The sequence below is a fragment of the Coptis chinensis genome, chromosome 2, assembly GCF_015680905.1.
Source record: "Coptis chinensis isolate HL-2020 chromosome 2, ASM1568090v1, whole genome shotgun sequence".
NCBI lineage: Eukaryota > Viridiplantae > Streptophyta > Magnoliopsida > Ranunculales > Ranunculaceae > Coptis > Coptis chinensis.
Genome location: NC_141457.1, coordinates 108,924,451 through 109,046,346, shown reverse-complemented (window position 1 = coordinate 109,046,346; position 121,896 = coordinate 108,924,451). Strand labels below are relative to the sequence as shown.

The window sequence follows — 121,896 nt, the reverse complement described above, 5'->3', positions numbered from 1 at the left end:
CTGGGAGATCGCTGCTGGGAGAGGTCGTTCGTGTGTAGCGGGTCACTATGAAGCGAGCTCGTGTGACGAAGACTTAAGGTCGGTTGGCGATTGTTTAGCTGGACCGATTGCTATAGTTGAGTCGCTATGAAAGCGAGATATGAGGACAAGGATCGTAGGTCGGTTGGTATTTGAGTTTATGCTGTACACATGGCTAATATTACTCCCTCACAATGCATACATTGCTTTCTTGACGTAAAGCAGCAAGAAATTCATAACATAATCTAATTTGTTTTTTCCCCCTCAATAACATTTTGGAGAGATGTCATTTTCATTAGATTTTAAATAGGAAGAAAAATTAAATAGGTTTGGTCATGTGGAGATTTGGTCATGTGGAGATTTTTGAAGTATAAGATGGCTGTCGCCGGACACAGCAGGGAAGGAACAGATGGAGCCTTCGTCAGTAGCTAAGAAGCCTCATGCTGTTTGCATACCTTATCCTTTCCAGGGTCATATTACGGCAATGCTTAAATTGGCAAAACTTCTCCATTCCAAAGGATTTCACATCACATTTGTTAACACTGAGTTCAACCATTTAAGGTTACTTGAATCAAGAGGACGGGATTCGCTCAAGGGCTTGCCTAATTTTCGATTTGAAACCATCCCAGATGGTCTACCTCCAACTGATGTCAATGCAACCCAAGACGTCCAAGCGCTCTGTGACTCTATTGATAAGAATTTATTAGTCCCCTTTCTTAGTCTTATTGCGAAGCTTAATGAAGCGTCAACATTTTCTGAGGATCCACTAGTTTCTTGCATTGTTGCGGACACTTTTATGACCTTCACACTAGAAGCAGCAGAAAAACTGAGCATTCCAGGAGTTATATTGTGGCCAATGAGTGCCTCTGTCTTGTGGTGCTGTCTTCGTTCTGATCTTCTTGTCGAAAAGATTCTAATCCCACCAGAAGGTATATGTATTGTATATATTCGTCTTCTTTGCTTGGTAATTTTTTTCAACTTGCCTAAATTTATTCAAATCAAAGCTAATATCTTCTTGTTTTCCTTACGCACGACTCATATAGAAGGTGAAAGAACAAACGGGTATCTCGACATGCCTATTGATATCATCCCAGGAATCAAGAATATCCGACTCAAAGATCTTCCAAGTTTTTTTTGGGATGGCAATGAATTCCTGAACAATATTAGTATCCGAGTGCAAAGAGCCTCCAAGGCTACTGCGATTATAATCAACACGTGCGATGCCTTTGAAACCGAGGTTGTAGATTCAATGAAGTCTCTACTACTCCCTATTTACTCAATAGGTCCTCTACAGTTGTTTGAACAACAACTGCCAAACAACCAGCTAAGATCTTTCCAATCAAATCTATTGAAGGAAGACAGAGATTGCCTCAAATGGCTCGACTCAAAACAACCAAAATCAGTTGTTTATGTAAATTTCGGTAGTATCACAATATTGACTCCACAGCAACTCACTGAATTTGCTTGGGGGTTAGCTAACTGCAAGCACCCTTTCTTATGGGTCATTAGACCTGGTCTAGTGGTAGGTGAGGGTGCGGTTTTCCCACCAGAATTTACAGCAGAGACTCTGGAGAGGAGCATGATATCAGGTTGGTGTCCACAAGAAGAAGTCCTTAGCCACGGCTCCATTGGCGGGTTTTTAACACATTCTGGATGGAACTCTACTATGGATACTTTGTGTTGTGGTGTTCCAGTTATCTGTTGGCCTGGCTTTGGTGACCAGACGACTAACTCTCGCTATGCTTGTGTTCATTGGGAAATTGGCATGGAGATTGATAAGAATGTAAATAGAGATAATGTAGAGAGAATTCTGAGAGAATTTCTGGAAGGTGAGAAGGGTAAAGGGATGAAGAAAAAGGCAATTGAGTGGAAGAAGAGTGCGGAAGACTCAACAAAACCAGGTGGAACTTCCTACCTGAATTTGGAAAAAATTGTCAAGGAAGTTCTAGTCCAGAAGAACCAGTAACAAAGCAGATTTTTAGAGACTTTTTGCTTCAGATTTTAACTTCACTTTCCCCTTGTAAGAAGCTTTATGTTCACTGTTCAGTTTCTAGAGCTAAGAAGTTTATAAACTTTTACATAATTCGCCATTACCGATATGATGCAACTTCTTTACTGGACGACAAAGACAACCCCATAGAAATATTGCTCAATTGCAATTTCTGATTTTAGTTTAATACAGTTGCATCCAGTTTTTGGTTTTCCGTTAATTATTTTTTTAGGTTAGTTCAATACAGTTAAATCCAATATCTGAATTTATGTTAATTGTTCTTTAAGGTTAGTTTAATGCATTTGCATCAAGTTTCCGATTTCATGTTAATTATTATTTGAGATTAGTTCAATCCAGTTACATCAAATTTATAATTTTCCATTAATTATCCAATTTCTGAATTTATGTTAATTGTTCTTTAAGGTTAGTTTAATGCATTTGCATTAAGTTTCCGATTTCATGTTAATTATTATTTTAGGTTAGTTCAATCCAGTTACATCAAATTTATAATTTCCCATTAATTATTCATTTAGGTTAGTTCAGTGCAGTTTCATCCATTTTTCAATGTTTCGTTAATTAGTCTTTGAGATTAGTTCATTGCATTTGGATCCAGTTTTCGATTTTCCGTTAATAACTCTTTAAGGTTAGTTTAATACATATGCATCTAGTTTCTAATTATTTATGCTTTGAGGTTAGTTCGATGCAATTATATCCGATTTCTGATTTCCCGTTAATTATTCTTTGAGATTATTTCAATGCATTTGTATTTAGTTTCCGATTTCCCACCAATTATTCTATAAGGTTAGTTTAATGCAGTTGCATTCGATTTTTGATTTTATGTTAATTATTTTTTGAGTTTAGTTCAATGCATTTGCATCCAGTTTCCGGTTTCCCATTAATTATTTTCTAAGGTTTGTTTGATGTATTTGCATACCGTTTCCGATTTCCCGTTAGATATTTTTCAAGGATTTGCATCCAATTTTTAATTTTCTGTTAGTTATTATCTGGCGTTAGTTTAATGCAATTGCATCCAGTTTCCAATTTCTAGTTAATTACTTTTTGAGTTTAGTTTATTGCATTTACATAAAGTTTCCGATTTTCCGTTAATTACTCTTTGAGCTCAGTTATGTATTTGAATCCAGTTTCCGATTTTCTTTTAATTATCCAATATGGTGTGTAATACTAACTTCTACTGATCCATATGTAGTTTCCTTGCAAATATGACATAAAAAGTAAATTATGCTTGATTTACTATGTGGGATCATCGAAGATTATCCAGTTCCTGATTTCTCATTAATTATTCTTTAAATTATGCATGACTCACTATGTGAAATTTTCAAAATTATATATGAGCGGGTGTTGTTATATTAATTATTATTCTTAAAAATATTTTGCAAATATGCATAACTATTATATATTAATATTATATTGATCACTCAACCAAATTTCTTATAACGTGAAAACATCACTTTCCATTAAAAAAAAAAGAACTCACCTTTGATAAAATCCTTCAACTTTATTTTGTTGTTTAATAAAAAAAGTTTGATTGAAGTTTTGTGAGATTGCCTAATAAGGTGAAGTTCATATATATTAGAGCTACTTGAATAGCAAGGAGCTCCCAATCATACGGAAACATACGGAAAAAGATAAGATAAACACCATTTTAAATGCAAAACTATACTTATCGAGACATTCCCACAACATATAACTCAACTATGTTTTGAGATTAGTTCAATGCATTTACATCCAGTTTATGATTTTCCGTTATTTATATTTTGAGGTTATAGTTCAATGCAGTTGCATCAGATTTCCAATTCCCGTTATTTAGTTTTTGAGATCAATTCAATGCAGTTGCATTCAGTTTCTGATTTCTCGTTAATTATTCTTTTCGGTTAGTTCAATATATTTGCATCCAATTTCCAATTTTCTGTTAATTGTTCTTTGAGGTCAGTTCAATGCATTTGCATCCAAATTCTGATTTCCCATTAATTATTATGTGAGATTAATTTAATGCATTTGCATCTAGTTTCTGATTCCTCGTTTATTATTTGATAAAGTTGCATTTGCATCTAGTTTTTGATTTCCTGTTAATTATTGTTTGAGGCTAGTTCAATGAATTTGCATCCAGTTTCTGATTTCCCGTTAATTATTTCTTGAGGTTAGTCCAATGCATTTGCATCTAGTTTATTTTTTGGGGTTAGTTCAGTGCAGTTGCATCCGGTTTTCGATTTCTTATTAATTATTTTTTAATATTAGTTCCAAGCATTTGCATCATGTTTCCAATTTATAATTAATTTTTCTTTGAGGTTAGTTCAATGCAGTTGCATCCAGTTTCCGATTTCCCGTTAATTTAATCTTTGAGGGTTAGCTCAATGCATTTGCATCCCGTTTCCGATTTTCTGACAATTATTTTTTTATGTTAGTTTGATGTATTTGCATCCAAGTTTTGATTTTCCGTTAATTATTCTTTGAGGCTAGTTTAATGAAGTTGTATCCATATTCCAATTTTCTATTCATTACTTTTTAAGATTAGTTTAATGCTTGCATTTGCATCCAGTTTTCGATTTCCCGTTAAATATTATTTGAAGTTAGTTAAATGCATTTGCATCCAGTTTTCAATTCCCCATTAATTATTTTTTGACGTTAGTTTCATTCAGTATTATATATTTTTTTTAAATATTTGTCATTATTGTTTTGCTATTATTATTATTATTTTTTATTATATATTTTGTGATGTTATTTTTTGTATAATTGTTTTTAACTATGTGTTAAGAATATATTCGAAATAAGTTGGTGTTTTATCATAGATACTAAAATTGTATGATTTACTATGTGGGATCATCGAAGATTATCCAGTTTCCGATTTCCCATTAATTATTCTTTAAATCATGTATGACTCACTGTGTGGAATCTTCAAAGATTATCTACAAATGGGTGTTGTTATATCAATTATTCTGAAAAATATTTGCAAATATACAGAACTATTATATATTAATATTATATTGATCACTCAACCAAATTTCTTATAACGTGAAAACCTTACTCTCCATTAAAAAAAAAGAACTCACCTTTGATAAAACCCTTCAACTTTATTTTGTTGTTTAATAAAAAAAGTTTGATTGAAGTTTTGTGAGATTGCCTAATAAAGTAAAGTTTATATATATTGAAGCTACTTGAATAGCAAATGAGTTCCCAATCATAATCATACGGAAAGAGATAAGATAAATATCATTTTAAATGCAAAAATATACTTATCGAGACATTCCCACCAGGCGCGGATGCAGGATTCTCCACCAAGGGGGCTACAGGAACTAATTCACACTGCTATTTTTTTTAAGATTTTTTTGGGTATAAATTATGAACAGTTACCACTATAAAATTGTTTTTTGAACAAAGTCAGGGGGGGCTACAGCCCAGGTCAGGCAACTCTTAGATCCGCCCCTGATTCCCACAACATATAACCCAACCATGTTTTGTGGTTAGTTCAATGCATTTTCATCAAGTTTATGATTTTCCGTTATTTATATTTTGAGATTAGTTCAATGCAATTGGATCCAATTTCTAATTCCCGTTATTTATTTTTTGAGATCAGTTTAATGTAGTTGCGTCTAGTTTCTGATTTATTGTTAATTATTCTTTTCGATTAGTTCAATACATTTGTTTAATATAAGAATTGGAACACTAAAAGTGTTTGATTCGTAATAGAAAATTACCTTCTAAATATACAAGAATTGGAAATACACTCAAACTCTCCAAATAATAAGAATTAGAAATACACTCAAACTCTCCAAAAAGTTAATGTGCATGGATTGTAGGCTATTATAAAATATTAATTTTCATATTAGAGTGACACATGGGAGAGAGAAAAATCTAACTCTCATATTATATTAGAGTGCCACCTAAGAAAGAGAAAATCCTCCATTAGAGATCTCTCCTTTAGGGCATCTCTAATGGGGGGTGTAAACCGTATAGAGTGGAAATTTTACACCCCAAATATCAAAAAACTCTCTCTAATGGGGGTGCTAAACCGTAAGTAATAGTGTATTAGTTAATAGAGAGGGTGGGGAATTCCCCCTCTCGCTATTAGTTAATAAAAAGCCCGGACGTCACTTAAAATAACGTCTGTTTAACTTAAAAACTCGGACGTCACTTCAACAACGTTTGAAGCTTTATTTTTTAACTCAATTCGGACGCCACAAGTGGCGCCCCAGTTTAAATTAAAGAGGGAAAAAATGACGTCAATTTAGTTTAAAATCTATTTTTTACACTTCTTCCATTGGGAAAAGTATAGAATGGATATGGATATTTATCTATACAATACTATATCTGATTAGAGGTGTAAAATCCTTTGTACAGGTGGAGGTGTAATTTTACACCCCCCATTGGAGATGCCCTTAGTAATAGGTAATAGATATCATTAGAACTTTGTACAATATCTATGTATGCAAGGGGTCATTAAAGAGGCCCGATCAGTAGTCAGTACTCGATCACCATGTGTACGTCAAAGTATTTCCTTCAAAAGTAAATATTTAGCTCAAGTGGGCCGTCGGCCTTGATTAATTTTAAATTTGCTAAAAGACTAATGAGGATGAAATCTGCTTCGTGCACGATTTGACAAAGTTATGGACAACTGAGACAAATATTCACCGCAATTGGATCACGAGCTTCTTCTTCTACTCCTGTAACTTTCACGCAAAGGTCAAACCTAACTCTAGTTCATGTTCTTTGGACGAAAAAGAAGCCCCAATAGTAGCATTGGCACAAAGTAATGTTTAAGCAAAAATGGACGGTAGAGATCAGATGTTCGCATTCACGTATACCATGTGAAGCGTGGATGATACGAAACATCACATGTCATTGTGCGCGTCACTTTCTGAACCCCCTTTTTTCTTCATGAAACATTGTTTTCTTTACAACTTTAATTTTTCTTTCTCGGGGTAATGGTTATGAAGACTCTTTCGTGATGACCGTAGAGGCGTAGAGCCTTTTAGCGGCACCAGTACGTATTGATACACTTATTTTCTTTTGCATAGATTTTCAATTACTTATGTCTATTGAGTTTGAATTAACTGAGTTCATGTAGCTTAGGCGTCGTTGCTGCAAATAACTATCTATGTAGAAGTTTTGGTGAAGACCTCGCACGTGCGCAATTTCATCCCACAGTCTCCAACGAAATGTTTCATTGTTCTTGGCTTATAAGAAGGGCACTAGTTTTAGCTACTAAACTAAAGCAGCTCAGGCATTGAAAATGAACAATTTTCCCTCAGGAGAACATCTTCGACACCCAAAATAAATATATGGACTACAAAACTCTGCAGAAAATAAGTTGGAACTAAAAAGAGGGGGAAGAGTGAGAGACTTGCACTTAAGTAGCAACCAACTTCAGAGATTTAAGTGGTCGTCTATAGCTGAGAAGTGCAAGCAATGAACAGAGCACGGCTAGGGAATTCTTGACGGTGGGCAAGACCTTTTGCCGCATTTATGTGGAGAACTGAACGATGGGCTCATCAAGAATCAAATGTGATAGTTCATAAACTTCATATCAGCAGATTGTCACTCAAATGAACATGGATGACTAGCTAACCAAGCACGACGTATCAAACTAGCTAAAAAAAACCAACTTTTCGCAGAAATCTTCCCTGATCAAATAAGATAACCCATTTGGAACCCAAGAAATGTATTTAACATGATTAACTAACTGGCAGTCGCACTAACTAATCTATCTGGCGCGTATCATACATATGATATACAACATGGCTATGCTCAAAGTTCTATCTATCAGCAAAAGTGGACACTATGGAATGCACAACGCTACCCAGCTCCAAGCCACCAAAACTTGACTATGACCACCTCTTTCACCCACAAACAGATCTAAGTGGAACTGGAACGCTGGAACTGCAAGTTAAAATAGATTTCCAGGGATAACATGCTTCAGACACTGATATCCCCCATCCTAGAACTCTAATTCACATCTCAGCTTTATCCTCTTTCCATCTAACTAAGATTACATACCCTCCGTCATAGTCATTATTTTGTGCACAATGGCTCCCTAGCTACTTAATGGTTATGTACCGGTTGGTCCCGTGTTTAGCCCAGTGGTCTTTGAGATCAAGTGGAGCTGACAGATCACGACCCTCAGAAGCCAGCCGACTCAGTAACTTTGCAAAAGCACTGCCACTCATCTTCCTACCACCAAGGCGGGCATGCCGCTTGTTGGGCATCACTGGTAGAGGATACACTGACATTGTGGTTGTGCAGCATGCAGATTGCCATCCCCCTTTTCCCCATTTGTAGCATTGTTGCAGTACACCAGTGCATGAGCAACCAGGCACTGGCATGATCGAGTCATCAAAAGCAACTTCATTCAAACCCAAATCCTGACATTTCCATTCAGGCTTTGACAGTGCCAGCTGTTTGTTCAGATCTTCACCGCTGCCTCCCATGCACTGCTCACTCTTCCACTCTAGTGTCTTAGCAAAAGGGACCTGTCTGTTTATCTCCCCGCCTCCTCTCTTTCCTTTCTTTGAAGGTGCCGATGCCTTTTTAGATGGCAAGGCTTTGGCCTCAATCGTTCGCTTCGCACGACGTGGTCTTACAGCCTCTGAAGCAGCAGCTGGTATTGAGAAGCCATCACTAATCATATCCCTCGTATTATAACAGGCTTCATTTAAATGGGAAGGATGATGCATATCCTGAGGGCGGTGCATCTGCTTTGTAGCACGCAGAATTCGACAACCTTGTGGACATGTGGGTACTCCACTAACATTTACAGCAGTGTTTTCTCGGTACTCAAGGGCTGCCATGGCATTGTCTCGTTCCATTAAAGCATTATTTCTCTCTGCAATGGCTGCATCCCGTTGCATGATAGCCATATCTCGCTCTGCCACGGCCGCCTTCTTCTCAGAGACAGCCAAGTTCCTTTCATGGATGGCAGCATCCCTCTCAGCTAAGATGCTCATTACTTTCATTGTCATGGCCTGGTGATCTTTCATCAGATGTGGGGTATTCATCAACTGTAATAATCAAACATTAAATAAAGTACTAATGTCTACATTGGGACTGAGTAGCAAATCAAAAAATTGTTCACGAGCTCCCAAGTAAAAAGAATCTAACATAGGATAACAAAAATAGTACAGCAAAGTAAGGAACTGAAGTTGGTTAAGGAGAGGTTTATTGACAAATTATTTACATTTATGCAGGGTACCTGAGCATGAAGCTTGTACTGATCCTGTTTGTGTCTTACATTTTCACGTTGCCCACTCTCATCCATTTTGACCTGTGCTTTCAAAAATGATGTAGACTACCTTCTAGCCTCTTCCTTAAGCTCGACTCCCATGGATTCTGCACAGAATAATAGCATCATACGTAGTCAATAATTTTTGTATTGGATAGGAAAGAGGGGAAGCAAGGGGTGCTAAATCCTACCATAGGGAATGTGTTTGAGAGGGAAACTGTGGGATTCAAATGTTATACTGTTTGGACTATTGAAGGATACCTGTTAACAGTGCCATCTAAAGCTAAAAAGCTGTCTCCTCTCTGAACAAGCAAAAGTCACATATCAAGAGGTGCCTAAACATAATAATTAAAAGAAACAGTTATGGTTTAAGCCTCAATTTATTATACAATATCTTCTGAAGAATCACAACAGTATCCTTCAATTACCGTAACCCCATGAAAGAAAAAAGTTATCATTGTAATTGCAACCGACAATGGAATCCTGAGGAAGTTGGGAAAAACCAAAAGTGGAGAACTAATTCGTATCCTATTCTTCTTTCAGGACAAGGTTATCTCAAGGCATCATAGAAGGCCCGGCTGACCTAATCTAATATCAGTCTAACGTGTGAACAATTAATAACTACTTTAGTATGCAAACTCCATACCCATCCAAACTATCAATTCAAAAACCAGTATATTGAATCTTGATTACATTTCAGTAAAGCCCTTAGTACATTTATTTAGTGTGAATATTCACACTTGCACTGGTTCCATAGTATATACTTTACCATAAACAGGATGATTATAACAACCTATAAACGATACATATAACATCTTCGCGAAAGGCAGGTGGGTTCTACATAGAGGAATTGGTAGCCCTAAAGTGCGCCTATGTTATATACTTTCACGGACACTAAAACAAAGATTAAGACACACGTTAATAAAGATACAAGCTAGACACAAGAGATAATAAACAACAAGAAGTCACAATCAGTCAAAATTAGTCAAAGCAAATTGAAGCCGCAAAAGAAAACATTCAAATTGATTGTCCTTAAAAGTTGACTGACATGATCAATTGCTCCAATTAACAGATCCAAACAACAATCAGTAAAACAAAAACCAAACTAGGGCTTCTACTAAATATGTATCAAATTCACAAGCTCTCATTAACGTTCTCAACACACAAACTTCACAAAAGAGAAACAAAGACAGTTAAATTCACCCGTGTTATTTGCATAGGTAAAAAGATTACAACAAGTGAATTGAAAAATTACCTCGAAAACTGTGCGTGTGAGAGAGAGAGAGAGAGAGAGGGAGACTCTTTTTTCTGATCGAAATTTATCTGTGTTTTTATCAGAAGAAAGTGAAAGGTATTTAAAAACCAGTCCCTCTCTGTTACTCCTTTTTTTTTTCTGTCTTTTTTCACTTTTGTTCGTTTTTTTTTCCCTCGTTTTTTCCATGCACAAGTAGGGGGAAGCAGTTTATCGTGCGAGTAAAAACAGGGGGGGTGTTCGAGTAATCCGAAACAACCCCCTACAATCTTTTAAGAATTCGTGTTTGCTCCTAGTACCGATAAGCGTCAAAACAATCTTTGCATGGTGTTAAAAAACTATGGTCACGAGAATGTGTTGCCATATATTTCTCTGACTGTATTATCCAATAGTGCCAGAAAGCCAGAAAGCAATTGAAACAAAAATAATGTAAAAACGCATATATTCTCTGAGTCAATAGATGCTTGCAAAAGCAAAGCACCGGATGTTACAATAGAAATGAATTTTAAAGAACTTCGATCAGTGTAAATTCGCACCTTCTGTCCTATATTGGATTACAAATAAAAATTAATAAGATTTTCTAGAATTCTATAATCTCATAATTAGACCAAAAAATTATAATCGTCCTCTGCGCTGAAACTCGATCAGATCGTAATAGGAGTAGAAAATAAAATAGTCTTCCAAGAAGCTTCGACAAAGAATTTTCACGTGCAACCGCCAATGCTTAGAAGGACCAAAATAGAATGCTGATGTAAATGACAGAATTCCAAGCTATGTTGATGAAGAAGCAACTTCAATTGCACTACCTAGTGGCCATGCAGCTTCAACCAAGGAATTATCATATTCCACTTTCTTGACCAGTGTGATTTCTTGCCAGGGGTCTAGACCTACCAACAGAAAGAAAAGAAAAAAGGAAAAAGATAAATTGAAAGTTATTTTAGTATTGTGTCCCAAACTCAGCTAGTATAAGACAGTAAATAGAACATACCAAACCCATCAACAAGAAGGGTGTATTGATACACAAGGTCCATGCATAGATATGGCAGGTTACTCTCCTCAACGCCATGGTAAGTAGTTTTGCCATCCTCAAGTGTTGATTCACAAGCACGCTTAGCTGCTTCTTCAAAGTCCACAGGCTGAACTTTGGCAACTGGAAGATTGGGATTTACGAAACCAGCCTGTTGTAATAAGTAGTCTACTTAGCATACAGTTAAATTTGGGGCTTGAATAGGAAGTAATTGAGTGATTTCAACTTTTTATACACAGACTGACAAGAAAATGTTTCCAAACCATGATACTGGATGATTATTACCTCGGCAGCTCTGTCAAAGAAAAATGAGGCGACAAATATGTTTTTCTGTCCATCGCCACCACCACCGTTCCATACCCCACCAAATGTGCACTTCATGTGAGTACATGTCGACTCATTTACCTGGAGAGCTTTCAAAGCAGCTCTCTTGCATTCGTTTACACTGGAGCCAGAGGAAGAAGCTGATGCTTCGTATACCCCTCCCGCGTACGTGTAAGAACCTTCAGAGGAAAAGAATAAAGTAGCAAATGTTACATTTCAAAAAGAGCCAGAAAATATAAGGTGGGTGGAAATATCACTCGGTTGTGGTAATAGTTCAACATTCTGATCCCAAAAGAAATTGAAAGTAGGAGTTTCAAAGAAAAACATATAAAATGCAAAAACAGATACAGTGATGCAAAAACAGATACAGAAAATATAAGGTGGGTGGAAATATCACTTGGTTGTGGTAATAGTTCAACATTCTGATCCCAAAAGAAATTGAAAGTAGGAGTTTCAAAGAAAAACATATAAAATGCAAAAAGAGATACAGTGATGCTTTCTTGACGGTTGGACCATACAAAGCCCCGTGCTTACATGGCAGGGAAATTGAGTTGCAGCACTACGGTTATAGTTTAAAGTAGAACTATTTCCACTTTTCTCAAACTTGGTAGACTACATATTATAAACACTGTAATAATATTAATGTTTATAATAAGCAAACTCGGTAAATAGAACATATTATAAACTCGGTAGATGAATGTTTCATGCCATCCAATGCAAACTTACAAATGGAATATTGATACTCCTGGAACATCAATAAACAGTGACATCAAAAAGCAAAAGGGCCCGAGATAGATCCATCATACCATGATAATCACTCAATATGCATGGATTGCCAGAACCATCCACGGACTTCAGAATCTCTGCTCGAGCGGCCAGTAAGCCATAACGCAGGTAACTGCAATAACAATGTTACAGTTGTCACTCAAATAGAGATTCTACCCAATAAAAATCTTTTAAACCCATCTAATAGTAGTGTGTCCTTAAAACCATGGGGGAAAAAAAAACCTGTGAACATAAAGGTAATATTTGACTCCCTTCAGAAACAGCTCCTTAACATATGTATCCTCTCCATCTGAAATCTTGGGAGCCTTTTCAGCATCCTTTTCTGAGATAGCATATGCCATTTGAACAGATCCACCTCCAAGATCAACAACACCAACTGTTTTCGAGTAATCCTTTCCTAAATTCCCTAGGAGATAGTTTATCGTGACCTATATGCAAGAAAGAAATCAGCGGGTAATTGATAGGGTCATAGGGGTAACCACGGCAAAAAAAAGTTTTAAAAAGTCAAAGTTTATGCAATTCGTACATTCAAGACAAGAGTAGCCAAATGGATAAGGGTCTTCCCTCAAAATATCACATTTAAATAGCGGTGAAAGCCCACAAGAAGAACAGACATGCAAATATATTATGCATGAAGATTGATATATAAAAATAACCGCATTTACACGACAACAGGAAACTAATTCAGATATAGCTGATTCAATCATACAAACAGTCCAAGTTTAATGACAATCAAAGCAACCACGGGTAAGAAACTTGTACAAACAATTTTTATGCAATATCTATTAACTAATTGATTTATCAGTTATCACATGTCAAACCTAGATATCTTTGATCTAGGCCGTTATTAGAGATGACAAAGACAAGTTTATGCCTGCAACTAGATCCACAGGGTCATAGATAAAGTGATTCAATAGTTTTGATCATTTAGATCGGCTCCGGAATAGTAGCATATTTGTTTCTTTAATCTGTCAATCACATGGTCATGGTTTCAACCAGGGAAAAGAAGAAACAATGCAACCCCGTATATATATAATGGCCTAGATCTCACTCTACAAAACTACTTAGGACTTGATTTTTTGTGGATGTCATCTTTCCACTGTGGATAACAACCCTACAAAAAATGGGCTTATTTGGAAAATTCTAAAGTTGATAAAAAAAAATTGCAAAATTTTAAATCCTGACCGTTAAAAAAAATAACATATTCAAATCAATTTTTGAAAGGGGTAGAGATTTCGAAATGAACTCAAATTTTGTGGATATGATTTTTATGGTGATCAGATCATACCCACAAAATATTAGCTCTTAGTTCAATATAAAAAAAGGCGTTGTATAAACTGTTGTATAAAAAGTGTTGTATATATATATTATATATATATATATATAGGGAGGGATCCGTTTACCAAGGTTTATACCACACCCCTTTACAAGACGAATTAAGAGCTAATATTTTGTGGATATGATCTACTAACTATGGATGGCTACTCCACCAAATTCGGCTCATTTGGAAACCTCTAACCTAATTAAAAAATGTTGCCAACTTTGAATTTTTTTTAACAGCCCAAATTCTTCGATTTTGCAATCATCTTTTGACATTGTTAAACACCATCAAATGAGATGAAATTTTGTGGAGGTGAACTTCATGGTTTGTTGGTCATATCCACAAAAAATTAGGTTCTAGTTCGTTTTGTGGGTGAAGTTGTGAGGCATGACATAAACTATGGTATATTCTTTCTCCATCTTTTATTTTTTTTCTAATATTCTTTTGTAAGTGGCTAAGTGCTATGAATTATTTGATCTTTCGGAGCAATTTGTTCTTTGCATATATTCTCTTCTATAGAAAACAATATCTTCTACGATTTAAAGGTATTGTTCGTTATTCTAAGAAATATATACAGTTTTCATGTCAATACCAATTATTTTTTAGTTACTGCAAAGAAGTAATGGCATTGCATGTAACAAGATATTACACCGGTGTCTGATTTGAGTCCAGTCCGATGTAGAAATTAAAATTTAACAGTTAACATGAATGCAACAACAAAAACAGATAAAATATATATAAGCAGGTTACCATATGCAATTTGTAGTTAATGCTGTAGAGGAAAGAGAAATTTTAAGGAACATTAACCTAGACATACACCATCTAAACTTCCAGAATTTTCCAGAATCCCTCAAAATTCTTTATCAAAACGTATACACAGCTTGTCCTTGTCGCAGGAAAATCAATAGATCAACTGATCACTAAATATACTTCAGTACAGCGTTAGGATCCCAACTCGATTCCTCTTTTAAACAACTGATCATGAATTTTGTGGATATGATCTACTAACTATGGATGGCTACTCCACCAAATTCAGCTCATTTGGAAACCTCTAACCTAGTTAAAAAATGTTGCCAACTTTGAATTTTTTTTAACAGCCCAAATTCTTCGATTTTGGAATCATCTTTTGACATTGTTAAACACCATCAAATGAGATGAAATTTTGTGGAGGTGAACTTCATGGTTTGTTGGTCATATCCACAAAAAATTAGGTTCTAGTTCGTCTTGTGGGTGAAGTTGTGAGGCATGACATAAATTATGGTATATTGATCCCTAACACATGTATATATAATTTTTTTTCATGATCTGTAACCCTATCTAAGCGATATAACACTATATATTTACATTATATATTTATATAATCTAGAATGAATCAAGTGATTGATAACAAAAAAAAACCTTGACACACGCATATGTGCATTCTTGAACAAACCAAAACTTGATGTAAACCAAAACAAGGAAACATGGAAAAAGTTTCACGAAACAAACCCATTGATAGGCGCCTTCCTGAGTTCCATCTAAAACAGTAACAGAATCAGAATTTGATTTGAACGCACTCTTTTGTTTTAAGTAGTTCCTAACCTGCAAAGAATCAACATATTCATTAACGTATGAAAATAAGCCACACCAAACCCGAGGTCGGAAAAAAGTAAAAGTTTGTGTCTCAGCTACCTACCGCCTCCAAAATCCTATCAGACGCATCACCTTTCAATTGCCTCAACCCTGCTGTTGCCTACACAAACATTGTAATGCCAATACGAAAAAATAATTAGCACTAGCTTTTGAGCCTTACAGTCAAAATTAATACGAAATTATACATATAAGAATGTCCACTTACCCCAACTCTAACTGGTGTATTCCCACGCTGATCTTCGGGAACAATGCGTTCTGCTTTATCCAAAAGAACCTTGAGTGACTCTGCTGCCTTCTGGGGATCACTTTCATAAGCACTCAACCCAGGTTTTGTCTGCAAAATATTCAAATATTAGAGCAAGTTTAAAAGTGAATATCATTTTCGAATCCTCATACATTGTCAACGCAACCACATATGATCAAACAAATAGCAATGCACAAACTCATAAAAATAAAATGATACCTGCTCAAAAAGCTCGAGTTCTTTACCAATATGAAGTAAATTCAAATCCTTATCAAAGCAATAAACATGAACTCTACTCCCCGAACTCCCCGCGTCAAAAATGACAGCATAACTATTAGATCCTACACTACGAGAAACTAAATTGCCAACTGGATAATTATGAGGCATAACAAAAAGAACAAAAGTAACAAGCAAAAGTGGAATTGAGATCACTAGAATAATCCCACGGTATCTATAGATCTTATCAGATAATGTCTCTTGTCTTGACCGTTTCAACATGGTTGTTGTGACTTTTTCTGAAGATTGATCCAACGTTTGGGATTCTAGTTCTAGTAATGAGGGTGATCTGTAACGAATGTGTCCCGATGGTGTTTTTATTGAATGTTGTGGTGGTGGTGGAGGGGTTTCTTGTAATGAATCCAGCTCTGCTTTTTTTTCTTTCTTCTCTCTTCTTCTCTTTTTTTTTTTACTAATCTGTGAGAAGAGAGAGAGAGAGATGTGGTCTTTTTTTTTTATGTTTTGTTTTCTTTGAAATAGAAGGAACAGAGAAGTGAGTAGTTTGGAAGAGAGGACTTGTTAGTAATTATGGGTTGGTTTTGAGGGTTTTAGGGAAAATTAGAAGATCGGTTTTGGAGAATTCGGGGAACGGGGGAAGAAGGAAAGTTTTTTCTATAATGGTCCCTGGATGGTGGTGTAGTTTGACTCCTCTTCACTTAGCTTGGTAAATCGGGGTCAACTCCTTGGCAGTTTGACTAAAGAAGGTGTTTTCACTTTTGTAACCGTCACCAGTAAGAAAGGCTTTTAGAATAAGTAATCAATTTGTAAAGTGTCATTAGCACTTCAAGACCAACTATGATGACTTGATTGATAAGAGGGATGTATTTTGATCACTTTGAAAGATTGAAATACAAATTGAGGTGATCATCACCACCAACGACCAAAGCGCCATGTGGAGCAATTACAATTGGAACTTAATACAGTGTAATTTGTAAACATGGACTCAACAAATACATCATCAAGTCTATTAATCAACTACTACAATCATGTGTATGGGTGTCTGTTTTTGCCGAATTTCCGATTTTTCCGAAATCCGACCCGAAATTGGTCTGATTCTGGGTGTAGTTTTCATGGGCCGATTTTTCGATTTTCCGATTTTCGAAAATTCCGAAAAAAAATTGGATCAGATTTGGATATAATTCTAAAATCCGATCCGATCCGAAAATTCTAAAATTTCCGATATTATTGCCAATTTATTCCGAAAATATATACTTCTCTCACTATCCACTTGATTATATTTCGGCCGTTCATTCATTTTCTAGTTTTTTACTTCAAAAAACAAAACAAAAACATAACCTAGCAGCATTACTTCCCCACTTGAATTGGACCACTTCATCGTCATTACACCGTCTACCATAACAACAATGATATGGAAAAAAAATGTCATTGAGTCATACAATGACTTCCAGACCAATCCAAAAGCCAAATTCCAATAGATGTAATATTATGTAAAGCTACTTAGAGTCCAAGACCACAATCCATTATTTATGCAGACACTTCACGCTTCAATTTCTACACATGAAAAAAGATTAAAACATTACAAATACCCAGACCTCAACAGAATGCAATGCTTGCTATTGGTGGCTGCAGGTTCTTTTTCTCGTTTTTTCTTGGATCACTTGTTTGAATGAAACTGGGTTTTCTCAGTAAACAAGTGCGTATTGTTGTTGGTACATTGGTGTTGTGGACATGGTTTTCTCTCCCTACAATGAACATTGGCGTATGATATTCCAAAAATAATTGAAAGTAAAGAGATATTTGAAAATTTACCAAGTATTCTGAAATTTTCGAATTATTCCGAAATTTCCAAAAGTTCCGAAATTGGAAATATATTTTGAATCCGAAAAAAAAATTTGGATCGGATTTGGCTAGCATATTAGGTTCCGAAAAAAATTTGGAAAAATTTCGAAGGAGGTTAATCCGATCCGATCCGATCCGAAGTCACCCCTAATCATGTGTATGGAGGCGAACCAACTAAAATGCACAAAAAAAAATGAACCAGCTAACATCGAATTAAAGTATCCATTTTTTATATATACTAGCCTTTTGGGCACGCTCAATGAGCGTGAAATTTACCATGAGCTGTATATTCATACGTACAAAGATTATTACATATAATTATCCACTATACAATTTTGCTATTTTGCATGTGAACATATATGTAAAGGAGATATAAATGTTGAATCATGCATCAATGATGCATAATTGCATAAATGAGAGCTCAATTCAATTAAAAACTTAGCTGAAATATATACTCACCCTAATAGACTGATGCGTAGATAAAAACTCAATTAAACCAAAAAGTTCAAATATAAATAATCATAACCCGATCTCACTCGCGTTTATAAAATTAAACCGATCCCAAAATTCCAAATCAAGATATAAATGTTCACGAATGTAAATATGTTGAATTTGTGGTGTAAAATAATGTAAATTTCAAATTTTATAATATATCAAAATTTCATCCGGAATTTAAATTTAGAAACTTTGAAATTTTGGATGTGAGGGTGAAACTGTGAAAGAGATGTGAGATATGGAGGAGAAAGAATAAATAGAGATAGAAAGAGATATGAGATATTGAGGAAAATATGAGATGAGATATTAATTTATTAAGAGAGAGAGAGGGAGAGAAAAGAGAGATGAGATATTGAGGAGAAAGAGATAATAGCAAAAGAGATGAGATATTAAGGAGAAAGATATGAGATACAGTAAGCATGCTTACGTTTGTACACATCCTTTACATCACTTATTATGTTATTTTGTTTATATATTCTTGAAATAATGGAAAAACACCAGGGTCAGTTTCGGTATAGAAATTATCTGACTTGTGAATTTGTGTTTAGTGGGTCATATAAATTTTGTTTTAACACTTTCCACCATCAGTTATTACATATTTTTTCTTTGGTAATAGTTGAAACTAGATTTTGGACCCGGGCATACGCCCGGGATCTATTAAATATTTTGTGTGTTGAAAAGGCTTTACAAAATGTCTCACACAAATTTTCGAATCAGAATATATTTTTATTGAAAATAAACCGAAATACGTTAATGAGCATCGATTATGGTGCATAAGTACTTTGAAACTATGGAATCAAATTGAGATAGCCTATTCACTTTGTGGTTTAGGATATTAATCCATAATTTTCAAATAAAATTATCTTAAACTCGATCTAGTTTGTATAATAGTTTTCTTATATTTATGGTGATTTAGCGGCAAATTTTCGAATCAGAATATATTTTTATTCAAAATAAACTGAAATACGTTAATGAGCAGCGATTATGGTGCATAAGTACTTGGAAACTAAGGGATCAAATTGAGATAGCCTCTTCACTTTGTGGTTTAATTAGGATATTAATCCGTAATTTTCAAATGGAATTATCTTAAACTCGATCTAGCTTAGTTTGTATAATAATTTTATTATATTTATGGTGATTTAGCGGTAAATCATCCCCGCTCGGCTTACGTACTAATGTGTACAAATCACTAAAATAGATTGATTGTTTTCATATCCTCAAAGAATATACTACTCCCACTTGAAAAGATTTATCACATGAACGTATCCTACGAACGTGTGTCATTTTATTAAATTATTCTAAAAATATTGGCAAATATACATAGCTATGAGATATGAAAATTATATTAATTACTCATTTAAATTTCTTGCACCACTCTCTATAAAAAGAAAACATCAAACCTTGATAAAACTCATCGACTTCTTTTTATTGTTAGGTTTAACAATATAAGTTTGATTGGAGTTTTGTGAGAATGCCCAATGTGGTGAAGATAATATTAAAGCTATTTGAATAACAAGACATTCACAATCACAATAAAAAAAATTGTGATAAACACTACTTAAAATGCAAAACTATATTTGTCGAGACATTTATTCCCCCTATATATAATACAAAAATATTTTAGGGTTATTAGTTCAATGCATTTGCATCAAATTTCTGATTTTCCATTAATTATTCTTTGAGTTTAGTTTAATGTAGTACGTTGTATCCAGTTTTTAATTTCTCATTAATTATTATTTGAGGTTATTTTAATGCAGTTGTATCAAGTTTTCGATTTCCCGTTAGTTATTGTTTGAGGTTAGTTCAGTGCAATTGCATCCACTTTATGATTTTCCGTTAGTTATTCATTAAGGTTAATTCAGTACAGTTGCATCCAGTTTTTGATGTTTCATTAATTAGTATTTAAGATTAGTTCATTGCATTTGCATTCAGGTTCCAATCTCCCGATAATTACTCTTTGAGGTTAGTTCAATACATCTGCATCCAGTTTTTATTTCACGTTAATTGTTTTTCTAGGTTAGCTCAATAGTTTACAATTTCTATACAGTTTGCATACATGTAAGAGTCTGTTTTTATAAACTTATTTTCGTTTTGGGTTCTTAATTACTCATAATTACTCATGTGAGAAGGCTAAAAAAGCGGATATTTATGCTTTGAGGTCAGTGCGATGTAGTTACATCCGACTTCCGATTTCCAGTTAACTATTTTTTTTAGGTTATTTCAATGCATTTGCATCCAATTTCTGATTTCTCGTTAGTTAATCCCTAATTTTAGTTTAATGCAGTTGCATCTAGTTTTTAGTTTTTCATTCATTATTCTTGGAGGTTAGTTCAATGCAGTTACATCCAATTTCCGATTTTATGTTAATTGTTCTTTGAGGTTAGTTCAATGCATTTGCATCAAGTTTTCAATTTTTCGTTAATTATTTTTTGAGGTTAGTTCAATGCAGTTACATCAAATTTATAATTTTCCGTTAATTATTCATTTAGGTTAGTTTAGTGTAGTTTCATCAATTTTTTAATGTTTCGTTAATTAGTATTTGAGATTAGTTCGTTACATTTGGATGCAGTTTATGATTTTATGTTAATAACTCTCTAAGGTTAGTTTAATATATTTGCATCTAGCTTCTGATTATTTATGCTTTGAGGTTAGCTCAATGCAATTATATCTTATTTGTTATTTTATGTTAATTATCCTTTGAGATTATTTCAATACATTTGCATTTAGTTTCTGATTTCCCACCAATTATTCTATGAGGTTAGTTCAATGCAGTTGCATTCAGTTTTTTATTTTCTGTTAATTATTTTTTGAGTTTAGTTTAATGCATTTGCATCCAGTTTTTGGTTTCCCATTAATTAATTATCTGAGGTTTGTTTGATGTATTTGCATACCGTTTCCGATTTCCCGTTAAATATTTTTCAAGGATTTGCATCCAATTTATAATTTCTTGTTAGTTATTATCTGATGTTAGTTTAATGCAATTGCATCCAGTTTCCGATTTCTAGTTAATTACTTTTTGAGTTTAGTTTATTGCATTTGCATAAAATTTCCGATTTTCCGTTAATTACTTTTTGAGCTCAGTTATGTATTTGAATCCAGTTTCCGATTTCCTTTTAGTTATCCAATGTGGTGTGTAATACCAACTTCTACTAATCCATCTGTAGTGTCTTTGCAAACATGACATAAAAAATAAATTATGTTTGATTTACTATGTGGGATCATCGAAGATTATCCAGTTTTTGATTTTCCATTAATTATTCTTTAAATTATCCATGACTCACTATGTGGAATCTTCAAAGATTATCTACGAACGGGTGTTGTTATATTAATTATTCTTAAAAATATTTGCAAATATGTAGAACTATTATATATTAATATTATATTGATCACTCAACCAAATTTCTTATAACGTGAAAACCTCATTCTCCATTAAAAAAAAATAACTCATCTTTGATAAAACCCTTCAACTTCATTTTGTTGTTTAATAATAGAAATTTGATTGAAGTTTTGTAAGATTGCTTAATAAGGTGAAGTTCATATATATTGAAGCTACTTGAATAACAAGGAGTTCCCAATCATACAGAAAGAGATATGATAAACATCATTTTAAATACAAAATTATACTTATCGAGACATTCCCACAACATATAACCCAACTATGTTTTGAAGCCGGTTAGTTCAATGCATTTGCTTATAGTTTCTGATTTTTCGTTATTTATATTTTGAGGTTAGTTCAATGCAGTTGCATCCAATTTCTAATTCCCACTATTTATTTTTTGAGATCAGTTCTATGCAGTTGCATCCAGTTAGTTTGTGATTTCTCATTGATTATTCTTTTCGGTTAGTTTAATACATTTGCATCTAATTTCCAATTTCATGTTAATTGTTATTTGAGGTAAGTTCAATGCATTTGAATCTAGTTTATGATTTCCCGTTAATTATTCTGTGAGATTAGTTTAATGCATTTGCATATAGTTTTCGATTTATCATTTATTATTTAATAAAGTTGCATTTGCATCTAGTCTCCGATTTCTCGTTAATTATTGTTTGAGGTTAGTTCAATGAATTTGCATCCAGTTTTCGATTTTCCGTTAATAATTTCTCAAGGTTAGTTTAATGTATTTGCATCCAGTTTATTTTTTGAGATTAGTTCAGTGCAATTGCATCCGGTTTCCGATAATTATTTTTTAAGATTAGTTCCACGCATTTGCATAATGTTTCCAATTTATAATTTTTTTTTTTTTGAAGTTAGTTCAATGCAGTTGCATCTAGTTTTCGATTTCCGTTAATTTAATCTTTGAGGGTTAGCTCAATGCATTTCCATCAAGTTTCTGATTTTCCGACAATTATTTTTTTATGTTAGTTTGATGTATTTGCATCCAAATTTTGATTTTCCGTTAATTATTTTTTGATGTTAGTTTAATGCAGTTGTATCCATATTCCAATTTTATATTAATTAATTTTTAAGATTAGTTTAATGCTTGCATTTGCATTCAGTTTTCAATTTTCCGTTAAATATTATTTGAGGTTAGTTCGATGCATTTGCATCCAGTTTTCGATTCTCCATTAATTGTTTTTTGACGTTAGTTTCATTCAGTATTATATATTTTTTAAAATATTTGTCATTATTGCTTTGCCGTTTTTTTTTATTTTTTTTTTTTTTTTCATTTTCTATTATATATTTTGTGAGGCCGTGTTAAGGATATATTTGAAATAAGTCGGTGCTTTATCATAAACACTAAAATTGTATGATTTGTAATAGAGAATTAGTTTCTACAAATCACATATTTTTTAGCTTTTTTTTTTTTATTTGATCAAATATATAAGAATTGGAACACTAAAAGTGTTTGATTCATAAAAGGAAATTACCTTTTACAAATTACCTATTTTTTAGCCATTTTTTTTATTTGATAAAATATATAAGAATTGAAAATACACTCAAGCTCTCCAAATATAAAAATTATAAAAACAATCAAACTCTTTAAAGACTATTTTTCATATTAGAGTGTCACATAAGAAATAGAAAAAACTAACTCTCATATTAGAGTGCCACATAGGAGAGAGAAAATCTTTCATTAAAAGTATTTACTTTAGTATATAGACTAGATTTTGGACTCGGGCATACGCCCGGGATCTATTAAATATTTTGTATGCTGAAAAGGCTTTACAAAATGTCTCACACAAATTTTCGAATAAGAATATATTTTTATTGAAAATAAACATAAATACGTTAATGACCAACGATTATGGTGCATAAGTACTTGGAAACTAAGGGATCAAATTGAGATAGCCTATTCACTTTCCAAGTATTTATGCACCATAATCGCTTCTCATTAACGTATTTCGGTTTATTTTTAATAAAAATATATTATGATTCAAAAATTTGTCACCGTAATTTTTAAATAGAATTATCTTAAACTTGATCTAGCTTATATAATAGTTTTATTAGATTTATGATGATTTAGCGACAAATTTTCGAATCATAATATATTTTTATTGAAAATAAACCGAAGTACATTAATGAGCAACGATTATGGTGCATTAGTACTTGGAAACTAAGGGATCAAATTGAGATAGCCTATTCACTTTGTGGTTTAGAATATTAATCCGTAATTTTCAAATGAAATTATCTTAAACTCGATCTAGCTTGTATAATAGTTTTATTATATTTATGGTGATTGAGCGGTAAATCATCACCATTCGGCTTACGTACTAATGTGTAAAAATCACTAAAACAGATTGATTGTTTATATATCCTCAAAGAATACACTACTCTCACTTGAAAAGATTTATCACATGAACGTGTCCTATGAATGGGTGCCGTTATATTAAATTATTCTAAAAAATATTAACAACTATGCATAGCTATGAAATGTGAAAATTATATTAATTACTCACTTAAATTTCTTGCACCACTCTCTATAAAAATGAAGCATCAAACCTTGATAAAACTCATCGCCTTCTTTTTATTGTTAGGTTTAATATTAGAAGTTTGATTGAAGTTTTGTGAAAATGCCCAATGTGGCGAATATAATATTGAAGCTACTTGAATAGCAAGACATTCCCAATCACAATAAAAAAATTATAATAAACACTACTTGAAATGCAAAACTATATTTGTCGAAACATTTATTCTCCCTACATATAATACAAATATGTTTTAGGGTTATTAGTTCAATGCATTTGCATCAAGTTTCTGATTTTTCATTAATTATTCTTTGATGTTAGTTTAATGTATTACGTTGCATCCAGTTTCCAATTTCTCATTAATTATTCTTTGAGGTTAGTTCAATATAGTTTCATCAAGTTTCCGATTTTTTGTTAATTATTATTTTAGGTTAGTTCAGTGCAATTGCATCCACTTTATGATTTCTCGTTAGTTATTCATTAAAAGGTTAATTCAGTATAGTTGCATCTAGTTTTCGATGTTTCATTAATTAGTGTTTGAGATTAGTTTATTGCATTTACATCCATGTTCCAATCTCTCGTTAATTACTCTTTGAAGTTAGTTCAATATATCTGCATCCAGTTTCTGATTTCTCGTTAATTGTTTTTCTAGGTTAGTTCGATAGTTTATAATTTCTATATAGTTTGCATACATGTAAGAGCCTATTTTTATAAACTCACTTTTGTTTTGGGTTCCTAATTACTCGTAATTACTCATGTGAGGAGGCTAAAAAAGTGAACATTTATGCTTTGAGGTTAGTGCGATGCAGTTACATCCGACTTTCGATTTCTAGTTAACTATTTTTTGAGGTTATTTCAATGCATTTGCATCCAATTTTGGATTTCCCGTTAGTTAATATCTGATTTTAGTTTAATGCAGTTGTATCAAATTTTTAGTTTTCCATTAATTATTCTTTGAGGTTAGTTTAATGCAGTTGCATTCAATTTTCGATTTTATGTTAATTGTTCTTTGAGGTTATTTCAATGCATTTGCATCAAGTTTCCAATTTTCCGTTAATTATTTTTTGAGGTCAGTTCAATGCAGTTGCATCAAATTTATAATTTTCCATTAATTATTCATTTAGGTTAGTTCAGTACAGTTTCATCTATTTTTTAATGTTTCGTTAATTAGTCTATGAGATTAGTTTATTGCATTTGGATCCAGTTTATGATTTCCCATTAATAACTCTTTAAGGTTAGTTCAATACATTTGCATATAGTTTTTTATTATTTATGCTTTTAGGTTAGTTCGATACAATTATATTCGGTTTCTGATTTCTCGTTAATTATTCTTTGAGGTTATTTCAATGCATTTGCATTTAGTTTTCGATTTCCCACCAATTATTCTATGAGATTAGTTCAACACAGTTGCATTCGGTTTTTGATTTTCTATTAATTATTTTTTGAGTTAAGTTCAATGCATTTGCATCCAGTTTTCGGTTTCCATTAATTATTATTTGAGGTTTCTTTGATGTATTTGCATATCGTTTATAATTTTTCATTAAATTTTTTTCAAGGATTTGCATCCAATTTCTAATTTCCCGTTAGTTACTCTCTGTCGTTAGCTTAATGCAATTTGCATAAAGTTTCTAATTTTATGTTAATTACTCTTTGAGCTCAACTATGTATTTGAATCTAGTTTCTGATTTCTTTATAATTATCCAATGTGGTGTATAATACCAACTTCTACTTATCCATCTATTGTGTCCTTGCAAGCATGACATAAAAAGTAAATTATGCGTAATTTACTATGTGCATAGGATCATCGAAGATTATCTAGTTCCCGATTTCCCGTTAATTATTATTTAAATTATGTATGACTCACTATGTGGGATCTTCAAAGATTATCTATGAACAGGTGTTGTTATATTAATTATTCTGAAAACTATTTGCAAATATGCAGAACTATTATATATTAATATTATATTGATCACTCAACCAAATTTCTTATAACGTGAAAACCTCACTCTCCATTAAAAAAAAAACTCACCTTTGATAAAACCATTCAACTTCATTTTGTTGTTTAATAATAGAAGTTTGACTGAAGTTTTGTGAGATTGCCTAATAAGGCGAAGTTCATATATATTGAAGCTACTTTAATAGCAAATAGTTCCCAATCATACGGAAAGAGATAAGATAAATACGGTTTTAAATGCAAAACTATACTTATCGAGACATTCCCACAACATATAACCCAACTATGTTTTGAGGTTAGTTTAATGCATTTGTATTCAGTTTATGATTTTTTGTTATTTATATTTTGAGGTTAGTTCAATGCAGTTGCATCCAATTTCCAATTCCCGTTATTTATTTTTTGAGATCAGTTCAATGAAGTTGCATCCAGTTTCTGATTTATCGTTAATTATTCTTTTCGGTTAGTTCAATACATTTATATCAAATTTCCAATTTCTTGTTGTTAATTGTTATATTATTTTAGGTCAGTTCAATGCATTTACATCCAGTTTCTGATTTCCCGTTAATTATTTTGTGAGATTAGTTTAATATATTTGCATCATGTTTTCGATTTCTCGTTTATTATTTGATAAAGTTGTATTTTCATCTAGTTTCCGATTTCCCATTAATTATTGTTTGAGGTTATTTCAATGAGTTTGCATTCAGTTTCCAATTTCCTATTAATTATTTCTTGAGGTTTTGCATCCAGTTTATTTTTTTAGATTAGTTCAGTGCAGTTGCATCCGATTTCCGATTTCCCGTTAATTATTTTTAAGATTAGTTCCACACATTTGCATTATGTTTCCAATTTATAATTAATTTTTCTTTGAAGTTAGTTCAATGCAGCTGCATCTAGTTTCTGATTTTTCGTTAATTTAATCTTTGATGATTAGCTCAATGCATTTGCATCTAGTTTTCGATTTTCCGACAAATATTTTTTTATTTTAGTTTGATATATTTGCATCCAAGTTTTAATTTTTAGTTAATTATTATTTGAGGTTAGTTTAATGCAGTTCTATCCATATTCTGATTTTATATTAATTAATTTTTAAGATTAGTTTAATGCTTGCATTTGCATCCAGTTTTCGATTTCCGTTAAATATTATTTGAGGTTAGTTCGATGCATTTGCATACAGTTTTCAGTTCCCCATTAATTTGTTTTTTTTTATGTTAGTTTCAATCAATATTATATATATTTTAAAATATTTGTCATTATTGTTTTGCCGTTAATTTTTTTTTTTTTCATTTTCTATTATATATTTTGTGATGTTATTTTTTGTATAATTGTTTTTAACTATGTTTTGAAGCCGTGTTAAGGATATATTCGAAATAAGTCGGTGTTTTATCATAGACACTAAAATTGTATAATTTGTAATAGATAATTAGTTTCTACAAATCACCTATTTTATTGCAGTTGTTTTTATTTGATCAAATACATAAAAATTGGAACACTAAAAGTGTTTGATTTGTAATATAAATTTATTTTCTACAAATCACCTATTTTTTTAGCAATTTTTTTTTATTTAATCAAATATATAAGAATTTGAAATACACTCAAATTCTCTAAATATAATAATTAGAAATATACTCAAGCTGTCCAAAAAAGTTCAATGTACGTGGGATTATAGGCTATTAGAAAATACTATTTTTCATATTAAAGTGCTACATAGGATAGAGAAAAATCTAACTCTCATATTAGAGTGCCACATAGGAGAGAGAAAATCTTTTTTTAAATATCTCTATTTTAGTATATAGATAGTAGATAAGCGAAAACGGTTAGGGGCAAAATAGGAATAAAAAAATCCAGTTGAACCAAAAATATTGTTATGTGAGGAGTTTTCTTTATAGGTGAAAGATTATATCTAATTAAATCTTGTATTTCATTCAGTGCAAATTTTAACGCAAATTTTGGTTTTCTTAAAATACTTTGGTGGTTAATATTTTCACCATAATTTTCCTATAAGTTCACCTTTAGAATTTCAAATTGCCCGTTATACCATCTCTTTCTCAATTTCTACCAACACATCGTTTTCAATCTTTGCTTGCTCAAGTGATGTGATACGAGAAAACCCTTTCCAACCAAAGTAAAGTCGCTCACTCCCTGATGATTTCCCCTCAAAACGTATGCATTACTTAAAATGTATCACTACCTAGACTAAAATGTTGATTTCCCCTCAAAACGTATGCATTACTTAAAATGTATACCAGATTCAGTTGGAGAGAACACAAACTTTTAAGGGTTTTTGGGTTCAAATTAACTCAATGCCAAAGTTGTATAGTGGAAAGTTAAATATATTAGAGTTTGTAGATTTGAGTTTGCTTAAATGGATATATTATTGTAGCAAAATCGACCATTAACGTGTGACAATAACTTCAAATGTTGAAGATAACCAGTCATCCTTTGATTTGTGTGTTCGAAATGGTAACACTGTAATTTATGGATGAGTTCTATTATGATTTTACATTAGATGATAAAACAAAATTTAGTCACATATTAACGATTTAGTTTGATTGAGTTGTATTGGAGGCTCTAATTAAAATTGTCTATGAGTTTACTAGAAAACATGTAGATCGATGTTGGTGGTAACTGATTAGGAGGGGATTAGAGAGGGTATGACGGCCAATTTATAATTATAGGGGTGAGCTTATAGAGGAGTTACGGTGAGAGTATCAACACCCTATATTTATTTCATTTTAATTGAAATCTGGTGAGAAAACAAATTCTAGAATAGCTTGAAAACAAAGTGTTTTTATAAAATGTGTAGTGTTGGTACAAAGTCATGTAAGTTCTTGTTGAACTAATAAAAATCACGTGAAAACTAAAACATCATGTTTATATAACTATTTTTTTTGGTAAAAAAAAAAATCGATAGCATCAATGCTCAAACCCTCAACTAAATAGAATGAGTTTACGTATATACATTTCAATGCCATAATATAAAGTATCTAAAATTGTTTGACCTAAAAATTAACATGTCCTCTTATTATAATGCATACCTCTGAGAGGATAAATCATTATAAGCATCAATCTTTCAATCGATAAAGATTCCACACCTCAATTGTAATTACAGCTTTTTTTCAATTTAAAATATACCACATATAAGTGCTATGTTCCCATATTTATAAATTTATGGTATTGAGTAATTAATTAGATATTTTGCACCAAAAGATTTTGCTCAAGTAGACTAGTGCATTGGCCGGTATGTCTTTAAAAAGATATTCTTAAAGGTCCCTACTTATATTTATTGGTGTCATTCTCAATAACAAATTTTGAATGGTGGTTATATTGGAACCAATATTTTTTGGAATAGTGGTACATGGGCTTACTTTTTAGACCTAATATTTCGACTCACTATTTAGATAATGTTAGTTTACATTACAATACACACGGACATGTATCTCTATGTAAATCAATAATTTAGACTTTTGACATATCAGTAGGTAAAATAAGTAGGTCGATCTAGCATTAGTGCATTTTACGTTAATGTTTTTTTTTTTTTTTTTTTTTTTTGATAATAACATTTTACGTTACTAAACACACTTAAATGTCTTGTTTTTATTTTCTTGTGGGCAAATAATCAATGATCGTTGATAAGCAACGTGTTGCCAATGTGGCAACGTCCATACTATCATATATATATATATAGGTTAGGCTACGTTGATATTTTATTTTGACATCCACAACTTACACAATGAACTAAGAGTTGATATTTGGTAGAGAAGATCTTCCTACCATAGATTGAATCTCCACAAAATATCAAAACATTTGAACATGTCTAACATCATCAAAAGTTGTATTTAAATTAAATATTAATCTAACGGTCTACAATTTTAACATTATTTTTAATAAGCTAGACATATCCAATTGAGACATTTTTTTTTGTGGAGATTTAATCCATAGTAGAAAGATATTCTCTACCAAAACTCAATCCTCAGTTCATTGTATAAATTGTGGATGTCAAAATAAGATGTCAACTTAGCCTGACCTACATATGAACTTCTTAGTCATTAAACAATAGTTACACATTTATTTTGTTTAGTATACACCAAGAGTTCTTCGACAACTATTTTTACATGCCACGCGGCAATGATTTTTCCCCAACTGGCCATTGAACAAAATTCTATGTATTAGAAGTTGCAATGCAATGTGGAGTGTGTACTCAAGTTTATGCAAATTGGGAAGAACCAAAAAACAGGGATTTTTGACTAGATAACACTAAAAAATATGGATTAAAACGATGACACAATCATTATAACCCATTCAAGTGGCATTGTAATCACAAAACTCCCCTTGTCAATCTCCAATAATTTTTACAAATAAAAACAAAACAAACACAAAGAATTATGGCTTCAAAATCATGGAGAAAACACACCTCTTAACACACAAAAACAACAGCACATAACTTACTTTATTTTACTTTGGATAAGAACGGTCATAAATAGCGATCCGTGTCACTTGAAACTCATATATTACAACCGTAGATTCATCACCATCTAAACGGCCCACAACATTCCTACCAAAAGCTATCGATCCTTGCAAATTAAAACCAACCAATCAGCTTTCGCCTCGTTTTTCTATAAATACCCACCCTTCGTCACCATCAATTCCATTCCAAAACATTTTCTCTCTCAAATTTGTTCTTCTTTCTTAACTGTTAAATTACTCTATTTTTGATCACGTCTCGAATTCAATATGGCTGTGAAGGGTGAAGTTAAGTCTACAACTATGGCAAAGCAAGTGAAGGAAAAGAAGGTAGCAAAAGCAGCAGCACCAAAGGAGAAGAAATCTACTCCTTCTCATCCACCTTATTTCCAGGTACACTTTGTTTATTTCTTACCAATTTCTTCAATTTTAGTGTTTGGTTGTGGAGTTATTGATTGGGTATGTTTGATTTGTGTAGATGATTAAGGAAGCACTGTTGGCTTTGAAAGAAAAGGGTGGTTCAAGTCCCTATGCAATTGCAAAGTACATGGAAGAGAAGCACAAGGAAGTTCTACCAGCAAATTTCAAGAAGATGTTGGCTGTTCAGTTGAAGAACAATGTTGTGAAAGGAACACTGGTAAAGGTCAAAGCTTCATTCAAGTTATCTGATGCTGCTAAGAAAGTTTCAAAGCCTGATGTGAAACCAGCAGAGCCTGTTAAGAAGAAGGCTGTTTCAAAGGCAAAGGCTTCTGTTCCTGCTGTTACTGAGAAGAAGGTGGTGAAGAAACAACCTGTGAAGAAAACTGAGAAGAAGGTGAAGAAAGTTGGAACACCTGTGAAGAAGAATAAGAAAGCTGCTGCTGTGAAGCCGAAACAGCCCAAGTCTATTAAATCTCCTGCTGCTAAAAAAGCAAGGAAAGCTTAATTTTAGGGATGAGATCGGTAGAGAATCTAGGGTTTGTTTAGATGTAAATGTTTAGAAGAGGGTTAATGTTTGTTTTTGTTAATTTGGTGTGGTGTTGGTTTGATATATGTAATTTCAGTTCATAGTTAAATGAAAAGAAAACTTGTTCTCAATTTGTTCTTTTTAATTAATTCGTTTGTCTTCAAAATTTCATTTGATTCAATACCAGAAAGCTAGATTTATTATTATTGAAACTTTGTTTCTCAATTTCTTTCATCAATTAAAATTTCATCCTTCCTAAAAAAAAAAAAAAAAAAAAAGGTTAATAGAAAAGATAAATCCAATTTTCAACTAAATAACTATTGAAGTTGTGAACCAAAAATTAGTTTCGGGGCCATGGACAAACTTGTGGAAGGATTGGCTGGACAGGTGGACTACGTTTCGTCCCTGGCCCATAGGTGAAATCCTTCAGCGCTTTTCAGTGCCGTTGTTTCATGGCATAATAGCATCTTCAACGCAAATTTTGGATCGCAAAGTGATGTCATCCATTTAAAATAATGTTAGTTGAAATATAAAATTTTTTCTGCACTAACACACCGCACTCTAAATTATTGTTTTATAATGAAATATATTTTATATATCTAATTAATCTAAATTAATAGAGTATACTATAATTAATATGGACATTTAAATTGGACCAATCTTTTTTCTACCATAAAAATAAAATATCTTTGATAAAATATTAAAATCAAATATTTAATACTTTTAATGACTATTTAGTTATTTTAAAATTTACTACTATCTATACATTTAAAATTATATAGTAACTTAAGGACGTATGTATAAATTCAGGTCGGAAATCAACTATACGCCCCTATTCAATTGTTCGCGACTTACCTTCATTAATTGCCAAATAATGACCTTTTATACCGAAATTAAAATCAAGAAACCAACCGGTCTCTCTTCTTCTTCTCTCTCCCAATCAGGTATTTATTTCTTCTTTCTCCTCTTCGTCCCCTTCGTCCTATTGATAAAAAAAAGATAAACTCTTTGTTGCCTCTCTCCTTCAACATACACTGATATACTTCTTCTTTTTCTTTCAGTCCTTGGTGAATTATTATAGCCAAACTGCAAATGGGGTTGTCTCGGATTTTCAGATACAAAAATCATGAGGCCATATTTCTGCATTATTATCATTGATTAAATGGAGTCGTTTAAAGAAGCTTTTGGGGGAATACGTTTTTTTTGGGGGAATACGCTGTCATTAGACAAGAAATAAGAGGGAACAGTTTCAAAAGGACTTTAGCTATGTTTCAACTATTTGATTTTGAATCTGCACAGAAAGGTATGTCAAGAAAAGGGGACCATTTCTTTAAGTCTACTTCTAAATTTCTAATATGAATTATTTTTTGCTTTTGCTTTTTCCTTTTTCAACTAGCAGCAAACTTTTAATGTGTTTGTCCATTGAAGTGTTTTGCAAAAGCTTGCAGTTTGAACACCTCTAATAGTTTAAGTACAATTCCAATGCTTAAACATACAGAAGTATGTTTCTAGATAATTTTCAGATTGACTGAACATCCTCAAAGCCTCTGTGGTAGACCGCTTTCTCATCGTAACTAACATACACAAGCTTCGGATGGAGAAGTTTTGTCACCCTTCTTCATCTCCTGGGGGGCAGACTGACCAATCTAATGTAGATATGATTCGTTTGCATATTGTCGTACAAGCTCGGAGATATCAGCTTTTTCTGCACCTACAGATGACAACAGCTGTGCTGATGGAAACTCCCCTTTGCGCTGGTCAATTTCCAAGTCAGTGGCACGTAGTTAGGCAATCCTTACGAGAATAGAAATGAAGCAGCACATTGATGCTGTAAAGAATAACTCCCATGATCACGACGCAGTCGATCCAGGTCAGTTATCTTCATTGTTCTCTTCTTATATGTTTCTTTTCTCTTTAGCACATTGTGCCTCTTATTTGTTCTGAAGAATTTCATGCAGATGATGTTTATGAAGGTTAGTGTCTTCACTTCAGAGAGAAAATTTGGTTTATTTTATTTTTTTAGTGGTTGAAGACTTGATTTGAGGTTCTGTAGGTAATTCCAGTTAGAATTCTTTTCTTTGTTTATGATTATGGTAGCACTAAGAAATGTGGGATTAGGTGCATTCTACATGATTGTAATCATGGCTTTAACAACTTGATGTAATTTTATTTTTTAGGTGGAGGTGGAGAATGGAGGAACAGCTACACTGGGGTGGAGACATGCACAGTCAAGAAAAGTAGAACAGGTAAAATTAGACTAGCATTGAAATTGATTTGGACTACATGCATATCTACAGGATGAAACATCTTAAATTGAAGCGACACCTGTACTTTCTCAAGAGTTGAACGAGCTCCATCATAAAGAAGGCGCTCAGAAAAATAAGGGAAGAACCTGATGCTCAGTTACCGTCAACTGATGTTAGCACAGCATGTAATTCTTCGCACAACGAAACATATGGGATTGAAGCACCTGTACCATCAGAACAGATAAAAGCCCTCCATCTCAGAGAAGCAAATCAGAAAATACCTAAAGAGCTTGATACTCGATCCCCACCAACTGAGGTTGAAATAAGGCTTAATTCTTCACAGAATCGAACTCATCCTGCTGTTAAGCAGATTCCATTTGAGTCAAAAACTAGAATTGTAAGTAAACTCAGTTGCGCTTCATTTAAAAAAAAAAAAAACCTAAATGATTAGACTTCTGGTTGATTACCTTTAACATATATTGCTTTTCTTAAGCATGAAGAAGGTGGTAAAGAGACATCATCAGCGGCTAAACTGTCCAAAGAGCTTAAAGTCTTCCATGTTGCAAAAGTAACTCGGCAAGTATCAGAGAAGGATGATACCCATTTAACACCGAAAGTATCCAATCCGCTGATGAGATGGCAACGCAAGCATCCAATCCTACCTGCCCTCATCATGTCCAAATGGTTGAAAATGGTTTACAGATTCTATCAGGATACAAGTGTACTAAGCAGGTCGGGAACCGCTGGAAAGGTGACTTCTGTCAAAACAATTGATGTAAGTTGCTTGAATCTAAATCTGTCACAATATTTAGCTTTTATAACCTATCATCGTGATAAAACAAATCTTCAATTCTCATCAGCATGTTTCGCATAGGTCATATGTGATTTGCAAGGAAAATAACTGGTCTATAATGTTTTTCAAATTACATAATTAAAAAAACGAAAATATCTATTTACACGAATACACACAGTAGATGTTGGCTTTTTCCCTTTTAATGTTCTAAAACTCAATATTGTATTGATGTTGGTGGTGGTAAAATATGATCTACATATATAGCTGAGTGCCCTACCTCTTTTTTATCTGTTTATCATAAACCTATCATAAACCCATGAAACGAAGTTCTCAGGACGAAAAGCATGATTTTTAAATGTCATTGAATTCTTACAATGCAGAAAAAAATGAAAATAATAGTGTTTTATTTAGCTTGAAGCAGGCAATTAATATGGTCATTCTCTCCATGGACTACAAGAAATGTCAGGCAGATATCAAAACAATTGATGCTCAGGACTCTTACAAGGGTGGAGTTGTTGTTCAAGTAACTGGATGTCTCATTATGAAGGATAATATGAAAAGGAAGTTTACTCAATCATTTTACCTGACCCCACAAGACAGAGGCTACTTTGTTCTTAATGATATTTTTAGGTATGTGATTGAGTATGAAACGGTAGAGTCCGATACAGTTGCCATTGCAGTTAATGGCGTAACTGAAAATGCCACATCAACTCCTGTTACCCCAGATCCAGGTTGCCTTCATATTTTTTTCATTTCTTTACATTCCACAAGTGGCTTGGTACCATTTGTGTTTATTCTTGGGTTTTTTTCCTGCAGGGCCCTCTCATATTCCTAAGCATCCCATGCCCAGAATACAACTCCAGAGGTAGAAGTGTCATATGGAAATGGCGAGGTGGTTCATGAGCCATCATACAATGGTGAATTATCTACTATGGAAGTTGAGGTTGTGGAGGCCCCTGTTCATTCAGGTCAAGATGAAGTTCTTCCAGTGACCGAGCCGGCTTCAACAATTCCGGAAGATACTCCAAAGAAGTCTTATGCTTCAATCGTGAGCATATTAATTTTTCTCACTTTTACTGATAAGTTCCTCTTTTTAATCACTTGAATGTTAGTTATTTGATTTAAATACTTGATGCAGATTAAAGTTATGAAGGAAACTGCTCCTGTCCATGTACATACGAATATTGGTCCTAATTTGGATTGTAAAATGTCTTGCAGTCAAGCTGTACGAAAGTCGCCTGGTTGTTGGTACTCTCTTGGATTCAAACAGTTTAGGGATTTGGTGTTGGAGAACACCCTTGAGATGAATGGAAATAATAAAAATTACATAGGCATGGTGGTAAGTCGAAAGTCGAGATATCCTTCAGTTTACGATTATTACCTACTGTCAATTTTTTCTTGAGTTAATTTTTTGGTGAACTTTCATGCAAGTTATCAGGGGGTAATAGTGTGGTTACGACTAGCCAAAAGGAAAAAACCTTAAGGCGGTGCGATTGGTCGAAATTGCCAAGAAAAACAAGGCCGAAAACTTCACAAATGCCTCTGAAAAGAATCCAATTAACAAAAGTTTTAAAGCTGCTGAAAATGGTTATGATCCATTCTCCAGAAGCTGTAAAAAGTCCCGAACAAATAATTAGTGATGTGAGAGAAGCTATCTTCCTATGGATTTTCGCTTCTTCTTTCCTCTGTTAGTTATTGCCTGTAAACTCTCTAAGGTGGTTATTCCTTCTTAAATGGATGTTCCTAGAGAGTTGTCGTACTTTGATTAACTTCCTTGAGTTTGATGTAGTTTCTCTTTTGAAGTTTATAACAGATAATGAAAGAAAATAATGTATTAGATTGGGCTTTCCCTTTTGGGAAGTAGGATGTAGCCTCACTTCCGTAACTAGCTTGCAGTTCTCTAAGGGGAGTGAAGCGAGGTCCCTCCTCTATCTAGAAGGAGGAGCGTAACGTCTAAGAGTATGATCTCCTTTCTCTTTTGATAGCTCGATAGTGAAACCTGAGGCAAGTAGCTAACTGCATCGAAAGCATTCGGCCTTCTTCCTCTATCATTATCACAATTGCTTCCGCAGATGCTGGAAGCCAAGTTGGTTACACCCATACCTCCCAGGCCAGTATTAGATCCACCTCCCAGGAATCATAATCCTAATACCAGGCGTGAATATCACATGGGAGGAGCAGGGCACTGGACTGATAGATGTTACAATCTGATAAACCTGGTGCAAGATCTTATTGACAAAGAACTTCTGAAGTTTGCACCACCGGAAGAGAAGCCTCAGTGTCTGCTGCTATTGATGCATCCGCTGCCATTGAATTTGCTGCTGTCTCTGACTTACCAACAAGCAGTCCAAGGCCTTACCTTAGTTCCTTATCTTTAGCTTGAGAGATGGGAATTGAAGGAGAAGCTGTGATCTTAACTTCTTTTGCCTGTTCATGACTCTCCGATGAAGGCTTCCAGGCCTAACCACAGTTATTTTCTGGAGTAAGGACATAAGGGATCAACCCTACCCACGGTTCAATTCTGAGTGAAATCCCCCAGCAACGTCCTTACTTAACTTACCTGGCTCCAGCGGAAGACATTCTTTTCTTTAGGGAACGACCTCAAGCTTTGATTTATATTTATTCTAAAGGCAAAAGGGGGGGCATCGCGATTTAGCTGTTGTCGAAAGGGAAGATAGGTCTTTGATCCGAAGCAGTTCTTCCTCAAGTTGAACCAGCTCGGTGAGACCCGGGCTTAGATATTTGAGGCAGATGTTGAAGGAATAAGGGCTGCTGTAGTTGAACTAGCTGAGGAAAACTAAGCCGTTAGCCAAAACCCGAAAAGGTCTTCCTTTCAAAAGGGCAATTTCATCATGATCGCGACAGCCCACGACCAGAATATTTCAAATCTTAGGCGGAAAATGGATTATTTTCGCATGGCCGGATCGAGACCTTCATGGCTGATTGGCCCTCTGAGGGCTTTTTACGCCCGGAATAGACTAGCTTTCCGTCTTTCGGCTCCCCTCTTTCCTTAGATAAGGTTAGCACTTATCTTTGCTTCACAATTATATATTCAATAAATTGAGTCGAGAAGAAAAAAACAATTGAATCGGCCGTCATACTTCCTTTTCCCCTCGAAGTTTGCTAGCCGTTGTATGGAATGACCGGACTAACTTCAGTGAAGAAAGTGGTGACCTACCAAAGGCAAAGAGTTGGGTTCTCTACCGCACCAAGCAAGCCGTTATTGGGCTTTCCCTTTCACCGAGCTACTTGGGAAACTTCCACGAGCCGTTTCTGCTAGGGTAACCTCTATCTTCATGTTCACATCTTTATCTGACTCTTTCTTTCATTGCGCCTTTCACCTCGCTCGAAGTCAAATCTATCCTCTCGGTCTCGAACTCATATGGTCCATTGTCCTATCCTTGAAGCTATCATCTGCGCCTCACGGTTTTGAAAGTCCGGAAAGCCATCTTTCGAGTACGATTTTGAACCCTATATCCGTCCCCTTTCAAGGCATTTTCAAAGTCAGCTGATCAGTCTTCTGTCAAGTAAGTTAGTCACTCGGCATTGGAAACGTCTTCATTTAATCATTCGGTGTCGCTAAATCTATCATTTGATAAACATCAGCAGGGTCGACACAAGGCTGGGGATTCAAACTAAATCAAGTTCGTCTTGGAAGTTGGAACTTCAGTTCTTTGCTTGCGCTTCTGCTCGACTTGATCGTTCTTGCTTTCTCCTTTCTTTCTATCGTACTTCACTTTCCTCTGCTGAAGTCTCTGTACCGGTCGCTATTGAGGACAGGGTTAGGGCTATGTTCTTCTTAGCTTGACTCTCCTATTGATCCTCAGCTTTGCCCTTCTGCCTTATCGTTCAAGTGATTCTTCTTTCTTTCTCCTGTCAAACCAGAGCTGGGATTAGGAATAGCGTAAGATAAGTGCCCTCCAAGAGTTAGTTGTACTCCAGAAGTTCCTTCTCTCTTTCTTCTTTCTTTAGTGGACCAAAGTTCCAGCTATAACCAAACAACTGTTTTGCTAAGATTTCGTGCCATTCTTTCAATCAGTATCGAAAAATCAATCATTACTGTTGCCCCAGGAGCAGCTGATGTTGAAGCTGTGTTCGACAAGCCCAACACTTAGATGAGAAAGCCTTGAGAAGTAGGTCCGTGTAGGGGTTGGAACTCTCCCTATTCAGTTGCCTACTTCACTTGGAATAGATGGTGACAACTGTAAGAGCTATTCACTTATTTATAGGCAGGACAAAAGAGGTACTAACATCTGTGACATCTATCAATTAAGAGAAAAAGAGGATAAGGGATAGTTGTTGATTCATCTTATATGAAACTCTTCTTACTAATCACTCAAGCCTCTGGTATCTGTTGTTGTTTTGAATGTTTTCATGGTGGCTACACTAAAACTGTTGGAAGCAAATTCCAAATCTTAGGTTCTTCCATGTGAGTTTTGAAGCAAGGTTAAAAAATGAAATTCTCTTGGTTGTTTTCACCCATGCATCTTCTACTACAGATTTTGCAAACTCTTTCGGTTCAGGGCATGACTTCGTCAGGGGGTGGTAGTGGAATGGGAGGTGACGGAGGAAGTAGCAGTGGGGTTTCAAGAGCATTGGTTAAGGACAAGTAAAAAATATGATGAAAGTGTACCAGTTCAGTGTACTGGACCTCAACTGGTTTCTCTAGCACCAACAAAAGATGCGTCTTTTGTAAAAGGTTTCCCTTATGCTATTAAAACTCACATGGAGAGCCAACATAACGGGGGATTACTTATTGAAAACAATTATGCATTTGTGAACTCTTAGTCTGAAGTCCCCCATCGGTGGGAAAGAGTTAGCACACCGCAAGGGGCCTCTGCGCTACAGGACCAACCACAGGTATGCACATTTACTCAGCTACTCATCAGTAAATCTCATTCATACTTGAATCTGTACTGAACGTACCTTGCTTTATGCCTTTCTATAACTGTTTTTTATTTACTATACTTCATCTAAATCAATTAGCCTGCTGTTAATCGAGAGTTCCTGACGTTTCATATATTACCACAACACGTGAGTAGAATCAAGTTTCCCGTTTAAGTAGGTGGCCTAATTATTGAGAGTTCAAGACACAACACACGTACGTACACACTCTCCTATAAAAAAAATTTGTGTGCTTTCTCTCAAAATTTGCTAGCTTCCAAAAAACCCAATTTGAAGATTAATAAAAAATGGCAAAGTAAAATTATGTTTATATTTTTGGCAATTTTTTTTTAACATCGCGTGCATAGCATGTGCATCTTGCTAGTTACTATAAAGGGTGCGTTTGCAGAATTAGAATTAATCTGTCTACTCATATGTTGCTAATATACTAGAGGTCAAGATTGTTGGTAAAGATGATGTCACCCTAGATTTTGCAATCTAATAATTTGATGGTCTAGGACTCATGACAAAATTTTAAATTCTGCACGATGAATATTTAACAAAAAATCACACGAAATGCTTGCATGCACACTTACAGAGTAGCAGAGTTTAATGCACATTGTACATGATATATGAATAATTGCTAAATATTTAATCAAGTCGTGAATAGGAAGGTCCACTAATTTTCGTGGAACTACCTCCCCATATGCTTGTGCTTGAAGAGACACTGCATACATATTGCGGATCGGGAGGTGATGGAAGTTGTATTTTCTCCTTAAGTACCTGCACTACATCACTCATCGTTGGCCTGTTCTCAGGCCTATGCTGAGTACACCATAACGCGGTCTTACATAATATCTCTGCTTTCAATTTATCCTCGTCCTTGATGCCATAATACTCCATAACTTCATCTAGATGTCCTTTCTTGAATTTTTCCCAAACTATTCCAGGAAGCCAATCTTGACCATCAGAATTCCTCCTTCTCCCCAAAACTTCAAATAACATCATTCCAAAACTATAAGTATCGCTTTTAGGAGTAGGAGCCACTGGCATGTCCATACACATTTCTGGGGCAGCAAAGCTACGTGTCCCCCGAAACTCAATCGCAGAGATATGACTTGAGTCCCTTTGATAAATCTTAGCCACTCCAAAATCTGCAACTTTAGGAGAAAGTTTTGAGTTAAGGAGCACATTACCGGGCTTTACGTCGTAATGAATTATTTCCTCATCGCAACCTTCATGCAAATAGGATAGCCCAATTGCTGTCCCAATTGCAATTTCATATAGACTCTTCCACTGTAAATTAAGGTGATTCTCGTATAAAACCTTATCCAAAGATCCATTCTCTAAGTACTCATACACAAGTGCTTTCATATTGACCTCAAAACAATACCCAAAAAGCCTAACTAAGTGTCGATGGAAAGTCCTACTCATTGTTCCCACTTCAGCCATGAATGTGTGTTCCATGACATTTACGGCATTGTCTCTTAGTTTCTTCACGGCTACTTGCACACCATTAGGAAATTTACCTTTAAAGACATCTCCATAAGCACCAGAGCCTACTTGACTAGTGAAATTTTCTGTAATTCTTGCAAGTTCGCCACTTGAATATTGTTGCATTTTCTTTCTTTCTAGTTCACCTAAAACCATTTTCATTGAACTTGGGCTACCATTGGCTCCTTCCACTGGAGATTTCTCCTGGGGCTCATCAGAACCTCTTGAAACCTGTAAGAAATATGCAACATTTGTATAAGCATTAAGCTGAACATCTCATGGCAATTATTTAAATGACATCACCAAACACTAAAATTGACAGAGAAAAAAAAATGAGAGGAAAAAAAGATCAAACAGTCCAAAGGTCCTAAACAATTACAACAATATATAATCAGAAGCTCAAAACTACTCTAGGATAACAAAGCCCTTAGAAATGAACCTTCTCCAGATCCTTCAGAAACAAGTGAGGGAGGTTGAGGTGAAGACACATAAACATCGTTCAACTTCCATTCCTCAATTATATTCCCAACCTCCTTATTGAACTGATCAAAACCCGACTTCTGTAAACTAAAGATTTTATGAATACTAGTAAAATCACAATCGAATCCCACCTCCATAATTAAACAAATTATTACAATGTACAATTAATCCCATACGGCATATGACTGTACAAACAAATTACTACCATTTCTTTTGCAGTAGACCCAGGACTCGCAATTACCCCCTGAAAAAAAATTTGTCCATACAGTGTAAACCAGGGGGAGCTTCTTGTTGCTCTCTGTAACTAATTTAACAAAGACGGGGGGTGGGGGTGTGTGAAAGCGGTCTTCAAAACTACTGTAGAACCCTAAATGACCAGCCAACTTCAACTTGTCCAAGACTTACACCAAAAGAGCACTAAATTGAATTCCATCACCCATCCAAAATGGCTCTTTCATTTGAAACAACAATATAAACTGGAGCATTAGAATTGATACTTAACATCAAGGGACTACTGCCCTTTAGATCAACCCTGCGGAGCTTCTTCATCTCTCTTTGGTGACATAAGGGATTTATATTATATTTTAAAGCGCTTGCGAATATGAATTATATGAACTGGCACGTCTAGTTTCCCTCTGAGAGAAACGAGGCATTATTGATTCTACTTAATCATTTAAATGTGAAATATTAAATATTAGACAATGTCTCAGAAAAGGAAATCATACATATTTGATTTATTTACCTGCACGTCTCTTGGAGTCATATCAGAATTCTTTCCTCCAGCATATCTCCTATCCACGTAAGCATTTTTTATGAACTCGCGCACGCTATCAACATTGCTGCAAAATGATACATTTTAAGAAAAAGGTCCGCACATGCTGGACGAAAAAGAAGTGTATTCCAACCTGCTAGCAGGTAATCTCTGTTGTTGAGGGTCCCAATATTTCAAAAACAGTTCCCTTGCACGCTGAAAAGTGTAAATGTTGAATAAGCAAGAAAACAAACAAAATTCCATAAACATCGGGAAATGGGTATTTATCGATCCAAAATAGGATATCTCTTTGGGGAACATTGTTTCACTATCGTGGATATATATACCTGATGGATATTTCTTGATATATCATGATACATTATTTATATTTATTTTATAATGGTAAAGCTTCAAAATATTGCTAAATATCTCAAAATATCGTAAAATATTCCCAAATATCACAAATATCGCAAATATCATCAAAATATCACCGATATTTGCAATTGTATATATCTCTTAACATATCGTGATATTTATATATCTTTTTCTAAAATCTGGATAGATATCCCCAAATATTGCGATATATCGGGATATTTTGTACTATGAAACACTCCAAAATAGGATCTCAACAACTACTATACCTGATTACCACCTCTTTGTAGAGCTTCAAGTTCTTGAGATGTAAAGTTTTGCAAAGATGCAGATTTTACACCATGAGTGAATTCACGACTGCAGAGCAAAATATAAAAAACTTACATTCATGGAACAAAAAATTAATTCAAACGAGAAAACGGTTAAATGCAAATACTCACTGAATTCCAGCGCAAGTTATACAGACAAAGGTCCAAAAATTGGTGCACACGTACCCTGGTCCCTGCAAGTTTCAATCTTAAGATAAATGAAACCTTAAATTATTGTTAAAATAATATGAATTTACCACGCTGTTGCAGTTGATGCATCTTCGATTGTGAGGAAGCTTCATAAGACCTCGGATGATATTCTGATTTCTCTCTTCCGCCATTATATTACGCATTTTGGTTGAAAGAGAAGAGAAGGTAACGAATTGAAAACTTCTTAGTCTTCTTCTTCCAACACAGAGGTCAACGGACTTGTTTTATTTTAAAACTACCCGCCACAAGTCCCAAGTCACCGAAAGTATATTTAATTATTTATTATCTTTTTTCTTTAAAGAAAACGGAGGATGTAACAGTAAATTCATCACGTCATTAAATTTATTTTCCTTTTTTGCCCTCACTTGATAATTAGAATTACGTTTTTTTCCATTAATGCGGACAGTATTTCTTAATGAAAGCACGTCATTAATTTGTTTTTCCGAAAAAGCCCCTACCATCTTGCACAATTTACACAAGTTTATAGAGTGGTACGATGTAATTCTATCTTGCTAGAGAACTTTTGTCTTTTCAAGAATAGTCAATAGAATTAGGTGCTTTAGAGCCTCTTTAATAGAGCAACCAAAAAAATACCGACACCAATCATTTTAGGAGCAACATCAAATGACGCGGTTTTGGATAAACCGCGCCATATAGCCCACACAGTTTTCCCAATACCGTGCCAGTGAAGCCCATCTTAAAAGCCCAAACCAATGCAGTTTTTCAAAAACCGCGCGATCAACTTTCTTATTTTTTTTCTTTTCCAATCTCTCGCGCGGTTTTGGTAAAACCGCGTGATTGAAGCCCACAATCTAGCCCAAGCCCAAGCGGTATTGGCAAAACCGCGTGAGTAATTTGATACAGTACCAAAGCTAGAACCAAATATTGGCGTGTTTGGTTTGGTATTTTCATCAACACGTGACTCTCCTGAAATTGAAAAACACCAAATTGTTGGAAATTTAGTGTTTAATGCTAGGTTGACATCACTCCTAAAGATACTCTTAGATCCCATGTGACAAGACATTATGTTCCTCCTAACGTGGCAATATAGTTTGCGCCATAAATATTGATGGGTACCCAATATTGATTAGAGATGATTTGTTATCTCATATAAATCAAGATTATTGAAGGCTTATATTAACTATTATTTTCTATTTTCTACTTTATTTTTCTAACCAATGCGAATTTGAAAATATATTAAAAACGTAGAAAATTCTGCATAAATAAATCATTAATTGAAATATATATATATATATATATATATATATATATATATATATATATATATATATATATATATATATATATATGGTTTTTTATTTTTTCGATAGGAAAATTGATGGAGAACACCCCACCAAAAATCAGCTCTCATTGTCAAAAAATCTTATCTCATCTTAATTTTCTAATAGATAAAATTACTTTATTTTGTTTTTTCTTGAATTTGTTATTTACCCACCACAAGTATCGTATAACAAAATCTCATTTATTTTTTTTAAGAAAAATTAAATAATGGTTTAAGTGTTTAACAACAAAATTTAAATAGATAAAACAATAACACATTATAGAAGTTTGGACAATTACTTTATTTTGAGAAAACAATTACCACACGCACACGCACACGCACAACGATCGTGCACAAATGCTAGTTTACATAATATTACGACTTTTTTTTTTTTTTTGGCACCATTCCATATCTCATCTATATACTTTACCACTCTCTATCTTACATCTTTCTACAGATAACAAAAGAAGTTTAGTTCTATCCATTTTTAATTCTAATTTTAGTACAATGATTTTTGGTGTAAATTCATCTCTTTATGAAATTGAGATAGATGAGTCAAATCAAGATCAAACACTATTTACTCATTTCATTCAAACAATTCACACAATAATTGAGAATTTGAGGTTAATGAAAACGATGAAGGAAGGTTTCAACAGTTCCTTGGTCGGCATTGCGAAATTCGTTGTAGGCAGACTTATATAGTTTTTCAGATTGCTTTGATAGATCATTTGTGGAAATTGCGTGGGAAAAATTAATTCAACAATGGTTGATATGTGCTACTCTATGTCACTTTCTTATTTTGGTGCAAGTTTGTTTCACTTATTATTTTGTTGTAAGTTATTTTGAACTGAATGTGAAATGGTTTTTTCAATTGAATGTGAAGTATTGCTTTCTCTTTAACGGACATGTTTGAAAGTAGCTTATATATAATGTCTTGAACAATCTGTTCCTGAGCAGTTTATATACTATATACGACGATGTATAAGCTGTGCACAACACTATATAACAGAGAAAATTTATATACAACAATGTATAAGCTTATATATGATAATGTATAAAGCTGTGCACGATACTGTATAAGTCCGTCTACAACTGAAGCACACACTTGCTTAGAGAATCATATGTTTTTAACATATCAACACATAATTTTGAATTAGAAATTATTCATAGTGATAGAAAAGTAATTAAATTTGGTTGTTTACACATGTGGCAAATTGGGACAACTAGTATGGAGTGACACTTTATAAAACAAATCAAGTTTTATATTTGATTCCCAAAATAGAGTGTGGTGAGTTTTCAACTTAATATAGAGTATAGGTTGGTGTGGAAGATTTAAACGGCCCACTCTACACGTAGGACAATAGAGTAGCATTGAAGATGCTCTAAGGCTTTGAGTACTTCGAGGCGAACGGTGAACCTTCACACCATCTGAACATCATGACCACGATACATTTTCAAACCATCTGTTCAGAACCTATGCAGTATTGGTGCTTACTTTTCCCACTATTTCTTTATGTGCTCGCGCAAAGACTTGAAATTTCAAAATCTACCCGGAGTCTTTTTCCACCTCTCCACTAAAATCATCGACCAAATTTGCGTTCCCAAGGCGCTATGAAATTGGAGGGTGCTTCCTTCGTTACGATATGAGCCAACAGTCACAACTCTGTAGCTGCAACTTTCCCAAAGCCAATTACAAACAAAGTACACAAATTTAATGAAGCGCATATATTTACATAGAATGAAAACAATATGCTGGAGTGGATTAAGATTTGTCTGAACTCTAAAATTGTGTCATCATCAGCACTTCTAAATAGAAGTGAGTATCAAAAGGTAATAAAATGGAAACACAAACAATGGAGTATAACGACAAGTTGATGAACGAACTTCTTATCGAGTTATCGCCATATCGAACAAGGAAAACACATTCAGAAGATGCATTGATAGAAGAATTTTAGACAATGCAGATTCCATGTCAAAAACAAACTACATATATTAATTCAAAGAGAGACCAAAACGTACTCCATTGCCGGCTCAACATTGTCTCTCTTTTTTTGAATGGTCAGAGGCTCAACATCCTTGTTCCATATGACCATATTCCCTTTAGGTTTGATGGCTGAGTTCCTGGCCCTCAAGATGAGGTACACAAATATCGACAGGTTCCACTAAAGAAGGAGCTTCATATAACTTGAAGGACTTTGCCCTCCCTGCAGTTGAAACCAAATCTCGGTTGATTTGATCTCTGCAAAGAATCAATTCCAGATGAGTTACGTTACTCCATAACAAAATAATCAGCTTCGCCGTTCTGAGAGCTTTCAGAAAGCTGCAGAGTTAAGAAAAAGTTTCCGATAATCATCCAAATGATGTGCATAAATCTGAGTATACTGTCATTTTTACAGAATTTAATGCATCAGGTGATTAAGAAAATGTGTAGTGAGATTCAAGAATCCGCTGGCTTGGTAAGATGTCCATGAAATTAAGATGAATCTACCAAAAGCAATACAGCCAAGTCTGCTCACCGTCAACCTTCAATTTTCTATCATCCAGTAACTGTAGCACTCCCAAGCCATCACATATCATACATACTAAGAATTGCAGTAAACCGAATTCCTGCAAAGTCTCATTCAAATTCGCTTTTGGAGGGACTCTTTTACAGGGACTCTGCAATTTACACGTGATTCATGATGCAACTTGCTGTCTAGGGATACTATAAAGGACAGAGAGCCCTATTTACTACTTGTCGGAATCATTTTCAAAATAACCTGACGAGGGTTTGAGGTGACATGTCTCTCGTAAACACAACATCCCCCACAGAACATTTCAGTTTAACTGCAGCTGTATCCAAATCCAATTCTATTCAATAGGAATCTACAACATATGCAACATGGGAATCATCAAAGTAGCCTGAGATCACTTAGAGGTTGGTAGACCTTCAAACGTGGACATGATAAAATTATAAGAAACATAAACAAAAACTACTTAAAGCTTGTGGTTCAATCGATTAAACAGAAAAAGAACAATATTTTACTAGGAAATTGAAAAGAAAAGACCTCATACAAAGACTTGTGTGCATTCCAAGAAAATATTAAGTTTGACATTTATGCATGGAAATAATATTAATAATAAGTTAATAAGCATCTGAACCTTCAATTCTTAAATATTATAATGTGTGACCATACAACGGTAATAGATGCTTCATAGTATCTTTCAATAGATGGAGGAACACACTTAGAAAAGTCTTATTCCCCTAAGTACCTTACATGGACATAGCTTTGTGATCAACTAAACAGATAATACTTCGTAAAGCGGGACAACCTTCAAACTAATCTGGACTTGGTCCATTAAAAATGCAAAACATAAAATAATTTCAGACCAGCTAGGTCTTTTAGTAGAGTTCTATAATACTTAACTCACAAGTGCAGTATAATTTGAAGCCGGCTTCGGTAGTTCAGTATATTTGCCTTTATCAACAAGTTCTCTAATCTGTAAAGGTGCTTCTGGTGCATCAGAGTTCGTATAATTCCCTGGCGGCACAAGAGAAGCACCAAACAGATAAACCACTGAGACCGAAAACAATATAACATTAAAAGTCAAAATAGAAATCTTCCACTGGCATTCATGTGATACATAAAAAGAAAGTAGAACAACGGAAGCCTATAACTCAATGACACAGAATACTTTCTTCCGTGATATGCTGAAGGATGTGCTTGCTAACGCTTCGGCTCCACAGGAGACTTTGCAACACAAACATAACCACTTATCAGCTGTAATCTATACATCTTTTAACAGCACAAAGGTATTCAACAGATAAAAGTTTAACTTGTGAATAGCTGATAAGATTTCCTTTCGTCATTGAACCATCAACCTCTCAGCTAAGAGTGCTCTAACCATTTTGAGCTTATGAATCCATTGAAAAACACAAATTGATACATATATTTGTGCCAAACATGTACTAATCAGAGTAATTTTTAACCAAGCAACTTTAGACTACACGTAGAATTGTGACTCAAGAGTCAAGACCTTCATTTTTGTCCATTTTAACCTTCATTGCTTGAACACCACCACGTGAAACCGTTCACATATAAAGAACTAATAAAATAGGACTAAAATAAATCAAAACCCTAACCACTACTCACCTTAGGTAACAACAATGATGACTCATTCGAAGGATTGCTAAGGTTTGATTTTCAAGCTCTAAAAGCCGTACAGCATTCCAATGAGAGAAGGTGCCTAAACATAGAAGTATATCAAAATAATCAAATACACGACTAGAAAAAGAAAAATAATAAAAAAACATAAAAACAAAACAAAACAAAATGTTGGGAGCGAGAGAGATAGGAGAGGAGCCACTTTACAGTATGACACAAACTCGTCTTTTGTCACATTTCTTTTCCCCACATCAAGCATATCTGGATGTGTTTGTATTTACACTAACCATGTAAACGCACAAGGTTTTAGCTGCTAACATTAATGACTGATGTCCTAGACAAAACTTCTTCGCCTTTTTCACTTCAATACTAACAACAAGCGCATATACGAAAGACGTTAACAAGTTGAGGTTTCAGCACCAACAGAAAGCACCAACCGAGTTCAGCATATGCTTCCTTAACATCTATTCTAGCGACCACAATGTAAATAATCAATACGAGATACATATAAATACATCAGACCTTGAATTAAAGAGTAATTTATATAGATGTATATTAATTTACCTTCTTCATGTATTATTACAAGTGTCATGAAAGTTCTCTGAGTTATTTTCCCCGATACTCTAGGTTGTATTTGCTTTACGGTCTCCCTCAGCCTTGAATGCCTTGACGTAATGTGTTATCAAGGAATAATATAATCAGGAACTTTAGATTTGATTACTGTGTATAGGGAGAGATAAAAATCTAGCAAATAGATTTATGATACAGTAGACAATACCAAACAGTCTAACATCAAATTCGAGATGGAACTCCAATTGTTGTGATCCCTTTGTGTGTGGTTAGTGGGGTGTGAGATTTCCTTTCGTCATTGGATCCAGATGGATTTGAACCATCAACCCCTCAACTAAGAGTGCTCTAACCATTTTGAGCTTATGAATCCATTAGAGAACACACATTAATAAATGTGTTTGCACCTTATATGTATAATGAGAGTATTTGTAACCAAAAAACTTTGGACTACACATATACTTTGCTTAGGTTTGTCCCATATCTGCAATATGACCCAAAACATCAGTTCCCTACATGTCATAGCTTATTTACCCTTGATAAAGGTAATAACAGAATGTCGAGGACCTCATTTGAAAAGGCAGACAACAGTCCACTAGCCTGAGAGTTCGTGGTCCAGCCCAAACCTGTAAAGCATTATCTCACAAGATATAAAGCAGAAGGCAATAAATCATGTAGCATAACGGTAATTGTTTCTATTGCAACTCAAGAGTCAAAACTGGTTCCATTTTAACCTTCATTGCTAGAACACCAAGTGAAACCGTTCACATCTAAAGAAATAAGAAAATATGACTATAATAAAACAAAACCCTAACCACTACTCACCTTAGTTAACAACAATGACGACTTATTCCAAGGATCTCTAAGGTTTGAATTTCACATTCTAAAAACCGAACATCACTCCAATGAGAGAAGGTGCCTAAATATACAAGTATATCAAATCCATGATTAGAAAAAAGAAAAATGAAAACATTAAAAGAAAATAAAACCTACGGGAGCGAGAGAGTGAGAGATATAGGACAGGAACAACTTTACAATATGTCCCCAACTCGTCTTTTGTCAAATTATTTTTCCCCACATCAAGCATAACTGGATCCGTTTGTATTCACACGAAACATGTAAACGCACAAGGTTTTGGCTGCTAACATTAATAAAAGAAGTCCTAGATCAAACTCCTTCGCCTTTTTCACTTCAGTATTAACAACAAACACATATACACAAGACGTCACAAATTGAGGTTTCAGCACCAACCGAGCTCAGCATATGCTTCCTTAACATCGATTTTAGCGACGTCAACGTTAGTAAAATAAGTGAATAATCAATATGAGATACGTATAAATAAATCAGACCTTGAATAAAAAGTAACTTATCTAGATGTATATTAATTTAACTTCCCCGTGTATTATCACAAGTGTCGTGAATAACAGGTTCTTCCTAACTTAGGACCCCAAATAGCAGGTGAATGTCCCTCTAGGTTGTAATTACTTTAAGGTCAACCTCAGCCTTATACACTTGACGTAATGTGTCATGAAGGATATGCAATCAGAAACTTTAGATTTGATTGCTGAATAATAGGGATAGATAAAAAAAAAAAAAAAAAAAGATTTAGGACACAGTTGACAATACCCAACAGTCAAACTTCAAATTTGAGATAGAGCTCCAGTAGTTGTTGTGATCTCTTAGTGGGGTGTGATGCGCTGGGTAATGAAAACAACAAACCAATTATTAGACTGATATTATAAGTTATTTAAATCAGAATTCAGAATTATTAGGTTTACTTCTTTTTGTTGGTAAATCAGACCTGGAATAGTGGAGAATTTAAATCATCATTGCAATATCATCGCTCCTTCTCGAAAAAAACCTAACAGAATTCCGAGTTGTGAGATTTCCAAGTGAATGCTCCCTTATTTATAAGTATCGGGGGTCATTGTTTGCGTAACATCTATGATAGCGTGATCCTTACAACACACAGGTTAAACACAGTGTCTATAACTCGCAATGTCTCAAAAAATGAATAAAGCAAACCGCGCACACCACATTCAACTAGAAGTATTGAAACCTAAGCAAGAGGCATGCTTAGAGGAAAAAAAGCAAAGGTGAAACATAGTGTCTATAACTCTCAATGTCTCAAAAAGCGAATCCAGTTTGTGGCTAGTGGGAAATAGATCAGAAATCCATCTGCAGACGTCAAATTTATCCAGTACATGGAGTACAATGTAGCATCCGATGAAGATGCCCCCACAGACTAATGCCTAGTGCATGTCAATAGTTGGTACACTACAATGTTGTGATTCTTAGCCACTTATATAATTAAGTCTTAGCTTGACAACATAGAAATTTTCACGAAATCAAGATGAATGGCGTTCCACAAAATTAGCAAGTATATAGATATTAGAAAAGTCATATTTGTCCTGACATTCAGTAGAACTAAATCATGGCCAGGTCTTACAGAATAGGATACACATAACTGAATCCATAAAAAGGACATTTACAACTCGAGAGCATACCTCCATTCACCATACTTTGTTTAAAAACTAACTAAAATGCAAAGTTTAAAAATGTAGAGTAACAAGATTCCATGATCGTGACACAGTCATCCTTACTATCTTTTTAAGAATACAGAGGTAGACAGGAAAAAACAACAACACGGAGATTTAAAATAAACAACTCCAATAAAGTTTCATTTACCTTCATTGTCGAGTTTAATTTAAAACTATTATCTCGCTGAGTCCAAGTCTGGTACCCTCCAAAAAGTGGAACTGAGTTATTCTTTACAAAACCTCCAGAAAATGGAGCTGAATTCTGAAATATATAAGAGATTTTCAACAATTTTATCCGGAGTTCTACTCTTTGGAATAGTTACAGCGTCTGGGTCATCCAGTACAGGAATTGCACAACCTAGTTGCAAAAATATCAGAATATTAACTTAGAATTGCAATTTAAAGAGTATAAAAAGCATGTACCCCCAAATACTTACGATGTTGTGGTTTTGGTAACAGCCCCATTGTATCCAACATCACAATTACCTTGCTATCTTTATTACATATTGCTGCACACGCCAAAAAAGTTTGGGGAGGAGGTTTTAGATAAAGAATTATTAGTTAGGGAAATGCTAAAAATGCTGAAGCACGCATTACTCTTCTGATCATACTCTCAAACCACAATCGAACAATAAACAAAACAACGAAACAGTACAACTATACAGTTTTAAACATACCTGAAAAGAAGCTAATAGAAGATTGGAAAGACCAGACGTGAGACAATAACACGGTGAGAATGAGTAGCATCCATACAATGCCCACGACAAAAAACAAACGTATAAAACCCTTAGCTTCTTCCAAATAATCTTCATTGGATAATCTGGCGACATTCGTCCAGAAGGAGATAAGAAAGCATTTAAAACATCTGCCATTCACCATACAACTCACTTGAACATTTGAAACCGCCGCAATACATATCGACCATAAAGCAAGTGTTTTTACCTTTCGCTTTGCTGAATATTACGATCTCCTCTACGGTTAAGCTACAAAGAAACGGAGCGTTGAGCTTCCATGTCAATTTTTATTATCACTCTCAGGGTCTGTTTGTCGAGATCACTGTTTCACCTTCTTTCTTCAAAACCTTTTTTTTTTATTTGGAATTTTTTTGCCTCACTGGATTGAGCGAGTAGTAGTGAAGGGAAAAAAAAAAGAAAACATAGTCCCACATCGCCTTTTAATAAGGTTTTTATTAAGTTTGGTACCAAAAACGTATGCCAAGGACTCGGACGCGAGTGGTAACCCCCCCGAAGAGGTAAGGGTGGAATTTGAGCCGAGGGTTCGGAGATCGGCTTGGGCTTGGCTCGTTTAAGTTCGGCTTGAGTTCGTTCGTTTAACTATATGAGCCGAGCTCGAGCTCAAATTAAAGCTCGTGTAACAAATGGGCTTGATGAAGCTCTGCTCGTTTAGCTCAAATAACATATTTATAGTATAAAATAATCGAGCGGCTCGGGCTCGGCGAGCTCGCTCGTTTATATATGAGCCGAGTTCGAGCTCAATTTAAAGCTCGTGTAATTAGCGAGCCGAGCTTGAGAATAGTAAAGCTCGGCTTGTTTAGCTCGAATTCCACCCTTACGACAAGGTATCCCCACCCACCTCCCCACTTCCAAGCTGAGGACATGAGCAGGTGAAACACGACCCCTCACTGAGGCTGAAACCCCCCTCATCGAGGCACCCACCCCACTTCTTGGTGAAGGGGCCCACCCATTTTTTTGTTTTTTTGCTTCATACTTTTTCAAATCTCTCACCGAAATTAAGCTTCTCACAGTTATTTTTCCCAAACATCTCACCGAAAATTTAATTTTTAGTAGTTATCTCACCAAAAATTAGATTTTTCAGTAATTGTAGTAATTGCTTGCTCATTTGTTTTATGAACGAGACCAAACAGTTGTGATTACCCAAAAGATCAGTTCCCTAAACGTCATAGCTAGCTTACCCTTTGAGAGAAGTAAATGACAGGAAGTTGAGGACCACATCTGAGAAGGCGGACGACTTTCCAATAGCCAGAGAGTGCTCCAGCGCAAACCTGTAAATAATATAAAGCAGAAGAAAGGGAAAAATCATATAGCGTAACATCAATTGTTCCTTTTGTAACTCAAGAGACAAGATCAGTTTTTTTTTTTTTTTTTTTTTTTTTTTTTTTTGATAAAAACTTCATAGATATATTTATATTAAAACCTGCATAATAGCATCCGGAGAATACATATAAAAGTCCGTTGGTCCATATGATCTAGCCCAGTCGGCCAAACTCATTGACCAAGAATTACCGATTCACGAAGTGGTTCTAAAAAACAAAAACGAAAAAAGAACTTTAAAGAGGCATGAATGCTTTCTATCATAGCATTCGAGTCCAATTTGAATTTTTTCCAGCTCCATCAATCCTAGTAACTTCTTTCACGGTGCCTTCAAAAGTAGCTTCCACCCAAATGCCCGCACAAGTTCCTTTCGCAAACTCACCGCTAACAAATGTGCTTCAGTTTTTGATAAAGCTCTCTACTCGATCTTAGGCTGCAAAGAATACACCCTCCATTCCAGGTCTCTAATAATCACGGCAGGACAATAACTTGTTTTCTTAGCACACATAAACAAACCAAGGTGTAGTTTACTTTAACCTTACCGAAAGGAGATAAGCAAAAATTCTCCTCTATGCAAGGTAAACCAACCTCAAGAGATATATCGTAAACGCGTCACTCTCCGGTCGTCAACTCTTGCCAAGCATAGAAAGCTTTCTAAGGCAGAGATAAAGTTAGGTTTCATAAAGCTAAACCTACACTCATTTCGATGCCACCGTATGTTGTACATAAGAGAGAAAGCATATAGAGATAAATTTTCATAAGCTGGCTGTCTCTACTCGAAAAGTAATTAAACCAATTTTGTGTTTCAAAAGCATCACAATCCCCCTTAAACCAAACCCAAGAGGGGAGAACTACAGAGCACGGAAGTCCAAGGACAAGTAAAGAAGAGATGTTGGAAGTCCTCGACATGATTATTGCGAGAAAACACAACAGGTTATCCACGGGAACATGATGTTGCTCAAGAGTAGCCCCGAGATAATAGATTATTTGCAATTTTCCATAGAAAAAGTTTCACTTTGCGGGAATTTTCAGCTTCCAAATAATCATAAAATCATGTGATTGTTGAAGCGGAAGAACACGGCCAATATTACTGAAGGCTTTTAATAAAATTGAAAGCGATTTCCTTTTAAAATCTCCCATTAAGCTGCGAGGGTTCCACATCAACTTATCGAAGAAGATGGCTCTAGCACTGATACTCACAATAGAGTTTAGAACTAGACTAGGAACCAAAGCACGGAGTCCCACACAATCCCAAGAACCATCGGGATTAATGAACTCATTAACAAGAAGATTAAGATCCACCAAAGGTGGCGGAGGCACCACCATGTCAATCGAGAGAGCATGGTTTATCCATTACCTTAATCCATTGATCGGTCCAATTTCACGTAAGCACCATCCCCAATACTCTCGGATAGCCCCCCAACTCTACAAATCGTTTAACTTTTTGTAAACCTCTAGAGATAGGAGACACCCGGAGGAGGGTTAGCATGATTATGAAGAGTCGGATCTTTCTCATACTTGGCAAGCATAAGATCACTCCATAAAGATTTCTCGAGAGGCGACCTTCCAATAATAGTTTACATAGCAAAGCTAGATTAAAGAGATGAGAATCTCTAAACCCTCTAACCCCTACCGACTTTTAGGCATACATAACTTATCCCATGTGCATAAATGAATAGCATTACTATCGGCATTATTCCACCGAGAAATTACGACAAGCTCTATCCATTTTAGAGGTGATATCAAAGAGGTAGATAAAAGGCGGACATAGAGTAAAAATAGGTTTTGCACGGGCCTGGCAAAACAACCGAACTAGGATAGTCTTGCACACTTTTGTGAAAGCAGTTTTTCCTTGCCAATTTGAGAATGACCCCTCTTTATCCAAAAGAAAACCTGAAGTCTTGGATTTTTGATGTCGAGAAAATAATGGGAGAACCCAAGTATTTATCTCTCACGGACATAGGTCCCAAAGGGTATGCATAATAGCTTCTTGGGTGTCTCGAGAAGTACCTCCACTAAAAAGAATAGCGGACTTATCCAAGTTCACCATCCGACCGGTGCCATTACAATAAAGGTCCATAATCTTCTTGATTTTTGTGAACTTCAAAAGGGAAGTTTTTCAAAAACAATTAGATCGTCGAAGATAAAGCATATGTGAAACACTAGGTGCCCTCCTCGAGATCTTAATGCAGAGATATCTTGTGCAACTTTGAAGAAGAAGTTTTGACAAGGCCTCGGTGAGAATGATGAAGAGATAGGGGACAAAGGGATCCCCTTGTCTAAGTCCCCCAAGGTGTGATAGTCTCCAGGGGAGACCCATTCAATAAGACATTATACTTCACTGTAGATATGCAGAATTCCACTAGAGTTATCCACTTGCTCGAGAAACCCAGTTTAACCATGATAGCAAGAAGAGCTCCCCAATCAACCCTTCTTTGCTATAACACCCAGGGAAACTTTTCACATCTTAAGAACTAAGAAGGTGTGACGAAAATAAATCAGAAGTATGTCCTACTTGTTCCAAGGATATCTAAGATTTTTTTTTTCTTGTTATGAAATTCAAACATCACTCCAAGGAGAAAATGTTCCTAAATTTATATTTATGTCAAATACACGATTAAAAAAGAAATCTAGGGAGGGATACATATGTAGGAGACGAACCACTTTTAAGTAAGATACAAATTTGTCTTTTGTCGTACCTTTGTTCTCCCTATCAAGCAAAACTGGAACTATTTTTTTCACATGGAAGCCTTACAATGGATGCCCGTCTGACCTCTTCTCTTTCTCTTCTCTCCTTTTCTCTCAGTTCGCAATTTCTTTCCTTCCTTTGAGATTTTTTCCGTTCACAATCTCAAATTGCTCCTGCTATTTCTCCTTCTCCACAATCATCATTATTGAACACTTCTCCTTCTCATTCTTCTCCACTATCTTGTGATTTCTTTCCGTTTCGCTCACGAACACCACAGCACAGTATACTAGTATATTGATATATTCCTAGCCAAGTCTGTTCACCTAAGTAAAGTCTGCAAGAGCTTTAATTAGTGAAATCACTTAGTCACGTATCACGAAAAGATTACCTTAGAAACTGAGGCATATATGTTATCTTAGAAAGTCTCCATCAATGATAACATATACTCCATTGGTAATGAGAGATGGCCTGGCGGTGCTCTTTTCGTGCGATGTTGGTAGTTGAAAATGATTTATCTTGGATCAAACTCTGACACAACGAATTGATATTACCATATAATGAATTTACATGTATGACATTAGTATTCTACATTATAAGTGTACAAGGGAAATAATACATGCGTAACTACCTTTATGGAAGTGAGACAAAAAGGATTAATTGATGCCAACACGATTCCTTAGTCTTAGCAGTCAAGCGGCACTTTTGAGGATATCATACTGTCTCTGATGTTTGGAACTCTCGAAAGTCGAAAGAACAACTAAGCTGTTGTTGGACATCTCGTCTATGTCTTCTCTGTTACCTAGTATCAAAGTTGAAAGCCAGATAGGTTATCAATAAAAACTATTAAAAACAAATATAAGCAAGGATCAAGAGTAAGAATAAGGGTAAACATTACATATTTCTAAATACTGTCAACTTCGGGGCTTACCAACTCCGTAGCACTTGGAAATGTTTGCTTGCCCAAAAATCCTTGAGCAAAGTCGTCACAAATTTCTTAGGGTCAGAGTATCACAATCATGGGCTTGTGAGTGGTTAGAAACATCAAATGTTCTGCAGCAAAGAGTTCAATAAGGGCAAACGTTATATATTCCATAAACCTACTTCAGATTAAATAAATATATGTCAATTCACACAAAAGAGACATTACTTATAAAGAAACATGACATGGAACCAGTGATGACACAAAAGAGACATTACTTATAATGTCAATATTACATTATTGAAAACGCTAGCGCCAACTGATGTATCAAGGTCCATGAATGGTGTGAGATCACAATCACCCCAACTGACTCTTGCGACACCGTTAAAGTCCACTTCCAGGCAAGATAACCTGATAACTGGGACAAATGTGATAAATACAGATTTTACAAGCCACTCCCTATATTATATTATTAATAAATGTTAAAAAGTGGATTTACCAACTCCGCTAGCACTTGAAGATGTTTCTTCACCCAAAAATCCTAGAGCAAAGTCGTCACAATTTTCTTAGGGACAGAGTCTCATGCGATCGTGGTCTAAGGAATTGGAAATGTCTCACATAATCTGCAGCATAGTGTTCACCAAGGACAACTGTTATGTATTTCATTCACAAAAGAGATACTTAGAAAGAAACATGGCATGGGACCAGCGTTAAAATTTTACAAGTCCGAACTCAATACTAGATATTAAGATCGCTATCAGCCTATCACCAAACTGGTGTATCAGGATCGATAAATGGTGCGAGATCGCTATCACCAACTGACTCTTGTAGAAAAGTTAAAGTCCATTTCCATACAAGATAACCTGACGAAGTGGTAAAAAATGTGACAACAGATTTTCAAGCCACTAATCAAAATTATATTATTAAAAATATTAAACAGAGAGGGTTTTAGTCCCAGAATCAAGATCACAGCAAGTCCTAGCAATAAACTGGATATTCATGGAAGTTCAAGATTCCACTATTCAAAAATAATAGATTTAAGTAGATTCCAAGATAAAATAGTGTTTTCAGGGTTTGTCCTACCTTGGTAAAGAGGTCACACTTTTGTTTTTCTTTTGCATTTCTAACATTTAATTGTTTTTAGTTTCAAACAATTTATATAGATATATGTACAGAGATGGTAAATGCATGTAGATGTACATACCACAGCTAAAGGCAAGTTACCACAAGACAACTGACTCTCCTCACTGCAACCTTTGCATCATACCCATTTCTTCTGTATCTCTTGCCTAGTGTGAATCATTACCATCTCAGCCGCATCCAACCCAAACACATCAGCCTTAACTCTCCTCTACATTTTGAATACTCAATCGCATCAGCCTTAACTCTCCTCTACATTTTGAATGTTCAATTGATATCTTCTCTGAAAAGCCTCCCTTGCTATAATATTTGCCTAAACTTGGTGCTTGATTTCATCAGTTTTATTTGTAAGAAGTAAGAGGTTCATGTTTTATCAAATTGAAGAAACTCGAGTGCGAGGGGAGGATATTAGCATATTCTCTGTCAAAAGTATACATGATAACTCAAGTGAGAGTTTTAAAAAAAAAAATAAGCAGAAAAACACGCAAGTTTTAGAAAATAAGGCAAAGTTTAAAAACAAAGGAAAAGCAAGAGGTGCATGTTCCAAACCAATTGATATACGGAGGCCATATCACTGATTAGATTTCTAAAAGGAAGTATCATGGATTTATTTCATTTGCTAAAAAAATAAAAATAAAGAAAAGGGATGAATAGGTTTTCAAACAAGAAGCACAAGAGGAATATTTTGAAAGTTTGGTGTTTACAAGTGACTGATTGAGATAACCTTGACGAGCAAGTCTCACATGACGCAAAAGATTTCCATGAAGTAGGAAAGCAAAATGCCAAGTGAAATTTCTCCACGCCTCTCACGCAATGAATTCTTCCGTAGAAAAATTCACAAGCGTAGAAAATACTTTGCAAATGCTTCTTACTACATGAAACTATTCTACTACCAAGTGAGATGTACCCGCAAATATCCCCTAAAGAGTAAGTTGTAATAGGTAAGACTTTAAAAATCATGGAGAAATACATTTTTTTCAAAAACAGAAGCAAAAAACAGTGAGTTTATTTTTTGTAAACATACGAGTTTTTTTTTAAGAAGTCATTTTTTCGACAATGTTTTAGAAGAGGAAAACCATTGGTTAGCGTGATATAGAAAGAGATATGATTCTTTTTCGAAAAGCAAAATATGTATTGTAAAACAAATTGAAGACAAAAAAAAAACAATGGATCCTTGTTTTGAAATCATCAGATTAAAAAGATTAGCTCACAAAAATGAAAATATATGAAAGACTGATTATGGGGGCAGGGAACTAATCTTTGTTTCAAAAGAAGTATGTGTGGCTGTAACCAAAGTTTCCTACTCTCTGAGATGTTTGCTCTCCCCGTAATCCTTCAATAAGACCGTGAAACTTTTCCTATGCCTAGGGCATGAGTATTCTAGTATTATGGGTTACTGAGGAAACTAAAATAATGATACTATATATACAGCACACAATGCATTAAGTATCACCCTTATATAGTTCAATTACCCACTTATATAAGAAGCAAACGAAATTTGAATACATACATAGTAGAGACTATTTAAAATGATGTATGACCGCAGTCCACGAGCCAGAATGGTGGTAGATTTTCTTGTTTCTACCTATAACTTTACGTGAAAGAGCTGCCATGGTCTTCAAAATCCTGCATCACGACATAACTAGAGTACACTTTCAGGCAGGACAAACTAATGAACAGGAAAAACACTGGTAAATATAAACCAACAATGGATACTCTAATAATTTCTGCAGATCAATGATGGAACAGGTTTTTAAGATGTTTTTTAACTTACAAAAGAAATGCTGTGAATTTGTGTTTGAAAAGAAGAAACTTTTGGGTTGAGAAAATGTGTTTTGGTAATATTTGTGAAAGGTTTTCAAGAGAAAGTTTGGTGTTTACAAGTGATTGAGAGAGTTTTGATGAGCAAGTATATCACTTGATACAAAAGAAGTTCCATGAAGTAGTAAAATTTCTCCATGAATTCTTCCATAAAAAAAAATTCACATTAGCAAATGCATCTTAATTACAGCCAAAGATGAGCATCAACTCAAACGACTTGGGCTGCTTCTTATCCCCACAAAGTAGAATAAACAAATTGTTAAGAGCTAGTAATGAGAATAAAAAAAAAAAAAAAGTAAAACTTAATTAATAGCGTTAGAGAGAAAGAGAGAGAGAAGGAGAAAAAGGAAGGGAGTTTACCATGGCAGAATTCATCTTTCACTTTGACGCAGTGATGAACCAAACTAAAGAAGAGGGGTTGATGTCTTTTTTTTAGAATCAGAACAACCGATGACTGTAACAACTCCTTAGCGTGGGAAATCTAGATTGTTTATTCTACTTTGTGGTACTTCTTTTTATAAAACTAAAAATGATGCACTAGATGTCGTTGTTAAAGGCTTAAAGCATATCTTAGGAAAGGGGTACCAATTTCTAAAGTAGAAACCACTGGCGCAAAATTTGTACTAGTGAAACCTCAAAGTTAAAACTCCTATATGGAACAAGAATAAATTTTGGATTTTGAATTGATAGAGGTGCGCCAGCCCAAGCAGTAGTGCAACGCATGAGCGACACATGAGAACCCCAACAGCAAGCTGTTGTGATGGGAACTCCCCCAACAAAAATTAATTTAATATCGTGTGAGCCAATGGCTCACATATCAGATATTAAACTGATAAGAACAGATACTACACTTGATCTTAGCCAAAAGGCCGAGAAAGGTATGCTTAAATCCATTTCATAGACTTTTTTTTATACTAGACTTGTCCCTCTTATCCTGTTCTTCCAGCAGTGTGGGACTAAAAATGCATGTGGCGATTTGTCTGCTCTGGAACTGGGGAAACGAATCCATGAATATGCTGTTAGGAACGGACTGGGTCAGAATATGTTCTTGGCTAATGCTTTAGTCGACATATGGGGCTTCGGGATGTTGTCTCATGGACTTCAATGATATCAGCCTATGGAATGAATGGACAAGGCCGAGATGCCGTTGCTCTGTTCTCTGATATGCTAGAGTCAGGAGTGGTTCCTGATCAGATTGTGTTTGTCTCGATTCTCTCCGCTTGCAGCCATTCAGGTTTGTTGGATGAAGGGAAGCACTATTTTCAGATTGATGACCAGGGAATATAAAATGGTTCCGAGGTTAGAACATTATGCTCCCATGGTTGACCTTTTAGGACGAGCTGGCCTTGTTGATGAGGCATACAAGTTCATCAGCCAAATGACAGTGAAGCCGAGTGAGCAACTGTGGGGAGCATTGTTAAGTGCTTGCCAAGTTTATTCTAACAAGAGTCTGGGGCTTGTTGCTGCTGATCATCTCTTTCAACTTGTTCCCGAACAGGCTGGATATTATGTTCTGTTGTCCAACATTTATGCAAAGGCAGGTAGGTGGAACGAGGTTACGGCTGTCCGATCCGTCATGAAAAGCAGAGGAATTAGTAAAATGCCTGGATGTAGCAATGTAGAAATGGGTAAGAGAGTGCACACCTTTCTTGTTGGTGATCAATCGCATCCGCAGACCAAAGAAATCTATGAGGAGTTAGATGGGTTAGTTAGTAAGATGAAGGAAGCAGGGTATGTCCCTGCACTCCATGATGTGGAGGAGGAAGACAAATTCTGTTTCCGTATAGTGAGTCATTTTAAAAAGTATTTTCTTCAAGTAACAAATTTTGCTCTAGGTTCGTAAAACAAATGCAGATTTATTTCCTCGATTTTAAGAAATTGTTAATAACAAACTTCTGTATCAGATGACCCCAATAAATTTTACAATGATCATTAAATTGCATTCTCCAAGCTTATGCATAGCGAATCAAGTACCCAAATCTTAATGTACACCACATCCAAATGCAACGCAATACTTTAAATGCAGCCTTGTGTAATTCTGTTGATAATAATCAGCTCAGTAAAAATTACAGATAACAAAAAAGCCAATGAAACAGTCAACAACTACAAGATTTCACTTCTTCAAGCTTGGAAGGGCATCTTCTCCTCTCCCTCTCCTCTAAGAGGCAGTTAGATACATTGGACATAACGGCAGAGCCAGAAGTAACAAAAATCTCATTGATGACTGAACCATATATCTTTAGTCAGAGTGTGTTTTCGTCTCCACACTTGACTTGCTTAGTATGAAGACCCCTAGTACAATTAGGAGAGCGCCCACAAACCACTGGAAGGAAAGGATTTGGAATCAAAATGCAAAAGGTAAAAACTGCCTGAACTAAGATTCAAGTAAACAAGTACACACTAGCAATAATGAGAACTAACGGAGTAGACAACTGAATATTTAAGTTATAAGGTCACAGTGGCAATTGTTAGACCTAATTCACAATCAAATTTTAGGTGGTCCGACTTTTGTTCCAATATCTTGGGGATGCAATCATATCAGAGAAGCAAATCTTTATAACGTTTTTCGGCTGTTGATATATTCAAAAAGCATAGATAAGACAAAGAAGTAAACACGTATTGTACTTCCAAAGTCTGAATGCCCTAACAAAAAATATCACACAATCAAGTAATAATTTGATCTGGGAAGTAAAAGGCATATTGCGCTTATCATGAAATTTAAACAGATGCAAAACCCAAACCCCTCCCCTCTTATAATGTCTGTTTACATCATCAAGAGGGGATAAAACCTCAAACTAGACTCTTTTTAAGGCATACACCTGTTAGTGTGCATAACATTGAGAAAGAAGCCCAGGACGTCAAAGTAGTGACCACCCTGAGTTGGACAAGTATAACAATTTTCCACAGCCTCAACTTGAGTATTTGTTAGACTCGCCATTAAGCTCCCAACACAAACTGAAGGAAAATAAAATGTACCAAATCATTAAGTGAACATTACATCTTACACAGTTAGCCATTCATTTCTGTCTGTTGTTCCATTTTAGGAAATAGGCTCACTGGTGTTCTATTTGATACTGCTCAAGAGAAGACCTTTTAAGCTGATGCATTCTTCTATGTTTGTCATGCCAAGCGTATCTAAAACTGAGGTGATTTCACGAACTACCAAGAAGCAATTCCAAACAAGAAAATCACATCTACCCACTGATACCTCACAATTGAATTGTTCTTCAGTAACAAATCAAAAGCATAGTATTACTATCATTGGATTTATGTTTTTGTCAAACGAAATAATGCCTACTGAAACTAAAATGAACTGATTATGGCGCACATCGTCACTTACCTTAGTGGATATGATTTCGTCAAACAAGAAGAATCCGGCTAAACCTGAAGAAAGGAAGTTTGTAGCGAAATTTGTCACTGTAGCTTGCAAGGAAGACAGTGCTTTCAGGCTGTTAACGTAGCAACCCCACATCATTACATTGAAGACTATAACCAAACCATATTTCACAAACTGGGGAAGGAGAAACTAAAGTTAGATGCAGTCAAGAATTTTCACCCAACAAAAGCACTAAGTTGCAGTTATTAACTCAATACAACAATTTGATCATATAAATAACACGCTCAACAAATAGACCCCAAGCAATAACTCTAAAGACGTACGGTATATCAGAGATTTAACAATGATGCTAGAACTAAGGACAACCTGTTGAAAGATCACATAGCTTGAAAATTTTGATGTCCTTAAGAGGTAGAAAGAAGGACAAGTGTATATAATGTGGAGATAAGTTTCATGATACAAAACATTGTCATTTGTAGGCTTGATCCTGTACACCAAGTTTGTGACACAAATTCTACTCTTAACATGGCGTAGTTTAGATCAGGTCGTTCGCCTAGCATATGTAATTTGGTTTGCTTCTTAGAAAATCAAAACACGTTTATTCAAAACTTCTTTTGTGAAAATCATCCGAAAGTAACTGAACTAACGGCGTCTCTAATAATTGATGAATATTAATATTCTAAAACATTATACTGTTCATGATGCAATTAAAACACGAATTATACTTGTTATTTTGGAAGGAAGAAACTGAACCTCCAGCAATCAAGAAGTGCAAATGAAAGAATGAGTGTGTACATGAGAAGAGAAGAACTTTGCAGCAATGGCAGCTAATGCAGCGTTTGCACCCCGCTGATATCACCCATGCGTAGCCTCTTTTATTGCTACTGTCCATCGAGTTATTACTCAACTCGCAGCGACTACAACATTCCTAAACTGGAGAAAAAGTAGCCAAAACGGATCATGCAAAACTAAGAATTGCTGTAAACTGAACTCCTTTTGGATTGTCGTTCAAATTCCCTTTTGGAGATACCCTTTTATTGGGACAAAGTTCCAGTATGATCTGATTCTCTGCAGTTACACGTGATTGATGTTGCAACTTTCTGTAAATGCTTGTGAAGGACAGAAGGGCCCTGTTTGCTTCAGGAAATCGTTGTCACAATCACCTCACCTCATGAGGGTTTGAGGGGTAACGGCCTCCTGTAAACACTACATCCTCCACGGAATATATCAGTTTAACTGTAGCGGTATCCAAATCCAATTCTATTCTATAGGGTTTTACATCATGTGCAACATGGGAATCATCGAAGTCTAGCCTGTGATCACCAAGAGGCTGGCTAACCTTCAAAAATGGACATGATACAATTTATAAGAAACATATACCAAAACTACTAGAAGCTTACTTTCAAGCCAGAGACTATATTGCTGCACAAACATAACCATATTTTAACGGCAGAACACTATAGTCTATGATGTTCAACAGAATCTATTATATTTGAATAGTTCATCAGATTTCCTTTCAAAATTGGAACCAGATGGATTTGAGCCATCAACCTCTCAACAAAGAGTGCTCTAACCATTTTGAGCTTACAAATCCATTAGAGAACACACTAACAAAAATATATTTGCACCAAATACATACTGAGGAGAATATATGTTACCAAACAACTTTTGACTACTCGCAATTGGGGGATTTTGTCCTCAACTGGTTTTGAAGTTAATAATTCACTGTCTCCTTTGCTTACCTTTGCTCCATTTCTAGATGGTGGAACACACTTTTATGCCCTATGTACACACATTGACATAGCTTCATGATCAAGCAAACACATGAAAGTAGCGACAGAACTTAAACAGATAATACTTGTAATGCAGTGGGTCAACCTATTGAGTTTTTTTTCAAGTCGGTCGATTGAAAATGTGAAGTGTATTATAAATCCAGCGGGTCTTTAAGTAGAGTTCCTTAATAACTTAAAAGCACAAGATATAAGAAGAAAGATCCATACATTTGAGGGCTTGTCCCACAATTTGAAGCAGGCTTGGGTGCCTTCAGGATATTTGCCTTTATTCAAGAAGTTCTCAAAGCTGTGGCAGTACTTCTGGTGCATCAGAATTTGTACAGTTCCCTGGCATCACCAAACAGATAAGTCATTGTGACCAGAAACAAAGATAACAGTAAAAGTCAAATGGAAATCTTGCACTTCCATAGATATGATGCATAAAAAGAATGTAGAATAACGGGTACCTATAACTCAAACCGTAGAATAGTTTCTTTCCTGATAACTAGTTCTAGGCTGTAAGGTATCTATATTTTAACAGCTATATTTAACAGCGCAAACAGCTATAGTCTATGGCACTCAACCGAAACTACTTTTGTGGATAGCTAATCAGATTTCATTTCAAAATTGGATCCAGATAGATTTGAACCATCAACCTCTAAATTAAGAGTGCCCTATCCAGTTTGAGTTTATACATCTGCACCAATTATGTGCTAACAAGAGTATCTAATGTAGATCTTACTGGCGAAAGCTTCAGTTTAATTAAATCTACACTTTAATTGAAACACAATTAAAAGATGGCCTAAAAATCACTCTTTTATTGAATCTCTCAATCACAAATCACACACATAAACACAACTACCGAAACCTAACTACAAATCCGTTATTTAAAGTAAACCTAGAAAGCATAAACCAATAGGAACACGACATGTGTCCAACTAACTAACTAATGGACTCAACCATGGGATTGGACTCAACTAAAGGGCACACGCACATAACATGTAGAAGGAACATAGGTGCACACCTATGACACTGACATACTCGACTAATGTTCTGCATCACTCTCCCCAACCGAAAAGAACTTCGTCATCGAATTTCTAATCAACAAAAACTTCAGGTAAAGAGAACTACGTCCACAAGCTTTAGGAAATCGGCCAATACCCCAGCTGAAAGGAATCCGACCATAAATTTTTCCTTTATAGTAGTTTCCCTGGCTTAAAATCAGTAACCCACAACATGCTCTTGCACACAAATTATGAAAACAATATGGTATAGCCATATTAAATATGATCTCAACTCTCAATCAATTAAATAGGAGAGACGTGTTAGAGGAACTGAAAATAGGGCTGCTGATGCCCTGTCTAGAGTAGTGGAAGAACATGCTAGTTGTCAAGCAATGTCGACAGTGCACCCACTGTGGCTCAAAGAAGTAATGCAAAGCTATGAGCGCGATGACTTGATGCAAACTCTTATATCTTAGTTGACACTCAATCCCACTGGAGTGCATAATTATTCTTATGCCTCTGGTATTGTGAGATACAAAGACAAGATATACATCAGGAATAATGGTTACTTGAGACAGAAATTGATTGCCACTATACACTCTTCTTCCGTATGTGGTCACTCTGGAATGCAGGGAAGTTATCAGCGGGCGAAGTCTTATTTCTTTTGGCCAGGTCTAAAGAAAGATGTGATGGAGTTTGTAAGTGCTTGTGATGTCTGCCAAAGAAACAAAAATGAACATGTGTTCCCTGCTGGTTTACTGCAGCCCTTACCTGTCCTAGAGCATGCGTGGCAGCACATCTCCATGGATTTCATTACAGGTTTGCCAAAGCAGAAGGAAAAGAAGTAATAATGGTGGTTGTCGATAGGCTTACAAAGTATAGCCATTTCATAGCATTGGCTCATCCATATACTGCTGCAACAGTAGCTAAGGAGTTCATGAACCACATTTACAAGTTGCATGGACTGCCAGCCTCGATCACTTCAGACAGAGATAGGGTGTTTATAAGCTCGTTCTGGAAGGATTTGTTTAAGGAAATGGGTACTGAGATTCATCTAAGTACCGCCTACCATCCGCAAACCAATGGACAGACAGAGAGAACCAACTCTTGTCCATAAAACTACCGTCGGTGCATGGTGGGACATAAGCCGCAAAGTTGGTGTAAATGGCTTCCTTTGGCTGAATGGTGGTTCAACACTAACCACCACTCAGGAGAGGATGAAATGGTATGCTGACAAAATGAGAACCGAGAGGCCTTTTGAAGTGGGAGACTTGGTTTATCTCAGATTACAACCTTACAGGCAAACTTCTGTGGCTGTTCAAAAGAACCTCAAGCTTGGTGCTAAGTTCTATGGACCCTTTGAGGTGATTGCCAAGGTAGGACAGGTAGCATATAAATTGCGATTACCACATGGATAAAAAATTCATCCTATTTTTCATGTGTCACAATTGAAAAGGAAATTGGGCAATGTAGTAACACCAATGCCTCACTTACCTATGGTTGATTCTGAAGGACAGATGCTAGTGGAACCGATCACCGTATTGGCTAGGAGGATGATATCGAGACACAATAAGGCAGTTGCACAAGTGCTTATCCATTGGTATAACACATTTCCTGATGGCGCCACCTGGGAAGATTGGACTCATATTGCAACCAACTTCCCAAATTTTAATCGTTGAGGACAAGAATGTTTTAAGGGGAAGGTATTGTCATGACAATAATTAACCAATTGTCATTTCATTACTTCAATACATATCATCAAATAATTAAGAAACAAAAATTGGTTATTCGGTCATTCCCTAACAAGACTGGCCAAAGGTAACACTTACGGATCATCGACACAAGGCATTGATGTTCTCAAGAAATGGATATACTTCCTTTTAGTAGAGCACCAAAAGTTAGTCAAAACATACCATATTCCCCCTCCAGCTGCAAATTACATAACAATCAACACAGAACATACCATATTCCCCCTCCAGCTGCAAATTACATAACAATCAACACAGATGCAGCTGCAAATTACATAACAATCAACACAGATGGAGGAAGAGGAAGGAAACCCAGGTCTGTACTGCTGCAAATGAGGTCGTTCTCAAAGCATCTTAGCCTCTTAGGAAAGGGGTGCCAGTAAGCACAAAATTTGAAAACTTAATTCAAAGTTTCAAACTGCGTACATTAAAACTTAAAACTCTTATTATATAGAACAAGAATAAATTTTGGATTCTGAATTGATAGGGGTGCGCCAGCCCAAGCAGTAGTGCAACGCATGAGCGACACATGAGAACCCCAACAGCAAGCTGTTGTGATGGAAACTCCCCCAACAAAAATTAATTTAATATCGTGTGAGCCAATGGCTCACATATCAGATATTAAACTGATAAGAACAGATACTACACTTGATCTTAGCCAAAAGGCCGAGAAAGGTATGCTTTAACCCATTTCATAGACTCTTTTTTATACGAGACTTGTCCCTCTTATCCTGTTCTTCCAGCAGTGTGGGACTAAAAATGCATTTCAAGTTTGATAGTTAGAACTGCCCGTGCTCATTTTCTACGAGGAATAAGCAGCTAGACTTGTAAATATTAAAATGAAAATGATTTGAACCTGTGGTTGGTTTAGTGATGAAACCTACTAGTTCAAGTTTCTCAACTAATTTTGCAACTACTACTAAACGACTACAAACCTCACTTTCCAATCTTACAATCTGGGAAGAGTTTGAAGCAAAGACATGTTTGTGTAACAAGATATTGGAAGGATGCCCAGATGTTTTAACATTAAAGAAACTTCACGCCCAAGTTTTGGTTATCGATCATCTGCATTCGAACCCATCTATAGGTATAAAGCTAATGAGGGCCTATTCGAGTTTTGGGGAACCGAAAACTACTTGGGAAGTGTTTGATGAGATTCCAGCTGCAGACAAGAATATTGTGTTTTTCAATGTAATGATTAGACGCTATGTTAATAATTGTATCTATGGAGAGGCTTTACTTGTTTACATGAACATGTGGAGATATGGACTCGTCCATGATAACTATACCTTCCCTTGTGTTCTCAAAGCTTGCTCGGTGTCAGAGAATTTAAAGGTTGGGTTGCAAATCCATGCTGCTATTGTAAGAGCTGGGCTCGATTCAAATCTCTTTGTTGGGAATGGGTTAATTGCAATGTATGGGAAATGTCAACGAGCTCTTGATGGAATGCGTCAAAGAGATGTTGTGTCTTGGAATTCTATGGTTGCTGGGTTAACCCATTCCGGGCGGTTTGACGATGCATTGGAGGTTTGTAAAGAAATGGAGACGCAGTTGGTGAAACCTAATGCTGGTACTATGTCTAGCCTTTTCCCAGCTGTAACAAATACATCATCCGCTAATGTTCATTTTGTTAGAGAGATGTTTAATACGATGGCAATGAAGGAGTTGGTTTCTTACAATGTGATGATTGCTATCTGTGTGAATAATTCCTTACCTACTGAGGCTGTGGAGATTTTCTCACAGATTGAAAGCAAAGGGCTAGAACCAGATCCAGTCACTATTGCTAGTGTTCTTCCTGGTTGTGGCGATTTGTCTGCTCTGGAACTGGGGAAACGAATCCATGAATATGCTGTTAGGAAGGGACTGGGTCAGAATATGTTCTTGGGTAATGCTTTAGTCGACATGTATGCTAAGTGTGGGTGCTTGCAGGCTGCGAGGGAAGTATTTGATGGGATGGGGCTTCGGGATGTTGGACTTCAATGATATCAGCCTATGGAATGAATGGACAAGGCCGAGATGCCGTTGCTCTGTTCTCTGATATGCTAGAATCAGGAGTGGTTCCTGATCAGATTGTGTTTGTCTCGATTCTCTCCGCTTGCAGCCATTCAGGTTTGTTGGATGAAGGGAAGCACTATTTTAGATTGATGACCAGGGAATATAAAATGGTTCCGAGGTTAGAACATTATGCTTGCATGGTTGACCTTTTAGGACGAGCTGGCCTTGTTGATGAGGCATACAAGTTCATCAGCCAAATGACAGTGAAGTCGAGTGAGCAACTGTGGGGAGCATTGTTAAGTGCTTGCCAAGTTTATTCTAACATGAGTCTGGGGCTTGTTGCTGCTGATCATCTCTTTCAACTTGTTCCCGAACAGGCTGGATATTATGTTCTGTTGTCCAACATTTATGCAAAGGCAGGTAGGAGGAACGAGGTTACGGCTGTCCGATCCGTCATGAAAAGCAGAGGAATTAGTAAAATGCCTGGATGTAGCAATGTAGAAATGGGTAAGAGAGTGCACACCTTTCTTGTTGGTGATCAATCGCATCCGCAGACCAAAGAAATCTATGAGGAGCTAGATGTGTTAGTTAGTAAGATGAAGGAAGCAGGGTATGTCCCTGAGACAAATTCTGCACTCCATGATGTGGAGGAGGAAGACAAGGAATGCCATCTAGCAGTCCACAGTGAGAAGCTTGCAATTGTTTTTGTCATAATAAATACAGAGCCAGGGACACCTATCAGGATAACCAAGAACCTCCGTGTGTGTGGGGATTGTCATGTAGCTGCCAAGCACATCTCTAAGATCACAGAACGCGAAATCATTGTACGGGATACGAATCGGTTTCATCATTTTCGTGATGGCACATGCTCATGTGGAGATTATTGGTGACCACATAATGATATTTATGGTGATAATAGAGTGTCCTCTTTATTCTGTGAATGTCTCAAACCGCTACCGACCTGATGATCGTAGAGTGCATATGACAAGCACCTGTTCAGCGCTGAAGATTTGAAGCAGCTAAAGGCTAGTTATAATCTAATAGGTGAAGAATCTAACCTTGCTTCCTACTCCGGTCTCATTCCGTCCTCAAGTATTCAATTAGACTTGGGTGTTCGGCAGCCTCCTTGGACACCTCCTGTTAGGATGCTCAGTGAAAGAAATACTTTAGTTCCTGCCGCTCGCAATTTTGAGAAGCAGCAGAGTGCAAACCCAGAACTAACATGTTTTCGCATTGATGAAAATACGAGCACTAGTGAAGAAACTGAAAAGCTAGATGAGGGACTTTATGTACTTTCTGAGGTAATCAGTCCAACAGATAGTAAAATCTCATCCAATAGAAGACCTCTTGTTGACATGACTAATAGCAAAACTTTGGCATCAATTTCTTTGACCAAGAGTTATAATGACAGGGATAGTATAGAATCTGTGCACACGGGGCTGAATATTAGTGGGATGCAAATCGATGCGAAGCAGAAGCTCAGGGATGCTTATTGTGAAAACAAAAGAGCTAAGAAAGATAAGGATAACCAGAGTTTCTCAATAGGTGGATAGGGTGTAGGGAAGGCCCCTGTCTCTCTTTACAATGAAACCAAAATTGTCTAGAAAAGCAAGTGTAGGAAAAAAAATCTAAGAGTTTCTTGGATAAAGGGTGTAGACGAGCTAAAATAGTTTCCAACATGTCATCCTTTATTCGCTTGTTCAACAGAAGCGACAGCCAGTTGCACTTGTTACAGGCAAGGCCCAAAATATCGATATCGATCAATATATCGGTGTACCAAAAAATCGATATATATCGGATATATCGGATATTTCGGATATATCCATTTTTTGGTAACCAGTCAAATTTTATCGGATATATCGAAAATATAATATCGGAAATATCGGATATATATTGGAAATATCGGATTTATATTTTAAAATGGTCAAAAAGTCAACCGATATATATCGATTATATCGGAAATATCGATTATATCGGCGATATAAAGTTTCATATCGGAAATTCCGATATATATCGGAAAAAAAAAGGGTTCTATATTCGGTGGATATATGTCGGAAATATCGATGTCGGTGTACCAAAATACCGATATATATCGGCGATATATCGGATATATCGGCGATATTTTGGTCCATGGTTACAGGTACATATTTTTAATTGATTGAGAGTTGAGATCATATTTTTCTTTTCTTTTATCACCAATGGCCCATCTTGAAAGTTTGTAACTTCACTAACATATGTGACTTTCTTTAAGAAAATCTAAATCTGCAATCGTGCTTTTTTGAAAAACAAATCACTTCGTTTGTCAAAGTGAGTCACAAAATTTTCCCAAATCAGATCATCGTACTTATCAAAAATTGACTCATCTTCATACTTATCAAAGATTGGTAGAGCACCAAATAGGGGAGCTTGAACACCTGGCGGTAGCCGAGCGGTGCCATCATTGAGGGGTACACCCTCACGTTCCCCATTGAGAGGAGGTTCCCTGTTGGTGTTATCCTTCATGCCAACTCTGTTCTCTCCGTTGTTTTCGGGATCTGTAGGCGCAAAAGAATTCAAAAGAGGGATTGAACCATCAACCTGAGATGCATTATCAGTACTAGCCACTAAACCATTATTCTGTGGTGGTGGAAGTGATTGTTGCACCTCTCTTTGGACTGGAAACTTTGCTTCCATCAGGTTCTGGAACATGTGTCATGTTCTTCATGCTTTCTTCTAAACGAGACATGTGAGTATCTATGGATGGAAGGCGACCTCGAGTTGCTTTGTTATTCACCATAATAACACAAAAAAAATTTGACTTTTCAAGAAAAAAAAATCACCGTGAATAGTAGTAACCTGGGTGAACAGTGACTCGGTGAATATTACCCGATGAATAGTGTTTCACGAACAGTGTTTTCGGTAAACAGTATTATGAATAGTAACCACTAGAATTAATCTGCTCCGATACCAAATAATATAGATCTTACTGGTGGAAACTTCAGTTTAATTGAATCTACACTTTAATTGAAACACAATTAAAAGACGACCTAAAAATCACTCTTTTATTGAATTTCTCAATCACAAATCACACACATAAACACAACTACCAAAACCCTAACTACAAATCCGTTATTTAAAGTAAACCTAGAAAGCATAAACCAATAGGAACACGACATGTGTCCAACTAACTAATGAACTCAACCATGGGATTGGACTCAACTAAAGGGCTCACGCCCATAACATGTAGAGGGAACATAAACGCACACCTATGACACTAACAGACTCGACTAATGTTCTACATCAGTATCTGTAATTAATCAACTTTGGACTACATGTAAGTGGGAAATTTTGTCCTACTGGCTTTGATCCTATTCTCTTTCCCCTTTGCTTACTTTGGTTCCATATTTGCAAAATGACCCAATATATCAGCTCCCAAACCATAATAACTTACTTCCTCTTGATAGAAGTAATGCAAGAATGTTGAGAACCTCAGTTGAAAAGGCAGCCAACTGTGCTATAGCCAGAGAGTGGTCGGTGGCTCAGCCCAAACCTGTAAAGCATAATTTAATCCCAGCTATAAAGCAGAAGAAAGCAATTAATCATAGGGAATAATGGGTTCAATGAGTAAAGATAGGTTCCTTTTTTACCTTCTTTGCTAGAACACCAAGAGAAATTGTTCACATCAAAAGAACTAAGAAAATGTGCATGTGCTAGAATAAATCAAAACCCTAACCACTACTCACCTGAGTTATTTCAAATAAATAAATAGGATGTCAATTTATAAAAAATAGACATTACTTGTAAAAAAACATGACATCGAACTAGTGTTTAAATATTTACAATCTGCTTCTCAAAGCATGGAGATCCAGAAAATGTTACTGCTTTTGAGGGGTCACTTTTTTTTTCTACAATTTCACATTTAATTATTTTCAACTTCTTTTAGCTGTACCAACCAACTTAAATAGATATATGTAAAGATACGGTACCAGTAAACTATAAACTGAGCAGAAATGCATGCAATCGTAATAATGTGAATGCCACCGCCAAAGGCAAGTTACAACAAGACAATTGACTCTCCTCTCTTCTCACAGCAAGCTCCCTCTCAAGCTTTGCATCAGATGCATTACTTCTCTATCTCTAGCCTAGTGGGAGACACTACAATCTCAGCCGCATCCAACCTAAACTCCTCGGCTTTCTAACTCTCACATCTTCATCTTGAATGTGCAACTAATATCATCTTGAATATAGGTTAACACAAGTGAAACTTTCTAAAAAAAGAAGCAACCAAACATGCAAAAGTTTAAAAAAGAAGGCAATGTGATGCATTCTAGGGTCCTAATTGGTTCATATGTTACTAGGGATTTTAGAAGCATGTTTGGTTGTTAATTTGGTGTTTTTAGCATAGGTTATTGTATAGACCCCCACTATGTGGCTCATTAAGCCCACGAATCCAGCCCAAATCAATTAAGTCCAAGGGCTTAATCCTAGCTACACCCAATAAATGGTCTATTTATGAATATGTCCAGATTCATTATTGTAGAAAAATAAGAATAAAAGTTCAAAGAGATAACAATTCTCATGATACAAACAAATACAGTCCTCTTAGGACTCAACCTCTTCATTTATATAAAAAACCATTTTTTCTCATAATGTGAACTACGTTGAAACTTGATCCATAGATAATAGATCTTAGGTACGTAAGCAACCATTATCTTGGTTCAGTTTCATCTCTCTCAAACATCAAATTTCTTCTGTTTCTTAGTGCATTCTTTATCATTTGCTCTCGTTGTGTTGAAGCAGATTATTGTCGAAACAATATGAAAATTAGTTGTTTTAGTTTCTAAATTTGAATTAGAAGCCTAGCTTCTAAATTCATAATTCCTTTAGTCTATATATTGAGTTGTAGACTTTGTGTTTGTGTGAGAAAGGTTTTTTCTTTGTGTGTTTGTAAACTTTCTTGTTATTGATTATTTGTAAGGTGATTACAAGCGATAACTTGTCATCCCCCTTCTCTCAAACTTGTGAGTTTCAAGTCCGATTGGCTCACAAGCAACCAGTTTGTGATTCTTCGGCATCACGTTCATATCTATATGTACACTATTGCATCACAATGTTTTAAAATAAAGGAAATGCATTTTATTTATTAGTAAGAGGTGTGGGTTCCAAACTAGTTAGCATTTGAAGGACGCGGTACTGATTATTTTCAAAAAGGAAGTAAACCTTTTTATACCATAGAAATTCATTTCTTTTGCAACAACATAAAAAAGTCAATATTTTAAGAGATTTTTTGTTAACAAGAGAGTGAATTTATGTTTGAAAAGAAAATACTTTTGGATTGAGGAAATTCTTTACTTTCTCTGTCAAATAGATTTTGGTAATATTTTGTGAAAGGTTTTCAAACAAGAAGCACAACAAGAAGTTGAGTGTTTATGACTAACTGATTGAGATAATTTTGACGGGCAAGAGTATCACATGATACAAAAGAACTTCCATGAAGTAGGAAAGCCAAACGGCAAGTGAAATTTCTCCACACCCCTCACGCCATGAATTCTCTTGTAGAAAAATTCACAAGCATAGAGAATACCTTTGCAAATACTTCTTACTACATGAAACTATTCTACTACCAAGTGAGATGAACCCTCAAATATCCCCTAAAGAATAAGTTGAAATAGGTAAGAGAATTTTCAAAATAACGAAGACCTACATATTTCTTTTATGGAAGAAAACATTTTTTGGAAAACAGAGGAATAAAACACTGAGGTTTTTCTTTAATAAAACATTGAGTTTTAAAGTCTTTTTTCGATAATACTTTAAAAGAGGGAAACCATTGCTCAGTATGACATAGAAAGAGATTAAATTTTTTTCGAAACACAGAAATATGTATTGTAAAACAAATTGAAGAAAAAAAAAACAATGTATCCCTTTTTAAAAAATCATCAGATAAAATAATTTTAGCTTCACAAAGCCGTTATCACGATCATTGTGCGTAATGAACACATTTATAGAGCAATTCACAAAACTGTACCAAAAAAAAGAATACTATAATTATAAGCAAAAGAAAAAATAAAATTAAACCCCCTAAATTCACATTATACAGGCCCAGATTTTATATTGGAATAAGACTTAATAAACATATAAACATGAACTTCTTTTCATTTGATGGTAACGACATCAGGATATCCTGAGCTTAATACGTACAGATATACTTCTATGAGGATAAGACCAAAGGGTTCTACCAGAGCCAGACTACCAAAGATTCCCTAGTCCCTAATAAAACATGAGGCAAATAGAACACAAGACAATCAGAACATGCAATTTCTAGAACAATACAAAAAATAGATCTATTACAACGAATAATTGATGCGAACAACATACCTTAATCTTTAGTAGCCAAGTGTTACATCTCTTCTACCTCATCTTTGTTAACGGGTACAAGGGTTCGCAAACCAGATAAGCTCATCAATAACTCAAAATCTACAATGCCACTAGTAATAAAATGAATACATACGCAAGACTGATTATGGGAGCAGGGAGCTAAAATTTGTTTAAAAGAAGTACAGTATGTATGGCTGTAACCAAATTTGCCTGCGCTCTGAGATATTTGCTCTCCCCATAATCCTTGAATGGAGTCACAAATCTTTTCTTAAGCCTAGGGCATGAGGATCCTAGTATTATGAGCTATTAAGAAAACAAAAATAATCATATTATATATACAGCACACGATTCACTGATTATGACCCTTATACTCTAAAAAACTAAATAACAACCAACAGTTGAAAACTCTAATATTTTCTGCAGATAATTGATGAAAGAGGGTTTTAAGACATTTTTTTACTTACCAAAAAAAGAAAATATGTGAATTTCCGTTTGCAAAGATGTTTTTGGGTTGAGGAAATTCTTTTTAGTCAGCCAATATTCTCTGTCAAACTTGTTTTGGAAATATTTAAGAAAGGTTTCCAAACGAGAAGTGCAAATAGATTAAAGAGAAATTTTAAGTAAACACGACAAATTGAGAGAATTTTGACAAGTATATCAATTGATAGAAAACAACTTCCATGAAGTAGGAAAGCAAATTGCCAAAGTGAATTCTCCACACCCATCACGCAATGAATTCTTCCATAAAAAATCCACAAGTGAAAGCAAAAAGTACATTAGCAACCCCTTCTACGGCACGAATAACTTCCATTCTACAAGTGTGTGCAAAGACGGCATGTACCCAGCAATGATCCCCCTTACAATTAAAGACGCCTTAAGAGAAAGTTGAGTATTAGAACGTTTTTAAAAAATAGTGAAGACAAACGTTGTTTTAAGAAAGAGATGTGCTCTTTTTTCATAACAAACTGGAAAATACCAAACAAGTAAAACGTTTTCTTCTTCTCAATTTTGGAAAAACAAGAGCACAGAACAATGAGCTTTTTAAAACCAACTGTCGAATTAAAAGAGGTATCTTTTGAAACAAACTCGTGAAATCATAGTTTTGAATGAGTTTTCCAAATCATTATTTACGGCTAGCGGTGTGTTGAGAAAGACAACAGTTGTTAGTAAGTCACTTAAATTATAGACAATGACGGAATTATTTTTAACAAAGAAGAAAGAACCGAATCATTATATTAAATAAATAATAACCCTAATTAAGAATTGTTGCATAAAGGAACGAGTTTCACAATCGTTGGTAATTGATAAATCTACTTGAGATCAAATATATATATATATATATATAAGGGGAAAGATACTGACTGAAGATGACCATCAAAGACTTGGGAAAAAAAAACTCGCTACTTCTTATTCCCACAAAGTAGAACTACAAAACCCTAGAATACATCCTTCAATTATTAAAGACTAGTAAATAATGCCAACATCATTTAAAGAGCGCTAAAACCCACCCTATGGCCTATTTAAGTCCCAAGCAACCATTTTGGCAAAGCATGTGTCGTTGAAATAATGTACCATAATAATACAAAAGTGAGGGTGGTTAGCACGAATTCCTGTATCAAATATCACCATTTTAACTTTTGCATGCCATAAGGCCTTGGCTACAAAATTAATTTAACCTGGTGATTTCTATACCACAACAATAACAAACCAAAATTCAGACAATAAAAAATATTGAATATTACAACTAGCAAACCAACCTCTCCACCGCAATTCCAAACTTTTTGTCAAATTACAAATCTTCGAATAAGACTCCACTCCACCGCACTTTTACCTTTCCAGGCCTGTTTTTCCCATCTGAAAAGGAATCCATTTTCTACCCACATTATTAACAAACATGCTGCTAGAACAAGTCAAGCCAATCAAAAAATCTTTCATAAGTCTCAATTTCTTAGATTCACAAAATTTCATTAGACACTGGGTGAGCACATAGTACATTATTTTCACAAAATGCAAATGTTCAATAGTCAGACCATAGCATAAATCATATTAATGTTTAATGTTATCACTCACCCTAAGATATCACAAAATCTACTTCAATGCTCTTACCAGTTAGTAAGAATGCTTGGTCACAAGACTCATGTAGACATTCAGTCATCCGAAAAGGTGGGGTCTCACCAGAGTCCAGTATGTGGGCAATTTCACAAATGCCAAATGGCTTAAACGCCTAAATAGGCTCATAGGCATCACAAGAAAGCACCAAACAGATAAAATCACAGTGACCAGGAGAAATAGATGTAGAAGTCACATAGAAATATTATACTAGCATCTATAGGACACAAAAAAAAATAAAGTAGAATAATGAATAGTCAGTTACCTATAAGTCCGTAACTCAATGCCAGAGAATGATTTCTTTCCTGATAACGCTGAAGCGTGTGCCTGTTATTGCTTCGGCTGTAATGGATGTCTTTGCAGCACAAACATAATCAGTTCTTAGTTGTAAGATACCCATATTTTAACGGCAGAAAACAAATATAGACTATGACAATTAACATAATCTAATGAAAAACTACTCAAATTGGATCCAGATGGAATTGAACCAACAACCTCTCAACTTAGAGTGCTTTAGCCATTTTCTACTTAATCCATTAGAGAACACACATCACCAAGCATATTTGCACCAAATATGTACTAACAAGAAGACTTGTTACCAAACAACTTTGGACTACTCCTGACTGGTTTGATCTTATTCATTGTCTCCGTTTCTTACTTTTTGCTCTATTTCTGTAAAATTATTCAAAATATCAGCTTTCTGAACGTCATAGCTTGCTTACACTTGAGAGATGTAAATGACAGAATGCTGAGGATCTCATTTGAAAAGGCAGACGACAAATCTATAACCAAAGGGGTGTCCAAGCATGAACCTGTAAAGCATAATTCAATCCCAACCTCTGGTAACTCAAGAGTCCAGGATAACACCAAGGGAACCTTTTCACATCATAAAATTAAAAAAATTAAAATCTAAAATCTTAATATATGACAATAATAAATCAAAACCTACTTATTCCAACGATCCCTAACAACTATTATTCCGTTCTGAAATTCAAAAAACAAACAAACAAACAAACTCCAGGAAGAAAAGTACCTAAATTTAGGGGGTGGGGGAAAAAAAAAAAAATATATGTTAAGTATAGGAGAGACATATAGGATTACTAAATAATGTCCTAGAATGAACTAACTTAAGCTTCAATACTAACAACAAACACACATACACACGATGTTAACACATTTAATATCTCCAGCAGACAGCGCCTAGCGAGCTCACCAAATGCCTCCTTAACGTCGACTCTAGAAATCATAATGTTAGTATGATAGATGAGTACTCAATATGTATAGATAGATCCGCTCTTGAATAAAAAAGACTTTTATATAAAGATATCATACTTTCACCTTTCCCATTTATCAGAAATGTCGCGAATAGATCTTGAGCTATTTCCTGCCTTAGGACGCAATAGGACGGCGTGCATGTCTTCCCTAATAGAAAAATGACCATTAAAAGCCTATTCTTTTGCAGTGGATACCCTCGGTTGAATTTTCTTTAAGGTCTCGTTAGCAATTCTTGAAAGAGTTGTTTGTACACCAGCCTCCTACAGGATCTGCTACTGTTCTACATCCGTCTTTAATCTTTATACCTTGAAGCCGCTAACCAGAATGAAGTCAAGACCAAAGACCACTTCGTATATGTGAAAGCTGATGTTTGGCGTCACAAACTAATGAACAGGGGGAAAACAAGTAAATTACAACCAACAATTGAATATTCTATTATTTTCTGCAGATGATCGATGGAACAGGTTTTTAAGACATTAAAAGTCTAAACTAAGGGATATCAATCTTTTCGTGCAGCAAGAGTTTTACTTTTAATAATGAAAAGTTTATTTTAAATACGAGACATATATTTGAACAAATTGAAGAAAATAAACCATAATTATTTTTTACAAACAAAAGAGGACATGTTCAAATTTTTTGAGGAAAAGAAGCAGGAAACAACAGAATTATTTTGCAAAAAGGAAGAGACATCATTTCAAGACATTTTTTATTTCCAAAAGAAATACACTTGGGTTGAAAAAATTTATTTACTCGGCCTATATTCTCTGTCAAATTTATTTTGGCAATAATACGTGATAGGTTTTCAAACAAAGCACAGGGAGAACTTCGGTGTTTATGACTGACTGATTGAGATAACTTTGACAAGCAAGTCTCACATGATGGCATGATGCAAAAGATCGTCCATGAAGTAGGAAAGCCAAAGGCCAAGTGAAATTTCTCCATGCCCCTCACGCCATGAATTCTTCCGTAGGAAAATTCACAAGCATGGAGAATACCTTTGCAAATGCTTCTTACTACATGAAACTATTCTACCACCAAGTGAGATGTACTCACAAAAATATCCCCTGAAGGGTAAGTTGAAATAGGTAAGAGAACTTTCAAAATCATGGAGACCTACACATTTATTTTATGGAAGAAAACATTTTTTTGGAAAACAGAAGATTAAAACAGTTTTTTTTTTTTTTTTTTTTTTTTTTTTTTTTTTTTGTAAGAAGTCTTTTTTCGATAATATTTTAGAAGAAAAAAACCATTGGTCAGCATGATATAGAAAGAGATGATTTTTTTTCGAAAAACAAAAATATGCATTGTAAAACAAGTTGAAGAAAAAAAACAACGGGTCCTTGTTTTGAAATCATCAGATAAGAAAATTTTAGCTTCACAAAACTGTTATCAAAATCATTGTGTACTAAACACTTTTATTGTGTACCAAAAAAAAATTCTGACTATAATTATAAGCAAAAGAAACAAAAACCCTAAATTCACACTATACAGGCATAGATTTTATATTGGAATAAAACATGATAAACATATAAACATTAACTTCTTTTCATCAGATAGTAACGAATTCAGAATATCCTGAGCTTAATACGTACAGCTATACTTCTATGAGGATAAGACCCAAAAGGTTCTACCAGAGCTGGCCTAATAAACATTCCTTAGTCCCTAATAAAACAAAAGGCAAATAGAATACATGACAATCAGAACATGCAATTTCTAAAACAATACAAAAAATAGATCTATTACGACGAATAATTGATGCGAACAGCATACCTTAGTCTTTAGTAGCCAAGCAGGTATACCTCTTCTAGTTCTACATCATCTCTATTAACAAGTACAAGGCTTAGCAAACCAGATCGTTCATGATATGATGATAAAACAATATCTAACAGCACCACAAGTAAAAAAAATTAAAATATATGTAAGACTGATTATGGGGGTTAGGGAGCTAATCTTTGTTTTGAAATAAGTATGTGTGGCTGTCACCAAATTTTCCTGCTCTCTGAGATGTTTTCTCTCCCCATAATCCTTGAATAAAATCGTAATTTTTTTCCTATGCACGGGCCAAAACAGTGGTAGATTTTCTTGTCTATACTTATAACTTTACCAGAAAGAGCTGCCACGGTCTTTAAAATCCTGCATCACGACATAACTCGAGTACAAACTAATGAACAGGTATATAACAACCAACAGTTGAATACTCTATTACTTTCTGCTGATCAAAGATGGAACAGGTTTTAAGACCAATTTTTAATTAATAAATAATCTAACTGGGATAAAAAGAACTGTTTGAAGATGACCATCAATCAACAGACTGGGAAAAAAAAGACTCGGATGCTTCTTATTCCACAAAGTATATCTACGAATCCATCCTTAAATTGTTTGGTAACGAGGTTACCATCGCATCATCAAATCAAACGACTAAACTGGTGAGAAAACCTATAATTCAGATTTCAGACGACGTGAAAGCATGTTTCACTTGAGAACCAAACTACGGAAAAGACCGCTTGTTTTTAGAACAACTGATGTGATTGTAATGACCCAACCATATCTTTTTTTAGAATTAGAACAACTGATGACTGTAATGACCCAACCACCCCCTTCTTTTATAACAACTCCTTAAACCGAGTAGCGTGGGAAATAAGCACCACGGGTAGCGTGGGAATTAAGCAAACCGTGGGAAAGAAGGTCCAAAGCCCGGCCCAATTACCCTTCAAAACAAAGCCCATTGTCTCCCTCACGCGCCTCTCTTAGTTTTTCTACTGCTGGCAAGACCATATCAAGTTTATCAACGGATCCACCAACTTCTGTTTCTGTATAGTGAGTCGTTTTAAAAAGTATTTTCTTCAAGTAACAAATTTTGCTCTAGGTTCGTTAAACAAATGCAGATTTATTTCCTTGATTTTAAGAAATTGTTAATAACAAACTTCTGTATCAGATGGCCTCAATAAATTTTACAATGATCATTAAATTGCATTCTCCAAGCTTACATAGCGAATCTAAGTACCCAAATCTTAATGTACACCACATCCAAATGCAACGCAATACTTTAAATGCTGCCTTGAGATTCTGTTGATAATAATCAACTCAGTAAAAATTACAGATAACAAAAAAACCAATGAAACAGTCAACAACTACAAGATTTCACTTCTTCAAGCTTGGAAGGGCATCTTCTCCTCTCCCTCTCCTCTAAGAGGCAGTTAGATACATTGGACATAACGGCAGAGCCAGAAGTAACAAAAATCTCATTGATGACTGAACCATATATCTTTAGTCAGAGTGTGTTTTCGTCTCCACACTTGACTTGCTTAGTATGAAGACCCCTAGTACAATTAGGAGAGCGCCCACAAACCACTGCAAGGAAAGGATTTGGAATCAGAAATGCAAAAGGTAAAAACTGCCTGAACTAAGATTCAAGTAAACAAGTACACACTATCAATAATGAGAACTAACGGAGTAGACAACTGAATATTTAAGTTATAAGGTCACAGTGGCAATTGTTAGACCTAATTCACAATCAAATTTTAGGTGGTCCGACTTTTGTTCCAATATCTTGGGGATGCAATCATATCAGAGAAGCAAATCTTTATAACGTTTTTTGGCTGTTGATATATTCAAAAAGCATAGATAAGACGAAGAAGTAAACACGTATTGTACTTCCAAAGTCTGAATGCCCTAACAAAAAATATCACACAATCAAGTAATAATTTGATCTGGGAAGTAAAAGGCATATTGCGCTTATCATGAAATTCAAACAGATGCAAAACCCAAACCCCTCCCCTCTTATAATGTCTGTTTACATCATCAAGAGGGGATAAAACCTCAAACTAGACTCTTTTTAAGGCATATACCTGTTAGTGTGCATAACATTGAGAAAGAAGCCCAGGACGTCAAAGTAGTGACCACCCTGAGTTGGACAATTATAACAATTTTCCACAGCCTCAACTTGAGTATTTGTTAGACTCACCATTAAGCTCCCAACACAAACTGAAGGAAAATAAAATGTGACAAATCATTAAGTGAACATTACATCTTGCACATTTAGCCACTCATTTCTGTCGGTTGTTCCATTTTAGGAAATAGGCTCACTGGTGTTCTATTTGATACTGTTCAAGAGAAGACCTTTTAAGTTGATTCATTCTTCTACTATGTTTGTCATGCCAAGTGTATCTAAAACTGAGGTGATTTCACGAACTACCAAGAAGCAATTCCAAACAAGAAAATCACATCTACCCACTGATACCTCACAATTGAATTGTTCTTCAGTAACAAATCAAAAGCATAGTATTACTATCATTGGATTTATGTTTTTGTCAAACGAAATAATGCCTACTGAAACTAAAATGAACTGATTATGGCGCACATCGTCACTTACCTTAGTGGATATGATTTCGTCAAACAAGAAGAATCCGGCTAAACCTGAAGAAAGGAAGTTTGTAGCGAAATTTGTCACTGTAGCTTGCAAGGAAGACAGTGCTTTCAGGCTGTTAACGTAGCAACCCCACATCATTACATTGAAGACTATAACCAAACCATATTTCACAAACTGGGGAAGGAGAAACTAAAGTTAGATGCAGTCAAGAATTTTCACCCAACAAAAGCACTAAGTTGCAGTTATTAACTCAATACAACAATTTGATCATATAAATAACACGCTCAACAAATAGACCCCAAGCAATAACTCTAAGGACAACCTGTTAAAAGATTACATAGCTTGAAAATTTTCACGTCCTTAAGAGGTAGAAAGAAGGACAAGTGTATATAATGTGGAGATAAGTTTCATGATACAAAACATTGTCATTTGTAGGCTTGATCCTGTACACCAAGTTTGTGACACAAATTCTACTCTTACCTTTATCCAAAATGGCATAGTAACTGAACCATCCGAAAGTAACTGAACTAACGGCGTGTCTAATAATTGATGAATATTAATATTCTAAAACATTATACTGTTCGTGGTGCATTTAAAACACGAATTATAATTGTTATTTTGGAAGGAAGAAACTGAAACTCCAGCAATCAAGAAGTGCAAATGAAAGAATGAGTGTGTACCTGAGAAGAGAAGAACTTTGCAGCAATGGCAGCTAATGCAGCGTTCGCACCAGCTGATATCGCCCATGCGTAGCCTCTTTTATTGCTACTGTCCATCGAGTTATTACTCAACTCCTGCTCATCGTGAGAGAGCAAGGCGATTCGATTGAGCCCATCGGACCCGGTCTTTATGGACTTGGGTAACGACTGGGCTTTTGGACCTTCTTTTGTAGACCACCGGGCTTTATGGACTTTTGCGTGCTTCTTAAGCTAGTGTAAGTTTTCAGCCGTTGCGGGTTTTTTAGTGAGACTCAGAGTTGGGTGACAGGTGACTTATAACTTATTCACGAATTCATAACCTCTTGCTTTTATTATTTTCCTCATTTGATGTGTTTCCCCTGTTCCATCTGTAGTGTTATGAGAAAACTCTCTAAAAGCACTAAGATTGAACTAATGTTTGAATGAATATTCAAGATTGAGATGATGTAAAATTGAGTTTTTGTATTGATTAACAATGACGGTTACAAAGTCTTTCTCGTTCTGGTTTTACAAGTATTTCTATAATGAATCCTATTCTCTTTTTTTCTCTTTATCATCGCTTTATATAGTCTTCCAGCTATAATGGTGCCCAATTCTATCATGCGTGTCCATTCCCACTATTTTCCTTTATTTTTCCGCTTGTTCATGCAACATATGAACTTATGTGCAAGATATCGACACTTATATCGATATCTCAAATTATTTACGATATTTATGCTGAAATATCGGGTTGACGATATTTGCCCGCGACACCATCGTGTGTGGGTGCTAAGACATTTATTACGTGAAAATGTATTATTGTAGTGGGCAGTGGTGGTATTACTTGCTATACACATTACTCTATTTAGAGGCGATGTAGAATTAGTAGAACTCGCTGACAAGTGGCAGCTACACCTGCTCTCGAGAATAACTGAATAAGAAACCTTAGAAGTTATACTCGTGGAGGACTGGAGGTCACAAAGTGGAAAAGAGATTGTGCTTCGCAGATGTGTGCAAATTTTAGCAGCAGGTGTAATAGTCTAATAGCTAGTATGGTGCCTGGTGTGAACTGGTGACACCAAAAACTGACTTCAACGACCGGGTGCGGTATATTTTTAGTTGATCTTTAGGAAAATTGTTGCAAATGACAAATTGTTGCAAATGGCATGTGATTGTATTGCATCTGATTGCATTGCATCCAACTTAGTTGTGCTTGGTAAACCCAAGACAAAAGAATCTAAAGTTGGTTACATTATCCCACTATTTTTTTTTACATCTTATAAAGTTGGTTACATAATCCCACTACTTTTTTTCACATCTTATATAATAGAAACCACCTCTCTTGTGTTTGCATCTATTTACACAATTTTTTTGGCTGCAAATAGATGTCATAGAAACTATTTATATAGTGCATATAATTGCAACTTGTTGCACCAACCGCCTATTTGCATTTTGCTATCAAACACTATTTTGTGGGTGGTTACGTGGAAATAGGTGCAATAGCATGTAAATACATCTAACCAAATAGAGCATAAATTAGTGTACTTGTTCAAACAATTCTTAAGGGTTCGGTTGGCATTCCAGTTGGATGCTCTGTTATGCCGGCCCTTGTATTGCCCGCAGTTGCTTGTTTAATATTTTACGCTTTTGTCCTTATAAAAGAAATGCTCGAGGAACTTTCTTTGTGCCTCTCAGGCCTGTTTCTTAGTTTGGCATCGGATACGGAGGTTTCTTTTGAAAATTGAAATTGAACTCAAGCTTAACTGCTAAAGCCCAAGTTTCTAGCCTTGTGCTTTGCCTGTGAAAGAATCAGTTCACCGAACGTGAAAATATCAGAAATATATAGCTTGAAAAATCATGTAAACCACAGTGAGACACCAAAGTTTCCTATCAACTTGTGCAGTTTAATAGATTGATTAATAGCCGATTAAGCGCATAGGCACTATAAGCTATTTGACTGGTACAATTAGCAAAAAAAATCCCAATCTAAACAAGATTGGTTAATAGCCCGATTTATGCCAATTAATAAGGTGATTTAGCACAAATAGATGTTAAAAAAGCGGTGATTAATAGGTCTAAGGGTTTATTGTTTTATGTTTTTCTCAAAACATGGCTTGCATATATAAAGTTATAGAACAAAAGACCTATAATATATAAAACCCAACTTAAACCAACTTTTTCATGATATAATTTTAGTAGAGTCATTGATGTCTTTGTGTTTTTCATATTTTATATGTTTTTATTTGACTTATGTTGATCAGTAAACTATGTAATGAGTTTGTGATTACATTTTGGTGATTGTTGGATATGTTTCTCATTTTTATTTCATTTTAATATGCATTTAACTAATAATTATTTGTGGCATGTGTTATAGGCTATCTATGGAAATGGAAAATTTTATTTAGAATTATCACCCGATTACTTTTCGATTAATCCCCGATATATTCCGATTACTAGGCCTAATCACTATGCACGTACTCCTTAACCGATTAGCTACCGCTTAACGCTTAAATTGCACAGCTGTCAACTTATTCGCGAAAAAAAAAGAAAATGAACAATTCGTATCAACCAACTTTTTCCAGTCTTCCCAAGTTAGAAAATAATGGTCTAATATTTCCATTATATCAGAGTGACATCTCTGAAAATCAGGGTCGGCATTCAGTATCAATATATTTCAGGCCTTAGTATCAAAAGGCCCATATCTTTTAACCATGACCTGGGGCTTCTGCTTTTATGTTTTTGTATGCATTTGGAGAGAGACTCTAATTTCCCCATTTAGTTGGGCGCAATTCTAATTGACTCATCTAGTAGAGGGTAATACTAGTTAACCCTTTACGTTTTAGGCACTTAATTGTGAGATGCTTGATGCTTGATGTTCCCTTCTAATTTAAGAACAATTAATCGAAAAAGATGATATTCAACAGTTAATTTGGGTTCCAACATCCACCATTCACAAAAAGTAACCACGAGAAACAATGTTTAACTCTAAACATTCACAAACGTATGATGATACTAATTATGCCACTCTTTTTATTGCTGGGCCTTGTCTCAGCTATTACCTGAGATTACAATCAATTGAAATTGAAATGGTATTTCACCATCGTGTACCATAACGTAAAGTTTATCAAGTCTAATCTTACGATGGAGATGATATGCAAGAATTAATCACCTTTTTAAAGCTTATCTTGCATGCAAAGCTCAACAAAGATGGTTGCAATTTGGTTGCCATGATGGTGAATCATTGTTATCCCATAAAAAACGAATTTGGTTTTTGTCAACTGTAGTGCTCATTGCTCACCATGTTCACCCCCATTCCGTAACTCTCTTTTCCATTCTACGCCTTCGATTAACACGTTATTTTGCAATGTCCCCACGTATTCGATCTCATTCCACTCACACTCAAAAGAAATCTTCAAGAGATCAAATTTACATGATGTTCAAAAATCAAAATACTTGTCATGGACTCTGTTTGGCCTCATTGCCTCAAAATGGTTAAATAAGTATATGACCAAGCTAAGATATGAAATTAAGTATTTTGGTTTGCCAATAAGCGTGCACTTATCAAAAAAAAAAAAAAGCGTGCACTTGTTTCCTGGATGTAGTAGACCAGAATGATCACTTAATTTTGAGACTTATGGCCCGGGGTGTCCCTCAAATTTCAGACTAAAGTAGTAAAGAGAGCGTATATGCTTCCTTCCACACCCTTTTGGCACTTTCAAACCTGTAATATATCACAGCATGGTCGACCATAGGGGAAACAGTTCTTGGTAATATTGAAAAGATGAAGAGAAAAATAATTTAACACACTATTATGGACCCTGTAAATTCATGGTTTGTACTTGTTTTGCACAACTTGTGATTTGCATTATACATTATTGAAGCTAAGGCCCTATACAAAGTTTTGGGCAATTTGTTTGAACACTGATCGATTAGTCTAAAAGGTTAAACAAATCCTTCCCTAAACTAGAGGTAACATGTTGATTGTACTTGAATGGTTTAGTAAGCATGCTTTAGTTTTGTAAATGCAGTGGACAAAATGAATATCTTATTTGGATTATAAGACCATATAGGTTGAATTTGCACCTTAAAATAGAACAGGAGTAACCGAGCAAGTAAATTTTTGTTAATGTTTTTAACCTTGCAATAAGTCTTAATTTTTGTTAAGCGTCTACTTTTCTTCCACGTGAACATAGAAGTATAGAACTGTAAAACGGCTTGTGCTATATGCTCTGACTCCTCTACACAAAATTCGAAGTTTCACAAGTCTAATAAGGATTAAGAAAGTAACAAAATTTCAAGCTAAGATTCACACTGAGATGCAGGTTGCCAACTGCCAACCAGCAAAGTTTGGATGAAGTATCAATTATTTAATGACAGGCTTGGCAAAAAAAAAAGGTTCACACTCAGATTCTGAACTAGATTAAGCCCGGCCCGTTTATCCCTTCACCAAGGCACGTAGAAAGATGCCAAAGATTACTGGACAAGCCCTTAGGCCTTATCCCGGATGCTAGATAGGCAGTTAGGCACCTAACTGATCTGGTCGCTTGGTCAGACAAGCAGTCCCCTTGCCAGATAATCGAACCCGAAACCTCTTTTGAGTTTTGAGTGTCGAAGTACATGCAACCAGCTGAGGTGGATTCAAATTTTGTCAGCAAGTCACCACGCAATTCGGTTTCCTCGAGATGAATATATGATTGAGTGTGTACACACAACAAAATTGGCTCAACTGTTTGTATTGAGTACTGATGGCCTGCTTGGTAAGTAGGTCCAGTTTCCTTTGTGCATTTACGAATTTTGTAGCAACGAGGACTATACTTCATCCCTTTATTCAAAAAGAGATGGTTCCAACGATTAGGTTGTAGAAGAAGTGTCATTTAAACAGCATTTCAGTGGTAGGAACGTGAAGACTCGAAACATAACATAAGCAGATATTTGCATACTTGTAGGCTTGTAGCATGCATGCTAAGACAGGTCGCAATGCCACATTGCATGCTAGACCAAACCGGGGTCCCACTCACAACACTCAAACACATGTTTCTGTGCCCCAGCATGCATTACAAGTTTCAACCAATCCAACCAGTTTCATGCTAAAGTTACTCAAGTTGTTCTTTGGAAAAGTTTTCCTTCGTACAATAACTCCTATTACTTTTCCTTTGTAGATCGAACAACTGTCTGTAGACACATGGAATAGAGCTTAATCATGGGATTGTTGGACCTAGGCACCTAGCAGAAGTTTGACAAAAATGTTCATTAAAATTTGTTTTCATTAAAATTAGATTTGTCATACTATGTTCTTTATTTTCTGCTCGCGGATATGATGTGCTCGTTTTGAATGTGTCTGCTGTGTATCCAGGAACCAGAATATATAGGAGCAGGTTCCGTTTACCATAGTTTATATCATGCCCCACAATTTCACTTACAATGTGAATTATAATCTAGTTTTTTGTGAATGTGCTCAACTAACAATGACGATCACTTCTAACAAATTTCATCTCATTTGATAATGTTTAACTATGTCAAAAGATAATTGTAAAATCGAAAAATCTGAACTGTTAAAAAAAATTCAAAGTTAACAATGATTTTTAGCTAGGTTAGAGATTTCCAAATGAGATGAATTTTTGTGTAGATGTTATTTGTAATTAGTATATTATATCCACAAATTATAAGCCCTTAACTCATTTTGTAAAGGGGGGAATGGTATAAACTATGGTATAAAAAGCGTGGTAAACGAAACCTGCTCATATATATATACGGGCTGGTTACGTCGACATACAGAAATGACATATGCAATCCTACCTACTTACATAATGAACTAAAAACTGATTTTATACGGATGTGATCTCCATAATATGGAGATTATATCCACAAAAAATCAGCTCCTTTGAACATGTATAACCCTACCAAAAATTGAGTTCAAATTAAAAATTTATTTGACGGTCCAAAATTTTAACACTCTTTTGACAAGACTAGACACATCCGATTGAGTTGATTTTTTGTGGAGATACTATCCATGGTAGGGAGATAATACCTACAAAAAATCAGCCATTAAAACAATGTGCAAGTCCACTTTTGGATTGCGTATGTCAATTCCGTATGTCATTTCTGTATGTCGACGTAGGCAGCCCGATGAGTTAACTTAAAGTAGCTACAATTCCGTATATATATATTCTCTAAAAAGTAGCTATTTAAGTTAACTTAAAATAAGTACGTAAGTAAAATTTCACTTAGAAAATGAATTCAACTCCAATATTAAGATCATCTTCATAAAAGTTCAGCTCATTTGGAAACCTCCAACATTGGCAAAAAAATATTGCAAAAACTCAATATTTCTGGATCGTTATATTTCTTTTTAAAGATAACAACAATTTTTATCTATGTTAAAGGTTTCCAAATGAGTTGAAATTTTGTGGAGATAATATTTATAATTAGTGCTTCATAACCACAAACAATTAGGGTTGAATAATTCATTTTGTTTTACTTACGTATTTATTTTAAATTAATTTAAATAGCTACGTTTTAGAAAATGACTGTATATATATTATAAATAAATAAAAAGATAATATGCCTTATCAATCTAAGCATCTTTAAAACCAAAGCTAGTAATTGAGGAATACAACAAAGAATCAGTGGAACTCAAGAGAACTATATACCTGGAGAAATAATTTCAAAAAATTAAAGTGCTCATTTAAGTTCATAAAACTAAAGTCTTCGTTGGAGTTCAGGCATAGAGTATTTTCAGATACATGCCAACAAAGGGTTCAATCATAAGCCATAGGTGATAGACTTTAGATTAACCCAAACAATGACCATTTAGGCAATGGAGAATTGACATAACATACATCAAGAGCCTTTCAGAACCACCACATATAGAATTACATATAATGGTTAATTCTATACAGTAACTAAGACTATTGGTGACTTGATCGTCGAAGTGTCTGTGTAGGTAATAATACGAACACATATCAGCCTTTCTGAGCAGCATGCAAGAATAGAAGCCGATCCTATTTCGAAGGTTACAGGGTATCCAACCTTCTGGCGTTATGTCTGTACGAAACACTAATCTCGAGATTTTGAGACCATCATTTCAGCCCACAAACTGCCATTTATGAGTTTCTAATCAATCGGATCGGAGGAGAGGCCTTTCTTCACCCATATACATATACGGTCAAATTAATATGTTTGTATGTTTTACAATACATAGTACCCATATTCCTCCAATTAATCCTATAACATCAAATAGTATATATAGCAACACCACCACCTCTTTCCCTTTCGTTGGTTTGTCATTTGTCAAATATGCAAATGCCAATATCACAATCTGAACTAGAACTCAAGAAGCCATTAAACTTACTGTTATCTTCTTCCCTACTACTATTCTGCAGTAAAAGCAAAGCCACATCCGAGTAATTATCATTATCTCCAAAGTTAGAGATCCCTTCACCATCATATCTATCTTCCTGACTCAGCTGTGAAGCAACAAACTTGTCAAGGGCCCTCCAATCTGTTACTTTCTCCATATTATTGTTGGACCCTCTATATTTTTCTTCATCTTCGATATCTTCAGAAACCAGCGACATCAAGCTTTGCCTCTTTAATGGAGGCAGTGAGGGGCTTTCTAGTTGAGGAAGCTGTACGAACTGATGATCCGACTGCAAGCAGTTTACGTTATCGGCTTCAAGCTCTCGCTTACAGACGAAAGTCTGTGGCTGCCTCGGAATATATACAATAGGATCAACAATGGAGCTGGCCCCGCTTGGCTCATCATAGAAATAACTTGAATCCCAGTTCTCATTGTTTCTAGTCTGGGTGTTGGTTCTTTTCTTGAACGCTCTGCAGACAACCCACCCTTCTTCCTGCAAACGCTAAGAACGAAACAGATGAGATAGAAGGAACGGTAATACAAGAATAGTAGATTTTTGTAATAGTGAAAAATATTCCACTTCTCCATTTCCTTGGAAAACTACTCACTGGAAGCAGGGAACTCAAAGGTGAGAGAGATGATTTGAATTTTTACCAGGTCAAAGTGAAACGCCAACTAGAAAGTTGACAACTGAACATTGATGGAAATTGAGCCTTTTCCTTCATTACTAATATTTATTTTGAGAAGGAACCAGAGTTAACGACGAAAATCGCTTAAAAGTTCAATTTGCTTTTTGTTAAGACTTAAGAGTGGTAGTATACTAGAGTTGGACTAAAGAATCAAGGGTGTGTCTGGGACACATTCCCTGAAAGTTATGAACATCTTAGCAGTTAGTAGATACTAGAGAGACAAACTTCTGCAGGATTACTTCCAAGAAGATTGGGAGACAAAAGTAATATCCCAGTCCAAACACGTATATACACACAGACAAAGTGGAAAGAAACAAAGAAAACTTAATGAGAAATTTGTTAGTTAGGAAGCCAACTTAATCAGAAGAAATTTCTAGGAGATTGTTGAGAAGAAACTGGAACCGCAATTATTAGGAAAGCTCAAATTCTAAATTTGGTTTCACTCAAGTTTCAACTTCCAAGTGATTGAAACGGAAGATTTATATCCTGCAAGTGGGAGAAACTAACACAGCCTTAGTTACAAGAACAGCAATTTTGCTTCTTTAATTTGTTCATATTCTTTTCTGAGAGATATAAAAATGAAATCTTAACTTGTTTTGGTAGTTCAAATGCTAAAAGTAAACTTCACAGTATTTTCTCTAAAATTTCATTTTGTTGTGACAAATCCATAGTAGAAAGAGCTATAACTTGAGAAAATTTCAGCTAGAAAGAAAAGACCAAGTTTGGTTTGCTTGCCTGTGGAGGTCCATTTTCATCAGACTCAAGCCTGTACTCATGCATGATCCAATCAGTTTTCTGTCCATTAGGTGCCCTTCCTTTGTAAAAAACAAGTGTCTTCCTCATCCCTATCAGCCTCATTTTTTCATACACAGCCTTGTCACGTCCTGTGGCCTTCCAAAACCCAGCTATCGTCGCCCTATTCGTTCTCGTCCCAGTAGGATACTTCTTGTCTTTGTGGCTAAAGAAGTACCATTCATTCTGCTCCTCGTACCCAATTCGACATCGATCTAGATCCGATACATATCACACACATTTATACAAAGCTAAATAAACATTTGAAACTAAAAGATTAGCTTGGGGGTGTGTGAAGTGCATACCTTGGAGATCCCATGGTTCGATTCTATAGAGATCGATGTCCCTAATAACATCGAGATCAATCTTCTGCGCCGCTACCTTCTTCTTCAGATAATACCCAACTAGCTCTTCATCTGTAGGATGGAACCTAAAACCCGGTGGTACTGAAGATGCCATGGATTCCATCACTACTACTTATCACCACAACTACCACAACTGCATCAAATTCAGCACCGCCACTTTTAGTCCATAATCATTTAAGGAGAGAGAACATAAGAAGAAAGCCCAAAACCAGAAGAAAAAGTGATTAAACACTACAAATGAAAAGTGGACAGGTGTTCCCAAAGCATATAATCATCAATTCACTTGGGGATGACCGATAGTAACTATTTATTTCTAAAAGGAAATGAGCGCGTGTAAAAAACAAAAGCTATTTTTTATCGTATGATGATTTTATGTTGTAAAGTATGATCAGTTTATTTGGTTTTGTTTTAATATATATAAAATCCAAGTGAAGTTAGTGCTTTTTGGGAAGACCTAGGGTTTCATTCTCTAGGATGAAATGCTCTCAGTTTTTGCAGGTTTGAAGAAACAGACAAGTTGAGGTATGTTGTAATCATGTTGTCTTGTGAAGGTTGAATGGTCCAAGTATATGATCCATCAAGAACTAAGCACACCCACATTATTTTAAATAAAAAAAAATATATATACTTATGTTTAGCCTGCAAACCAATTAAAATTAACCCCCAAAGTCCACAAAATTATTCCTTTGATTTCAGAAACCACATAAAATCACTGTCTAGGTTTACCACACTGAGATGAGATTTCGGTAATTAGTGCAGAAAAAATATCCACATTTGTCATATTTTTAATTTGGAACAATTGCTCCATACAATTATAAAAAAGAAAGAAAAAAAGAACCCGACCAATTTAAACTATTGAATAAAGAAGCATGCAAAAGGATAACATTTAATAAAGGTTAAACCCTTTATGAAACATGTAAATTAATTTGTTTTATGTTGCAACCAAGGTTAATTAAGTTACAAGCTCCAAAGAAAAATTGTACTTTTGGGAGATTTGAATAAAAGTTGAAAAGAATGAAGAAAGAGATAGATCAACTCATAGGAGAAATAAAGAAATGTAGAAAACATTCAATTTGAGGAAAGGTAATCAAGTCATGGACAAAGTGGGTGACGTGAGCAGAATATAGCACGCGACTCTTCAAAGGGAAAAGGATACAAGGCAGCAGGAAAGAGACTGTAATAAGATCAAACCTGCCAGACATGGAAAGAGATAGAACAACAACAACACTGAACCCTATGCCAGTACTGCTCCAAACCATACAATGGTCTATGAGAGAAACAACTCTGACTCAATTGTCTCTTTGTCCTATAAATCCGTTGCATTATCTGACTTGTCCATTATTCTCTTTACCATTCTAGCTAAATTGTTCAAAATACTGAGAGCTGCCTTATACAAAAGCCAGACTTAAAAAGAAGACTGACGAGTTGAGTTCCAAGGATGTCCACCATAAGATTCATATTATGAACGCCTAGGAATTTGTATCGCTAGATTTTAGGGGAATTGCATGCTAGTGAAAATAGGGTGGCCTTTCTTCATTCAAATAGAACAAAAAATAAAAGAATAACTCCCATATATGTTTATTGCATTTAATGAACTCCAGAAATAAAGGTTGGACTGTAGGAATACGACTCAGAGGAGCATGTATGTATTTATTTAACTTTAAAGGTGTGTTCATGTGTATCAGTGTATGTGCATGCATCAGCTAGTGAGAAGAGAAAGAGAGAGTGTTAGTCTGTTTCTATTTCAATTGTTCATATATATATATATATATAGTTTTACCAAAACTGAGTTTGGTGACCATGCATGGCCGGTACTACACGAAACGAGAAAAAGGAAAAAGAAAAGAGTACTATCCAACACCAAATAAAAGTATGAGCTAGAGGTAGGCAAAAACTATATATGTCCTTAATTTCTTTTTGGATTGAAAGAATAGGGATGAGTGATCCTTTGTTCCTATGAAAATTTTGAAGTGTCAAACACTTTATTGCACCACCTAAGCAACAAATCTGAATAATCTTATCCATGCATATCCATCTTGAAACGATCTATGATGCACTGGCCGGATATCCTCACATATATTGTTTCTTACAGAAAGATTCATAATAATTTATACTCCTTTTAATTGAATTAAGACCTTTTAACTACCAAAACCTAAGTGAAAATAAAAAATAAAATAAAATGGGACACACCATTAAAAAAACAAGAAATCCAAAATCAAGACCTTTGAAATCGAAAACAAACTAATTTGCATGCAATAACACAATTCCATCAAAAATAGCCTTCAAGTTGAAAACAGACAAATGCTGTCCGGAATCTTACCATTTAAAAAAGAAGAATCCCCGAACAATAAGATCTATGAAAAAAGAAGTGTTTTTTTTATTAATCAAGAAAGAGTGGGCGGCTAATGTGAACGAAGATCTTAGTTAGTGATCGATGTGAAGAATGAAATATTTTTAGTATCTTACGTGGACTTTTCCTAGCTAGAGTATATATGTGGACATAATATATAGCCATCACCAAAACCTTACCTGAGAGATTCAAGTAGTGAAGTAGAGAGAGTGTGTGATAATTGGAAGCGAGAGAAAACAAGGAAGAAGAAGCAGATGAGAAGAAAAAAAGATGGGAAATTCCGTTAAAGGCTGAGAGAAGGTGAGTATATAAAGAGTGGAAAGGAACGATCGATTGCGCGTGGGTCGATGAAATGAAGGTCTTGCCTCTTAGTGGATTACGTCATCCTTTTCTACACCCTCCTTTACACCTTAATATTACTAGCTTCCCACACATACTTCCTGTTCACTTGAGTGTCTCAATATTCTATTCACATACATATCACCACATGAATTGAATCACGCACAAAACAAAATTGAATGTGCTTGTCTTAGTTTTCATAAGAGAAATAATGCTAGCATGTAACGGATATTTGGTGAGTTGCATACATGCCTACGAGCTAAGGTGGAACTTATGCAACTCACAAGTATATGTAGGGTTGTCAACGCGCTAGACTTGAACATGACTCATCTATATCCAAATCCGGTTTAAATTATATTTATATTTAGAAAGTCCAAGTCCCAGTCTAGATTCTGTTGGACATGATCGGATTTGGGCCTGGCTTAGGTCCAATAAAAAAAACTGAAATAGAGTGTAGTAAGACAAACCTAAGCTTTATATATGACACTACAACACTAATCCATTAAGCCTCTTAACATTTTATGTATACTAGTAGTTACAAATTTAATAGTACATAATTGAAAAACTAAAAAATTAACCTTAGTTTTTGAGCCGGGGCCGTTATCGGGTTGGACGGGGTATGTCCATAACTGACCAATAGTCTTATCGGACAACATTTAAGTTCTAAGTCCCTATTTTATCGGTTTGGATTCAATCGGGCTTCGGACCTGACCCGGACCATTGACAGCCCTACTCACAAGTGTGTTGTATGGTAGCATTTAGTTTTCCCTAACCGCATAGGTTGGATATTATATCAGGCTGAATTGATATTATTCAGTTTTTCCTGGCCGCATAGGATATTATTCCTTTTCTCCTGCAACAAGGAGGCACTTTAAAAAATGGAGTAGGACCATTTTTGGGCAGACCCCAATCCAAATACTACATTCAAAATGACTAGCAACATTCGAGATCTCCTGTACTATAGGATTTAGGGGAAATGGTGTTACGGATTTACAATTTATTCTCTTAATCTATTCTTATTTTCTTGATCAACTTTTGATGCAAGTAAAATTGTCATATGTAATCTTATGAAGAAGTTCAACCCCTAGAAATTTTGTGTACGTCAATGTAGATTATGTCAATTTTTCAATTTCGACAATTTCTTTTAAGTGGGTTAAAAATTGATCAAGTGGTAGATCCAAGATTTATGACTGAGTTGATCCTAGATAGCTAGAAACAATACGTCCCTTGATTTTTTTTTCTTTGGGTTGTGTATGTTCTTAAGAGCATTCCCAATGCAGGTGTAAAAGAGGGGTTTGTGAAAATAGTCACTTCTTTGGTGTGGAAAACCAGTGCCTAATGCAGAGGTGACTAACTGGTGACTATTTTCCCAAGTTAAAAACAAGGTGAAATCTTCAACCGAGATAGTGGCTGACTTGTGAACTTTGGACGGGATTTTGGATTCCGTCTCGTGTATTTTTTTTTATTTTTTTTTCGGACGGAATGTTTCATTCCGTCTCAAATGTTTTTTCGGTTTTTTTTTTAACTTCAGACAAAATCCCGGACGGGATGTTACATTCCATCTCAATCAAAATGTCTCTCGACGGAATCCAACATCCCATCCGGAATTATTTTTCACCTTTGCATTGGGCAGTCTCACCTTGCTTTTTGCCAAAACGGTGAAAAACTTGGAAAATACTGCCTATGTGGCAATGATAAGAGGGGAAATAAATCCACCTGTATTGGGAATGCTCTAACATACCTTGCATTTCTATGTACATCACAACTTCTTTTGTAACACTTTTCTTTTGGCAATACATAACAATTACCTTTAAGCAAAAAAAAAAAAAAAACTAGAAACAATATGAAATATGTATTATTGATATCATATGGAAGTGCATATATTTATTTATATTAATTATCCAATCACAAAATAACACGTGGCAAGACACTCAACATAGATTCAACATAGATTTGACGGGAAAAAATATCAGCAATATTCACTTTAACAGCTCACAACTCATCTATAAATAAAAGACCCATAACTACATTATATTATTGGTTTAATTTCAATTCACATACACAATTGGATACGTAGGCATCTTCATCATATGGAAGAACATCCATTTCCATTCACCAAAAATTATTTTTGTTCTTGTCATCATTTTACTTATTTGTATTAGATTTACAATCCTTTAATGTGATGTTATTTAAATTAGCATTTACATCATATTAGTTTTATTTCTATTTTTATCTTCCACATAATACCCCCCCCCCCCACCCAAGCTACTTCAAGTGAAAGAAAAAATTCATTTCGTAGCAGTTGGATATTGAATTTGTATGGGGTATGTCTAAATAACCCTTAAAAAAAAAAAAAAACCAAAAAAACTCGGTTACTTGTAATTCTTCAACCATAGTGCCCTAGTCCTAGTCTTGCATACAGATGTTGTCTATTTTTAATTTTTTGGATAATTAGAATTTTTTGTTTGGAACCGCAAAACATCCCAACAACATGAGTGTTTCGAATTGAAACACTTAAAAATCCCGTACCTCTTTGTTTTGAAAAGCACTTTTCTTGGCTTCTCGCATTGTTGAAATTTGCGAGATTTTCGTAGGTGTAGAATCCTAATGGTGGAGTTAAAACCTTTGAACTGAATTTTTTAAGAAGAAGCTATGGACAAATATGGTCCAAATTGGTATAGACATTAGATTCAAGCTTCACTGTAACTCGACCATGCCAGTTCTATTTAAAGGTAGTTGGATGGGTGTTGTCAATGTACGCTGCTCAAATGGTCCATTAACCCTTTTTTTTAGGCTTGTTAAAAACGAGATTAAAATTGTACTTGAAGTTGAACACGTGTCACTCGAAATGATGCAAGTATCGTGCACGCTATAGTGCGATACTTTTTGTGCGTATTCGATCACATGCTCCAAATTATCTGGTGCTTTGAAAACCATTAATTTACTTCATACTGAACGGATATCAACTTTTTTCTGATGAATCGCGAATATCGCATGCACAATTACTTTGACTTATATGAATCTGATTAGCAGAGCAGTATGCAGTCAATATAATAAGTGTTGGAATCTTCATGTGTATTTCAAATACTTGTGTGTTGTTTAGTCCCACATTGGTGAACCACCACTAGGTAGTGAGGTATTTGAGGTGAACCTCTAGCATAAGGGCGTGCCCTTAGGGTACAAATGCTTTTGTGTTAGGAGGGAGGACTCACCCAAAGCCACACGCGCACGCCCGCGACCCGACCGAAAGTAGTGACTTGACTAAACGGGTTGTCTAGTGGGTAGTGGTTTATCAATTACAGAGAGAGAGAGAGGACGCAGAGAGATAGAACTTGTGTGCTGCTGCTGCCTCGATATCAACTGAGACAGAAGTCGTGCATGCTGCCACTATAGAATCAGCGAAACAGAAGTTGTTGAAGTCGTGAAACACCCTTCTCTTACCTACACGAAACAGATAAGTCTTTATTGCTTCAATCTTCTTTCTTCTTCCGCCACCGCCAGAGAGTTATATTGTCGTTCTAGAGGGTAGTCTATTCTAGTGCAAAGTTAGACTGGCTGTTAACCATTGAATCCTCGTGGAGGAAGACGCCATCGCCTGTTGCTTCTCGCGCACCATTGGAAGGGCTTAAATCTTTCCTGGCGACGACTTAATCCGCCTTGGTTATTACCATTATTCTCGTCCTTGTCTTCTATAAGTTTCTTTTATCTACATACAACAATCTTAAGGAAAGATTAAGATGTCTACACACCGCTGACACCCGCCGATCAAAGAAACTAATTCGAGTCATGGAAGTAACTTCGCCTATGAGAGATGCCGCACCTATTCTCAATGCTCGCGAATTTACCCAATGTGTCCAAGATTGAATCCTTCAACGGTTCACACTTCAAGAGATGGAGAGAAAAGGGTGTTCACAGCCCTAGATGTACTCAACTACGCAAAGTATCTCATCGATACAAAGACCCATGGAGGGTTCTAATGATTTCGAAAAGAAATCAAGTCGCTTTGGGCTCAACGGGAATAAGGTATGTCGTCATGCTATTTTGAAAGTACCTTGTCCAATGAGATTTTTGATATTTATTGTTCAAATAAGAATGCACATGATATATGGGGGAGAGTTTGAACAAGAAATACATAATAGAGGATGCCGGGTACTTTAAATATGCTATCGGGAATTTTCTTAAGTTCCATATGAGAGAGGATAGAGATGTAACGCCTCAAATCCATGATTTTCATGTGCCGATTAATGATTTGAAAACCGAGGGTATTAATTTACCCAATCTTTTGTTATTGGATGTTTGATCGAGAAACTCCCCGAAGTCTTGGAAACACTATAAAAATAGTATGAAGCATAAGCGAAGTTAGATGACTCTTGAGGATGTGATCATTCACATTCACATAGAGGAAAAGAACAAGACTCGGGATGAGGTGTTGTCTAAGGAATTTCATTGTAAAGCCAATATCGCTTGAAGGTAATCCCAAAGAAATCTAACAAAACCTCTAAGAAGAAGTCCAACAAAAATAAGAATTTCAAGGTCAAAGGCACTTCTTTTAAACGGAGTGGTAATCGCAATGGAAATTGTTATGTTTGTGGTAAACCCGACATAGGGCTTTTTTCAAAGGCATACACACAAGAAAGACAATCGATGATCCTCCCAATGCTAATCTAGTTGAGGGAGATGATATTGTTGTTGGCCGCGGTCACAAGTGTTCATAGCCACCGGGAAGAGGAACCGGGTACTAGATTCGTGCCACCCGCCACGCCCGGTGGTGATGTTGAAGCCTTCTCGGACTACATGCTAGTGAAAGATGAAAAGGTCTATATGGGTGACTCTAGGTCCGTTCTCGTTGAGGGAACAGCAAGGTTCTTCCTCGGTTAACTTCGTGGAAAACCCTTTCACTTAGTAATGTTCTTCATGTTCCCGAGATTCGCCGAATCTGATTTCCGTGGTCCCTATCGGGAAAAAGTCAAGGCCAAGGTGACTTTTGAGAGTGACAAGTTTGTTCCGACAAAGAATGAGGGTTTTGTTGGTAAAGGTTATTGTAATAACAAATGGTCTTTTTCATGTTGAATGTACTTGACAACATTATTATTAATAAGAATGAATCGCTTACGCTTTATTTGCTTGACTCTTTTAATATATGGCATGGTAGACTAGGACATGTGAATGTTCAAGATATGAAAAGGATGAAAGCATGTGGTTTATTGTCTAATATTTCTGATTTTTCTAATGATAAATGTGAGATATGTGGCCGAGACTAAAGCCACGAAGAAACCCCCGTAGAACCGTGGTCTAGAGATAAACTGGATTACTAACTCTTATTCATAATGGATTTGGGTGAATTCGGAATACCATGTCTGTAGGGGAAGTTTTATTATATTACATTCATAGATGACTTCTCTAGGTACACCATGGTATATTTACTTAGACACAAGCATGAGGCAGGTGAGATGTTTTCAAGTACAAAGTCAAGTTGAAAACCACCTTAACTGTAAGATTAAGAGACTTTGGTCCGATAGGGGTGGAGAATATGAGTCTAACCCCTTCCGGGACTTTTGTGACAAGAGTGGCATTATTCATGAGACTACTCCACCATACTCTCCCCGAGTCTAATGGAGTAGCCGAACGTAAAAAACGTAACACTAAAAAGAGATGATGAATGCTATGCTTGTAAGTTCGAGCTTCCCCGAACTTTGTGGGGGAAGCAATCCTATCCGCTTGCCATATACGTAATAGGATACCCAACAAGAAAACAGGGGAATAAGACACCATACGAAGTTATGGAAAGGTCATGTACCTACCCCGACATACTTAAAAATGTGGGGTGTCTTGCTAAGGTTCTTGTGAACTAACCTAAAAAAGAGAAAATCGGGACCTAGAACCGTTGATTGTATGTTCATTGGTTATGCTCATAATAGTGCCGCATATAGATTTTTAGTAGTAAAATCGATAATAACCTTGTCGATGCTAACACTATTATAGAGAGTAAAAATGCCGATTTCTTTGAGAATTTGTTTCCTTTGAAAATTGGCATTGAGAGGTTGGTAGCTCCTAGTGAACAACAATCAACAGATCCCGATTTTTTCGAACAAGAAATTCGGAAGAGTAAAAGAGACAGAAAATCCACCAATTTTGGTGATGACTTTTTACACATTTCTTCTTGATGATGATCCCGTGGACGATAATGAGGCAATCGGTTCTCGAGATGCACCTTTTGGAAGGATGCTATACACTCGAGAGCTAGATTCGATTATAGCTAATCACACATGGGAGATAGTTGATCTACCTCCGGGCTAAACCTATATCGCTACAAGTGGATCTTCAAAAAGAAATTGAAACTAGATGGTTCCATTGAGAAATACAAGGCTAGACTTGTAGTCAAGGGGTTCTCCCGTAAGAAAGGCATTGACTATTTTGATACTTATGCCCCGTGAACTAGGATTTCTTCTATAAGAGTTCTATGGCTCTAGCCGCTATTCATAATTTATTTATTCATCAAATGGATGTAAAACCGCATTTTTGAATGGTGATCTTGATGAAGAAATATATATGATGTACCGAGTGGTAACGATAGTACCGGGAATGAGCATAAAGTATGCAAGTTAGTTAAGTCTTTATATGGGTTGAAACAAGCCAAAACAATGGCATGAAAAGTTTGACAAAGTTGTCATGATGTCTAATGGATATCACATAAATGATGCCGATAAATGTATTTACTTTAAATCTTTTGATGTGAATACATATGTGATTATCCGTCTATATGTGGATGACATGTTAATCATGAGTCCTAGCCTTGATGTTGTGAGAAACACCAAGATGTTTTATCCTCCCAATTTGAAATGAAGGATTTGGGAGAAGCCGATGTGATTCTTGGAATCAAAATCATCGTGAAATGTTGATGGCTATACGCTTTCACAAGAGCATTATGTTGAGAAGTTTTGAAGAAGTTTAACTTTTATGATAGTAAGCCCGCGGTCGACACCTTATGAGGCAAATAGTGAACTTCAAAAATGCTCAACATGGTGTACTTCAAGCCTAGATATGCCCAAATTATTGGTAGTCTCATGTACTTGATGAATTGCACTAGACCGACATTGCTTATGCAGTTAGCGTGCTAAGCAGATACACTCATTGTCCTAGTGAGGAACATTGGAGTCGTAGAGAGATTAGCCAAGTACTTGAGAGGAACAATGAATTACGGCATAAGGTTTAGACAAACTCCACCGTGATAGAGGGTTATTGTGATGCAAACCGATATCCGATTCTCATGATATCAAGTCCACTAGTGGTTATATTTTCACCCTAAAGTGGAGGGGCGTCGCTTGGAAATCTTCTAAAAGCAGACCTTGATAGCTCGCTCAACCATGGAGTCCGAGCTTATTGCTTTAGATAAAGCAAGGCCGAGGTCGAGTGGCTTAGAAACCTCTTGGCAGATCTTCCTATTGGTACAAAACCGCCTCCACCGCATCTATGCATCAGGATCGCCAGCCGCAATAGCAAAGGCAAAGAGCAAAATGTATAATGGGAAAAAGCAGGCATATTCGCCCGAGACTACGCCTATAAAGCAAATTACCGGAACTGGAGTTGTGGCTCTAGATTATGTGAGGTCGAGTTAAATTTGGCCGATCCTCCCGACAAAGCCACTTAACAGAGACAAGTGGTCGATACGCCGAGGGGATGGGACTTTTGCCTTAGATAGAGGGCTTAATCGACGGCAGAACCCCACCTATGTGATTGGAGATCCCATGAAGTAGGTTCAAAGGGAAAAACAAGTCACCTAGTCGCCCGGGTATGCTATTTTCTTTATTTGAGACGCCCCACCCTATGACTAGATAGCATTTTTGTATACTTTGTATAACTTGAATAGCAATGAGAAAAAGGATGAGTTATTTTACTCTTAATGGAATCCATAGTCCATTATTTTTATGAGATAGTGTATTTTAACCGCTATGTACACTTGATGGATATCCACCTACGTGAATGTAGAACTGGTCGGTTCTTATGGGTATTCGTGCAAATACTCTAGAGAGCATTCACTTAACACGTAGGCCTATGGCAAAAAAGCGCAACAATCGAGTAACGAGGCATATAATGAAGGAGCAATGTGGGTGCATGTCCTCTATTTTACTACAAGGGAATGTTGGTTCAAAGATTTTTAATCCACCACTTTCACGCATTATAAGACATGTTACCCTATGACGGTTCAAGCCCGAAAAGCACCAAGATCTTATGCATTGTTTTTCGATTCTCTCCGGCATTTCGTTAACCCATTTCTTTTGTAATATCCTATTCCAAAATAGTGGGGACTATAAGTATTTTGAAATAGTGGGGATTGTTGGAATCTTCATGTGTATTTCAAATACTTGTGTGTTGTTTAGTCCCACATTGGTGAACCACCACTAGGTAGTGAGGTATTTGAGGTGAACTTCTAGCATAAGGGCGTGCCCTTGTGGTACAAATGCTTTTGTGTTAGGAGGGAGGACTCACCCAAAGCCACTGCGCTTGTTGCGCCCGTTACCAAGACCGAACCGAACCCGAAGTGGCGTGGGCTTGGGCTTGGGCTATCGGGTTGTCTAGTGGGTAGTGGTTTACCTATTCCCTAAACCGGTTTTTAGTGTTGCAAAGAAGTTTCGGGTTTGCTAGAGTTCTACTCCAAGTTGGTTTTGTGAAACCGACTTTGTGAGGTTTCCTTCTCCCATTCGGTAATCGGATCACCTCTATATAAACACCGGCTTTGGTCATATGAGGGGATCAATTACGAGAGAGAGAGGACGCAGAGAGATAGAACTTGTGTCCGGCTTTGCCTCGATATCAACCGAGACAAGTCGCGTGCATCTTTGCCACTATGTAATCGTGAAACAGAAGTTGTTGAAGTCGCGGAAACACCCTTCTCTTACCTACACGTAAAACGATAAGTCTTTATTGCTTCAATCTTCTTCTCTTCTTGTCGCCCGAGAGAGTTTATATTGCCGTTCTAGAGGGTAGTCTATTCTAGTGCAAAGTTAGATCGCCGTTAACCATTGAATCTGTGAGGAAACGCCACCGTTTGCTTTTTCGCACCATTGGAAAGGGCTTAAATCTTTCCTTAAGGACGCCTTAATCTTGCTTGGTTATTACCTGTTATTCTGTCCTTGTCTTCTATAAGTTTCTTTTATCTACATACAACAATAAGTTCATGATTTTGATGACTAAGATCATTGGATCAGAAACTTCAAGGATTTCAGAGTTTACATTTGATGGCGAATTAATTCAACTTTTTGGTCCATTGGCTATTATATTTCGGGGTAGAAATTGACAATTCTTTGTGAGGCTGTTGGATGCCACCATAATATATTTCAAGCTTAGGTCGCATACAAGCTGCTACTTGTATATCTTGACTTCTTGAGCCGTGTGCTTAATAAGAAATAATTCCGCTAACACTGTAACGGGGACATGTAGCATACGACTGCCCAGTGCCATGTACATCTTTTAACTATACTCAGTTCACAATCTGACTGTTGTCACAATTTGACATATGAAACCAGTAGGATATAAGTCTGGATAGATTTTTTTTCTGTTGGTGTGGCTAGTTGGCAACACGCTACACCAATGTATTGACGTAAATTCAATGGCGCTAATTACAGGATGTTTGCAAGAACTATAACAATTAGAAGGATGTTTTTCCGGTTTTAAGTGATGAAGTACTATAACTACCAGTTATAAGCCAATGTATAAACCAACAACGCCAATGAAGTCCTATAACTACTTACTGTAGTTATACTTACTGTAGTTATAAGGCAATGTATTGCGGCAAAGTCTCATAGGAAATATGAAATTCAATAGAGTTTCCGATTTTTATGCTGATGCAAGAGACCAAAATCTTAGGGAATTCATGGAAATGTTTGATTTTCCAGAAATTGGCACCAAGTGTGAGTGAAACATTGCCGTTGCTAAAATTGGGAGGAATTTTGTGCTTTCTAAAATTTTAGCCTGTTGTCGGAAATTAAAATTTGGAACCATGCCTGAGTGTCAGACGATAAACTGAGCTTTGCCTGAGTATCATACTATAAACTACCACATGATGCAACGTGTACAACAGTGGTTGGTGGAAGAACATAGTACTTTACGTACACGACAAACAACCCGTGTCATAATACTACTTTAAGGAGTAAAATATCCTATGGCCGAAAGTCGTTTGTCCAGAGTATGCACTTTTCCAATTTCGTGGTATTGAACTCTTCTTAAAACTTCTAATTGACGTCCGACTGTTATCCTACATTCAACTCCCCTGGGTCGGATTTTAATATGTAACCCACTGCACTTGACATGTTGCTATTGTGGCGTCAAATAATGAGTGCCACAAAACGCTGACATTGTTCTCTCGACTAAGCATACCTCTTTGAATAGTTAAGAAGGTACCAGCTCGGGATGTAGGGGCTGTCAAATATTTTGGGATTCATGTGTCCAAGTATAGTACTAGTATCATTACTTCAATCTTCAAATACCACAAATGCGGTGTTTTTTTCGTTGCCTTTTTTTTGGAGAGGGTGCCTAACTGTAATTTCCTAACAAATTCCCACATAATTTCTAACTAGGTGAAGAAATGCCTTTTATACGAACAAAACGTTTTTCTTCTCATAATTTTAAATTCTTTCTGTTTCTATGGAAAATGGGGAGGCGGCAATCGGAATCTTCAATAGAACCAAGTCGGCTCACTGTAACTGTGGCAAAAAGGAGAAAAGGCGCAAAAAGCCCGGCCGCTTTGTTGATGTTAACGTGTCCTCCACGTAGGACAGTGTGGTCGGCCGTGTCAAATCATGTGATGGACCGAATCATTGAACTCATGAGACCCCATGTAGGCCTACCACAACGCGTTACAAAGTAATGGCGGTGAATCGAAGGCCTAAGTTCCAAAAAGCCCACCTCTCTCTCACACAAAAATAATAATTAAAAGAGGGTGGTAATATTCTCACCGTAGCCAATTGATAAGTTCCCCCTAAAAAATATGTTTTGCCCATAATACCCTCCATCTATATAACACCACCATTTCAGTTATTACATTTTTTTCTTCAATTTAGTTCTTCTTTTTCTTCAATTTAGTTCTTCTGAACATGTTGTTTAAATCAAATTCACGTAGTCTTATTGATAGAGTTTTTTGACACAATGTTAGTTCTTCTCAAATCAATTTAAACTTCTTCCATCATCATCAGGTCGTTTCAAAACAAAATCGTTTTTACAGAAAGCAGACAATTAAATGTAAGTTTAGCCGAAGAAACCGAACTGCTTGCCCTAAAGCAAGGGATTGATCAGATTCTGCTCCTAGGTATATCAAAATTGATCGTTTGTTCCAACTGCCGTAACCTGGTGAATGCTGTCAATAGTGTCAATTTTGATCTTTCCTGATGCCTTTAAAAATTTTTTTGCAAGAGACTATATCTCTTATATAGTCTTTAGAGTTTGTAAAGGTTGTTTTGTCCTAGGCAGTCCAACCGGCGCATCTTCTGACTGAAGAAACAAAAGTTAATCCACACTCGAGTTGTAATAGCTTAGTGCCTTCTTTTGTAGCTTAGTGCCTTCTTATGTCCAAGGTTGTTTTAATCAAGTCAGTTGTATTTTTTGTTTGCTTTATCTTAATGAAAGTCTTTATGTTTTAGGATTAAAAAAAAAAAAAAAAAAGTCGTTTCAAAACAATTATACAAACTCATTTCAAAAATAGGTTATATAACCCATATTTTAACAATTCCTTTCATCACAAAAATAATTTGACATTTAATGATTTTTCTTCTAAAATTATATGTTAAAAAACAATTTTTTTTTCAAAATCATGTTGTAAAAGATAAACCCCAACAAATACTACTTTTATTAAAACATAATTACATGAGCGACAGTAAGAATAAGAAACTAGGTTGCTAGACATGAAGAGGAGGGTTTGGAAAAAAAAAATACATGAAGAGAGTGAGAAAAAGGGGTATAATAGGAAATAGTAAATGGACAAATTTTTGGGGGAGAGCGTATGATTGAAACGGTGAGAATATTACCACCCTTAAAAAATGTAATTCAGAAAGGTTAGCGTAAGCAGTAAAAAGGAGATCCTTAAGGGGTCCAATAAAGGATTAAGGATCTTATAGCCCTTTAGATTTGATATAGACCCTTCTCCAATTTCTCTCTAGTTGTTTCTCATCTAATCTACGAACACCACCATTTTACCAGTTTAGTATTCCGTATTATGTTTGTTAGATATGTCTACTCATTGGTTGATAGTGGTTGGTAAAGATAAAATGGTCGTCTATTAGTGGTTTTTCATTTTCCTTACTCTTCAACTTCACTCCTTTGATTCCTCTCTACTGTATATCTCCATTCTATGTGATGCTCAAACTTCTTTTGTACAAACGTGAACCATGATTGCACCCCTTCAAAGAATAAAAACTATATAGATATGGAAAGTTCATATGTTACATTTCTTCAAATTATAAAGATACCCAATGTCTATATATCATCATAATATGACCAAATTTCATGAATTTATATACACACCGATTTTTTTTGTAGCTAATGTGTTACATTTTGATTTTGGATGTATTGTTCAACATTTTGAGGTAGAGTGTCCATTAAAAGATAAATGACACATTGTTTTTCTTCACATTCTGAAATAGCGTTACAAAGATAAATTAATCACATTTGGTAAACCTATATACGCTACCTATTGGGTTTGTTGGATGAAACTAATTATGCAACTTTGGTTTACTACTCCATTGTATATGAGAGAGAGAATGATTATTCATCATTTAGAGTTAGAGTGGTCATTGCTAATAAATGAATCAATTCAAGCTAAAAGTTGAAGTGATTCGTAGGAAGCTGTATATGCATCCTCTCTCTCTATCTAATTGATGATGCATAGTACATTAGAAGATACTTATATGAATATCATTGTGGGAAGGAAGAGAACGAGTATTCAAGCTATAACTTCATGATGAAGCAGCTCGAGAGTGAGAAAATAAAGGAGTGGGGAAAAGCCAAGAGAGGTACAGTTTTGAGATGATTTTGACAGTAATGTGATAAATTTGTAGAACAAGTTAACTCTCTAGGCATGAATATTGGATAGGGGTAAAGATGGGCCTTATTGGTGTAGAAAGAAATCAAAGAATAGAACATACATATATGCTATAATGGACACAGGTTAAAGATCGAGGGGTCCTTAACACATGGATGATGGCAGTTCAATGGGTTGGCTTGGACTCTGGCTATTGATAGCTTTTCTTAGATTTTCCAGTGGGAGGTCCAACCGTCCAAGTCATGTAGATGATGATATGTTGGAAATTGACTAGTTTCATGTACTGATTGACTTACACTGACACGTCTCTTTTTCAGTTTTTCCTTGATCAATTTTGCCTTGTTTTCTACCCGTGTGGACCGGGTGCAATTGGTCTAACACAAAGTTTGATTTGATATGTTAATGCCACTTTTGCTTTTGATTTCAGTAATTTGATTTATGCTAATTACAATGGTGCGGCAAAACACTAAATATCACGGAAATTCTAATCTAATGGCGTGTCAAAACGCTAATCTGCCAATGCTATCGGTATAAGTTTACCTATCTATAGCGCCAATTTTAACGAGATAGCGTCAAATCTATAGGTCAGTATAAGTGGCTGGTAGAAAAAATCTAAGCCACACGCCACATTGTGTGGCGGGTAGATTTTTTTTTTTTTAAATCTTTTTTACCACACGCTTTTGGAAATGGCGGCTGGAGAGTGGAGAGTCCAAAAAAAAATAAAATTCCTTCCTATACGCCATTGGTACTGCGGCTGTCAAAAAAAAACCATTGGTTTTGGAAAGGCTAACCCCCTATCACTATCCACTGTACTATTATGGTTTGGTGGGATAGCGTACCAAACTATTGGACTTAGCCTTAAAAAATGCAAAGAGGATTGCAATTTTGTTGACGTTTTAGACCCATTGCTTGTTCAGTCTTTGGTAACCAAGTTTACTAGTTTGCCATATTTTTTGAGTCCTATTACTGACGGACCCCAATTTGTGTTAGGACGGACCGAAGGCGGTATTGCGCTTTCATTCATGTGTTGGGCGCAACTCATAAATCATACACCCCCAAACTAAATACCCAAAAACCGGCAAACCGGCAACCCCACAAACACAAACATTCCATTTCGATTTAGCAATTTCTGCTTCAAACCCTCGATTTCGAGCTCGACCAAAACCCACAAACACAAAACTTTCGATTTTGATTTCAGCGATTTACGCTTCAAACCCTCGATTTCGATTGCTTTCGACTAAAACCCACAAACACAAACTCTCGATCTCAATTCAATTAACAAAGTCACGGAATTATCTCTTCTCTTCAAACACTCTTTGTAGCGTTTCATCACTACGGAGAAACTTCGGTTGGTGTCTTTGAAACTATACTACTTATATAGCTCGTTTTGGGTAAGCTGTTCTATCTTTCTTTTTTTTTTTTTATAATGTTATGTTTGATTCAATTCTTTTGAATTCTAAACACCCATTTTGTTATATGTTTTGAGCTACTTGTTGCTTTCCTTAGTACGCTTTTTGATAAAATGGTTGAGAAAACTGTGGTTTCTTGGGCAACTATGATTGGTGCAAAAGAACCCCCGAAATGATTTTAACAAGCCCCGAGATGGTGTCTTTACTGTTGTTATCCTTATTGTATGTTTCTGATTACCTTATTAATCTACTTTGTTTACACTTATGGGTAGTTATGCTATTGAAAGAACGATAATTATTTGACTATTTAGAATTTAATATGGTTTTAAGTAATCCCTTTTTGCCTTGTACTAGAAGGCAAAAGGAGGACTGATCCAATAAATTAGCACCTCCCACCGAAAGATAAATTTAACAACTAGCATGCCACAAAAATCTACCTAAACAATATTAGATCTAGTGAGGTAAATTGAGACTAGGAAGTAAAGACTAAATAGTGAAAAGAAGTGGCAAAGTACCTTTCAGCTTCAAAGAACTTCGCTATCACCGAAAGAAGTCCAATCCTTTAGTATAGTAAAACCCTTCACTTTCCATGGCTTGACTTCAATATACCACCATCATTTACCGGGTCCCATCCACTAACCTATTATGCCAATCAAACTTAGGTTCAACATCATGTGAAACGAGGTTATGCCAATGATGGTTAGTGGTTCCTAAAGGATTGGAACCTTTTGTGAACATATAAAACTTAGAACCATCATTTACCAGGTCCAATCCTTTAGGAACCTATCATTGACGAATCAATCTTTGTTTCATGCTTGGTTTTCTTAAGTCGGAGCAACCTTTATTTTCACAGGTTTGTTTCTTCCATCTTCAACCAAACATTTCACACTCTCTAAACTTTTCACTAAAACTCTTTAAACACACATCTCAGGTAAATTCTCTCCCCTAATTTCGGTTCCAAACCATTTCTTATTGTAGTTGATAGTTGTGATGTAGTACTTTTTTTTTTTTTTTTTTTTTTTTATGTGTATTCTGCAAAAGATTTGAACTTTTGATGATTTATTAATGTTCACTGTAATGTGTATTGTATAAAATGGACTAGTTTATGGTTTAATTCAACTGTTTTCTGTTATAGAATTCTTTGTGTTGTTAAATTGGAATAAGGAGAGTTAATAGCTATCTCATTATATGGCATGGGTTATTTGATGGAATATTGTAATGAATGTATTCAAGCATTCATTCATAAGAGGCTTACTATTTACGGCACTATATCTTTGGACAATACTATGTGAGTAATTGTAATGTATTACAATACAAACAAACGCATCGTCTTGACACGGAAGTGTAGTAGCATATGAGTCCACTGAATTGGTGGATATTGAGTGAAACCTTATCCAACAAAATAGTTCTTGTAGTTACTTGTGTTACTAGCTAGCCACGATAGATTATGTTTATTTAAGACTTCAAAGTCAGTAGGGGATGGGACCAAAATGCATGTGTTTACGTAAGTAGAACTCCTAGCATGGAAGAATAATTGACTAAAGTGGATGGTTCGTGAGAAATGAATAGTTTTATTGAACCACAAGTATTTGTCTTTGTTAATGGAATCAAACCTATTGTTTGTGTTCCTTGGTGGTTGATTTACTTTGTTGGTGTTACGGTTAATAAATTGTTGAAGTGAATTGACATTGAAACTACTTTTTTTAAAGTAAATAGATGAACTTTTGACAAAAACAAGAGTGAAGGCTAGTGAAATTGGGATTCTAGTAGTGAATAGCAGCCTATTTAAAGTAAAGGGATGTAGACCTTGCCAAGAATCTCCTAAAAGTAGGTTCCCTTTGAATTTTTTCTTTTTGTTTAAGAATTCCTCTTAATTGTGAAGCCATCATCATGCATGCATGCATGAGAGGGATATTGTTGTCCAATTGTGCTTCCATGTTTGGTCTTAAAGGCTATATGAAATTATGGAACAAATAAGTATATAGTGAATGCCTCTTATTTTTAACTCCTATTTATTTTGTAGCAATGCCTCGAACAAAGAATGTGAATGTGAAGAATGACAAAAAAAGTATTTTCACGGGTGCTAAGAAGTTGTTAGGTGGGGGAGTAGTAGTTAGAGGTGTGATGAGCCCGAGAAAAAAGAGAAAGGGCAACAACTACCTCGACATCGGTCAAAAGTAGAGGGATCGGAAAGCGGATGATCCCAGTAATGTAGTAAGTGGTGTAGAGTTAGGAAATCAAAAGAGAAGAAAGAAAACAATTCTGAGTGATGTAGATGTAGATGTAGATGTAGATTTAGATTTAGATTTAGATTTAGATTTAGATGAAGATGAAGATGTAGATGTAGATGTAGATGTAGATGTAGATGTAGATGATGTAAATATGGATCGTGGGAAGAGTGTAGCTGTAGGTGATGATGAAGAAGATGATAGTGAAGAAGATGGCGAAAGGTGTTGATGGCGGAGGATGAGGGAGGGCCGGAGGAGGATGAGGGAGGAGGAGGATGATGATGACGAGGAAGTCCCTGAAGTCCCTGTACCTGTATCTCCAGTGAATATTGTGAGAAAGTCCAACAATGACTTGGAGTTCCAGAGAGGTGTTTATGGAGGTGGCCCTCGTGTGTCACATCTGTTATATGACTATGCGGTGTGCGTGGCTCATGATATTTGGGAGAGGCGGAGTAATATTATTATATATTGTCTATTAGTATTTAAATTTTGTATTCACGAAACCTTGTGCATACATTAATACTAAGTTTTGTTGTTTTAGGCGGAGGCGAGGGGTATTGAAGTGTCATGGGCACTGAACAAGTTGGTACAATGGGATATCGTCGGAGAGTGTTGATTGTTCTAATTTTCATGTGGAGCTTCAAAGGACCCGGCTTATGTGCTCTGGTCTTAGGTGTATATAGGCATCGGAGGATCTGTGTTGGTCTCTGCGTTTGTAGAGAGGTGGCATCGAGAGACCAACACGTTTCATATCTTGAGTGGGGTGAGATGACAATCCGTTGGACGATGTTTCCCAACTCTTAGGAGTTCGATCGAGGCAAAAGCGGTGGCCCGGGACAACGATTTGACCACTGGAATGAACAAAAGACTCCTCCACCAAGGTCTTGGCATACCCATGGATAAGATAGATCACGGAGATGAAATTCAATAAGTTCACTTCCAAAGTTAGGATGGATTTCTTGATGAAGCGGTTCTTTGGGAAGGTGGCGGATGAAGATTTCACGGGATGAAAATGGGGTTGTTGTTAAGCGTCAACCCAAAAAGAGTTGCGGTTTCTTTGTGAGAGCTTATTTGTTGTTTTCTTTGGATGTACCGCCTTCACCGACCGTCCGGAACTGCAGGTTCCGTTTGTTATCTAAGGCTGCTTATGAAATTTGCGAGATCGAGAGACTTCTGGCGTGGGGTGCTTACCTTCTTGGCTTACTTGTGCGGGGTCTTGGGACTGCCCACAAGTGCCAAGGTGAAAGGTGTTTGGGCTATTTCACTCTCCTACAGGTATTAGTTTTTTTTTTTTCTTTTCAATGTCAATTTTATCTATCTATTACAATATTAAGCTGGGTGTCTATATTAATCTAGGCATGGATTTATGAGTACTTCCCGGTGTTCAGGCCATTCCCAAACAATGACTATCAGTTGAGCATGTCGCGTACTCATAAATACTCAGTTACTCAGTCTTTTTATGCTAGCACTGGCAAATTTGCATTGAAGCATACCGGCGATGATTGATAATATGACTTGTACCGATGTAAGCATTTTTGTATATAAATAGTTTTATTTATTAATTGATATTATTAGTATGTGGTTAATGATTAATTTCCTCAATCATATGCTATTTGATAGGTTGAATGGTATCCCTATGCTGAAGTTCGAGCTATACGGCCGGTGGATGAAATAGCATTTTTCGAGGGATTTATATGCTTTCTTGATAATGTCGAAGCGATTACAATGTTTGAGGGGTTGTCGTCGGTTGGGTCATATGCAGTTTGTACCTTTAGATCCCCCAAGACCAAAGACCTCGACGCGAACTACTTCCGGACACGGGTATGATGTGAAATTTAATGTTGTGTCTTCCTATTGGAGTAAATGGCAAAATCACTTGATACAACTTGAACATCGAGGACCCATTCCGTCTTATCCATGGGAGTGTGTTAGTAGATACATGAGTTGATGCGAAAACAATAGCCATATTGAATGATAAACCCCGATCATCTTAATCTCTACTCCCTACAGAGTCTTCCATATCATAATCTGGTGAGTTAATACTTTACAACGTTAGTTTTTTTTGTTTTTTATTTTATTTTGTTTTGTTTTGGTATTTTATAAATGTAAATGTATATACTAATGTAGTTTTTCGTTTTAATTTTGACAGCACCCCGTCGTTGATGAAATTTCTCGTTTGCTCAATCAAGGCACGCAATTGGGTGGGGCTGCGATTCAGATTCGACGATGTAACGGAACGAGTTCATGGAGGCATACAATTTGACCCGGTGCAAGTTCATTTGGCCGGACGATATCGTTAAGGAGCATTGGATTTAGCAATGTTGAATTTGGTTAGTTTAGGGTTTACTGTGTTGAGCATTGGCAGTCTTGTTGGAAGTCTTGTTGGAGTCTGGGGTGGAAATGTGTTATAGAGCTTGAGCTTGAGTCTAGGGTTTACTGTGTTGTTATCACGATTGACTAACCATTTTCTGAAGTTTTAATTCTGTTATTGTTATGTTTACTTATGCTTTTGTAACAAAGATGCTTATAGAGAAAAATCAAGTGATAACATTGTATTGTTGCTGAAACTCGGAGATTTTTGTGGGATATGTGGAATACTTGTTGAATCTAAGCTTTGTAACTTAGAACTGCAGTACTATTTTGTTCTTTAAATGCTTGTTAATACTTGTAACTTCTTGTAACTATTTTGTAACTTAGAACTGCAGTACTATTATGTGGAATACTTGTTAATAAGATTTTGTTCATTAAATGTTTCTTGTACTCACATTCTAAGGATTTTTTTCATATTCGACTTCGCAAGTTTTGTTAGTCCGTTTACAAAGATTACCAGATATGACATTTCTTGTGTTGAGTCCTCCGTCTTTGTTATTGTCAAATTTTTGGAATATCTTCTTCACTTTCTCCACTCTCATTTCTCTTATGCCATGTATAAAACATTGATCAATTGCCAAAACACGAAACATCTATTTTTTTGCCAAAACACGAAACAACACGCAACATCTAAACTTGGAAAAAAAAAATGACTTGCTGTTTTTTTGCCTCTTGGACGGTGTGGCCACACCGTTTGGGACACATTTTTTTTCCAAGTTTAGATGTTTCAAACGACATGGCCACACCGTTTGAAACTAAGTCCAAACGGTGTGGTCACACCGTCCAAATGCCAAAAAAACAGCAAGTCATATTTTTTCCAAGTTTTAGTCTCAAACGCCATGGCCACACCGTTCAAGTGCCAAAAAAACAGAGAATTTTTTTTGCCAAAAGTCATTTTTTCCAAAATCAAACAAACATACATATATCCATACAATTAATTCGACAAAAAAATACAATCAAATTTAAGAAAATTGTATCAAAAACCAAATTACAATTCCAACCATATGAACATTAATTACATAGACTTATTCCTAGTCAACATCTATTATTGGTATTTCGTCCCCATCATTAGTGTGCTCGTCTTCCAATACTAAATTGGGAATGTTCAATGCCGTAAATTGCGCTTGTCTTGCTTGTAATGCAGTATCCCAACTATCTGCAATTAAGTGTCGAGCTCTATGCCATCTTCGCATCGGTTTTGGAACCAGACAATCATCAACAAGTTCAATATGGACAAAATGACATCCCTGTACGTAAGCGGTACCCAACACTTTCTTTACTCTCTCAGGATTTGCTTGGGTTCTCAGTGGCAAAATAAGATGGCAATACATACTTCCTAAATGTCGACGGGGCGACATTAAATCTCGAAGCAAATAGATATCTAGCAAAGGGCATGCTCATCCACTTACGGGGGGGTGCCCAACCGCATTCATGGGAAATTGTAGGTTTCGCGTGCCTAATCTCTTGTGAGTGTACAATATACGATTATAGGGGAGGTTGTCATTAAGTTCTTGTAACAACTCATTTTTCATCCACGACCACTCTTCGACTTCTTCCTAATGCAATGCACATTGCTCTATACCGCAAGAATTGCCATCACCCACGAGGGTCATCCACTTTAACAATATATTTGTGCAGTTCTTTTGGAATGTCCAAACCGTAATGTCTCGGCTCCCTCAGGATGCCAATGTCTAACTTTTGAGGTGATTTTTTAGAAGAGTTATTCCGTGGTGTGGTTGTTTTAGGTGGTAAAGGTGATTTTTGAGAAGAGTTATTCCGTGGTGTGGTTGTTTTAGGTGGTAAATGTGACTTTTGAGAAGAGTTATTCCGTGGTGTGGTTTTTTTTTTGTGGCAAAGGTGGTTTCGGAGAAGACTTCTCTCCAGGTGGGTTTGGAGTAGCTTGGAATTTATGAGAAGGGTTGGAATTTGGCATACATTCTGATTGTTGCGACGAGACCCACTCTTCATGCTCACGTTGGGAATGTTAAAAACCAGATGAATCTCGTTTTGAAGAGTTCTCATCCTCAGTTGGAAGCTTTCTCTTGCAGCTATCCTTAGGCCGACCTTTGGTTTTCGCCTCCTCATGAGGTGGTTCTAGCCATGTAGTTTACGGCGCGGCAATCTCCATAAGTTTTCTAACCATAACCCCTGCGCTCTTCTTGAGGAAGCCATTTCATACCTTTTCATAAACATATCCATCGAAGGTCTACAATCGGGACCAACACCCACCGACACACTTGGAAAAAGCAGGCGAGTTTTCCAAAGGGATCGATAGCACTCAAAGATATGGAGCGTTCTTGCTTTTGAAGTTCAATGATTTCGTGAGCACATGACAATCCATGGTAGTGCGCCAAATAACACCCACAAATGAACTTCGAGTCTTTAGCATCACAGCTTACACGGGTATCTAATTCTTCATAAAGCAAGTCAAACATTTTCTTGAGACCAGGTTTACGAGTTCGCGAAATAAAGGAATCCGGTGGTGGTCTTTGGGTTACAATCGGACTCTTCTCGAGCGTTACCTCTAATCTCGGGCAATTTGGATCTCTAAAATCAGGTGGATCAAGTAAAACATACTTAGAAAATCATGTCTTTTTGTGTTTCCTAGAACACGTTTCACGAGCATGAGACCGCCGACTCTATTGGTGCGTTGTACTCCCAAAGTGAATGTGTTGATCGTCCAACAACATACGAATCGATCCTTGTAAAGGCAACCAAGTCTCGCGGATAACTAACAAAATTGGAGTACTCAATCCTATAGTGTTTTCCAAAGCAGCAATTCTGGTTGAAGATATCCTCGGTCACCGATTTCACTTCTGATTGTTCCACGAGAGGCGGCCTTTATCTACTAGTTACGTGGTGGGAAAAAATCATTGCATTTCGAAGGGCATACATAGAGATATGCTATCTACTGAGAGATGCTTGTGTACGCGTCGAAACACAATATTAGCGGCACCCATCAAGGCCAAGTCCCCGTCGGACCACGATCACGGATGGCCTTTCTTCACCCAAACAAACCGTTAAAAGCGGCCGACAAAGCCCACTCATAGTCTATCATTTGTTTGGTGGAGCAACACTTGACAGACCGTGAAAGACTTCGGGTTGAAGTCACCCCATAAAAGCGTACAAAAAGGCCAGCGATACTTATTGGTTTTATAGGTGGCGTCTATGATGAAAACTTTTGGAAAAGTCGAGCCATTTTAACACCGTCGGATGGGCCCATAACAATCCCATTATCTCATCCGTATTCATATCCTCTCTCACCTCCTCGAAATAATGGTTTTCGCTAACAACTCACACAATCTCTGCATTTCGCGGCGGCCGTTCATATCAATGTCCTCACCTTGTATTGCTGACATTGTAGACTTGATATATGCTAGATAGGTTATCGGAAACCTATGTGCGATGGACTTCAAAACTTCTTTAGGCTTAACTCCATTTTGAGTCATCTCGACAAGAACTTCGAATTATGGAGCAGTTAGTCGAGTAGCAAATGCATGTCCTCCAAGGGTGTTAAGCTAATGGATGGTTGTGAACACCATTAAAAACGACAATTTTTCAACTATCGGCCGATTGCGCGTTGGAAAATACATCGAACTTAAATGGACATCCCGTTTCATGGTTCCGTATTTCTCTTATTAACTTTTTCGCTTTTTTGTGTGAGCGATACGCCCGAACTCGCGCCAATCTAAATCCAGCCTTGGTACTTTCGGTTCCGTTAGCATTCTGCGACTTCCCAATTACCACAACCGCATTACATTGTTTTCCCGGCGGTTGCCCAACCAATTCACGTCCTCGTGTATGAAATACCTAAATATATGAAAGAAAACAACAATCAATAAACTAATATAATTTCATTTAGAAAATAAAACAAGTGAAAACAATGCCTACTATGTACCTCTTCCGTAGTAAATATTTACATTGTTGTATCCATTGAAAGCGGTTGAACATCATCCACGTCATTCGAGTTTCTAGAGTTCTCAAAGCGCGCGAAGGATCCTAAATAAAGAACGGTTGTTAATTAATGTTTGGCTTAAGTACCAAATGCTACAAGCGACATGGCCACACCGTTTGGTGGGCCATGTCGTTAATGATTTCTTTCAAGCGGGTGTGGCCACACCGTTCAAGTCATAAAAAAAACAGACAAATCGTTTTTCCAAATTCAAATCCCAAACGACATGGCTACATCGTTTTGGACACAGTCCAGACGGTGTGACAAGACCGTTTGGTGTGAAATACAAACGACCTAGCCGCGTCGTTTAATTACTACATGCATAATTATTACATGCATAATTATTACATGTATAATCACTGTACACATCAATAATTCCTACATGCATAATTATTACATGAATAATCACGGTACACATCAATAATTCCTACATGCAAAATTATTACATGCATACTTACTACATGCATAATTATTACATGTATAATCACTGTACACATCAATAATTCCTACATGCATAATTATTACATGCATAATTACTACATTCATAATTACGTTTAATTTAGATTTACCTTATTCTTATTAAATGCATCATCATCCATTCCTCTATTTTCTTCACTTTGAACTTGTTCTACATTTTCTTCTTGAATGGGGTCACTTGGAACTTGTTCTATATTTTCTTCTTGAATGGGGTCATGATGCATTATATTTTCTTCGTCATCTTCATGTTCTAAAATGGGGTTGGGCTCTTCCATTAGTGTTTAGTGTTAGGGTTTAAGGGTTTATGGTTTTTTATAGTGGAAGAGAACATAATAGAAGAGAAGGGCTGAAAATGTTGCAACAAGTCAAATTCACTTTGGTTTGGGATCTGCCCAACACAAAACAACTTTTGGGACCAATGGCACATTTGTAATAAGTGTTTTAGTTTTTGGGGTCTGCCCAACACAATATGGGGTCCGGCAGTAACAAGTACCTATTTTTTTTGGGTGGTAATATTCCCACTGATACGCTCCTCCCAAAGATTTGTCTATTTCCTATTATATCCCTTTTTCTCACTCTCTTCATGTCTTTTTTTAGCCCTCCTCTTCATGTCTAATACCATAGTTTCTCACTCTTACTGTCCCTCATGTAATTATGTTTTAATAAAAGTAGTATTTGTTGGGGTTCATCTTTTACAACATGATTTTGAAAAAAAAAATTGTTTTTTGACATATGATTTTAGAAGAAAAATCATTAAATGTCAAATTATTTTTGTGATGAAAAGAATTGTTAAAATATGGGTTATATAACCCATATTTCGAAACGAGTCTGCATAATTGTTTTGAATGACCTGATGATATGATGATGGAAGAAGTTTAAATTGATTTGAGAAGAACTAACATCGTGTCAAAAAACTCTGTCGATAAACTAAGTGAATTTGATTTAAACAGAGTCTTCGACAAATCTTGCATTCATGTGCCGCTGTCAATGGGCTGGATTTGGGCCTTTCTACTTGTGCTTATTTGAGTTTACCAAATCTACAATGCGCACAACTTTATATGCATCTCAATGTATAGGGATGTTGACCATAGATTTGCCATCTATTATGACAAAGATGAATAACTGGGTAAAGGCTAAAACCGGACTAAACGGGTATAAATATATTTTTATCTAAAATGGGACTTCTCCGTTGCTACGTTTTCTCCTCAAACATTCTCTTTCCTTTGTGAAATCATATGTGATCAATTAATTAAAACAGCAAAAAAAAAAACTCCGATAAATCTATCTTCTTATTTGAAATTCTAATAAAATATTTTGGTAGGTTCCTTTGGATTCATTAGACGGGGAATTTTGTTGAAATGCTCAAGAATTTAAAGTGATGATTTCACAGTAGTTATTCCATTCGACATGTTCCGAACCTAGGAAAACCATAGTTGAAAACAGATTCAACTACTAATCAAATTCAACATAAATTATATTTGTGAAGGGATTCAAAAACACTATCGGAATAATTTA

General features: G+C 35.8%; 7 protein-coding genes, 3 long non-coding RNA genes, 2 other non-coding genes and 2 pseudogenes across 25 annotated transcripts; 4 read left to right on the top strand and 10 right to left on the bottom strand.

Moving 5' to 3' along the window:
• The first annotated feature begins 231 nt into the window (after positions 1 to 231).
• LOC147520391 ((R)-mandelonitrile beta-glucosyltransferase-like) lies at positions 232 to 2,101 on the top strand. 2 transcript variants are annotated; one of them, XM_086591918.1, is made up of 2 exons: positions 232 to 947; positions 1,062 to 2,101. In XM_086591918.1, exons 1-2 carry the CDS (start codon positions 428 to 430, stop codon positions 1,982 to 1,984), a joined length of 1,443 nt encoding a protein of 480 aa, XP_086448044.1. In that variant the 5' UTR covers positions 232 to 427; the 3' UTR covers positions 1,985 to 2,101. The 2 variants fall into 2 exon arrangements, with proteins under 2 accessions (XP_086448044.1, XP_086448045.1); XM_086591919.1 differs by having other exon boundaries at positions 349 to 947; positions 1,065 to 2,101.
• Positions 2,102 to 7,629: 5,528 nt separating this feature from the next.
• LOC147520390 (protein BASIC PENTACYSTEINE6-like) lies at positions 7,630 to 10,736 on the bottom strand. Of its 4 annotated transcripts, none has more exons than XM_086591915.1 (4): positions 10,498 to 10,736; positions 9,504 to 9,577; positions 9,213 to 9,349; positions 7,630 to 9,021 (listed from the first exon to the last, which is right to left on the bottom strand). In XM_086591915.1, the coding sequence occupies exons 3-4, from the start codon at positions 9,276 to 9,278 to the stop codon at positions 8,062 to 8,064; spliced, it is 1,026 nt and encodes a 341-aa protein (XP_086448041.1). In that variant the 5' UTR covers positions 9,279 to 9,349; positions 9,504 to 9,577; positions 10,498 to 10,736; the 3' UTR covers positions 7,630 to 8,061. The 4 variants fall into 4 exon arrangements, with proteins under 4 accessions (XP_086448041.1, XP_086448040.1, XP_086448042.1 ...); XM_086591914.1 differs by having other exon boundaries at positions 9,504 to 9,544; positions 10,498 to 10,691; XM_086591916.1 differs by having other exon boundaries at positions 9,434 to 9,544; positions 10,498 to 10,683.
• A 183-nt stretch (positions 10,737 to 10,919) lies between these two features.
• Positions 10,920 to 16,734, bottom strand: LOC147520389 (putative apyrase 1). Its single transcript, XM_086591913.1, has 9 exons — positions 16,048 to 16,734; positions 15,790 to 15,918; positions 15,628 to 15,684; positions 15,441 to 15,533; positions 12,854 to 13,059; positions 12,652 to 12,743; positions 11,807 to 12,024; positions 11,483 to 11,672; positions 10,920 to 11,381 (listed from the first exon to the last, which is right to left on the bottom strand). The coding sequence occupies exons 1-9, from the start codon at positions 16,324 to 16,326 to the stop codon at positions 11,266 to 11,268; spliced, it is 1,380 nt and encodes a 459-aa protein (XP_086448039.1). The 5' UTR covers positions 16,327 to 16,734; the 3' UTR covers positions 10,920 to 11,265.
• A 14,175-nt stretch (positions 16,735 to 30,909) lies between these two features.
• HIS1-3 (histone H1-3) lies at positions 30,910 to 31,798 on the top strand. Its single transcript, XM_086591912.1, has 2 exons — positions 30,910 to 31,114; positions 31,200 to 31,798. Exons 1-2 carry the CDS (start codon positions 30,992 to 30,994, stop codon positions 31,644 to 31,646), a joined length of 570 nt encoding a protein of 189 aa, XP_086448038.1. The 5' UTR covers positions 30,910 to 30,991; the 3' UTR covers positions 31,647 to 31,798.
• Positions 31,799 to 34,295: 2,497 nt separating this feature from the next.
• On the top strand, positions 34,296 to 36,324 carry LOC147520387 (uncharacterized). The gene is made up of 4 exons (XR_015212603.1): positions 34,296 to 34,688; positions 35,118 to 35,437; positions 35,523 to 35,754; positions 35,845 to 36,324. It is a non-coding gene; the product is annotated as an uncharacterized LOC147520387 (long non-coding RNA).
• Positions 36,325 to 40,145: 3,821 nt separating this feature from the next.
• LOC147520386 (rust resistance kinase Lr10-like) lies at positions 40,146 to 43,458 on the bottom strand. Its single transcript, XM_086591911.1, has 6 exons — positions 43,253 to 43,458; positions 43,128 to 43,189; positions 42,957 to 43,044; positions 42,470 to 42,531; positions 42,307 to 42,403; positions 40,146 to 41,315 (listed from the first exon to the last, which is right to left on the bottom strand). Exons 1-6 carry the CDS (start codon positions 43,346 to 43,348, stop codon positions 40,242 to 40,244), a joined length of 1,479 nt encoding a protein of 492 aa, XP_086448037.1. The 5' UTR covers positions 43,349 to 43,458; the 3' UTR covers positions 40,146 to 40,241.
• Positions 43,459 to 46,223: 2,765 nt separating this feature from the next.
• On the bottom strand, positions 46,224 to 61,445 carry LOC147520384 (uncharacterized). The gene is made up of 15 exons (XR_015212602.1): positions 60,741 to 61,445; positions 60,070 to 60,185; positions 58,624 to 58,979; positions 57,919 to 58,042; positions 57,698 to 57,837; positions 57,429 to 57,550; positions 57,129 to 57,299; positions 56,511 to 57,028; positions 52,417 to 53,762; positions 52,177 to 52,248; positions 51,888 to 52,097; positions 51,001 to 51,060; positions 48,621 to 50,896; positions 47,899 to 48,008; positions 46,224 to 46,807 (listed from the first exon to the last, which is right to left on the bottom strand). It is a non-coding gene; the product is annotated as an uncharacterized LOC147520384 (long non-coding RNA).
• Positions 61,068 to 61,262, bottom strand: LOC147520385 (U2 spliceosomal RNA). The gene has a single exon (XR_015214494.1). It is a non-coding gene; the product is annotated as a U2 spliceosomal RNA (small nuclear RNA).
• Positions 61,446 to 62,285: 840 nt separating the features above from the next.
• LOC147520383 (uncharacterized) lies at positions 62,286 to 65,856 on the bottom strand (annotated as a pseudogene). Its single transcript, XR_015212601.1, has 4 exons — positions 65,718 to 65,856; positions 64,513 to 65,056; positions 63,721 to 63,891; positions 62,286 to 62,703 (listed from the first exon to the last, which is right to left on the bottom strand). The product of XR_015212601.1 is annotated as an uncharacterized LOC147520383 (transcript).
• A 140-nt stretch (positions 65,857 to 65,996) lies between these two features.
• LOC147520381 (putative pentatricopeptide repeat-containing protein At3g49142 pseudogene) lies at positions 65,997 to 71,966 on the top strand (annotated as a pseudogene).
• Positions 68,726 to 68,920, bottom strand: LOC147520382 (U2 spliceosomal RNA). The gene has a single exon (XR_015214498.1). It is a non-coding gene; the product is annotated as a U2 spliceosomal RNA (small nuclear RNA).
• A 1,290-nt stretch (positions 71,967 to 73,256) lies between the features above and the next one.
• On the bottom strand, positions 73,257 to 82,551 carry LOC147520380 (uncharacterized). Of its 7 annotated transcripts, none has more exons than XR_015212595.1 (9): positions 82,370 to 82,548; positions 81,745 to 82,107; positions 81,567 to 81,636; positions 79,864 to 80,357; positions 79,422 to 79,511; positions 78,965 to 79,054; positions 78,348 to 78,444; positions 76,591 to 76,893; positions 73,257 to 73,765 (listed from the first exon to the last, which is right to left on the bottom strand). It is a non-coding gene; the product is annotated as an uncharacterized LOC147520380 (long non-coding RNA). The 7 variants fall into 7 exon arrangements; XR_015212596.1 differs by having other exon boundaries at positions 81,745 to 81,795; positions 82,370 to 82,547; XR_015212598.1 differs by lacking the exon at positions 81,567 to 81,636 and having other exon boundaries at positions 81,745 to 81,795; positions 82,370 to 82,547.
• Positions 82,552 to 82,910: 359 nt separating this feature from the next.
• LOC147520379 (uncharacterized) lies at positions 82,911 to 85,182 on the bottom strand. Its single transcript, XM_086591909.1, has 3 exons — positions 85,024 to 85,182; positions 84,347 to 84,517; positions 82,911 to 83,325 (listed from the first exon to the last, which is right to left on the bottom strand). The coding sequence occupies exons 1-3, from the start codon at positions 85,117 to 85,119 to the stop codon at positions 83,242 to 83,244; spliced, it is 351 nt and encodes a 116-aa protein (XP_086448035.1). The 5' UTR covers positions 85,120 to 85,182; the 3' UTR covers positions 82,911 to 83,241.
• A 6,485-nt stretch (positions 85,183 to 91,667) lies between these two features.
• On the bottom strand, positions 91,668 to 96,876 carry LOC147520378 (NAC domain-containing protein 37-like). 3 transcript variants are annotated; one of them, XM_086591906.1, is made up of 4 exons: positions 96,756 to 96,876; positions 94,167 to 94,359; positions 93,805 to 94,076; positions 91,668 to 92,873 (listed from the first exon to the last, which is right to left on the bottom strand). In XM_086591906.1, the coding sequence occupies exons 2-4, from the start codon at positions 94,327 to 94,329 to the stop codon at positions 92,304 to 92,306; spliced, it is 1,005 nt and encodes a 334-aa protein (XP_086448032.1). In that variant the 5' UTR covers positions 94,330 to 94,359; positions 96,756 to 96,876; the 3' UTR covers positions 91,668 to 92,303. The 3 variants fall into 3 exon arrangements, with proteins under 3 accessions (XP_086448032.1, XP_086448033.1, XP_086448034.1); XM_086591907.1 differs by having other exon boundaries at positions 94,167 to 94,350; positions 96,756 to 96,846; XM_086591908.1 differs by lacking the exon at positions 96,756 to 96,876 and adding an exon at positions 96,547 to 96,685.
• Positions 96,877 to 121,896: the final 25,020 nt, after the last annotated feature.

What these genes read in the sequence shown, in the direction of transcription:
- LOC147520391 (XM_086591918.1), top strand. Translation starts at nt 428, where the DNA reads ATGGAGCCTTCGTCAGTAGCTAAGAAGCCTCATGCTGTTTGCATACCT. An exon ending in GATTCTAATCCCACCAGAAG is followed by an intron (nt 948 to 1,061) that starts GTATATGTATTG and finishes CGACTCATATAG; the next exon opens with AAGGTGAAAGAACAAACGGG.
- LOC147520390 (XM_086591915.1), bottom strand. Translation starts at nt 9,278, where the DNA reads ATGGATGAGAGTGGGCAACGTGAAAATGTAAGACACAAACAGGATCAG. An exon ending in AGTACAAGCTTCATGCTCAG is followed by an intron (nt 9,022 to 9,212) that starts GTACCCTGCATA and finishes TGATTATTACAG; the next exon opens with TTGATGAATACCCCACATCT.
- LOC147520389 (XM_086591913.1), bottom strand. Translation starts at nt 16,326, where the DNA reads ATGTTGAAACGGTCAAGACAAGAGACATTATCTGATAAGATCTATAGA. An exon ending in AGGAAGGCGCCTATCAATGG is followed by an intron (nt 13,060 to 15,440) that starts GTTTGTTTCGTG and finishes TCTTGCATATAG; the next exon opens with GTCACGATAAACTATCTCCT. An exon ending in CATATTGAGTGATTATCATG is followed by an intron (nt 12,025 to 12,651) that starts GTATGATGGATC and finishes TTTCCTCTGAAG; the next exon opens with GTTCTTACACGTACGCGGGA.
- HIS1-3 (XM_086591912.1), top strand. Translation starts at nt 30,992, where the DNA reads ATGGCTGTGAAGGGTGAAGTTAAGTCTACAACTATGGCAAAGCAAGTG. An exon ending in CTCATCCACCTTATTTCCAG is followed by an intron (nt 31,115 to 31,199) that starts GTACACTTTGTT and finishes TGATTTGTGTAG; the next exon opens with ATGATTAAGGAAGCACTGTT.
- LOC147520386 (XM_086591911.1), bottom strand. Translation starts at nt 43,348, where the DNA reads ATGCGTAATATAATGGCGGAAGAGAGAAATCAGAATATCATCCGAGGT. An exon ending in GCATCAACTGCAACAGCGTG is followed by an intron (nt 43,190 to 43,252) that starts GTAAATTCATAT and finishes TGAAACTTGCAG; the next exon opens with GGACCAGGGTACGTGTGCAC. An exon ending in ATAACTTGCGCTGGAATTCA is followed by an intron (nt 43,045 to 43,127) that starts GTGAGTATTTGC and finishes TTTGCTCTGCAG; the next exon opens with TCGTGAATTCACTCATGGTG.
- LOC147520379 (XM_086591909.1), bottom strand. Translation starts at nt 85,119, where the DNA reads ATGGACAGTAGCAATAAAAGAGGCTACGCATGGGCGATATCAGCTGGT. An exon ending in CAAAGTTCTTCTCTTCTCAG is followed by an intron (nt 84,518 to 85,023) that starts GTACACACTCAT and finishes CTCCTTCCCCAG; the next exon opens with TTTGTGAAATATGGTTTGGT. An exon ending in ACGAAATCATATCCACTAAG is followed by an intron (nt 83,326 to 84,346) that starts GTAAGTGACGAT and finishes CTTTCCTTGCAG; the next exon opens with TGGTTTGTGGGCGCTCTCCT.
- LOC147520378 (XM_086591906.1), bottom strand. Translation starts at nt 94,329, where the DNA reads ATGGAATCCATGGCATCTTCAGTACCACCGGGTTTTAGGTTCCATCCT. An exon ending in CGAACCATGGGATCTCCAAG is followed by an intron (nt 94,077 to 94,166) that starts GTATGCACTTCA and finishes TATCGGATCTAG; the next exon opens with ATCGATGTCGAATTGGGTAC. An exon ending in ATGAAAATGGACCTCCACAG is followed by an intron (nt 92,874 to 93,804) that starts GCAAGCAAACCA and finishes TAGCGTTTGCAG; the next exon opens with GAAGAAGGGTGGGTTGTCTG.